Below are 144,179 nucleotides of genomic sequence, written 5' to 3' on the forward strand. Positions count from 1 at the left end.
ATTAATAGCAATAAAATATATTACTATGTTGAGGTCAAGACATGCAAGAACATAAATATTTATTTAAAATCCTCCCCCAGTAATACTACTGAAGAGGATTGAGGAGCGGGTTAACAGGGATTGGTGAATTTTCTGTGTCAGAATGTTTGAGAATATCACTCATGAACCTAGTCAAGAGAAATGATCTATCAGCATCTGTGGACAACTCCAATGTTAACCATTCAGTCTTAGTCCTAATACATATGATCACATGAGAATTCACAGCCCCTTACAACAGTGGCCATGCTATAAATTTGTCCCAGCCTTTTCAATCTGTTGCTAGTTTTGCATCTTTCTAATGCTTAAATGAATGGCTTTTCAAAAGCCAAATTAGGAACTGCACTCATGCAGAGAGAGAGAGAGAGAGAGAGAGAGAGAGAGAGAGACTTAAGTGTAACCAAACCAAGGGCCAGCACCATGACCCTAGAAATAGTTTGTAATAAAAAAAACAAAAAAAAAGGTCCAGGCACTCCAAGGCAAATGTATTTGAACCAAGGTGTCCAGCAGCAACGTTTCTACCAAAAGGTCTTTTTTTAGCTTGAACAGTTGTCAAGTGTAAAGTGTTTATTTACTAAAGGAGAAATTGCGGAGAATCGACAAGGTAATTGTACATCTTAAGGCAATATCGCAAATGCAAAAAAAAAAAGTATATATATTTTCCAGTTGATTGAGATTATTGAATATATGGAATATAATAAATAATCCAGACAAGTTACGGTATTCTTAATTAATAATAAAATTAAGCTTTATATTCCGATAAATACAGTACATGCTACCTAACAAAAATAAAAAATAAATAAGATCTGAGAGCTTTATTATGATCTGTGAGCTTTCTAATTCTGTAAAAAGGAGTCTATGCAAAGTGTGTGTGCTGCTAAATACATCTGAGCTCTTTAAACAAAATAATCATTCTGTATATACAAGCTACGGGGAAGGTGTTAACAGTACTTTCTTTTGAATGTTAAATCTGTATAATTATTTAAATTCTCTTTTAAATCATTTATGTATGTTTTAAGTAAAATATATATATATATCTTGAAAAAGATGATCTGTTTAACTGACCATTAATTGTAATTCCAGAATATAATATGTTATCTCGAAATATAATAAAGAATGATTATTTTTAGGTCTTGTCGCGTTATTTAATTACAATTAATCTTGTCATGTTTATCATCTTTTCAAAGGATTAAGTTTACATTTTAAGCATTTTATGTCTGATAAAGTGTGAATACAGAATTGTGAAATTAAGACTTTTTTTGATGAACTGACAAAGAATGTCACATTGGTTCTCATCCAGGCCAAGACTGGCCATAAGGGGGCAGTTGAGAACCCTAGAAGTTTACCAAAGAGGCAGGTTGCAGACAGTCACTGATCTGCAACCTGGCAAACTGTATGGTGCTAGATGGGGTATGAAGGAAGGCTCCCCTATGCCCCAGAAACAAAATTAGGATAAATGCTTCACACACTTCCAGATCCCTTAGGAATCTAGACACAATTTCTCTCTTTTTTATGTGTGCAGGATTGTGTACATTATTGTGTGTATTGTGTGTGTAGGTTTCGTCTTCAATATGGAGATTCTTCTTCAATATAAATAGTGTCTATCTCTCCATAGTGCGGGGTATATAGCAATTTACTGTTAGGTTTTCTCTGTCCCTCTGGGATCCCGATATGTGGTCCTCTATTAGTTGTGTCCAGGGCCAAGGCTAGGATGTCTGGCTACACGGGAGAAGATACCGTTTTTTCACACATGCCACAAAATACTGTGAGTCGTATTGCCTTGAAGCTTTGAGTGAGCCTCATTTAACTTGACATTAACATTCACAGTAATGTACAGTGTGTATGATTGTAATTATTCCCAGTAATGTGCATAGCTATAACACACAACACGGGGTAATGACAGAGCTCCACTGTAATAAATGGGGATGTTAAGTGGGGGTATATGACAGTGTTCATGGGTGGGTTAATTGAATTGCAGATCAGTGAGGGTATATGACAATGTCAGTAAGTGGGAGTTATTTGATGGTTAAGTGGGGGACTAGAGGAGTGGCTGAGGTTGGGAATAGTTTAAAGCTGCCTATTAAATCAGCCACTCGATCTACTGATTTAGTGTTAACAAATGGAGATTTGGTATCAGATATTACTGTAGGTGAAAGTTTAGGATCCAGTGATCATCAGTCAGTGTGGTTTAATATAAGAACAGTGACTGAGTCACACCACACAAAAACAAAAGTTTTAGACTTTAGAAAAACAGACTTTTCTAAAATTAGAATATGTGTAAAGGAGTCATTATCAGACTGGAGCAACTTAAATGGAGTCCAAAAGAAATGGGATTATTTAAAAGCTGCACTACTGAAGGCAACAGAAAATTGCATTAGGCTTGTCAGTAAAAGCAAAAAATTCAAGAAACCACTGTGGTACTCCGCAGATGTGGCCAAAATAGTAAAAAACAGAAAGTTAGCATTTAGTAATTATAAAAAAACCCAGAGTGAGGAAGACAGAATGACCTATAAGATTAGGCAGAAAGAGGCTAAGCAAGTTATAAGAGCTTCCAAATCACACACAGAAGAGAAAATAGCACAGTCAGTAAAAAAGGGGGACAAAACTTTTTTTAGATACATAAATGAGAAAAGAAAAGTAAAACAAGGATTAGTTAGATTAAAAACAAAAGAAGGAAGGTATGTAGATGAGGATAAAGGTCTAGCTGACTGCCTCAATTAATATTTTTGTTCGGTATTTACAGCTGAAAATGAAGGAAAGGGACCTCTGTTAAAAAAAGGATAAATGAGTCATTTATTACACGTGAGTTTACAGAGGAAGAGGTTCTATTTCAACTGTCAAAAGTAAAGACAAATAAGTCAATGGGACCTGATGGAATACACCCAAAGCTATTAAAAGAGCTTAGTGGTGTACTAGCAAAACCATTGACAGATGTATTTAACCAATCATTGTTAACAGGAGTAGTCCCAGAAGATTGGAAGTTAGCGAATGTTGTGCCCATTCACAAGAAAGGTAATAGGGAGGAGTCGGGCAACTATAGGCCAGTAAGCCTTACTTCAGTAGTGGGGAAAGTGATGGAAACCATGTTAAAGGATAGGATTGTTGAACATCTAAAAACACATGGATTTCAAGATCAGAGACAACATGGGTTTACTTCAGGGAGATCATGCCAAACTAATCTTATTGATTTTTTTGATTGGGTAACTAAAATTATAGATCAGGGTGGTGCAGTAGACATTGCTTACCTAGATTTCAGTAAGGCTTTTGACACTGTTGCACATAGAAGGCTTATCAATAAACTGCAATCTTTGAGTTTGGATTCCAATATTGTTGAATGGGTAAGGCAGTGGCTGAGTGACAGGCAACAGAGGGTTGTAGTCAATGGAGTATATTCGAAGCTTGGGCTTGTCACCAGTGGGGTACCTCAGGGATCTGTACTTGGACCCATTCTCTTTAATATTTTTATTAGTGATATTGCAGAAGGTCTTGATGGTAAGGTGTGTCTTTTTGCGGATGATACGAAGATATGTAACAGGGTTGATGTTCCAGGAGGGATAAGCCAAATGGCAAATGATTTAGGTAAACTAGAAAAATGGTCAGAGTTGTGGCAACTGACATTTAATGTGGATAAGTGCAAGATAATGCATCTTGGACGTAAAAACCCAAGGGCAGAGTACAGAATATTTGATAGAGTCCTAACCTCAACATCTGAGGAAAGGGATTTAGGGGTGATTATTTCTGAGGACTTAAAGGTAGGCAGACAATGTTATAGAGCAGCAGGAAATGCTAGCAGAATGCTTGGTTGTATAGGGAGAGGTATTAGCAGTAGAAAGAGGGAAGAGCTCATGCCATTGTACAGAACACTGGTAAGACCTCACTTGGAGTATTGTACGCAGTACTTGAGACCATATCTTCAGAAGGATATTGATACCTTAGAGAGAGTTCAAAGAAGGGCTACTAAACTGGTTCATGGATTGCAGGATAAAACTTACCAGGAAAGGTTAAAGGATCTTAACATGTATAGCTTGGTGGAAAGACGAGACAGGGGGGATATGATAGAAACATTTAAATACATAAAGGGAATCAACACAGTAAAGGAGGAGACTATATTTAAAAGAAGAAAAACTACCACAACCAGAGGGCATAGTCTAAAATTAGAGGGACAAAGGTTTAAAAATAATATCAGGAAGTATTACTTTACTGAGAGGGTAGTGGATGCATGGAATAGCCTTCCAGCTGAAGTGGTAGAGGATAACACAGTAAAGTAGTTTAAGCATGCGTGGGATAGGCATAATGCTATCCTAACTATAAGATAATGCCAGGGACTAATGAAAGTATTTAGAAAACTGGGCAGACTAGATGGGCCGAATGGTTCTTATTTGCAGTCACATTCTATGTTTCTATGTTTCTATGTTTCTGAACAGCCACCCACTCGCCTGCAGTGCCGGACCTCATAGGAGAACTTATTATGGTCTGCTCCTCCTGCTGGTGCACTGCATCACTGGACCACCTGGGAGTCACTTTTATTTAATTTATTGCAAACGTGGTAATAGATTAACCCCTGAGTGACCAGACCATTTTTCAATTTTCTTACTGTTAAGGACCAGGGCTGTTTTTACATTTCTGCTGTGTTTGTGTTTAGCTGTAATTTTCCTCTTACTCATTTACTGTACCCACACATATTATATACAATTTTTCTCGCCATTAAATGGTCTTTCTAAAGATACCATTATTCTTATCATATCATATAATTGATTTGAAATTTCTTCATTATATTTTATAATTTTTGTATACTAAACACACTTTTTCTAAATTTGACCCCCAAAATCTGTTACGCATCTACAACCGCCAATAAACACCAATGCTAAATAGTTTCTAAATGTTGTCCTGAGTTTAGAAATACCCAATGCTAACATGTCAAACATAAGATTTGCCAATTTCTGTTTTTGTAAATTGCTATTTGCCAGATTGGCTATGATGTCTTTGAGACAACATAGCAGCCCAGAAAATAAAATTAACCCCACCATGACATACCATTTGAAGAAGTAGACAGCCCAGGGTATTCAAAATGGGGTACCGGTAATTTATTTTTTTCGTCCCCCCTCCCTGCTATGTATCAAGCTCTCACTCCCTGGTGGTCCAGTGGCATTGGCAGTTCAGTGGGGGGGGAGGGGAGTCAATGTCTGTATTATGGCAACTTACATTGCCATAATACAGACAAGGGGCTGTCAGAGAGTTTACTTACCTCTCCTGCAGCTCCTGTCAGCTCCCTCCTCCTCCGCACCGGTCTGGTCAGCTCCCCTGTCAGCTCACACTGTAAGTCTCGCGAGATCCGCACTATGACCCCGCGGCTCTCGCAAGACTTACACTCGGAGCTGACAGAGGGAGCTGACAGGACCGGCGCGGAGGAGGAGGGAGCTGACAGGAGCTGCAGGAGAGGTAAGTAAACTCTCTGACAGCCCCTTGTCTGTATTATGGCAATGTAAGTTGCCATAATACAGACATTGACTCGAGTTGGGGTTTTTCAGCACAAAAATGTGCTGAAAAACTCGACTTATACTAGAGTATATACGGTATGCATACAGTTCTTTCCGTTTGTTTGTTTTTAGCCGAACACAGCCTGTTTTATGGCTTAAATCCCTTATCTGGCACCATGTTAAGCTGTTATACCGTTCGTTCATACGAACAAACAGATCACACATTTTTTCACAAAATTTTCTGTCTGGTGTTAAGCATGTTATTCTTAAACAGTATACAGTGAAATCTGCATAAATTAAGCATACCAAGGCTATTTTTAGAATTAAATGGGACACAATTATATAATACAAAACCCACTTAGATGTACTAGCTGGGAAGAACACATCCTAGGGGATTCATACTAAATCTCAGGTATTGTTAACCTTATTCACTACGATTATGATTCTCCAAAAGGCCTCACTCAGCTTTTTTCATTACATTACCTAATCATGGTAACCTGGGTCTTGTCTCTAAATATGGACCAACATTCAGTTACCTCATTTTACATGGGTTCTTACGTTACAGTATCATTGATACACACCTCTTGATACGTTTGACATCTTTTCACATACATCATGCATACCAGTGGCACGCTTCAGGCTGTCAGGATATTTATATTGGCAGACATTTTGTGCTAAAATAGAAATTAAAAGTGTATATTGCCTGAGTCACTCAGAACAGAGCAGACTCCATTTTGCTATGTTCAGGCTAATAAAGAGACACATAAAATGTCTGTAACTAGCCTGAACTAAGGAATAAATTATATAAACAAGGCAATGAGTCTAACAGAGAAGGGGGATGGAATACTCTTCTTAATGTTAGCTTCACACAAGAAAGCCAGACACCAGTGACCAGATAAGACTCAGTAATTTATTTGACTTTCTAAATTTCACAAGGTCCCATTGTATAAAGTTAGGGGTCAAATTTAGTTTCTAACTGTCATTTTAGAAATTACAACAGAAATTGTCGACACACTGTCTGGAGAAAACCCAAAGAAACGCTTTGAACTGACAAGTAAATTTAAGTTATGATAGCCATATAGATAAGCCAAATGACGTCAAAATAGCCATCAGGAAAAGTTAACCCTTTCCTGGATAGGAAAGTTTAGTGAGACGAGACTGCCCTCTATGAACCAAATACCTAAATTGCTATATGCAGGGTGACCACACCTTCAGTTTCCTATTGGCCTTATCACCTAATGACGTACAGAAAGCCTGGCCCTTTAAAAGTCAGGATTGCAGGCTAAGTGAGTAAGCAAGTGAGTCAGAGAAGAGTCAGTCGGAGTTGAAAGAGAAAGTTGGGCTTCCAGATTCGGACATGCAGAGAGGCCTATGACAGACATTCACTATGAGGCTAACACTCAAACAACACTTGCATACTTCCATGAAATCAATCATACACGCATACAACCAATCCTGAGACTACCTACTCATCTGATGAGAACATCTACTTAACTGGTAATTATGCTGGTTTTATTTAATTAATCTAAATTAATAAAAAATCTAATAGCATGATATATGACTGGATAAATCACGGTCAGATTTCAATATTTAGAAATCTTAGTTAACTAAAGAATATATAGTTATAAACATTCCATTCTGCAGGTGGAATTAAGGATAATTATATATTAATGTGATTTATCACATGTTAGCATACCGTTATTTTTATTCAGGTGTATTGATTTGCTCTAAAATAAGATATCTTTTTAGGCAAATTAAAAATTGGCTTATAGAATCTAGTAGATCACTCTTATTGGATGGTTCCAGGAAATGATTAATGAGCTGGTTTAGATGTTATTTTAACTAAAATTACATGAGAATAGGTATTATATGCCTAGAAGGATCTAGCCAGCATTGAAAGGGTTATTAGTTAACTGCTAGCCAAAGTTTTATGGCCTTTTGCTGCACTGTGTGAAAGTTTCACTTTCTTTGTCTCTGAAGCACCCTCATTAATCTTACTAAGTGACAGCTGATGCTGTAGATTTTTACTGTGTTAACCATTGGAACGTGTATTGCCATTGTATTGAATACTATGTTATACTAAATATTCATTGATTATTATCACGCATGTTACATAGTATTATTATTTTATTCGTCACAATACATTATATCTATTTACATAACAAATTGCGATTTTATTTATATGGAATACATTTCACTAACATAATAACGATCTTTGAGATCTAGAGAGTTGAAATAGTGGGCAATTCTCAACTGTTTACTATTATCATCCCATAAATATCCCCACAAGGCCCACTAGCATCTATCTTATCCCTAGGATACCTCAGCCGAACCTGTTTTCTTCCGAAGCAAATCATATTGAAGACCTTCTGTGTCACGCACAAAGCGATAAGAATAATGCTCAAGGTTAGTATCTACATGTGTTCGGGCACATCATAAAGGAGACAAGCCCCATCAGGTTAGAGAACTGGCATTTAGAGATAGGTGCTGACCTTAGCAACCCTAAGTTCACAAGTCCCACGAGGCCCACTCCCCACCTCAACACGGACGTTCAGCCCCACGGCTAAAATCATAGTTAGCCACCTCGCTCGCCCTTCTTTAGGGCAACAGCTAGGGCTTCCCAAGTCACAGTCACACGTATTGAATCTCCTACGGTCATCGAGAGGCCAACATCCCGCCACCACGTTCAAGTGGCCACGACTTCCCTCGGCAAAAATCATAGGTAGAGCCTCTTACCGCCACTTGGCATTAGCAGAGCCTCACCTGTCACTTGGTTTTAGTTAAGTTCTTTGCCTCGGCACTAGTTAGCAGGCCAGTTCTCCGAAGGTCCCGTTCCACCTATAACTACCCTACTTAATTTAAATCATTACTCCTTTTTCAGAATGTCACAAGAATCTATCCCCATCGATGATCTACCATTGGACAAAGTACCCAGCACGCCAGTCAGGCATGGGTCTCCAGAGGAATCCCTCACCCCTTCTACCCCCAGGTCCCTGAGATCCTGGACTATTCCCAAAATTGAGGCAGAACTTAGGCTCAGGGGTATCCCCTCTTCAGCCACCGCTAGGAAGGCAGAGCTGTACAGGCTCTTGATGGCACAGGCCAACGAACCTAGGCCCAGCACTAGCTCACAAGGGCCGTCTACAAACACCTCAGATTCTACACAGGAGACCCTGACTGCTATTCTGACCAACCTCCAAACCGACTGCTTACAGTGGAATCAGCCATAGCCACCTCAGGTAACCTACCAGGCCCTTCAATTCCTCCCCTTGTAATCTCTACTGTTCAGTCTGACACCCCCCTCACTCCCCCTCCCCCACCAGCCACAACCGCAACCCCAACCCCATATGTCTCACCTGCTCACTCGGTTCCAGCATCCATAAAAAAGGAAATACTGGATGGGAAGGACGTAAATCTAGTTCCCTTACTCATAGCCTCACAAGACGTCCTTGAGAACAGAGCATACAACTACGGGGACATATCAGTGTTCTTAAAAACTAGAGACCCACGCCTTAACAAAACACTTTCTATCCCTCAGTTTGTTATAGCCTTTGGGATATATCGAGATGTCACCTGCACGGTGTATCCACGTAGGAGGGAAGAGCTTGATCTGTATATGCATAAGGTAGTTGACTTAAGCATCAAGTACGGGGAGTCCTCCTTCTACGACTACCACAAGTCCGTGACAGCCAAGGCAGCAACTCATTTGGCCCAATTTAACATAAGAATTGACTGGTGCCAGGTGGACACGTCCTGTGCCTCCTGTAGCTCAACATCCCACTCAACTGACTTGTGCCCTTGTGAAGCAGACCCTTCCACTTCTCACCACTCCTTCACCCCACACACTAGACAAGAAGGCGGGCAGAGGGAGAAGCTGGGCAGACCCATTTCGTTCCTGGGCAAGGCGCAGGTGTGCAATAACTTTAACGCTGGGGCATGCAGCTTCAGCGCATGCAGGTTGTTGCACATCTGCTCCATTTGCTTCAGAGCACATACTAAGACCATGTACCCGGCCCGACTGTCACCAAAAAAATGACAGTTAACATAGACATTGTGGTTTACTACCTGCATTCCCACCCAGCCAGGCATTTGGTAGATTATTTAGTGGTGACTTTCTCACGGGGGTTTCACACGGGCCTCATTGCCATCGCCACAGGCACACTCAAATGCCCTAACCTATTGTAAGCGTCTAACGACCCTCTTACGGTGGACCACCAAGGCTGGTTTCATGAGTGGTCCTTTCACATCATCACCCTTTTCATCCTGGCGTACCAACCCCATTGGGGTAGCCGTACACAAGTACTCAAATAAAAAAAGATTGATTATCGGCCTCTCTGCACTTTATTCTTCTTTCAGCATCAACTCTCTCATACCCGCTGAGGAGTTTTCACTGCACTACGCAAAAATTGATGACGCTATGCAAGCTATCATCACAGCAGGCAGTAAGGCATGGTTCAGCAAGACCGATATTACCAACGCCTTCAAGCTCCTACCCATTCACCCCTTACTATGGCACTTGCACGGTGTTAAATGGCGGGACAGGTATTTTTCTTCTATCCGGCTCACTTTCGGGTCTAGGAGCAGCCCCAAGCTGTTTGACATTTTCGCAGAGACCTTCTGTTGGCTGCTCCTAAACATAGTTAGGTGTCCGTCCGTTATCCACTATGTGGACAGTTTTTTGTTGGTAGACCCAGACTTACAAACACCGAGTAGCATTCACAACACCACAGCCCTTTTCAATACACTAGGGGTACACCTGTCACCAAGTAAAACGCTTGGACCCTCTACCAAGCTAGTTTTCTTGGGCATAGTCTTAGACACTATATCTTTTCAAGCCAATCTACCACCTGAGAAATTGACCCTCATTAGGGATGAAATCGTCCTGTTTCTGCGGAGTGAGACATGCACCAGGAAGGGACTCCAGTCTTTATTGGGGTCCTTTAACTTATCATTCCGCAGGGCAGATCATTCATCTCTAGACTACTGTGTTTACTCCATGGGGTGCCCGACTCCTGCCCAATTATTTTGGATGGTCCTGCCAGGGCAGATTTGCACATGTGGAGTAACTTCTTGGCCAAATGGCTCTCACCCACTATCTACACAGACGCAGCAGCACACACAGGGTTTGCAGCTATTTTTGGCAACCACTGGTTTAGGGATAACTGTTCGAGATTTACCCCATCGTGGAGGCCGCCCATACATGGGGTCATCTCTTGCCTGGCAATGTAGTTAAATGCTACTCAGACAATTCAGCAGCTTGCAAAATTATTAACAAGGACACCTGATGAAAGCATGAGGGGATCAAGCTGAAACGTTGACCTTGACCTTGTGATTTTTTATTTGAGGTAATAAAAGTTAAATTTTAGATTAGTCCTTGGAGTGCTATCTTTTACATTTTTTTGTATTTTTGGCTGACAAACACCAGGCACTTGACATATTGATTGGTGGAGTGCAAGATTCTTTTGCTTTTCATATATATATATATATATATATATATATATATATATATATATATAAAAAGATTCGAAAGGTGCTGCACTCACTGTTTGCTCCAATTGAATGCCCGGTGCTTGATCGGCAGAAATATAGAAGAGAGAATTGACAGCACTCCAAGGACTTCTTCATAAAAAATAACCTTTATTGTTCCAAATAAAAATATCGACGTTTCAGTCTAGCGATTCTAGACTTTCATCAGGACATAATACACATTCACACAACCCCTTCTTAAGTACCCACACTTAGCAATCAGTACACTCACCCCTCCTGTGTCTGGACCTCCCCTCCGAGAGTCCCGGATCATTTTCGCGCCGAAAATGTCGGTCGCATTCTGATGACATCATCGTGCGCCATTGCGCATGCGTCATGACGCTCGCGTCACTGCGCATACGTCATTATTATAGCCAGTAGTTTACACTGGGTTACCATGGGGACCAGACGCCGAAACGGCCGAAGGCATAAGCTACAACCAAGCTTCAAACTGTTACATTCTTTTTAACAATGTATATCTATACTACTCACTACATTAATATTTAAAAACAATTTTACACTGTTGGCCAGAGGTTAAACAGTCCAAGGCTAATATATTACTACCGGATTTGCTTAAAGGGACAGTGACATCCTATATTATCCCACTATGACTGCTACACAGCAACTATTGAGCAGAGCAGTCCCAGTTAGCTGCTCAAAACGGGCCATATCCTTTGGAGAGTCCAAATGACCATCCTATCTACGGCCCATGTCCTGTTCTCATTTATAGCCACTATATATTACATATTTACATATTTACAGTTCTACAGATTTCCAAGTTTCACATCCTGTATCTCCAAATGCTGCTGCCAAATCACGGCTAGTGATGCCTATTATACTAATCTCCAGAGATCACCATTCTGTGTACTGAACACGAATCCTCATGGGTATATCAGACGGAAACTATAGTCAAGCCCCAATCTAGACACTCACGTATTTAAGATCCAATCCCCAGGGTTATACTTAATTAATGAAATTACCATAGAAATAAACTATAGCAAAAACCATAGAAAAAACGCCTATCTGTCTAGACGGTGCAACCAGGAATCACTCGCTCTGACACCTTATCAGGACTTGTATTACAAACATTTTTTTCTTTAAATGGACCTGTCTCTTCCAAGAATTTTATCCCCTTGAGAAAAAACTCATATTCGAGAGTATATACATCTGTGGGTACCATGCATGTAATTCTCAGTTACCCAACCAGGACCATCTACATTTTCCATGTATGGTCAATGGGTCCTTCATCGTTAACTTGTGGGACCCTCCACATTGGCCTCTCCAGCAAATGTTTTACTCGTCCATCATTAGGGTATTTAATCCGTCGGCCTGTCCCCAAGGGTGGGCCCACGGGTATAATAACCCCCCATCTGGAGTCAATGCAAAACTATCTGGATCGCAAACGGCAACACAGAAACCTATGGAAACCACTAAGGCTAGAGAAAGACTGCTAACGAGTATTTCTCATTAAGACCTTTGGGTGTAATTGTTTCCAAAGTCCTAATCCAATAGATTTCTCTCTGCAGGAGCATTTTCTTCCTGTCGCCACCTCGTCTTGGTGGTGGTATTTGGTCAATCGCCATCAGTTTAAGAGTTGTGAGGGCATGTCCAGCTTCCAAGAAATGTTTAGCCACGGGTAGTTCGGAGCCATTGTCCCGATATGCTACCCTAATACTTGACCGATGGTTTCTAATACGTTCCCTCAAAGGCAGGTCCGTTTTGCCAACGTAGGCCAATCCGCAAGGGCATGTCAATTTGTAAATGACAAAGTCACTGGTACATGTGAGGCGGTGTCTGATGGTATACTGTCTCCCCGTTAGAGGGTGTGAAAACGAGCGACCGGGGACCATGTGTCCACAAGTAACACATCCCAAGCAGCGATAACATCCCAAATTACTGGTCACTGTTTTGGTCTCGTAGCAGTGGCGGGGATCCGTTCTGACCAGGAGATCTCTAAGGCTCTTGTTTCTCTTGTAGCTCATCATCGGTGGGGCTGAGAAGATGTTCGGAAGTGTGGTGTCGTTCCTAACTGCCCACCAGTTGGCATTCACTGATCTCCTAAGTGCTGGAGATACATTGTTAAAAAGAATGTAACAGTTTGAAGCTTGGTTGTAGCTTATGCCTTCGGCCGTTTCGGCGTCTGGTCCCCATGGTAACCCAGTGTAAACTACTGGCTGTAATAATGACGCATGCGCAGTGACGCGAGCGTCATGACACATGCGCAATGGCGCACGATGATGTCATCAGAATGCGACCGACATTTTCGGCGCGAAAATGATCCGGGACGCTCGGAGGGGAGGTCCAGACACAGGAGGGGTGAGTGTACTGATTGCTAAGTGTGGGTACTTAAGAAGGGGTTGTGTGAATGTGTATTATGTCCTGATGAAAGTCTAGAATCGCTAGACTGAAACGTCGATATTTTTATTTGGAACAATAAAGGTTATTTTTTATGAAGAAGTCCTTGGAGTGCTGTCAATTCTCTCTTCTATATATATATATATATATATATATATATATATATACACACACACACACACATTTTTGTTTCCTATATAAGTATAATATATTAGAAAATAATTAAAGCATTTTATAATATATTATACATATATAATGCATATATATGATTTTATTATAAGTGTACTTTGAGATATATATACACATATATCTCAAAATACACTTATAAAATGCCTATATAGGATTTCAATATTATTATTTTTTTTACTTCTTAGCAGCCTGGGGGACTGCCTGACAGCATGGCCCTGCGGATCGCCAGTCCAGGGCTCCTATTTGCTGCGGACGTCCTTAACAACCGTTTTTTGTCCAACATACCTAGTACGTCCGTGTTTCTTAAGGGGATATATGTATTTATAACAGCATTCTAAATGTATTTTGATTTAAATATAGAGAGCAAAAAAAGGGGCGCAAGAGTATTCTGAGAACGGACAGCTGCTGAAATGGCCTGCCCTTCGGTGGGTCCCCGCTCAGAACTCAAGCTGGTTTTAGCTCATCTTGTGCCATTACAGAGAGAACATCTCTGAAACGGATCAGACTGGTCCCACCCATACGGGCAGTCCAGATCCAAAATGCCAGCAGGATCTCTCTGCGCGAGAGATAGAGCAACCATGCTTCAGATATGTTCTCTCTGTAATGGCACAAGATGGGCTAAAACCAGCTTGAGTTCTGAGTGGGGACCCACCGAAGGGCAGGCTATTTCAGTTGCTGTCCGTTCTCAGAAGGGGTTAAATAAAAATTGCATTGCACTTGTTGTGGGGGTGCAGAAGTACCCTGTTATACTGCGCCCCCCAGCTGTGCGCACTGAGGTGGCCACCCATGACGCCCCTGGTTGTGGCCCTGCTAATAGTCTCCTCCTCTTTAAATGAGCAAGCGAGCTATGTCGGCAGCCTGGTGCCCCTGCTGCCAAGGCGCTCTGTGCAGCCCCACAACTTTCACATTACAAAGGCCCACCCTGAATAAAGCCAGGTGTGTACTTTTACCTGGAGGATTATTGAAATGTGACAAAATGCCAAGCACCTGAAAATGTCATTGGTATTTTATACATCTAGTTAATGCTGTTTAGTTTGGGTTTTTAAACCTTCCAGCACATATTGAAGCAAACGTTTAAACTAATTTAGTGACTCTTTACATAGTCCATCATTTTACAGAAATGTATCAAATATACCGTCCCATAACTCTCACTCCTCAGAACCTAAACCACCTATCTACAAATACTGAATGAGACACATTTCCAAAACAATCCCTACCACTGAATGAAAAAGCTCAGCCAAACTCTCAATAAGCGTCAGGAACCCAATGGCCTAACCATACAGTATTATAAACTCTTTGACTAACCAACTCTCTCATCAGTTTTCCCTCATACTTTAGAAAAAGTAGTCTAACCCAATTCCTGTTTAGAGTGGCTCACATAGAGTACATGGGCATACAACTCACAATAAAATGCAAACTTTTGTTAATAGACACCAACCTGACATTTTTCACAACAGCACTTGTACTCTGCTTCTAGACCAGGGGGTGCCCAAAAGGTAGATCACCAGATTTTGTAGAACTACAACTCCCATCATGCTTTGCATGCCTTTAGAATGCTTTTAGAATTAAAACTTCAATTACATGATGCTTTGTAAAACATCTGGGGATCTACTTATTGGGCACCCCTTACTGCCTTGATGAGTATTTAAGAATCTAATTGTTGCCACTTACTACTTTTTTGTTACCTTATTCTTTTATGACTCGTTGACATATCCTCCTGTTTTTTGTTTGTCTTCTTTATATTCGCTCTTATAATTAAATTATCCTTACAGTTTAACATATCTACTGTAGCAGCGGAGCCTGGCGGCCATGTTGGACAATTTCACAACACATTGGCTCCTCAAAAATGTTCTTACTTTTATTAGTTTTTACTTTTATTCTTAAATATGAATGATTTCCCCTGAGTGATCTACTGTTGGAGACTACTGCTTCCCTGACGAGGGGGGAACGGCCAATCCCTTGTCCAGTTCTCGACCTGTCTAGCTGTGAAGCTTACCTAAGAGACCTTCTTTCCACCCCCCACGTCCCCAGTGGGGGTTATTCTGGTCCCTACTGAGGAGGGTGGACCTACTAGTGCAATTACAGTAACCTGATTGTTACACATAAGATCTATGCACTACACATGCTTTTCTACACCTTTCTAAACTGTGCACCTAATTTGTTTTTCATATCTTGCATGCCACATTATATCAAACCAAGTGATCTCTACCTCTGTACAAATAGCTTTTTCGACTTGAATACTACATATATAATGTACTATGGTTTTCCTTGCGCTCTGCTATCCCCTCTTAATAAAAGAATTGACAAAAAACAAACATATACTGTATATGCTCAATAAAAGCAGATATATAACCTTCTTTGTTGTTCTCGTCACTTGATTGGTATACCTTTTATGTGTCTTTAAATCATAATCACTATATGTACGATCCAATGAGGATTGGTTCTATATTTACAAATTCATAAAAAAAAAAATTGATTTAAAAAAATGAAATATATGTCAAATAAAAATTTTTTTTTTCTTACCATGAATTTCCTTCTTGGTAATCCAAGCAGCACTCTCACAAATATTTGTTGCCACACTCAGTTTCAGAACAGTTTCTACCAAAGAAAAAGAGAAATAAATTACATTCTGTCTAGAAAACAGATTCTCGTTCTCGTCTCCAGCCTAGTATGCAATATTGTTATCAGTCATGGAATTGTAATAGTACTATAGTTCCATCACCTTTAATGTGTGATCCCAGCTGCAAACCCATTAACAAATCTCCAACAGGATACAAAAAGTAAACGACATATAGAAAACAGACTATAAAAAAAAAAAACCAAGATAATAGAAAGAAAAATATCTCCAAACCCTAGAAAGCAAAACCAACCATCCTAAAACATACCTACAAGGATACCTCATCAGGTTATACAGATTGAACACAGGTAAGGAGTCAAGGGACCAAAGATATGATAAAGTACCAGGACAAAACCTTCTACCACAGGTATATGAACAAAGAAAAGGTGTCGGAGAAAAGTAAGACAGTCTAAAAACAAAGCAATCAATCAATAAACATTGACAATGATAAAGCAAGAACATAGGTCAATAAAGACACACAGGTGACTGAATAGGAAAGGCAAAGGACAGAACAGGCAATGCGTAGGGCTGGCCAGAGAGAAAACAAGGAAACAATATGGCCCAGGGATAAGTTAAAATAACAAAAAAATCTCCTAAACAGAGCACGGAAACAGAATAAGGAGAGACAGCAAGCAACAATATAAGATTGGGAGTAGAACAGGGCTGGAATCCACATATACATCAGAAATGAAAGAGAAAGGTAATACGAACACGGGAAAACAAGCAAGGCGTGACAAAAAAACAAATTATTCATAATATTACTTATAGCAACACATAATTGTAAGCCCAGCCCCCAAGTGTAACCATGGGCCTCCTGGCAGGTAAGTTAGAAGGTCACTCTAAGGTTCTGTACTATTGCCTAGTTTGAGAAATTAACTGGGTCCAGGCACAGCTGCCTCCTCTGCTGCTGAACGTTACTGACACGGAGCTAAGACATGGTCATTGAATGCATCGTCATGCTTATTATCAATAAAAAGAACCATTATACCTTGTGGTTTTTTCACTAGATTGTGAATTGAACAATACATTTGAAAATAGATATTTTTTTGTCTTATTCACCTTGACATATACAATTCATTTTCATTCCCAACCTGGCATGGTTATTGTAAATAGGGTTTGAAACACATCACAGTGTACCAATTAGTGAATAAGACCCTGTTACACTTATGCCACTTCTGTCAAAATAACAAACAGAAACGTCAAGGTCATAACAAAACACACACATTGCACTGATCACATGATTGTAAAATTATAGAACAAATGAATATACACGAAAACAAAGGAAAATACAAATAAAAAGCCAACACAATGAATACTTAAAAATATACCATAGACAACAAAACAACTTTAGCTGAATGGAGCAGTTTTGGTGTATAGATCATGCCTCTGCAGTCGCACTGCTAAGTTCTTTACGAATTCGGAGTTAAAGAGACACTATAGTCACACAGACCACTTCATCTTAATGCAATGTAAAACTTAGCAGTTTTAGATAAACACAATATTAACATTGCAGGGTTAAGGCTGTCTTCCAGTCACTAGAGGTGCTTCCTGGAGTTTCACAGCGTTAGTCTCTGCATGGAATACCTCAATCCTGCATTTCCCATCTTGACATAGACGAACGCAAGACTTACCACCTCAACCTTACAAAGTCTGGAAATTCTACATACATCTTCTCTAAAGAACGATGCTGCCATGTCCCAAGACTAAATATGTAGATAAAACGTAGGTTTCTTTAGGGCTTTACTAAGTGTTCCCCTATGTGAAACAACTCCTTCCCCCGGCTTAACACACATTTTGGTGCACCTTCGTCATTGGGATGTGGCAACAGTGTTCTTAGAGAAGGTTTATGTAGTGTGTAGATGTTTATAACAAACATGCTCGTCAGTTTTGATATATAGGATGTGGCTTTGGAGTGCAAGTTTTGACAGAGACCGGATAATAGGTTTAGAGAAAGATTCAATTAATGTAATCCAGAATTGTAATGCAAAAAGCTTGAAATTAATAATCTACCTTGATACATTCAAAACATATTTTTTTTAGTCCCAGTCGGCATCCCTGTTGTGTAGAGGTCATAATTACGGGGGTTAAATATAAACCCCCAAAAATACACTGTGTCTGCAGGAAAAACTCAGGTACACCACTGCACCACTGGTAACATAAAGATACCAGATATTAGTATATGTCTAGGTCAGGGGGTTCCAAACCCGCGGTACGCGTGCCCCCAGGGGTTCGCAAAACAAATTCAGTAATGACGGCCAGACTGGTTGGGAACCGCATCATGAGCGGGTCCGCTTTAAAAGCGCATCCATGCCCCATCTAACCTGCTGGCAGAAGCCACCGTCCTGCTCCTACAAGGTAAGAAACTGGAGGGTGGCTAAAGTTTGATCTGTATGTGTGTTTTGGATGTCTGTATGTGTATGTATGTAGTGTTCGTATCTGTATGCGACAGTGTGTGTATCTATGTATCTACATGTGTGTCAGTGTGTATATCAGTGTGTATGTGCAACTGTATGTGTGTCAGTATGTGTATCAATGTGCCTGTGCAACTGTATGTGTGTCTGTGTGACTGTATCTGTATGTGTCTGTATATGTATGTGTGTCAGTGATTGTATCTTTGCATCTAGTTATCTGCATGTGTGGCAATATTTGTATATGTGTGTGTCAGTGTGTTTATCGGTGTATCCGCATGTGTCTGTATATCTGCATGTGTGGCAGTGTATGTGTCTGTATGTCTGAATCTGTATGTCTGTATCTTTGAGTGTGTCAATGTGTCATTTGTATCTGTGTATCTGCATGTGTGGCAGTGTTTGTATCTGTATGTCTAATGCTGTATGTGTGTCAGTGTGCGTATATGTGTATCTGCATGTGTGTCAGTGTGTAAATCGATGTGTCTGTGCAACTCTATGTGTGGCAGTGTATCTGCATATGTGGCAGTGTTTGTATCTATTAACCTGAATGTATGTTAGCGTGTGTACCTGTGTGCATATGTGTATCTGCATGTGTGTCAATGTCTGTGTCAGTGTGTGTATATTTATGTGTGTCACTAGAGCTGCATGTGTGTCAGTATGTCTGTATCTGTGTGTCTGTATGTGTGGCAATGTTTGTATCTGTTTATTTGTACTGCTGTATGGGTGTCAGTGCGTGTATCTGAATGTGTGTCCGTATGTGTATCAGTGTGTCTGTGCAACTGTATGTTTGTCAGTGTGTGTATCTGCATGTGTGTGTGTGTTTGTATGTGTGACAATGTTTGTATTTGTGTGTCTGTTCAGCCGTATGTGTGTCAGTGTTTGCATATGTGTGTCTTTCTACATGTGTCAATGTTTGTATCTCTATGTCTGTATCTGTGTCAGTGTTGGTATCTGCATGTGTGGCAGTATTTGTACCTGTTTATCTGCATGATTGTCAGTGTGTATCTGTATGTGTGTCAATGTTTGTATCTGTCTGTGACTATATGTATGTGTGTCAGTGATTGTATCTTTGTTTCTATGTATCTGTCAGTGTGTGTGGTAATGTTTGTCTGTGTGTCTGTACAGCTGTATGTGTATCAGTGTGTCTGTGCAACTGTATATTTGTTAGGGTTTGTATCTGTGTGTCTGTATCTGTATGTGTATGTGTTTGTATCTGCATGTGTGTCAGTAGGTGTATCAGCGTGTCTGTGCAACTGTATATGTGTGTGCATCTGCATGTCTATAAGTGCTTGCATCTTTGTGTCTATATCTGCATCTGTGTCAGTAATTGTAACTGTGTCTGTATGTGTCAGTGTTTGTATCTGTGCATCTATGTATCTGCATGTGTGTCACTGATTGTAACTGTATCTGTATTTGCAGAAGAAAAGCAGGGAAAGCCTTGAGCAGAGGAGATGCCAAGGGGTACTCAAGTGAAAAAAAAGGTTGGGAACCACTGGTATAGGTGCTTGAATTCACAGTACTGTGTCATCAAAAATTGGGGCATCCTCTAGGCCAGCCATACCATTCAGAGGACGCACAGAAACTCTTTTAAATCTTCAAGCTCTAAAAGACAAGAGCTGTCAGACAGTCCCCCAGGCTGCTAAAAAGTAAAATACATATATATGTATAATATATTGTAAAATAATTAAAGCATTTTAGAATATATTATACATATATAATGCATATATATGATTTTATTATAAAAGTGTACTTTGAGATATAGACACATATCTCAAAAGACACTTATAATGAAATCATATATATGCATTATATGTGTATAATATATTATAAAATGCTTTAATTATAATATATATATACACACACACGCACGCACAAACTATATAAACACGTATTATTTATGTGTGTGTGTGTGTATGTATGTATATATAAATAAAACCAAGAGGGCTGCACTCACCTCCACACGTATACACTATAGGGTGCTGCTGGGGCCAAAATATAGAACATACAAAATACACATTCCAGCGCATTCGCTTATTCACTAAACAATGATTTTTAAATCTTACAGATTGTAATAGTTTTATTTAAAAACACCTCACCTAGGCAAAAAAGCATTAGGCTGCTAGAGTAGGACCTGCCAAGAATAAGGGTACATTCAGGGCCAGTGCAAGGATTTTTGGGTACTTAGGCGAAGATGCATTTTTCCGCCCCCCACGCCCCTCTAAAATTAACATCTTCACCTATGTGCCTCCTAACCAGACCCTCCCTCTTCCCTGTCCCTTAGTGTTCCTCTCCCCTCCCCCTCCTTTCCCTGTCCCTTGGTTTTTCTCTCCCCTCCCCTCTCTGTTCCTTTTGTGCACCCCCCACCCTCTTAGCGGTCACACTCCCCTTCCTGGTGTGCCTCCTACCTGTCTTGTAGCGTTGCGGAGCAGACCCTCTACAGGAGCTTCAGTTTTCTGTACCTGGCTGGACTGACAGGAAGTGCTCTCTCAGTGAGCACCTCCTCTCAGTCTGGCCAGGTACAGGAAACAGAAGCTCCTGTACTGCGCTCCGCTCCGCCACGCTACACTCAGTGGTGTATACACACTAACAGCCACACACACTCAATGACAAACACACAGACATCACTGACAGACACAGACTCACTGATCTGACATACACTCATTCATTGACAGACACACACTCAATCACAAACATAATCTCACTGATTTGACAGACACTCACAAACACACACTCATACACTGACAGACACACACATTCATACAATCATTCACAGACACACACATACACAGACACACACATACACAGACAAACACATACAGACACACTCACAGACAAACACAAACACATACACACACTGACAAACACACATACACACACACACTGACAAACACATACACACACACACTCACAGACACACACACTCACAGACAAACACATACACAGACACACATACACACACACACAGACAAACACTCACAGACACACACTCACAGACACATACACACAGACACATACACACACTTACACTCACAGACACACATACACAGACACACACTCACAGACAAACACACACTCACACATACACTTTCAGACACACACTCACATACACACACACTCACAGACACATATACACAAACACATACACAGACACACACACTCACAGACAAACACACACACACACTCACAGACACACACTCACAAACACATACACAGACACACACTCAGACAAACACACACTCACACATACACTTTCAGACACACACACTCACAGACACACACACACTCAAACATACACTTTCAGACACACACAAATTAATAATAATATCCACCCAGCCTCCCTACCTGGAGAGAGCTGTTGTGGATGTGTCCCTGGGGTCCATTGGGGCTTCAGTGCGGCGGGTGGCAGTGTTCTAATGAGAGGCGGCGAGGGAGCTCTAACCTGTCTGCTCCCTCGCGGGCCGCTCTGCTGATGCCGGGAGCCGGAACATGACATCATATTCCGGCTCCCGCAGAATCAGCACAGGGCGCGCGAGGGAGCAGAGCAGACAGGTTAGAGCTCCCTCGCCGCCTCTTATTAGAACGCTGCCGCCCGCCGGGGATCCAGAAGGTGACCTGGCAGGAGGGAGCACTTCCCTCCTGCCGGTCACTGAAATCTGGCACCCCCAGAGCCGGTGCGCCCTAAGGCGGCCGCCTGTGCCGCCTTATGGACACGCCGGCCCTGGGTACATTGACGTTGTGGCAGGCTTATGCAATATACGATCATATAATGTAACTAAACCCCCATTATTTTTTGCCTTGGTGAGGCAACTTTGGCCAGCGTTTTTGTGACTAAGTGGCTGCTACAAAACACTGGAAATCCCTGGGCTACATTTGAAAATGATGGGGATATTTCACATTCCTGGGCTACCATATGGTCTCAAAAGGCAACAGACCCAGCAAACCAATCTGGCAAACTGAATTGGGCAAGCCCTATATTAACCCTGTAACTTTCAAAAACACCATAAAACCTGTACATGGTGGATGTTGTTATACTCGGGAGACTTCACTGAACACAAATATGAGTGTTTAGAAAAGAAAAATGTAGCACAACAATTAAATCACCAGTAAAAGTGCAGTTTTTGTGTAAAATCTGTTCCCACCTCCTATAACCTCTGATCCAGTACCAGCATGATATTTAGCATACTGCAATACAAAAATAAAGTGGCTCGATCCTAACTTTCCTATAGGGTACCACAATTGTGGAATAACCTCAGGGAAACAGTCAAATTTTCATTCAATCTAAATTCTTTTAACAACATACCTAAAGGAAGAATGCACCTGTCATGGTTGACTATATTGATTACCGTATATACTCGAGTATAAGTCGAGTTTTTCAGGACATTTTACTCGTCTTATACTCAAGTCAATGTCATAATACAGACCAGGACCGCCGGGGTCATTACAAGCCTGGCGGTCCTGTTGGGGGCTGGCAGGAAGCGGTTACTTACCTTTCCTGCAGCTCCTGTCAGCTCCCTTCTCTCTCCTCCGGTCTGTGCAGCTCCCTTTTCCTCCAGTGTAAGTCTCGCGAGAGCCGCGGGGTCAGAGCGTTGCCACGGACCGGAGGTGAGAGAAGGGAGCTGACAGGAGCTGCAGGAAAGGTAAGTAGCAGCTTCCTGCCAGCCCCCCTCCTACAGCCCATCCACTGGACCACCAGGGAATGAGAGCCCCCCTCCCTGGCCAGCTAACAAGTAGGGAGGGGGGGTCGAATAAAAATGTAAATAATAAAATAATAATATTAAAAAAATTAATAAAAAAAATAAATAATAATAGAACAAAAGAAAATATTAAAAAAATAATTTTAAAAAAATTATAATAAAAATTCCCACCCCCCACCAAGGCTCTGCATCACATACACAAACACAATCTGCATTCATACACACACACACACACACACACTGCATTCATTATATACACACACTGTAAATAAATATTCAATTAATATAATTTTGGGGGATATAATTTTATTTAGAAATTTACCAGTAGCTGCTGCATTTCCCACCCTAGTTTTATACTCGAGTCAATAAGTTTTCCCAGTTTTCTGGGGTAAAACTAGGGGTCTTGACTTATACTCGAGTATATACGGTACCTATTATGTGTTAAATTGGAAGGCGTAGCCTGAAGTTGTCGGAGGGGTTACCCGGCTATTTAAACTCAGACATCCTACACCACAGGGCTGATGCTGCCTGGTTCATTTCTACTTCCGGTTCAAAGGTCATCAACACAGACTGCCTAAAACTCCAAACAAGATGGTCTGGGCCTACTGTGGCTCCCACGCCGATCGGACCAAGTTTTCCCCTGCTCCAACAACTCCCATCATGCTGTTCCAGCCACATGCGGTCAGAGACTCCCACGCCGATTGGCCCAAGTTCTCCCTGCTCCAACAACTCCCATCATGCTCTTCCAGCCACATGCTGTCAGAGACTCCCACGCTGATTGGTCCAAGTTCTCCCTGCTCCAACAACTCCCATCACGCTGTTCCAGCGACACGCAGTCAGAGACTACTCATCTCCTCTCCAGAACTGGACGTTCATTCCCGCCGGCGCTATGAGACCCCTTACCGGCTTCCCGGGCCTTTTCCTGGACCAAACCTCTGTGTCCACCAAGTCTGGGTACTTTCCACCGGCATAGCTGACCTCTCACCTCAACGCAAGCTTCCGGGTCAAGTCGTTTGTTTCCTGTACCAGTCAAATCCACGAACCGTGAGTCTGCCTGTACGGGCCAAATCCATGAACACACAATTGTTCACACGTTTACGTTCTTACATACCGTCCATTCTGGACTTTTTCCCGTTAAGGACTTGTCAGTTCACCTACTCCTGCCTGCTTTGTTCCATTACTATTCGCTAGTTTCTTTTCGTCAAATTTCTACCGAACTAGTCTCGAGTCTATCTCAGTTACATGCTTCCATCTAGCGGCCACCACAATCATAGTACCAATTCGTTAGTTTTACACTGTTCCCTGATACATGAAATATCCAGGTTCTTTTTTTAAAGTATTTAACCTGCTACTAGTTATCCTTACATGCCCCCTGTAGTTCGGTTATATTTGCTATGTTTCTTGTTATTATTTACGATTGTGCACGGATATTGTCAGTTTCCCATTACTAATTCAGCTCGTGTAAGCATTTAATATTCACTACGTATATTGCATTACCATCATATATCGCATATGTCTTATTTTATCACGCATGGACTTGGTACTGTTCTGAGGCAGTCATCACGTTCACATTTGTTACCATGTGTTATGGCCAATCTGTATACTTGCTCCCATGATAGGTATATTACTTATTTGGCAGATGACCACCTATTCGCTAAACCTTTTTGTAACACGCCACACTCCTATGTTCAGTATATGTATCGTCATGTTCCCTGGGACAAACCCTAGTGTACCAGGCTTTACCATACCATCATATGTTCCCCCTGACTCTACGTCAAAATAATCCCGTATTATGCAAAAGGTTATTTACTCATCGCTGCTATATTCTACTCAAGCATGTTCATCTTCCTAACCAACCCTTGCTATTCAGGCATAGTATCACCAAACCTACAGCAACTCCACTCTAACTGTTCTATGTTACATCAGCCAACGCTGGCACGCAATTCCTCCGCCAGGCCGTACACAGGCCCACGCCCAGGGATCCTTAATTCCCCACACATACACCCCACTTCCCATGCTGGCATGACCATAATTAAATATTCTAAGTCCTACAGGGATAGCTCAAAACTGCCCTCATAGCTTGATATTCCATATCCCCCTATATGTATGTTAGCTACAGAAGTCACATGACCAATTAGTGGTCACTCATGACTCTGCCTATCCCCCATTATTGTCGCAGTATTGGTTAAACACTCCCCATGGTCTCTGGTAGTGGCCTAGGATCCTCACCCTATTCACTTATAGGCATATTTGATTTATATCCTATGAATCTTGTACCCACCATCGTAGGGTCAGGATTCTAACAACTATGTCCTCAGGTTACCAATTCATAGACCAGCCTCAAGAACAACCACCCTGATTATACAGGCGTATTTCGTTCACAGTAAGTCAAGGCCAATTCCAGTTCCAACTTGCCTCCAACCATCATTTCCCTTTAGGTTCTCCAATATATCATTCCTCTGGCAAGGAAACCACATTCTACCCCAAGCAAGGTATGTTTACCCACCTCGCTACTACCCATCACCCGTCCCATTCACGGATCCTGTATGTCAACTGGCGGCCTGGTTCCCAGCTATGCCAGTAACTAGCCTCATCATTATCAATTCCGTGAGGCCAACACCCATCTTCATCGCATATGGAGGTATACGCCCCTCGGCCCAACACATAGCTAACGTCTCACATCAACCTCTCCAGGTTACGAGTTAGGGCCTCACCCAGCATGGCCTCTTATATTGACTCTTTTTACAGTCCCCGAGAGGCCAACGTTCTTGCCACACCTTTCAGTGGCCCCTGCCCACAAGGCCAAATCACATGAAACAAACAGTCAAACAGTTGATATCCACTCTACTTGCCTCCATACATAACCTCAACGATGGACTACAGAGACTGGAATCTCCACAGGCACTGATGCACATTCCAGCCACAGGACTCCCAAATCCCTCTCATGGTTATGTTATCCTTTCAAATCCCGCCCCTAGCACATCGGTTTACATTATTACTCCCTCGTACTTTGTGTCCGCGACCATACGCAAAGACATCTGGAAAGGTTAATTTTAGTCTCCTTACTGATTGCCTCCCACAATGTCTTAGAGTACAAGTCTTACTACTACGATGATCTGTACGTCGTTCTATACACCAGAATCCCAGACTCAATCAGAAACTCACTATCCCAGAATTCATCCTAGCCTTCAGACTTTCGTGACTGAAGTGGCTCCACTTCTCCTCGCCATAGAGATGGTTTGCATCGACAACCTGGAGTTTTACCTCCTAAGCACACCCTTTCCATCACTCAGTCGACTTCTACATCAAGGGTTCCACACAGGTCTGGTCACACTCCTTTCAGGTATTCACGTGTGTCAGAACCTTCAGTCTGCATTAATAGACCCCGCAACACAATCACGTTGCTTAAGAAGGTATTTAACAACCATATTAATTACCCACCCCTAGCCTCAACTCATTGATTTTCTCCAAGGAATTATCCCAGCACTATGCCAAAGGGGTTGACTGGAGCTTGGGTGGGCAAGACAGACATTTCCTATGCCTCCAAGCTTCTACCTATTCAGCCATCCCGAGGGCATGTTCGTGGCATTTTATGGAGGGATTGTCATGACTTTCCCACACGTGTAACTTTTAGAGCAAAGAGTAACCCCAAGCTGTTTGTCTTATTTGCTAACACACTTGACTAACACTTGACTAACACTCAATATTAGCGAATGTCCTACAGTCACCCGTTATCTTAGATAACGTCCTCGCGATAGAACACCCTCACTCTGCTCTGGTTAGTATTCACAAGACAATGGCACTTTTCCTCACTATGGGTTCCACTTTCACAAACTGACCTTCTTAGGCATTCATCTTGACACTAATACGCTAAAGAACATGTCCACCTACAAAGAAGGTACAGGGCATCCGAGTCCTGGGAACCTTTCCTTCTGAAGAACACGCAGGGGGGAGGGGGAGAGGATGGATCTACAGTCCTACTGGGCACGTTGAAGTTCGCCATGAGAATTATTCTGCACATTTATTTCCCGACCGCTGAGTCTTCTTCCCACCGACAGTTGCATTCTGGCACTAGCTGTAAGCAAACCTACACTGGAATAGGCGGCCAGGTTATTCCCGCCATTTCTCATAATTTCCCAGTTACATGGATCAATGTGTCCGCACACACTGATTTCCCAGCCAATTTGGTGACTTTTGGTTCTGAGATGCCTGGCCAGTTGAGACTCTTGGGGGAAAAACAAAAAACCTTTCCATTCCTCGTCAACATTTCTTTGGAATCTACCCCATAGTGGCCGCCTACAAGGCATGAGTGGATAGGGGAACCTGTCAAGTGCTTCTCTGACAATAAAGCAGCTGGCTATACCCACATTCCATGGCTTAATCCTGCACTAACTCGCCTCATGGCATTTGGCAGATTTCTGGATTGAGCTGCCCTCTCTGATTATACATCACGAGCATACAATAGAGATTTCACCTTTACAACAAGTTTACCACCGATTACCATAATACCGATATTTGTTCACTAGTCGCCATTGTGACACTCCTCTCCTTTTTGCCCACACAATTTAAAAAATCTCTCTTAACACTACAAAACGTACCTGACTGGAATACAACACCATATATTAAGTGCCTATCCTAGTACCAAACAGTTCACATCCTCTTACCATATACTAATACTCCCAGTAATGTGTCTTTACCACAGTAATAATACTCCCAGTAATGTGCATTTATCACAGTAATAATACTCCCAGTAATGTGCATTTATCACAGTAATAATACTCCCAGTAATGTGCATTTATCACAGTAATAATACTCCCAGTAATGTGCATTTATCACAGTAATAATACTCCCAGTAATGTGCATCCCAGTAATGTGTATCCCAGTAATACTACTCCCAGTAATGTGTATCACAGTAATACTACTCCCAGTAATGTGTATCACAGTAATACTACTCCCAGTAATGTGTATCACAGTAATAATACTCCCAGTAATGTGTATCACAGTAATGATACTCCCAGTAATGTGTATCACAGTAATGATACTCCCAGTAATGTGTATCACAGTAATAATACTCCCAGTAATGTGTATCACAGTAATAATACTCCCAGTAATGTGTATCACAGTAATAATACTCCCAGTAATGTGTATCACAGTAATAATACTCCCAGTAATGTGTATCACAGTAATAATACTCCCAGTAATGTGTATCACAGTAATAATACTCCCAGTAATGTGTATCACAGTAATAATACTCCCAGTAATGTGTACCACAGTAATAATACTCCCAGTAATGTGTATCACAGCAATAATACTCCCAGTAATGTGTATCACAGTAATAATACTCCCAGTAATGTGTATCACAGTAATAATACTCCCAGTCATGTGTATCACAGTAATAATACTCCCAGTCATGTGTATCACAGTAATAATACTCCCAGTCATGTGTATCACAGTAATACTACTCCCAGTCATGTGTATCACAGTAATAATACTCCCAGTCATGTGTATCACAGTAATACTACTCCCAGTAATGTGTATCACAGTAATGATACTCCCAGTAATGTGTATCACAGTAATGATACTCCCAGTAATGTGTATCACAGTAATGATACTCCCAGTAATGTGTATCACAGTAATAATACTCCCAGTAATGTGTATCACAGTAATAATACTCCCAGTAATGTGTATCACAGTAATAATACTCCCAGTAATGTGTATCACAGTAATAATACTCCCAGTAATGTGTATCACAGTAATAATACTCCCAGTCATGTGTATCACAGTAATAATACTCCCAGTCATGTGTATCACAGTAATAATACTCCCAGTCATGTGTATCACAGTAATAATACTCCCAGTAATAATACTCCCAGTAATGTTTCTTTAAAGTACAATAAATGTGTTTAGAAATCAGTCTGTGTGAATACGATACATTGTTCTTGTTATAAGTTACATTATAGTTGCATAAATTATATTATTAGCAAGTCACCTGAAATTTCTCAGAGCAGCCCCGCCCACAATTAGTGTCCCCCTTTGTCCATTGGAAATGGGGTGGGAGAATGTATATTCTCTAAATAAGGGCAACATGTAACTAAATAACAGTAAGTGAATAAATGGATGGACAGTGGCTGAAGGAGAACACTATACACTATGAATCACAGGGACCACATGTGAATTTAAATGCACTAAACTGGTAGACACTGCAGGGAGAGACTTAAATGGACATTAATCCTTTAATCCAAATGGAAAACATCTCCCCCAACACCAAGAGCTGACATTTCTGGTTCTGATTCACTCCAGTCTCATAAAAATAAACTCAATAAAAGAAAGCCAGACCTGAGAGCCTGACTTGGTAATATAGGCCGAACATAATATAAATGGAGGCTTTAACTATCCAGAATGAAACCATAGCGCCTTCATGTTATATTCTGAGTTTAATCACACGGTACTCGCAAAAAAAGAAACCAGCGTCTTATTAAAATGTGTCACTTTGCTTATTGCAACTAGAACTTCTCTGTTAAATTAAAGGCCTTTTGTCAAAGCAATAACTAACAGAATCATGGAATTGCAAGAAGTACCCACAGGTACTTTACATAAACAGTATCATAGACAATAAAATGTGCTGGTGGCCTGGCCTTCGCTGTTATATAAGCCACACATTTAAAGCAGACAGGACTAAACCCTCCAATTATAACCATTCTGTGTGCGCACAGTTGTTGGCGCTATATAAATAATAACATAATAATAATAATAAGATTGACATATAGCCTTACCAATACAGCAGCCTCTTGGTCAATGTGATGTCTAAGTATTGATAATCCCTTCTGGTTACGTGGTTTTTTTTTTTTTCCTATGTGTAGGCAGACTGCAAGTCAAAACATGCATTATTTGCTCTTAGTGAACCTGGGAGCTCCAGAGTCTGCCTCACCTGTGTCCAATGTCTCCATAGATCAATGCTGAGTACCTGCTGAGGGAAACTTAAAGGGAAACTCCAGTGCCAGAAAAACGATCCGTTTTTCTGTCACTGGAGGGTCCCTCTCCCTCCCACCCACCAATCCCCGGTTACTGAAGGGGTGAAAACCCCTTCAGTCACTTACCAGGGGCAGCGACAGGTCCCACGTCGCTGCTTCCTCCTCCCCCGCCGCTCCTCCTTCTGGTTACGTCGGCCGGTGGGCGAGACTGATCTCGCCCGCCGGCCGAGGAGACCTAATGCGCATGCGCGGCAATGCCGCGCATGCGCATTAGCGCACCCCATAGGAAAGCATTGAAAATTAATTTCAATGCTTCCCTATGGGGAATAGAGCGACGCTGGAGGTCCTCACACAGCGTGAGGACGTCCAGCGACGCTCTAGCACAGAAAACCTGTGCTATGAAGCAGGAAGTGTCCTCTAGTGGCTGTCTAATAGACAGCCACTAGGGGAGGACTTAACCCTGCAAGGTAAATATTGCAGTTTTAAAAAAACTGCAATAATTACACTTGCAGGGTTAAGGGTAGTGGGAGTTGGCACCCAGACCACTCCAATGAGCTGAAGTGGTCTGGGTGCCTGGAGTGTCCCTTTAATCCCAAGTAAAACTTTTCAGACATCCGATATGAGATCTGGCTGCGTCTTTGTAACCACTGGGTTGAGGTAAAGCCAAATGTCAGCAACGCCAGCCAAGATTATTTACTAAAGTTGATTTGTCAGAATTAAAAATGTTAGACCAAAATAGCCGATCTGAAAGCATACCTTTAATTGGGGAACGTGTCTATTTCAGCTACTCTGGTATAAAACGTGAAATTACCTTTACATTCCTAATATTACTCTTCAGTGAATTGCACTGTATATGTACTTACCTGTCTGTTCTGAAACGGACTTTACTGCATGTCTTGATATCAGACTAGATAAATCAATAAACAGATTTCTCATGGCTGACAGTGTATAGTGTATATTAATGTAGGGCATTATATAACCTGTTAGAAACCAGCTAGAAGTGGCTTTACTCTAAAGAGGTTTAGCATGTGGGATAGACACAGGTGCCAATATAATTAGGCATCCAGGAAGTCTCTTACCAAGGGAGATTTAATAATAAAAATAAAAAAAAACTCAGTCCTTTATGACTACTAATAAACAGACACCACACTTCAGGGATTTCACTTGTTGTGGGGGGGAAAAAAAAAATTAGACCGAGTCTAGGGCCTCATTAAATGGGTTATTCGATAAGGTGAGAATTTACAGCGAATTTCAAATTTAAGGCTAAAGTATCCAAACTGAAAGCTTAAAGGGACACTATAGTCACCAAGACCAATTTAGCTCAATGAAGTGGTCTGGGTGCCAGGTCCCTCTAGGGTTAAACCTGCCTACTGTAAACATAGCAGTTTCAGGACAGCCACTAGAGGGGCATCCGCGACGCAGAGCGTCCATAGGAAAGCATTGAAAAATGCTTTACTATGGACACTTTGAATGCACGCACAGCACTTGCCGCACATGCGCTTCCAATGACGTCGGCAGAGGGTAGATAGTGTCAGGAAAACCGCTTTGTTTATCTGACACTATAGTGATCCTTTAACCGACAGAGAATTTGTCAAGTTCGGCTATTTTTAACTTGAATTTAAAATTAATTATAGTTAATTATGGCGTAAACATAAACGTGCACAGCACCCTTATTTAAACCTTTAAAGGGACACTATAGTCACCAAAACAACTTTAGCTTAAAGGGACACTCCAGGCACCCAGACCACTTCTGCTCATTGGAGTGGTCTGGGTGCCAACTTCCACTACTCTTAACCCTGCAAGTGTAATTATTGCAGTTTTTTATAAACTGCAATAATTACCTTGCAGGGTTAACTCCACCTCTAGTGGCTGTCTATTAGACAGCCACCAGAGGGAACTTCCTGCTATAGCACAGGAAACCTGTGCTAGAGCGTCGCTGGACGTCCTCACGCTGTGTGAGGACCTCCAGCGTAACTCATTTTCTCATAGAAAAGCATTGAAAATCTTTTTCAATGCTTTCCTATGGGGAGCGCTAATGCGCATGCGCAGCATTGCCCATTAGGTCTCCTCGGCCGGTGGGTGGGATCAGTCTCGCCAACGGAGACAGGAGGAGCTGCCCGGAGGAGGAGACAGCAACGAGGGACATCGCCGCTGCCTCAGGTAAGTGACTGAAGGGGTTTTCACCCCTTCAGTAACCGGGAATTGGGGGGGTGGGAGGGAGAGGGTACCTCCAGTGCCAGGAAAACTGATTGTTTTCCTGGCACTGGAGTTTTCCTTTAATGAAGCAGTTTTGGTGTATAGATTATGCCCCTGCAGTCTGTCTCACTGCGCAATTCTCTGCCATTTAGGAGTTAAATCACAGTGTAAGCATTGGGTAAGGGGTAATAGGGCTGCATAAACAAACTCTAACTGTATTCCAATCTTAATCTCACCCTTAACTTCAATCCTACACCATCTTTAACCCTAAAACAACAAACTCACACCCAGCACTAACCCGTACGTTACCCTAGCCCTAAACTAAGCCTATAGCTAACCCTAATTCTGATATTAGAAATGGGTTTCACTGTATTTAACACAGTAGTAGGTGGTGGAAGATTGCCACCATCTACTGGCCGTTTTCAGAATTACACTTAATGCAGTTTTAAAGTAAGCTAGTTGCCTGCCGATTATTTAGAGATCATAACAAAGCCCAGCACCAGTCCATTTCAGCTGGGGACAGGCTGGGAGACCCTGGAGGATCTTCGTTGAGCAGCCTGCTCCTCTAATGGCACTCGGGCACAATGTTTCGAATGGATTTAAAGGACTCAATGCAACGCTGACTTCCAGCATTGCACAGAGCTCAACAGTCTGTCTGGGCCACTAAAATGGTATCCATTGATATCTGGTGTTAGTGTTTTTAGCAGGGATTTAACCCTGCTTGCGCCGTTATCTTTTAATAGGAATTTAAATGCCTACATAAAGGGTTCTTCCCAGAGTTACAAACAGCTCATAAAAGCTGACAGAGGGGAGCCCCGGGTATCCATTGATACCTGGGGCTCCCTGGTGTAACCCTGCAAACACCAAATATGCAGGGCGTTCTATGCCATCCTACATAAAGTGGGTTTTAGATCATGTAGGGCAGCACAGAACACCCCATACTGCATTAAGGTGTGCACCCAGAGAAATACTATCTAAACTTTGCTTTAAAAAATGCAAATTTAGTAAAAGAGGTACAAAATACACATTATTGCTCTAATGATAACTAGGTGTATACAGTTGTTTTCTTCAATAAACCCAACTCCCAAGCAGACCTAGACAGGGAGCAGAAAGGACAGTTTTGCCCTGCATTAGGCACACACCCTGGGCACAGACCTAAGTCTGTAAATTTAGTAAAGTGAGTTTCGAATCTAAGGTCGAAATAGCAAAACTGGAAAATAGCCAGGTACACTTGCCTTAAATTTGAAATTCACTTTGAATTCGCACTCTGGTAAATAACGCTTTGTATATACACACAGAGGTCAAGTGGACTCATTATAGGACCGGCCTCCATATCAGCAGAGTATTGGCACTGTAATAGGTAGATACTGTAACAATTACAATATCCCTTGTTAGATACAAGAATTAGAGAAGTAAGTCTATGGGTACTGGCCATGTGTAATAAACACAGATAATAACCCTGAGATAGTGTGCAGACTTTGGCTGCCGAATCTGGTGCGAAATTAGTCGCATAGGACACCTCGTACTTATCCGTTTGCAGATAATCATCACTGCTCACAGGCTATTTGGCCTTTACATTCATTCATAGAACCTCCATCACAGGGCTTTAGGACTTACCTTAATGCTCACCAACATGCTCCTGAATGTGTCATTTTTTGTGGAGGGTTCTCTAGTAAGCAAGAAGGCACTTGGAATAACGATAGTCCACTACATTCACAGTGACCTGAAGCATAATTACTCCAAGTATTAATCTAGGACAGGAAGCCTCCAGTATAGGGGTTGCAAGTCTGAGTTCCAGTAAATATTTACCTGGGCATTTGATTCATCAAGCTAAAACCAAGACAAATAGGTAACTTAGGAACTCCAGGGAGGGTACTATGCAATGGCCAATTTAATTTCCTTAGAAAAAGAGCATACAGAACCCAGGGCAAAAATAGTCTATGCCAATGTGAGATTACCTAAAGGGACATTAAAATGTCCAAATACAAAAATTCCAGACTGTGGCTGTCCAATCACAGACTTCCTAATGCAGATCAGTGAGAAGTCTTTCCAAGGCAGGAGCTCTGGCCAAAAAGAGGACACATTCGTCACACATAAAGCACTTTAGTGGTCTGAATTGTTCCTTTAATACTTTAATTATGGCTGAGGAATAGAAAAGTTTAACGTTGACTGGCTGGGCCTTTTTGAAAAAATAGCATCACATAAAATCGTGACCATCCTGCTGCTGTTTAAGGAACAGAAAAAAAATACAAAAGCAGGTCACATAGCAAGGAAGCCTTCTGCACAATGTTCTACTTTTTAACATGTAGCACCTGCTGTCAGTGGCAGAGCGAGTGTCTGCTCTTAAACTAAGTAAAGTAGATCAGCCGACATCAGCACTGGATTTACAGGAATTAGAGTTACACACTGGGATTTCTAAATCTATGCCGGGATAATATGTTAATTATTCTGAACATTTTACATCACTACTCATCTTATCTAATGCCTTATGTGGGTGTTTTTTCACGAATGCTTGTGGGGGGGGGGGGGGGGGAGGGGGGTGAAATACACAAATACACAATATTGCATGAAAAGAAGAATGATTTATTACAATATTTTATGGAAAATTTTAAATCGTAAACCATAAGCCATATTACCACTATAGAACAAAATGTACAAATGCAATTAACTTAAAATACATAAAAAAATAAAAACAAACCAAAAAAGTGGAATAATCATGTTTTTTTTTCCCCATAAAGGTATATATTTCGACTAAGGAAAGAGGAAGAAAAAAAAAGGGGGTTTCAAGTTTTACAAATGAATCCCATAAAACAGTCATACTGTCAAGTTGCAAGGTTGCATTTTTTTTATACGAACGGTTTAAACATAAAATAAGAAACAAGACAGCAATATGGTTTCTCCGGAATTAGATAATTCTGCAAAATATTGGGGGAGTGTTGTTTTCTGAAGAATGGTGAAGAGTAATAAAAAAAATTGAGCCATCACCATGGAAACCAGTAAATCCAGCAACGACATTCCATTGATGACTCCTCCCAATTTACATCTTTGAACCACTTTTCAAAACAACACAATTTGATAAAATCTCCCCATTGTGTTGTAAGCGCTCTGGATCTGAAGCAGTAAACATCGGAACAGTTCAGCACAGGGCACATTCAATGTGAATAAAACCATTTTAAATCTGTCTCTGGTCATTTATTTCTAAAACTTTTTACAATACAATTTATAACAGCAAATTTTATATTTTGTAAATGGAATAATATATAGTTGTATCAAGTAAGCAATTGCAGATTGTTTCATGCACTATAAACAAATTATTATTTTTTACACAGCACTGTTCAAAAAAAATAAAAAAATGGATCCATATAATTAAAATTGCAGTGCAACAGCAAAGCTTAAAATGATTTGGTAATATTTGAATGGAAAGGAAGAAGCCACTAGTTAAACAATGCTCCAGGAGTCTAAGCCTTTATTTTCACCCTGTAACAAAGTTTAGATTTCAAACTTTAAATATTAGTCTTAAAGCTAATTTTTAGTGTGGGCAATCCAAATTTGAAAATATTCTGCAATTATAGATTGAGTCAGAGAAAAATAAAAAATAAAAAAAGCAAAAAAAACAACAAAAACTACAACATATAAGTCTTCAATCTCCTCTATACTATTTTCAGAAATACAAAAATAATAATTTAAGGTCTAGCCTTATCCAAATATTATACAGAGCCCTTGTATCATGACGTACTTAAGCCCATAGTGCGATAATAGAATTTGCTTTGCATGTAATCACGTAGGCATGAGAAAATATGAAGATGACGAAGAAATAGCTAAATGAACAAAAACAAAATGATACTTGAAACAGTAACCAAAACAAAAACAATCAGAAGACAAAATAATATTTACAACAGCACTTTATAAAGTTTATGTACCTTTAGATTTTGCAGCTGGGTCTATAAAAGTAAACATTCAACATATTGTCTAGGTTTTTTTATGGTAGGAATTCATTCAGGCTTAAAGACATTCTTCTAATTTCCTCTTTGGCGTAGATCCATTGGGTAAACAAAATACTAAATAATTACATGTGCACGTTGGTCTGAAATTATATTTTTACATACAGAACGTCTTGTGTTTTACATCACTGAGCACATTCACCATCTTTAGGGTTGTACATTTTATTAATTTTCTGGTTGCAAAAAAAATAAAATAAAAAAATAAAATAAATTAAATCTGGGTTTTGTGCTTTGTGGTCATTTACAGGAACTACATTACAGCCATTAATATAAGCATAATTAAATCAAGGCAAATAAAAAAAAAAAAATGAAAAACAGAACAAAAATGTACGCTTATGCACCGATCTAATCTTGCTATTTTCACAATTATACGCAAAATCTTAGGTTCTTTGGCAAGTTCCGTGGCAAATATGGATTACGTAAAGGGAAAATTATAACCATGGATTTGTGTAGATAAAAGAGGGGGGGGGGGGGGCGAGGATCAGGAGAATACCAGCTACATATCAACACAGTTAATAAGGTGAAAGGTAACAGTCTATTGAACTGTAAAAACTCAAGTCAGTGGACTAGTGGAAAATGCCCAGCCATTTTCTATATTCAATAAGAAATGAATGGACGTACATGCAAAATGTGTGAAAGTTAAAAATGCCTGGACATTTCATGCCATCAATATACATTAGAAAGTTACTATTTAAAAAAAGAAATTTCACATAGTACAGTAGTGTTTCTATACAATTACCTTATGATATCTATATGATATACGATTCTTAACATTCTATTTTTAAATGAATCTATTCACGCTGGGTGTGATCCACTAAGATCTGATGTAGAATGTAGCTGAATTTATTGGCCGTTAATAAACTTAACATTTAGGGAGATAAAGTTTAAGAAACAGTTATTATTGCGTATATAGAACACTGAATACCTTAATAGTAAATTAATGCTTAAAATAGGCGTTGAGCATGTTACCTTCAATTAATCTAAACTTTTTTTTTTTATATACAAATAATGAAATTAACCAGTTTAATTTGCACAGTGCAATTTTTTAATAAGTAATGGGTCACTACTTTAAACCAAAATTTAAGAGGTTGACCTCGATCAGAAAATATCTAGACTTACGTAAAAATAAATACATGAGAACATTTGTTTTACAGATAAATTACAATAAGAAAATATACAGAAAGTAATTCACATGAGGATGAAACCAAATGAAATATATATTACAAATAATTGCAGGAAAAAAAAATGTAATATTGAATTTTGTCAAGGGTAAATTAACGCACAATATTAATGTTACTAGCGAAAAGAGAACTTGTTTATCTTTTGGAAATTAGGACTCTAAAGGAACTTTTCAGGGAGGACTTTACATAAATTTGAATATTTTTTCAAATACATAATGCATCTACAAAAAAAAAAATAGCAATACTATGTTAAAGTTTTTTTCTGCAGGCTTACAGCTGTTCCTGAGCTATGGACCATTCACTGTTCAAACCAAGAAACGGCTGACCAATCCCAGGTATCCCAGTCATTTGATTGGTTTGTAAAGGAGCATGAGGATGTATGATGTCACACTCACACATGCTCAGCAAATCTTATTCAACTGAAAGAGCCTAGCTTATATATGCAATCACTCACTGTTTCCCATTCACAAAAAATAATAATAATAATCAGATCTACTTGTGCAAGGGAACGGACAGAGACAATAGTTTGTTTTTTATTTACTCCTTTTTCAAGTAAATAGGAAGTCGTTACACATTCATAAGCTAGGTTTAGTAATAAAAAAAAATTACACTTTTAAACATTTTATTTTGGTAGTGAGACACCATTGAACTAGAAGAGAATGTTTTTGCAATTTTTTTTTAAATTGGTAAAAGTTATGTAAATGTATCTGCATGAGTAATCTTTAAGATGCACGGTTGTGCTTTAAGTACATGAAGCAATTTAACCAGTTTTGGGTATGTAATTTATTGTAATCACTAAATGATTTTTCTTCTTCAAGTTTCATAAATGCACTTTACCGCAACAAATATACCCTTTATGTCATGGGTCCTCAAACGCCGACCCCCCAGATGTTGCTGAACTACAACTCCCATGAGTTTCTGGCTATCTCTGTAATTCAAATAATCATGGGAGTTGTAGTTCAGCAACATCTGGGGGGCCGGAGTTTGAGGACCCATGCTTTAAGTCAATGCCAAAGTACACAACCATGCATCAAATGAAACACTACAATTTCACTAGTGCAGATTTGCACATGAGCAAAACATTCCAGTACAAATCATGGCATTGGTATGCGTTTAGTAAAATTTAAATTTCAGAATCATTCCTTACCAAAAGGTAAAAAAAGACTGGTTATTTTTTCATTTTTTTCCATGGGAAAGATTTTTTTCACATTTTTTAAAATTCCATAATGCTTCTCCTTCTAACAATATGTATGAATGTAAAAAAAAAAAAAAGCTTAATTAAATACGATATTCCAGTTTATGCATCTCGGTTTGAGAACGGTTCTGACTTGCTACAGGGAATTGTCAAGCCTAGTTCCTCCTTCTTAAGATAAGTGGTGATTCATGGTTTGACGGTAAAACTTCCTCAAGGATGTCTGATATTGTGATGCAGCGCACAATCTTTATTTACAGCAACAACAAAACCCAAGAGAGGTCTCAACCCAACCAGCAACTGCTTAACCCCTTAAGGACCAAGCTTCTGGAATAAAAGGGAATCATGACATGTCACACATGTCATGTGTCCTTAAGGGGTTAAAAAAAAAAAAACCACACGTTTTCACAATACGTCCTGAAAAGTAGATTTTCAGGAGAAAAATAGATTTTCTTTGTGAGAATATTTGAGTCTTAACTGTGCAAAAACAAACAAAAAAAAAAAAGAAAAGAAAAATAGAATAGAATTCTTCCAGCAATGGTGGGACGTCTGATTTTGTGCCATACACCTGACATGTCCCTATATTATATTTAAACTTTCTTTCTATTGTGAGTTACCAGGACACGGATTCTGTGACAATGTATTCATATTGCAGGATTTTAAGGTAGCATAGGCATTAACGTTATACAAGGCAAACGCAAAGCGAAGGTGAATATACAGAAAATCGAGCACAAGAGCAACTAACCAAACTGACTGCACATTAGTGAGAATAGTTAGCTCTCTCAACTCACAACTACTTTATGAAGCTTGTTTGTTATACAAATTGTGTGAGCAAAAGATGTTCAGTTGTAATGGATGTGTTCTGTTCACTTCTATTATTACTTTAAATGCTCTCGGGACAGTTGATTACATACACTGTTAGTATACGATTCAAATGCGCCAGTCATGGAGTTTGCATTTATTTGGGACTTGCACATTGGTCATTTACCAAAGCAAAATATAAGAGCACCGTCGTGGTCTCAACTAAATGTATGTTGGAATCAAATAAAAAATTAAATAAAAAACAACAAACTTTGATGAGATCTTTTTCGGTCGTTGCCGAAATCATCATCATTATTGTTTATTAATCATTCACGGTCAAAATCATGACACATTCTTCTCTGCTCACAGTACTTATTATATATACACGAGTACAAGGAGGTAAAGATCCGACTGCAAAGGACAAAACGCAAGCTACCTGTATGAAACTTTATGTTTAGCAAAAACCTTTGAGGCAAACGCGTAGAGTGAGAGCCCCAAATTTATATCATCACTAATAATAAAAAAAAAAAAGTATTAAACATAAAATATACATAAAAAAAAAAAAATGCTCAGTAAAAATGAAAAACGTTTGCAGTACCATACACACTTCTTGGCTTCAAGAATGAGGGGGGCTATTTCACATGCTTTCAAAGCATCATTAAATTTACAGTAATTACAAAAGTATCTGGGAACACTGAGTTGATAGCACAAAGCAGCCACCATTACTTTCACTCTGAGATAAGAGGCATTAGAGTCAAAGTGAAAGTTCAAACAATATCTACATATACTTTAGCTTAACCATATAAACGTTCTCAACAAATTTAAAGTATCTAGAGAGCACTGTTTAGAAAACAATAGCTGTAATTTAATTATGTGTTGGCGCTCTCTAAAACCAGTCCTGCCACCTCCTCTAAGGTACACTGTAATAACAATAACAACTTAATCTAACTGAAGTTGTCATACTGCCTACAGTAGTTCTCCCCTCCTTAGTGGCCCCAAATACCTATTTTAGTAATTAGAAGTTACACCTCCAAGAACTTTGGATAGTAGAGCTGGGATTGCTACTTCCTGGCTCTCATACCCAGGCAAACATTGATATTGTGCATGTACAAAGTGCATGCAATGATTCTCTTGACAAAATGAACAGCAAATCACTGCGGGTGCTGCACATTACCCTAGGTCCCTAATGGCTCTCTGAGAGGAGCACTGCATTGGACAATAATCCTAGAGGCACCCTTCCAGAATGACATCACACAAGGAGGAGCATTCAACAGCATCGAGGGAGACTTGGGGAGGCCTGGAAATAGATAGGGACAGTGATACTAAAGTGTTACAAATACAGATTTGTATTCCTTCCGCTATAGTGTCCTTTAAAGATTGTTGCAAGTGATCAAGCACATTAAAAATATAGCTTAAATGCAACGTTTCCTATACTCGGTTAAACAAATCCATTATAAAACAAGAACTCTATCCTTATCGCACTGAATACCCAAACCGTATATACTCCTTTAATTGACTTAGAAATGCATTTAGTGGATATTTTGTGTGGTTTGATTAATTCCAGACTGTAATCACCTGACTACAGAATAACCATAACTTGTTGCCACGGTAGCAAAAAATGTTCACTTTTGTAAATATAGATTTTAGTGTGTTTAAAATGATGAAAAGGGAAATAACTCACACATGTTCTAATTTATTTGTATTTAAAATAAAAGCTTACACGTATGATTACCGCAGTGTGCATCAATTTGAAAAGCATGTTCCTGCGTTTCCTTTGCTCCACGGGAGCAGCCATTTTGAACTCCTCATTGTTTGTCACAGTTCTCACTATAGACCACGCACAATGGCTGACATACGCGCTATTTTGACGTGCCCAGAAATTCTAGAATTAGAACCAGCTCTTGATTATTTGCATATTTGGTTTGCTGGGTAAATGGTGTAAAAGATAGCAGCTCCCATGGAGGAAATGTAAGCCAGGATATGCACTAAAATGATTCCCCACAATGAAGGAGTAATCATTTACGGGTTAACTTAATGCAGTTGGGAGCCCCTAATCTCAAGCAGACTGGAATATGCATGTCATCATGCCACACCTTAAAGCAGAGTCCTCCCCTTAACCTCTGCATTACCCTAACAAACATCACCCTTAAAGTACGCTATCACTAACCGGTAATCTCTACACTGCCCTAACTATATCAAATCATATTAAAAAATACTCTGTGTATTATGGGAAAATATGTCACCTCGACGACATTATATTCCCAATACAGTTCCCCTTTATTTTTATGTGTAAAAATAAATAAAATTATATATATATATATATATATAACATGTATGTAAGCTTGTATTTCAAATATATAGTTTTAAAAAAATGCTACCGCAACAGATGTTTTGTCCAGCACCTTTAAGGTGTCCCCTGTAATTAGGTAGAAAGCAGAGCTTTAAGTTATCGGACCTAGAACCCATGATGTCTTGCACATTTTGACTTTAAAATGCTATTTTTATGCATTTAATGTATGTACATTAAGCGTTAACAGCCGCTACAGGTACCTACGGTGCAAGAATACATACAGGCAAGGTGGCACAGTGCTTGCAAATAATTCTTGCACCTTTAACTTCACCCTTTTTTTCTTCTACTTCCAAGGCCAAAAGGAGGGACATCTTAACGGAAAAATACAGCTGTAACTGTCCCGTAACGTCCTGCAAGGTTCATGGAACATGGACAATTCTCTCATCGATTCCATGAGAGAGAGCTGTACAGCAGCCAGGATCATGTGTGACAAAACTTGGGCAGGAGTAGCAACTGTGTGTGTTCCAATTCACTCCACAGCTTCTTAAAGAGATCGGACCACTGAGTTTACATATTCCATAGATCCCGGTTGTGTAGGATTATAGGATACCTGATAATGAACCACGAAAGGACCATTATTGTTTGGATAGAGAACATATTCCGGAAGTCAGTGCCGTTATATGTATAGGTATTGTCACTTATAGGCACAATTTAAATCAAAGGAAGGGCAATTCTCTTTGCAGTGAAATCTCAAGCAGGATTACCAGAGATATTTCAGCCACTTCCTTGTCCCTGTATATATCACAGGAGAAGATGCAAATACAAGGTATTGGCATCAAGGAATGGACATCCATCCATGGTGTGTATCTATCTCCCCAATGCATTATTTGCATTTTAAAAAGGGTTGGGGCATCAAGTCCAACCTACAGTGTTCCTCTAAGTCATGTAAAAATAAGAAGAGGCTGAAGTAATAAAATATACAATAGTGATATTTGCTTCGATTGTGCGCTACACTTTCTGTTTCATAACAAATGACTACAGTCATGTCCCGAGTCTTTATATGATAATGCATGGATCACTGAAAAGAGGAAATATTGGTGATGGCTCCTTCGAAATGTTGAATTAAATTTAGTTTTTAGTACTTTAGGGCCACTGACATTTTAATAAAGCTCCTTTGTCATAACCTGGGATTTAACCAACCCAATACCCAAGTGGATCATACGACTCATTTATAATATACAATTCTGTGCAGTCCCCAGATCATGTCAACATAAATACTGGACTTTAAAGGACTGAGTGGGGTGGCATTCTACGATCACCAGATCACAGCCAATGTCACTGGAAGTTGCTCAAGTCAGGGGCTCGAACATTAGTGATGGACTATTTATGTAGAGACGGTATCACAGTACAATTAAACAAAGTACAAAGGCTGGCAACTTCAGGCCTACAAATAGCCACAGTGACGGTTTAATACCAACAACCTTATCATAAAGGGACATTATTTTGGACACAAAACCAGAGGGCATTAAATGTATTTTACATAAAAAGCTATTTTGACATGTAACTGACAATTACCAATAAATAACTGTACACCGATGTGCAATAAAATAAAATAAAATTAAGAACATATTTAACCCCTTAAGGACCAAACTTCTGGAATAAAATGTAATCATGACATGTCACACACGTCATGTGTCCTTAAGGGGTTAAGCAAATGGTTGTTTTCTGTCTCCACTAAGAAAACAGTTTTAGTGTTGTAGTGTGACATAACAAAAGAGAATGTACTGAATTGTGAACTGCAATGAAATAACCGCAGATCTAGCAAGACTCAAGTCAAAATAATAGAGTTCGAGTGGAAATAAAATCTGTAAGTCCGCCAGGTCGCAGATTCACTATATTGGCTCAAAAGTTGCAGATTTGATTTCCAATTCATCACGGTTCATTGGTTTCAAAATAAACCCTACATGTTTGTTTGTTTTTGGCAAGAAATAACCTACACTTTTTTATTTAATTTAAAACTTCCGTGTCTAGTACTGTCTTAAAATAAAGGAAACCTATTTGTGTGGATGATCAGTGCAAATCAACTACAAGAGATGCATTAGTGGCAGATGTAACAGTTGGACATTTTACAGCACTTCTAATAGAATGAATATGGCACAAATGAGTGAAAGTCTTACAACTGTTCTATTTAAAAAAAAATAAAAAATGATATTAACAAAAATTTCAAGTAAATTTGCCTCTATGCTGAATATGTGCTGGTCCATAGTGCTAGCCTTGGTCGATGAAGAGAACCTCATATTTATTCTTACAGCATAGATTGTGCGATGGTTTAAGGAATATACTAAGCTGCTTGACGCAGGAAACCACAAGCACCTAAATACTTTACCAAAGCAACACTAATGACAACTCCTACAAAAAAAACGAAGCAAAAATAAAATCATCAAACAGCATATGGGTCATCCTCGTCTCTCCCAAAGCTGGATTCCAGGGACCTAGAGGAGCCAGAGCTTGACTTCTTGATGTAGTTTCTGACAAGAACTGGAGGACGTGGTTCCGTCCTAGTGGTAGAACTGTTAGTCCTAGATTGACTTGTTGAAGAGCGAACAGGAGATGAAGTCTTGGTGGTTGTGTAGACTTCCAAATGTCCCGCAGGGTCTATTATCGCATTTATAACTGAGAGGAAAGAAGCACATGGAGGAGGGGGTAGATTTAATTATGTTTTTCATTTTGAAACAAAAAATGCACATTGCAAAAACAGAAAATTTGCAAAACTAACCTTCCAATTTTTTCTGAACCCTGCGTAACTCGTTTAGAATGCAGCTGATTTCCTGATAAGAGAAAAGAAACATTTGTTAATTTGACTCTACTAAAAAGTCTGTTCGTTATAAATATTCATTTATCAAATACTGGTAGTGACTTGTTGACCAAAGTTCTCAAGATAGCGGTCAACCTACCACAAATCACTGAATTATATCCAAGTACACAGGAGACAGCAGCAAATGAAAACTTAAATAGAACACAAATCCCTATAAACAAAAACCTACCTCATCTGAGCACTTACTAACATCAGGTTCCCTATCTCTCAGGGGTTAAACTAGAACAAAACAATGTTGGTTTCACCAACCTAGTGTTTTTGTCAGATATCTGCACTCCACACTCAGTTAGCATGTGGCTTCCATTCCTTCTAGAAAGAAACAAAATTCTCTCTCCGTTCTGCACTCCAGTGCTCTCAGCTAGCCTGCCGCTTTCCTTTCTGCACTCCTAGTGCGCCAAGCCAGCCTTGACTGCTTTCCTTTCTGCACTCCCAGTGCTCCAAGCCAGCCTTAACGGTTTTCCTTTCTGCACTCCAGTGCTCTCAGCTAGCCTGCCGCTTTCTTTTCTGCACTCCTAGTGCGCCAAGCCAGCCTTGACTGCTTTACTTTCTGCACTCCTAGTGCTCCAAGCCAGCCTTAACTGTTTTCCTTTCTGCACTCCAGTGCTCTCAGCTAGCCTGCCGCTTTCCTTTCTGCACTCCCAGTGCACCAAGCCAGCCTTAACTACTTTCCTTTCTGCACTCCCAGTGCTCAGTCTCCTTGACTCTCTCACAGGAGTCTGTGTCTCTCCTACCTGCTTCCAGGGAGGAAGCCAGCAATCCCCCTTTACCTGCTTAGCAGGGAGGGGTTTATTCCCACTGCTACAGCTGATTATATGCATACATATAACTATGTATACGTACACATACTTTATAAATAAAAACCACTTTTGCCACTTCTGGAAGCAGCCGTGGGTTAGAAATATATACAAGTCAGTTTCAGCTTGCTTCTCTATGCCAGAAAAAAGGAGGGAAATGTAAGCGTAGTGGTGGTGGTGGCTTATCTGGTTTATGTGTGCTAAACCACCACTTCAAACCCACCGAAACATCATTTCAGATTTTTACGTTATACAAAAGTTCATGCAATATAAATATTTATGTACCTTGTTTGATGTTTTCAGTATTGGAATTTCGTTTTCAGAGTTTATTTTTGCCTCAATGTCTTCCCAACTTTTCTCTTTATTTTGAAATAAAATTCTGAAATAAAGAACGAATATGAATTACCGTGCATCAAAAAAGTACACAATCTGAGAAGGCAAATAAAATAAATAAATAAAATAAGAGAATGGTGGTTTTAAATGCTTAACCTACTTCATCTTTTCAGTTAGGACTTCGGTATTTGTACAAATGGTATGCGATAGCTGTGATACGGGATTCAGCATCAGATTGTCAAAAATAACCTGAAAAGTAAAAATATTTGTCAGTACTCTCTGTCTTTGTCATAAGTCATAAGAATGTTTCTGGAGCATGATAGGAAAGGATACCTGTATTTTTCTATGGGAAAAAAAAGAAAATATATCTTTCATTATTAGGACACAACAGGGTTTGTACTCACTAAACTGGGAATTGTGAGGAATCAACATGTTAATTACAAATTTTCAGTAAAAATTTTAACAATGGAAAAATATGTTGGAACTTGTCTTTGCAAGCTTACAATTTATGGATCTCAGTTAGACTCTCCATAATTCCCCATTTAGTGGATCCACTTCTCAATGGTCCAAATATCCAGTGGTCACGTTAGGAGAATTCCATTTTTCAAGCTATACAAATAACTCTTGGAATCTAAGTTCGTACTCCTCATAAGGTTGGGAATGGGAAAAGAAGAAAATATGAGGGGCTAGAATGGAGAACAAATGGAACCTCAAGAGAGTAAAGAAGATGTAGATCATAGAGTGCAGAAATAAGGCCGCATGAGAAACAGTGACAAATATTGGACAAGTGCAAACATTTGAAGCAAATCCAAATAAAATTCATGTTCATCGATACAGGAAGAAACCAATTCCCAATCGATTTCATCTGTAGACTCCACAGGTAAAACGATTTGGAATTGAATCGTTTGATGATTACCAGGAACTGTATTTGGACTTAAAATAAATGTTTCCACTTGTGTAACAATTATAAGGACAGAGAGGGATCTTGCTGGGTTAAAGCGCCGTGTCAAGGTCAGAGGGGAAAAACAAGCACAAATGGAGGAACGCAAGCAGCAGTTTGGGTGTAGAACATTTTAGAAAGAAAACAGAATGGAGGGGGAAAAAATATCAAAGTTGAGATAAAAACCAAAATGAAGAGCAGCATCAAAACAGATTTAGTTTATCTCGATCTAGTTTGCACGGGATTCTTTTTGCATTTTGCATGGAGCTCATCATTGCAAAATGTTTATTCTAGATTTCTAAACTATTCCACTTTCTCCATCACCTTTGCTAGAAGACTATCCCATGCATGTACAACATTCTGAATAAACATACTTCCTGACTGTATTCGTAAACTAAGTTTATGCCCTACTGTTCAAGCCCTTTCTACAAAAGCCATCAAACTCTTGTGCTTTGTTAAAAAGAATAAAGGAAATGGAAGAGAATGATAGAGTAGGAACGAGAAAAGACAATGGTAGGAGTTGAATACAATGGAGGAAATTAAATTAGAGGAAGGGTAACAGGATAAAGCAGAAACAAGGGCAGGCAGGAAGCAGACTGGAGGAGAAACAACATACGGAAGGAAAGAAGAGGAAGCACATTCAGGTAGACTGGAGGACAGACAGATTTAGAACGTGCAGAATAAAGGCAAAGATGGCCACTCAACAGGAGATGGATACACAAAGTAAAATAAAATAAAATAAAAAAACAAGAGGGAAAGTATAGGACAAATAGAGAGCAGGGGGTGGCGGGATACAGAAACTATATATATATATATATATAAAAAAAAAAGATAGAATGAGAAAGAATAAAGACTAAATGGCAAAATGCAACAGAAAAAAAAGAAGGGGGGCAATGGAGGAAAGAGTGGGTGGGTTTCAGTATAAATTTAAAATGGATTTAAACCTGCTACAAGAACTTTAAACCAAGTGCATTCTGCTTATTCGGTCCGCCACCATGGTGGTAAAACCTTCCGCATTCCTTATTATTTACATAAACATCAAATTATTTTCTAAGGTTATTGTAAATGGATGAGAGGTTGGGTAAAATCTTTATACCATGACAGTTCAGACACGTAATATGTCAAACGGGTTAATCGTTCACATGGAAAAAAAGCTTGCATGAAAATAAGCAAACATGTGCATCTACAATCCATAAACAGACTCCACTTTACGACATGACAAAAAACAAACACAAAGAGCAGCCCTTCATATAACTCCAATACTATACACATTTATAGCAGACACTGCAATACAGTACTGACAAGAAGTCATGTATACAAGTTCATTACACAGAGTTTAGATAATTGTTATTTAACTATGTAAGTAAAAGCTGTGACAAAGAGTGGGTAATGCCATTAACATTTAAAGTACTATTTTTTGTATTTATTTTTTTAAGAAATTGGATTCACTGCAAGGAGAGCCAAGTCCTATTTACCGGTTTTCCCAGTTATATGAGTATGTAGACAAAAGTATATAAAATAAATCCATATTTCTTAAAAAAACTCTGAACGGCATGCATAGTTTATTGTAAAACACAGACTTGCAAGATTTTAATATCTTCAAATATCTACTGGAATGGGGAAAAGGTGGAGAGAAAAAACCCCAATATAAAGCTTTGTGAAATATAGGGCCATAAAGGTACAAATAATCACGATTCAACTATTTTGTTGAAGCAAAGAGAATTTTCACATGGGAATACTATACTAAGGTTGTTTCAACCAAGGATACTCTGTGCAAGATCATGTTTGGTTAACACCACCTATTGTCTCAGCCATGCAGATGTCTTGTTGACCACATTTGCTGCCCCAATGTTTGGCTCATTCACATATAGAAGTTTCCGATCCCTCTGCATTCAGTTGTATGTGTTGGCAACTGTACAATTGGTTACTTGACCAAAGTTTTAAAAAGTAGTTTGACTTCTATTTTGGCCATGGACTACGACAATGACCATGCCTGGACTTAACTGGCTCTTGGCCATTGCACGACTGTTTATGATGACATCTGCAAATTCTACACCAGTGCAGAACTTCAGTCTGTTTGATAAACCATAGTGATCAATTAAACCACTCTGCAATAGAGAAAAGCCAAATGAAATAACCCTGTGAAATCTATATTTTAAAACACTCAAAAATAAAATCGGTCCTAAAAGTATTTTCCAAGGCCAAGAATCCCACACAGGCAACACCACCTCAAACAATGTTAACATCTATCTAATATTAAACTAGAAGCGTTCTCTGATTTGACACAGTGTTCAGTTTGCCATTGTTCCATGCAGGTCCAACTCTCCATATTCCTGGTAATTATCAGGTCACCTTAATGGTATTTCCTAACATATGTATTTTTATGTAGGGGTGTACAATTCCTCAAAGTCAAGGCATTTCACATTTCTAGCATATTGTACATTACAATAATTTAACTGGCGCGCTGAACAGTTATACTCTATGCATTTTCTTCCTTCATAAAATATATAATCAAGAAACAATGTTCATAACTAACACAATCGCCTATGTTTCCCACATCCCCTCAAACAAACTCACAAATGTAGAGGGGAACTTCGCACAGAGAAGATCAGATCCTCGTTATTGGTGCTTTCAAAAGCAGAAAGACACCAATGGCAGAATGTCTTAGATCCCAAATACTTTAATGTTACTCGCATATAATAATATAAAAATAAAACTTTACAAATTGAAAACTACTCCGATCAGGTGTGATTATTGGAAGAGCTTCTCTCCGCAGCCTTACACCACTTGCAGTTGTTCTCGCCGATGATGTCACTGGTAACGTGCTCACACCACGCGCATCGCCCCCACCTTGGAGCTTTCTTAAGTGTAACAATTGTATGAGAATTCAGACTATATTCCAGCTCTACGCAGCAGGACAGTGGCTCCATTTCCATTTGATGTTCAAACACATTAAAATCTTGATCTTTTAAAGCCTAAAGGTTCTGCGATATGTATAGTACTAAACCAAATTATTCTGTTGTCTATTAACTTACTGAAAAGAAGGCAGTTTTCAATGATATCCTTGTGTGCATGTCTGCCATCCAAACATAGCCAATGACCATAGACTTTGTTACATGGCTATAAAACTTGTTAATCTTGCTCACTGTAAAATTTGAAGCTAGCATGTTTTGAGTCTTCCGTTACAGTATATTATTTATCCCACCAAAAAAAAACCTCTAATGAGCCATAGAGAGGAACAAAACCAAAATAAGGATACCAACCTCCTCTCTATTTCTAGCTCTTCTCTTTAAAGGATCATCTTCACGGCTATCATTCATGTTTTGGTCAAAATCCTTAAATCCCATTGAACCGGGAGGGACTTTCTGGTAGTTCAGACTTGCTTCTGGGATGTGGTGCACCAACTTAATGAACAGGAAACCAACTTTTAGAAATTAAATGGCAGACATTTTCCAGGTGATTTACAGTGCTTGATTCACGTAAAAAAAAAGAACAAATAAAAATTCTGAAAAGAGGAAGTATCATCGCACATAAAACGATTGTCTAATTTTCCAGCCAACTAAAAAGAGGTGAGTTCCATGACTAGGTTACTTAACTCCGTGTACCAACTGCTTTGATTCAGTTAAGGATTGGACCCAACAACATTAAAGAAGAACTAGTTAGTGGTCTCCAAATGTGAATATGTATGGCTTTTTTTATTTCACAGTAATTGAATAGGTAAGAATTTGTTTTTCAGGCAGCGAGGCAAAATTAACTAGGAATCTAGCTGGGTTTCTATCCATACTTCTTTTGGTTTAAAAGAACACTGTAATCTTAAGAAAACAAACCTGTCTGCCAACGTTAGAGTGTCCTTCTCTTTATTCAGATTCATGGCCACCCCTAAATGTAAATAACAACTGGAATAAAGTATATTAGTTACCTTTTTTTCCAGCGCCAAAATAGAGTCCCTTCAGCCACTTGATCGGCCTCTCACAACGTCATGCCAACACTTCTAAAGGTCCAATGCTCCTCACAGCTGGTCGGTGATGCACTTTTTGTCCCAATGCTCCTTTATAGAGAAGCATTCAAATGAAAAGTGCATGCTGGCCAGCTGTGCGCTCCTCAAATCAAAAGGTTAGATGTGAGAACAGTGTTTAAAGGAACACTATAGTCACCTAAATTACTTTCGCTAAATAAAGCGGTTTTAGTGTATAGATCATTCCCCTGCAATTTCACTGCTCAATTCACTGCCATTTAGGAGTTAAATCACTTTGTTTCTGTTTATGCAACCCTAGCCACACCTCCCCTGGCTATGATTGACAGAGCCTGCATGAAAAAAAAAAACTGGTTTCACTTTCAAACAGATGTAATTTATCTTAAATAATTGTATCTCAATCTCTAAATTGAACTTTAATCACATACAGGAGGCTCTTGCAGGGTCCGGCAAGCTATTAACATAGCAGGGGATAAGAAAATCTTAATTAAACAGAACTTGCAATAAAGAAAGCCTAAATAGGGCTCTCTTTACAGGAAGTGTTTATGGAAGGCTGTGCAAGTCACATGCAGGGAGGTGTGACTAGGGTTCATAAACAAAGGGATTTAACTCCTAAATGGCAGAGGATTGAGCAGTGAGGCTGCAGGGGCATGTTCTATACACCAAATCTGCTTCATTCAGCTAAAGTTGTTCAGGTGACTATAGTGTCCCTTTAACTCTGTTCTTACAATAGAAACACGTCTAGTGGCCGTCACAAAGACAAAAACTAGAAGCGTATTTAAGTCTGCAGAGTATGCCAAAGGACCAGTGCACCCACACAACTTCATTGAGATGAAGTGGGCCCTGCCTTTGGTGGTTCTTTAAGACACTTGCATTTATTTCTGTTGGATCAGCAAAGAAAAATACATTAAAGAAATACTAACGATCTAGAATAACAAATAAAATGAATAAATACCACAAGCAAGATTTGGTTTTGGATGTACGTTACATACAGAATCAGAGCAGAGAAACACGGAGGTAAGCAACTCTACAATAAAGACATTTTCATATATAGACATAGCCCCATTTTACTCAGCTGAAGAGTGATACTTCTATAAAAATCTGATATTTCCTCTTTTGGAATTTTTAAGTAGAAAGTGAATACAAGTGACTGAGAATGATTTCCGATGCTTCATAAATTCCAAAGAGACTCAGAATTTTGAGCAATGAGTTTAGAAGAAAAAGATGTTGAAAAGAAAGTTGTATATAGCGACAAGCTGTAGCACACCAAAAAGCAGACGTAACAAAAACAAAAAAACATATTGTAGAAAACAGTCCACACAATTTTTAAATAATATAATAAATGAAAATGAAAATGCACCTGTGATTGGTATTTTCCTTGTCTTTTTAAAATCTGTGCCAAAAAAAAGAAAACAAAACAAACACATGCAAAAATGAATGAACAAATGACACGACAGGAGATGAAATTGACTAAATTTGTTTTATTCCAACACAAAGACATTTTACACACTGAACAGCAATTTATGAGGTTTACTTTTGTCACTATATGGGCCCTTGGAATTTTATCATTATAGCCATTTTAATGCATGAGAGTTTAAAGGGAATGTTATGGTGGTATCAAACGCAATTAAACAAAACAACTACTTCTGCTGGTTCAACACCAAATACTAGCCAGAACAAACAGAGCTGTAGATGTTATCAATGTTACCATATTGAATTAAATATTGAAATTCACTATCTCCTAGCTTTGCAGAGCTTACACTGGCTAGCAAAGGAACAATTTCTAACTCTTAAAGGGACACTTGGGACACCTAAAGCCAATTTGAGCTTGCTGAAATGCTTTGTGTGTGAAGAATGTTGTCCTCTTCCCCCCTCCCCCCCTCCCTTTTCCAAATATGCAGATTTCAATAGAAATTGGCACTTTTATAAATTAACCCTGTCACACCCCCATGGCTGTCAATCAGACTAGCGGTCCTGTTACGTCCTGGTTTGTTTAGCACAGCAGAGCTAAACTCAAGATGCAGCAATTGCCCAGAGCCTTACAAAGATTTCTCATTGAGCTGCATTGGGAAGTCTCTGATTGGACAGCCACAGAAACTCTGGACGGGGTTAGAAGACTTGCAAAGGCAGCAGACAATAGAACTGCAGCTTTTGCAAGCGGTTTATTTTAACCCCTCCCCAAAAAAAAATTAAAAAAAAAATACATAGCTAAATGCATGCAGGTTTTTATTTAGGGTATCTCGACTAAACAGCGATTTTTATTGGGCAGTGGAGTGTCCCATTAATGAACATACTTCCCACTAGTACAGCTCCTCAGCAGCTTACATTAGGGATTACCAATACAACCAGCGAGGTAGGAAAAACAATGAAACATCGTATTCTCAAAAGGAATTTGCATTTCTTTGTTTAATTCTGGCAATTCTCTTGACGTCCCCCTTGAACATCAACAGAAAATACAGCCCTGCTCTCCCACCCTTGAATGGTTAAAATTAAATGTCTCTGTTAAGCCCAAACTCTGCGTGTCCCTTAGTCACGGTCACGTACGCTCTCATATATTGTATGATGGCTAATGGAGCAATAGAAACCAACCTGAAGGCGGCAGCGGACTGGAGTGTACTTTTTTTCTGCAATAATAAAGTGTCATTGTGCCGTTCTAGATTTACAGTGACACACAATTTATTAACAAACGTGGTTACAGTGCTAGGACACTGCAATTTCTTCAAAAAACACAAAACAGGGAGTGCAAATTAGCACACACTCCATTACAAACAGTCTGTGGTTAATTTGTTAGAAGTTATAAATGGCAACATATGAATTACGCTGCCGACCAATGCTGTCTAACAATTCACAAGTGATAGCATGTGGCATGTTTAAGGCTGCTATGGACAGTGCACTTTTTAAATTTGGCAATGGCTCTTTAGATGACTTGCGAGACTTACTTTCAATAGTTCAAAAATTTGTCTTCTTTCACTTTACAAACTCGGAATGATCACAAAAAATAAAAAGTGTAACCCCCAAAATACAGCTGTGAATTGTTACAAATATGTAGGTTTTCATATTTCCTGTCTATCTCCTTGCAATCTGATAGTATTACCCAATTGTGCCAACACTATAACGCCATCTTTCAAGGCTATAATTGTGTATAGCTTTCACACAAAGTTCAATCAAGTCAATGGGGACTCAAGTACTGTATGCATTGACAGACAATGTCCTGTATACATCATCATCTAATGTTCAACCTAAAGTTATCTGATAAAGAAGATTAAAGCATCTTAAAGCAAAACAGCGGGTAATAAAAATATTAAAATAAAAAAAAAACTATTTTCTAAATTTATTTTTATTTATTTTAAACTTTGTGATACGCAAAACTGACTTAGAGAAAACACTTTTTTTTTTTTACTCCAGTAATCAACAAATTCATGACTGATCATTCTACATAGTAAATTACCCCAGAGCTTCTTGTAACCAACGGGTTCACTCCATGAAGCCGATTAGATTGCTCACAAGTGACTGCATGCATTGGTTAGTGCGCACACACACAGACACACACATTGAATGTGTACCCCAGAGCATACACCATTCTGAGCCCATCCCAACTGAACGCAAGCAGCCAGGGGGACCCACTTTATAGGAAGGGACTAAGCTTGGGCTCCTCTAACTGTGTTGAGCTGAGAACCAACTTTCAAATATTTAGACAACTTGAGAATACATCTGCAGTTTAGCTATTGGCTATTTTAACACAATGTTTTTGTGAAGTGCATCTTAAAGTGGATCATTCACCCGGGGAATTATTTAATATTTTTTTCTGCAAAGACTCCTACCATATGAAATGAGGCCTCCTTGAGCTGGACAACAGGGTGAGATACACAACTACAAGCCTTCCTCCATTGGTGCCACAATCTTTTATGAACTCATATCAGGTGAACTGTATCACCCCCCTCCCCCCCATTCTAATGTCCACATGTGTGAGAGTCACACAAAGATCCATGGAAAATTCCAATAGATTGCAGGAACTTCTCCAGAAAGTCCAACATGTGGACAGATGGCACAGGCATCAGTTGCACAAAGCACAAGACTGCATCCTTCTCATCAACTCTTGTGATGAAAAGGGCAAAATTTGCCTTGGTTTTTTCTAAAGCTTCTATGTTTATGGAGAATAAGACCAACCTGCTTAACTTAATAGAACCTGGAGTTTGATGCACAGACCCAAATATAAGATTACTTTAGCAACCATTTATGTTGTACTTGAAGTTAAATAGGAAAATAGCATTCTATAAAAGCATTGTAGAATCTGTTGGAGTTTATTTGGACTACAAATGAATTATATGAAAGCTTAGGATTACTTAATTGTGCCAAATTGTCATAGTTTCAGCAAAACCAATTGTTTTCACTCCGTAAGCAAATGCGCAATTGAATTAGATTATCAATATAGAAAAAAAAAAGATAATATAATGGATGACTTCACAGATGTCAAATTGCCAATAAAGACAAATAACTAAACATGATTTGCCTATTTCTGACATGTAAACCTGATTGATGCAGCCCACTGGGGCTTTCAACACACGTATCTAGCATGTAGCCATGCAATGAGGCGAAAGGGTAGACAAATCTGAGTTCATGCATGCGCCCATGCAAGCAGGATTAATGCTCGTGAATGAATGAAAAAGCATTTAGAGTATTAGTTGGAAAACAGAGAGGAAAGGAATTAGAGAAGTCCAGATTAGGAACTCTTCACAAACTATGGAGGACTTACCTCTTCCCGGGCATATATGGTTGAAGCTGGAGTGTTTGGTATGGAACTGATAGAAGTACTGTGTCCCGTCCCGGACGAGCTTGGAGAATCGCCATCCCCTGCTACATCGTGAATCTCTCTAGCTAAACTGGCGACATCCTTCACCAGTGTTTGACTTAATCTATGGCAGACATCAAGCAAGAGGATTAAAAGATTACATTAGATTTAAAGCACACCTGCACATTTTGTGAAAGGTCCATGTTTTACATTTTCTGAACTGTGCTGTGGCAGAGAGCGGTCTCAAGTTATGTACTGTGGCAGAGAGCAGTGCTGTGGCAGAGAGCGGTCTCAAGTTATGTGCTGTGGCAGAGAGCGGTGCTGTGGCAGAGAGCGGTCTCAAGTTATTTCTGAATTATTTCTTATATTCAGAGCTCTATTCCTTCTGAGCTTCAGTAAATGTTAACAAAGCAGGAGCATAATATAGTGCTGTCAGAACTTGCCATTAGTGGACACGCCTGACACTAGTGCAAATATTTCAGAAATACCAGTATTTTTTTTTTTTTATGAAAAAACACTACACCAAAAATAAAACTTCTAAAATCTGATAAATATTCTTATCTTCCCATGTCCTACTTTTTATTTTGCAAGTATTGCAAAGCAGAAGGCATATTGAAGCACATAAGACTATTATCAGAGTTCTGACTGTTCAATGTGAAACTGTGCCGTGGACTGTGGCTCTGCCGATAGCCACAAATAGCCCATGCCATATGTAATGTAATAGAAGCTGAACCTATGGCTGCTATCAGTTTATAAAGCAGTTCCATAGCTCCAATGTGATGAGTAAAACTGCCCCAGGACCTTAAACTATTTATCCCTCACCCCCTGCTGGGAATTATAGAACAGGAGTGGCTTATTGTTTAGCGAGGGGGAACTAAGCAGAGCACCAAATTTTTATTTACATATAAAATTTTGAAACGAGTGACAAAGTCTAAGCTAGAAGACAGAGGATTGTAAATTGGATTGAAAATTGAGTAACACTTAAAACAGTGCTGGATGTAAACTGGGTTTTTGTGAAGACATAAAGAAACAAAGGATACAGGATTAAGGACAAGTCCTTAAAAACCAAACACAGTGTTTGTTAAACCAGGAAGGAATGTATAGACTGGTTTGTCAATGGAATTCCAAGGATACAATATGGCAGGGGTAAATGAGATTGGTAATCGTAATATATGCACTGAAATTTCAGGATGTTAACTTACATATATTGGGGGAGTTTCATCAACGTGTCGCTGACACTTTTCCATTTAATTTCAGTGATTTTTTTGGTGCAATTTATAAAATCTCTCAGATTTATTTTTTTTAGCAATATCTTTATTATTTGACTATATGCACCATTTTTTATTTCTTTCATTATTTTCCCACCACTACAAATTAGCTTCATTTATAGCCAAAGTATGAAGCTTCTACAAGCCAGTAGCATTGCAAACAAAAATAGAAAGTACTCCAGCATAAGGTTCTCGTATGTGTCCTTTTATTCAAGTGACCAAAGTGTACAGCAATGTTTCAACAGGTAACTCCAGTAATCATTAAGCTATAAGCGTTGCGGAATAAGTTGGCACTATATAAATGCCAATAATAATAATAATAATAATAATAATAATACTACATTTGCCAGTCTCATGATATGGAAATTTCTATGACAACGGTCAAAATGACTATGAAGAAAACCATTACCTTTTAGATCACTTTTATAAATATGGTCAAAATAATAACATTAGTTATGCCACTTTTCAGAACACTTTGGTAAATATCCCCCGTAGTGTTTATATTAAACTATTACCAATCCTTTAAGACTGTCAAAGCAGGTAGCCCTCAGGTAGCAGCTAAACTAGAGGCGCAGGTGAGCATAGATTGCGACAGCTTTTGTACACAAGTATTTGACCCACCACTGCCAAACAGGGACATGAAATAAGAATTGGGACCTTACTGTGCGATGAGAAGAAGCACATTTTTTTTTTTTTTTTTTTTTTTTTTTTAATAATCATGGATATAGCAGTAGATAATAAAAACTCTGCCAGAAAGAATTGGCATTTCACAGATTTATTAAAAAACATTAGGGTTGAATTTTTTTTTTTTTACCAATACCAAACTCAATGGAACTTATTTTATTGTCATTAGAAGAACAAACAGTTGAGCTGATTCTTCCTGGAATAGACTCTCAGACACAGAGATGATGCATTAACAGACAGTTCTTGTGAGTATAATTTTATAGATTTTATACCGCATTTTTTTTAGAAAATTGAGAGCACTATTGTTATCTTTTATATACCTCGGAGCTTTGATTATTCAGACCGAACTGACACCTCTCCACTGTATCCCATAGCGGGGACTGTACCGCTTAACGTCCTTAACTCCAGAGCTGGTTTAAGCTGTTTTAAATGTGAGTTTACTACCTTCCTTTTTATACATTTTACCCTTGGGTTTTGGCATATTACACATATTACATCAGCTGCTTGTCGTATCTCCCCTTGTCTCTCCACATACCATTTTAACCATCCGGACGGATCAACTCCTGAGTATTGCACCCCTATTTTATCCTGTTTTATTAGCGAGACTTTTATATGAATATTTTATCATCCGGACGGATCAACTCCTGAGGATTACACCGTTATTTTAGTGAGACTAACCATTTTATCTGTTGTATAATCATCTAGACCAATTGGTCTGTTTACTATTGTATATTTATAACTTTGGCGCAAAGCTCACCTCCTTTTTCTATTAACAGACAGAGTTGCCAGATTATCAGGCGATTTACTAGCTCATATCTTACCTGGCTATTTCGGCTATTTCTGCAGACTGGGCAATGAAGTGGTTGTAAACCTCGTGGTCACCCTCTACTTCATCTTGACGGCCATTGTGTCTTTGTCGAGGAGGAGCACCGTGGGCCCTTGCAGTCTGGGTGGCTGTTGAAGCATGGGAGCGTTTGTGTTTAGGGGTACTGTGATTTGAGCCATACTCCTCTTCTGATGTTGATATATAATCTGAACCCTGAGTTCTCCGTCTTGAAGCTTATAAAATGAATTGGTTTTAGAGAAAGAAAGAGTTAAGGATCAGTGAGATACTAACCACAAGCCAGACTCATTTACAGGGATTCTGTGCAGTATTTTTATTTGAATTTGTGCAGTTTTTACATTTGTAATAGGTTACAAAAAAAATGTAAGTTGCAATAAATATAATAAAACACAGAATGCCTTAAAATGGAATTAATTTAGAGAGGATGATCAGTAACAGAGAAAAACCTGATCAAAATTACAGAAATAGACATAAAATAGTACGAAATTAACCAATTATTCCCAAATCATATTTTGTATTTGGGAAATTCTAATAATTTATTGCAGACACAATGCATTTCTTTTGTGATCTGAGAATATATGTTTAGAATGTATTTATTTATTTTTAAAAACATCAAACTAAAAAAATAAAGAAATAATAAAAAAAAGTCATATAGATATTTTAAAATATATCATTTTCAGAGGTAGTTTAAGTGTGGAGTTTACAGATTGTTTTAAATATAGCAAAAGAAATACATGAATTTCTGCAAATAATCTTAATCTTGATAAATTAGGAAATATTAACCCCTTAAGGACCAAGCATCTGGAATAAAAGGGAATCATGACATGTCATACATGTCATGTGTCCTTAAGGGGTTAAAGTGAAAAGGAGAATTGTGTTAAAAGAAATTAAGTAGAACAGAATCAGATTTGAAAAAAGGATTCCAAATTTTGAGAGGTCTGTTTGATTGCTACCAGAAAGACAATGAAAACCAATTCATTAATTGACTTACATGACACACCATCCAGGCTACACTCACAATGTTTCCCCATTTCAGCTACAAATAACAGCATTTTCTTTTGAATTATTTTCATAAGATACTAGATGTTTTCTTTACACTGTATATTGAATATGCAATGTTTGTGTAACTTTTTAAAAGACATCACAGTACAATTACACAATCAGACCAATGATATCTACACATTTCTGTCCTGCTTGTTTTTGTTTTTTTGTTTCTTTTTTTTTACACGTATGTATATATGTTGTATTGATGTGAGTTTTTGTTGTGTTGCATAAGCCTACGGATGGAAAGAGCAGACATTATCTCTGTATCCTCTAGCAACAGACATTTCTCACGGCTCTGCTCTGAGCCCTGGGCGATGCAGAGCTAGGAGAAGTGTAGAACGGTCACTCGATATGCAACAGTAATCAAATAGTGAGTGAAGCAAGGTGGGGAAAATGGAATGAGGAAAGCATGGGTGGCACACACATGGTAAAATGTAGTGGAGAGGAGAGACGTGGAGCGTATTGATAGAGGCTTAAAGGAACCCTTTAGGGTCAGGAATAAGTGTTTGTGTTCCTGACCATATAGTGTTAAAACCACCATTTAGGTAACCCACTTAAAATGTAATAAAACCTACCTTATATCCAGTGCGTCGCAGGTCCGCCGGGGCTGGATCCGCTTCCAATCCACCTCCTTGCTGACATCATCATTTATCATAGGGAAAGCATTGGATTGGCTGAAATCAGCAAGGAGGTGGGACTATGGCAGGACCAAATGCAAGCTTGGCCAATCAGCACCTCCTCATAAAGATGCACTGAATCAATGCTTCTCAATGAGGAAAGTTCAGTGTCTGCATGCAGAGGGTGGAGACACTGAAAGTCAGTCACAGTGTGCAGCACTGCCCCAGGAAGCACCTCCAGCAGCCATCCGAGGAGTGGCCACTAGAGGTGTTCCTAGGGGTCAATGTAAACACTGCCTGTTCTCTGAAAAGACAATGTTTGCATGAAAATGCCTGAAGGCAATGATTATACTCACCAGAACAAATACATTAAGCTGTAGTTGTTCTAGTGACTATAGTGTCCCTTTAATGTAATGGAAAACATAATTAAAGAAGGAATAGATTAAGGATGGGGTATGTATGAGGTGATATAGATGGAATAAGTTTGGGAGTGGGATGAGGGACAGACAGATACAGTAATAAAAATGATCAGGGTGAAGAGACAGACTAATAAAAGAAGGAAAAGATAGATAAATGATGAGAGCTAAACAATGGCGAACAGATAGAGGTAAACACATCATATTGTGAAAAGGCAGAGAGAGTCATAGAATGGCATGGTTATTCACCAATGTGAGAATTCAAAGTACATTTCCAAATTTAAGTCCAAAGTATCCGAATATGAAGCAAAGCTGAATTTGAGAATGCTTCCAGTTTGGCTAGTTTGACCTTAAATGTGAGATTCACTTTGGTTCTCAAAGTGGTTTTACTAACCTATTGTAAGCAGATACCTCTACTTCTACTTCATTGTGTGTGAGCTCAGAGACAGAAAATGAATAGAGGTTTTCTGATTGTAAGAGAAGGATGTGGGCTCCCTAGTCTAATGGTCCAACAATATCTTTTAGTCACAAAGACTAAATATAATTTTAACAATTCAGTCTTCATATAAAGCAACGTATAAACATACTGAATTATGATGACCTATCATGTAGAGATTAAGTGGTTAAAGGTAAGGTATATCTTCAATAAATGTATAATAAAAATGGCTAATAAAAGGACTAACCTCATATATACACGTCTGACCTATACTTGCTAAGCTTAGCCATTACTAGAGAAATACATTGTACATATAAATAGTATGATCTCTATACCAAGTCACATTTTCAAGACAAAAACACTCACAAAAACTCTCCTATAACTCAATAACATGCACGTTTAGCCATCTGTGAGATAAATTCATGAAAGCTATAAAAGGAAGATTAATAGGTAGAACAACTCTTTAGAATTTGCCTTTATAATAAATTAATACATCTATTAGAGCGAGATTAAAGCACAATGAAAACTTACTTGAGCTGGAAGAGTATTTCATACTGCCTGCACGAGCTCTTGTCAAGGGTTGCTTAGGTAAAGGTGCTACAGGTTTCTTCACTGGTGGCTTCACCTCTGACACAGAAGCTTTACGAGTTGTATAACTGTGGTCAACGCTACGTCCTGAAAACCCTGTTCTTGGAGCAGAAACTTCTGAGTCACTTGGGACATTGAATGAGCCTGTCCGTTTCCTTGGCATGGCAAGAATATCAAGGCGGGAGAGCTTTTTAACTTCTGTTGAGCTTTTGGCAGAGGATGAATTTGCAGAAGACGTTTCTGGACTTACAGTTGACCTTTCTGCATCCGCACTCTCATTATCAGAAGCTTCACCAAGGCGAGCACGGCGCAGTTTTGAGGCTCTTGTAGGCCTCGGAGTTGACAAACTGTTTGAGCGTGTCAAAGCTTGCTGAATCTTTTGGGCATTTGACAGGTTTTTAGTTGTATCCTCCTTAACAGACTGAGCAAGTGGTCTTCTTCTTGCAACTGGTTTTGAAGAGGAATGCTCATAGTCTGATAGAACAGTGTCTCCAGCTGGTATGTATGGAAGACTGGTACATCGTTCTTCATCTGTAAAGTCTAAAGAGCCACGGGCTCCAGTACTACGCTTCATTTCAAACCGCTTATTCATCTCTCTCCTGCCCCCAATTTCCCCAGTACCTGTCCTGCGTTTTTCAGACAGTCGATCTCGAGCTGTAGAGCGACTGTATTGATCCTGTATGGAAGATGTTGAAGAGGACTTTTCCTTCTGAAGGTTTAATACCCTACCTTTCTGTGGATGACTAGGCACATTTTTGTCACTAACTAGACTGACTGTGCTTGCAGTGTCCACATCGGATTCTCCTGAAGTGTCCTCTGCCAGGTTGGGAACATTTTGTAACTCCTCGATATGTGTCTGAGAAAAAAGCTTTGCTTCTAGGGCAGCCAAAGCTGTTTCTGTTTCTTTAAGAATTAGTCGTGTCTCCTGACTGTAATCATGAGCTGGTTTTGAAACATTTAAATCTTTAAGCAAAGGATGGGTAGATGATATTTGTGGAAGTTTATTCGGTAAAATGTTGCTGCTGGCCCTCTCTTTGGTAAAACTTTCCTGTCTAACAATTGAAACTGGATCTCGTGATGATCCATTTTCTTTCTTATTTTGCAAATTCACAACCCGCCGTGTACTTTGTGGCTCTTGGCTGGAGTGAATGTTATTCTTTGATTTCATGTGAATATCGTGGTTTTTATATTCTTTGTGTATTTCATTAGGACTTACTCCAGAATTAGCCAGTGGAAGGTTTCCTAATGCACTGTCATTCCCAACATAAAAGCTGGTGGCTTTTTGTTGCTCACTTAGGATTTTAGGTGCTCTTTGAACAAGTGGTTCTGGACAAACTGTTTCCTCTCTCTTCCAAACATTGCTACAGAGGTTGGTCAGCTGGCTGCATTTTCTCTCTGCTATGACACCATCATCAGATTTGCTTGCATCACTAAGACTGTCTGGATCCAACTCCTCTTGAGTGAGAAGAAGACTGTTTTGTGCATTATGAGTTTCTTTAATTTGTCCTTCCATAACACGTCTTTGTGTGACTTCTGTAGAGGACTCTAAACAAACTAAAATAGTTGGTTTGCTAATTTCGGACTTGTCGTTGGGTGGGAGCTGAGGTAGAAGACGTCTCGTTCTTGAAGGTAATGTGGGATCTGTTTCACTTGGATATTCTGTGTGGTCGACCCCTTCTGAAAAATGATCAACCAATTAATTAATGACAGTGATCACCAAGTTGTTGAGTACAACATTAAACGTAAACCACTTAACTTCTGAAAAAGGTGGAAACCCTCAGTTCTTATATTTTAAACTACGTCAGTCAGGGGATAGGAGACACTATACTGCAGATTTCAGTGCTCGTAAAGGTATTCCTAAATCAACAGCTTACAGAAACAAGTCATAATGCCTTGGCCAAGGTCTGTCTTGGGACACAATTGATACGTTAAGTGCTTAGCAGCTGAAACAATTTGCAAAAGTTCACCCATACCCATTTCTACTTCCCATTATTCTTCTTAACTCTCCAAAACCCACATCTTCCTCTTTGCAAACAGGAAAGGCAAAGCAATTACTTTAACAGGCTCAGAACGACTCCCCAGTTCTGTAACCTACAACATTCATAATGAAAAATTGTCATTGTCAGGATTACTAGTTGATCCAACACGCAGTACTGTATCACACCTAGGGCTAAAGGTAACGTCTTACTGGGCCTTAGAATGTCCGGACTTAACGTACCAGAGAACAGTCAGAATACTTGCTGAGGTCAGGGACACAGAATGAGTCAACGATGAGGGAAAGCCAAAAGTCAGGGAATACAGGGAGGTCAAAACGAAGTCAAAGTCAATAACCAGATATAAATGCTTAAAGGACCACTCTAGTGCCAGGAAAGCATACTCGTTTTCCTGGCACTAGAGTGCCCTGAGGGTGCCCCCACCCTCAGGGACCCCCTCCCGCCCGGCTCTGGAAAGGGGAAAAGGGTTAAAACTTACCTTTTTCCAGCGCTGGGCGGGGAGCTCTCCTCCTCCTCTCCGCCTCCGTTCCTCCCCGTCGGCTGAATGCGCACGCGCGGCAAGAGCTGCGCGCGCATTCAGCCGGTCACATAGGAAAGCATTCATAATGCTTTCCTATGGACGCTTGCGTGCTCTCACTGTGATTTTCACAGTGAGAATCACGCAAGCGCCTCTAGCGGCTGTCAGTGAGACAGCCACTAGAGGAAATAGGGGAAGGCTTAACTAATTGATAAACATAGCAGTTTCTCTGAAACTGCTATGTTTATAAAACAATTAGTTAACCCTAGCTGGACCTGGCACCCAGACCACTTCATTAAGCTGAAGTGGTCTGGGTGCCTAGAGTGGTCCTTTAAGAGCACACTATCTGACAACCACTATGGGAAACCATGACAGGGCAATGAGGAAAAGGAAAAAAGGAGTTTAAATAAGCCTCCTTTGGATCCGATTGACCGTACCCGGCCTTTGACCCCAGAACGTGCGTGCGCGTCCTCTACGTGACGTCACATGCACGCCGATGTCATCAATACCGTGGGCGGACATGGGGTTACAAAATGGTGTGGATCCGCAGGGGCTGGCGTCCACCAACATGCTGCAGGAGTCACATACATTGCCGCTGAACGGCACTTCCGCATTTGTCAGGAAGGCAATTACTGCAGATACAGCAAATAATTGCCTTCCTGACAAAATATGTTACAGTCATATGTTAAAGGAACACTCCAGTAAACTAAAGCATCTCACTTGCTTTAGGGTTAATTTGCTCATCACTGTGGTAATATTTGATAAAAGTGTGAATTTCACAAGAGATCAACACTTTTATAAAATATCTTTGTCACAAGCTTTCAGTCAGCCAAGAGGGTCTTCAGTCTTTTTGGGGTATTTAATTTTATCAAGTCATATTACATAAAAACATATTTCCCCTGTGGGGTACTCTTCCAGGTACACTAGTCTGTGGGAATATCAGCACGTTAATATATTATTAGTCTAAATACTGAGTACATATTCACATACCTCACAAGTGTACCTATTTAGGAGGTACGGTACCCATTTTAGATCCAAATTCCCCTGTCCCTCTTTTCTGTCCTAATGTCCCTCTTTAATAGGATTGTGAGATGAAAAAGCAATTCACATTTTTTTTTAATGATTTTCAGGTCAAAATTCCAGAACTGTCCAAGCAGGGTCAGGATAGTAGTACTAGGGAGGCACACAGCTGCATCATTTCAATGTGACCTTCCTACCATTTATTAGGACATCGTACAATAACGTCAATATGCTCAGCTTCACCTCTACTGTGATATGTAGTCCCTTGGAATTTTATATAAAGTATAGACAGATGTCCATGTTTTTTACGTCCGCTTTACAGAGACCAAAACACAATGGTGCGTGATTAACATCCAATGCAGAAATAAATCTAAAATTTGTTTACCTTCTTCCCCAGTTAGCCCATGCTTATGACTGTCCAGTGGAGACGTAGTTGGTGATGCATCTTGGTAACTGTCGGCCAGACTTGCCCATCGAGAAACCCATTTTTGATTTGACTTTGACCCAGTTGACCTTGCCATCTGCAGGAAATTAAAGCAACATGGAAAAGAGCAGACATATAGATAATTTGTTCTTTATACTTTAGTAATATAGAGGTCATGATCAACCTTTACTAGTGAGGGATTTGCACATTAACACTGGGCACCATGATAAAAAAAAGATGGCTGCATTATGCATTATAGAAGGTTGATAATTAGCTTTAAGTGGAGCAGCTATAGTTCCACGCACTAGAGATCCACCCCATGGTGTAAACATCCCAGCTATTCTAAAATCTACAAGCTAAGCATCATGGCCACTGCAGCATTTTGTAGTGGCTATGGTGGAAGGCGTTTTTGAGAGCTGTCCACCTGTTTCCTATCAACACTATTGAGCACCTCTGCAGATGTGGTTGTTACTCTACATTGTATTCTAACATAAAAACAAAATTATACCTGAGTTTCAGACTGGGGTCCGTTATTCAATTTAGCGGTGTGAGAAGAGAACAAGTCAGCCTTCAAACTTTGCTCGTGTGAAATATCTTCTTTTTCCACCTTAATCACGGGCCTGTACACAGAAGAATTAATCTTGGAATATTCCTCTGGTTCGAACACTCCAAATACCTAAATAGAAATAACCGCACAGTTAGATTTTTAGTTATGGTACAGTATAGGAATATAATATATGAAACTAGACAATCATCAACCGAGCTCCAGATTACAGGTACGGAGCACCCCCACCATTATAGTGCATTGCCCAACCTTACAAGACACAAAATACCCCTCATACCTTTCCACTAAACCACCAGTTACTGCAACATACTCCTCGTAATTTCCACGGTCCTTCAATATATTTCCATTTGTATGTAAATCCTAACTGACTGCCACCACAATACTACTATCTCCTCATTCCCCCAACTACACATCCCCAATCATGTATGTACGGTTTGTGTAGCAAGTACCTTTTAGGTTTAGCGCGTTTCCGAAGATAATTTTGAGCCCTGCCATGCACACTGTTATTTGAGTATTAAAACAAAATAACGATAATTGAAGTGGTATGGATGCACTTACCCTGTCCCCTTAGACCTGCTATGTTAACATTACAGGGTTAAGACTGCCACTAGAGGCACTTCATGCTTTTTCACAGAGTTTAACTCCATGAAACGACACTGGACATCCCCACGCTTTGCAGGAGGACGTCCAGCATCTTCTAAATCCCCATTGGAAAGCACTGAGTCAATACCTTACTATGGGGAAGGCCTAATGCACATGCGCCACTCACTGCGCATGCGTTTCCCCCATCGGCTCACATCGGAGGAGGAGTCAGACTCAGAGTCGAGGTCCTTTGGGTAATTGTCTGAACGGTTATTTAACTCTCTCTTTCATGGCTTGGGGAGAGTGGGGGATCGCGGAGGCAGATGGATACAGTTTTCTATTCCTAACTCACTATAGTACTCCTTTAATTCATATACCAATAGACAGAAAGATCTAGGTAATAAGGAACTGGGGAATCTAGTCTGTGTATCACATATTTGCAAACTGTTTATGCACAAAGCTATAATGTAAACAATAAGCACAAGTAGCATTCTTCTGTCCCTTAGCCCTATTAGCCTTTGTAATTGTGTATCATTGCGAATTCACCAAACGCCATTTGCATTTGAGTAGCTACAACGTAGAACATTGGGTCCATATGTCTTGTAAAACCTGTGCAAAGCACAAAGCAGATTGTTTTATGCCCTATGCCCTTTTCTCAATATACTGCAATAGAAATACTTTATTAGAACACTTTATTAGAAGTATAAAAGCGTATTTATCGACATTGAAAATATATATCAAGCAGTGGGGACACACTAAGCACCAAAACAACTTTACAGAATTGCAAAGATTGTGGCACTTTGTTTAACTGGAACCCCTACAACTGCAGCTATAAAACTGCCCCAAAGAGAAAAAAAAAAAACACGTTTCATATACTTCTGTTTCTGGTTTTAGATCTGTCCGTCTGCATACTTTTATTATTCCACATTTTTGTAATAATTCTTATAAGTCTGATATATTTCATGCAAAAAAGGTGCCAGTTCCTGCCAACTGTGTGCCTTTAAGGAGCAAGAATATAATTCGTGTTAAGGTCCAACACCAGCTGCGAGGGTCTGAAGTTTGCACCCCCTGCATGGATTAAGAGGTGTATATATACACAGACAGATGCTAACAATATGGTTACTACAAAGAACAGATGAAATGTTATCTATATATTTTATCACAAATGCGACCATTTCCTGGGTTGCCAGAGCTAGTTAAAGATAACAACTTTACATATATTTGTTTTTAAGCTACAAAGGAAGAAGAAAAGCAAAATGTATGTTGCGTAGAGTGGCACTGTCACTGTCTGGGGACTTTGCAGACTTCGCAAAGATCCCCGACAGTGACATAGTCACTGAGGGTCCTTTGGTTGAGAGGGGGCAGGAAAAGGCGAGTTCTACATGCGAGAGTACAGCACTGAGGTCTATGGAGGATCCCGTGGCACCGAGGAATCCTCCATTGACAGAGTCAATTCCCTGCAGCCATCACAGACCATGCTTGAGGGGATTAACCCTTCTAGACGGCGGTAGCTCTGCCCAATGTGTGTAAAGGTGTCAGGCAGAAGAAATATACAAAAGACAGTAAATCTCTTGACTGGGTAAGAATTTCAGCGAAATTCCAACACAGTCAAAATGAGTATTTCATAAAGATTCTATCCGTGACGGTACCGCTTTAAATACAAAATATGGTTTATACGACTGTATCTCTACCACACAATAATATAGGAGTGCATTTACCAGAAGCCATTACATTTCTTCTAGCATTTATTTATTCATTCACTACCAGCAAGTCTGCCATTTCCTTCTTTCATTCAATCATTCACTACCAGCACACTGATCATTTCCTTCTTGTATTCATTATGAGCAAATCTACCATTTCCTGTTTCCATTCACTAAAGACAATCTCTGTAACCATCATTTCATTCATTCACTACAAGCAACTATGCTATTCATTAATCACCCAGCTAAAAAAAAGATGCTAACTGTGTTGGATATTAAGATTTGTTTTGCAGAGATTGTTGAGCATCAGTTATTCCCAGTTCCTTACATTATTTGGGAGTAAGAGAATAGGAGGTAATTATACGTCCTGCACATCATTAGCAAGATACTTTTTGGCCAGATATATAACTTGTTAACTTCTACCTTGCTTCCCATACAACAAGCACGATTAAGTCTAAGGGGTGTGATGGTGAGGAGGTATGGGCACATAAACCAAAATATTAATGTTACGGTTTTACCTGATCTATCATTTTCCTGGCTTCCTCAACTTCTTTATCCTGTGTCTCCGTTTCAATTGTGTATGTCCCAGCATCACTCAAGCTGTCCTCTTCTTCAGTCTTCTTTGTCTTCACTGGATGGGCCTCGGATGGTGGAGATGTAGATGTAGCAAGGACTCCAGAAGTTGTGGTTAATTCTATGTGCAAAGCTTGTGGCTGCGTTAACACGGCTGTTGTCAGTGGCAAACTAGTTGGTTTTTCTACTGGCGGTTGTACAGACTCCATCTGCTCACGCAAATACTCTGCGGAAAAGTCCTGAGCCAGCTTTGATTTCTTCCCAATGCTACCATAGTTTTTTATGGGAGGTTTTGCTGTTGTAGGTGGCGAACAGTTCATGCGATCATCTGTTTTGTCCTTCCTGAAAGAGTTAGACCTTTGTTGAAAGGAAGCATTTGCAACTGCTTTATTAACTGGAGCAGGAGAGGGCACCCCATTAGTGTTCAGTTTTTCAGCTGGTTGAACCACTTTACGCTTGTCTGGTTTTGTTTTAACAGAAGGGTCAGAATCATTAGGAGAAGAATTTCCACTGTGTGTAAAAGACTGAGATCTCTTCTTTCGAGGGGCATCCTCATCGAAAAACTCAATTACAAATGCTTGCTGGCTGTGTAGCAATTCTTCCGGTTCCCGTTTTATTTGCCTTTGAAGTTTCCCTTGATCCGGTGCGATGGTCTCCATCTCAGTTTTGGCTGCTACTGGATCCTCAGTGTCGCTCTGTGTTCCATCTTCATGTCGATTACCTAAAAACAATAACAACTGTAACAATTGTCTTTGTATGGTTTACGCACGGATATCTATAGTGTTCTATTTTTATTTTCTTCTTACTGGAGTTGACATATTGAACTAATAAGGTTTGGTACCGCCTGCAATTCAATCCAGAGCCAGAACATGTAAGTGTATGTATAATTTTATACTATTTGCACATTCATATTGCAAGTTCGCATGTTATAGTTATATTTCCTCTGGTATGTTTATTTTGTAGTATTTATGCTGCTCTGCAGGCTTGCTGTTAAAAACAGTGAAAATTGTATGTACTGTACATTTAACAACGCTGAATTAATGAAATGGACATTCTGGGTAGAAGATCATCAGGCAAAGATATTTTTCCTTAATATAGTTATTGAAGGACAAAACATGCATTTTAGTCCCAGCACCCTTGTCTCCCATGTCTAAGAGAAAAAGTAAAATATACAAAGTAAAATATACATTCCATTATCCCGTCACCATTATGAACATGTAAGAAAGACAGTCACTAGTAGCTTAATTCATAGAAAAAAAATAAGAAAACAGAAGTTTGCCCAGTACCATTTGGAGAGAGCATGTTGGCTTGCAGAGAATGTAGTCCAACCACAGCTCGAGGCCATGGATGGACAGACATGCTCTAACCCAAAGTTGGTTTTACCTTTTAGTGTCCGGTTATGTATCGGAAGGTCACTCTTTGTGCTGTAAACATCTTCATCAGGAGCTGGCCTCCTCATTAGACTTGGATCATTCTGAACCAACCAGTCAGCAACTTTACACTCCGCAGACACCATTTCTGAAGGGCCACCATCCTTTCCGTGGGTTCTTCTTTGCCTCATTGAAAATTTAGTTACGTGATCCTTTATCTTTATTTTCCCAGGCCGGCAGTCGTCAAACTCAATGGTAAAAGAGGCGTGACTTTGCATGACAGGCGGTGTGATGGTGTCTGTGTCCTTGGTTGGTATTTCGTGAACCTGAGTCTCTGGGGACTTTGCAGGCTGCTGGAAGTCCTTAGTCGGGATTTCGAAATAGCTTGGTTCTCTTCTGAACGCGTAGACAGATTGATCCTGAGGATCTCTGTACCCCAGGTTGCCATTCATTTCTTCATCATGCTGCTGAAGATCTTTTGGCCGTTCTACAACAAAATATTATTTTGTTTATATGTTGCGTTAAATTTTCAAATGACACAGATGTTTATTTTCCAGAACTTAAAATTAATGTTAAAAATCAGTTTTACAAAGGAACAGTGTTAGTAATACAGTCAAACAAAAATAACTTCAATTGGCTCCATGTGCTGCCTATTGCTTGGCTAAACATTATGAAAGTCAGAGTCTAACGGCGGTGACTAAGGTAGCTTGAAAAAAACACTAGGCCGGTTACCACAAAAACACCATGTCCAGCACAGTACATAAATCACTGCAGCTTTATTAGTATGAACAATCTTGACAAAGAATTTCACCACAGGGGGGAGCCAAAGCCCAGCACGTTTGAAACGCAGAGGTCCTTAGTCATAGGAATTTTTATGAGTAAGGATCTCTGGGTCTGAAACGAGTTAGGCTTTGGCTCCCCCCGTCATGTACTTCCTCATGCCAAGTTTATACAAACTAATAAAGTTGCAATTATTTGTATACTGTGCTGAACATGGTGTTTTTGAGCATCTATAATTTGTTCATGTTAATTGAGTTACCGTATTCAGTTTTTTCCCCCTTTTTTTTTTTTTTTTTTACCAACCCTTGCTTGAATAACAAACAAAAAAACAGCGAAATAAAATACAAAAATGAAACAAAACACAAAACCCCAAAGAACTTTCAGGAGTATAAAACAGGCATATATAATAAAAACACATAATATAAAAATTAAACAGAATTAAATGAACAGGGTGAAATTATGTGCACACACGTCTGTTTACTGAATGCACAACCCAGCATAGAAACACAAAGGCCTTCACTGTAAGCTGTTAGGGGACAAAGAGAATATCACTCCCTGGCAAACACACACCCAAAACACCTTCCTGTTTTTCATTAAAGGGCACTCCAGTTTAAAATATTTGAGATGTGGATGAATTGGATGTGGGCTAAAGTGCCAGAGCTAGTGAAGCTAGTTTATAAACGTTCTGATTTATTTTGGCAATTTTATCATTAGAATTAGAAACACTTTCATCCTCCTTCCATTAGCTAGCCCCCTTAAACTAATGGAAGTGGCAGGCTTGCTCTAATTGAGCGTGTCTGCATTTTCCCACATTGTTCCTTCATAGACCTCAGACCAATGTCCTTCCGACCACGAGTGCAGCACTCATGCACAGAGGGCACAGACTCGGAGGCTTCTCAATGAGAAAAAAAACCGACATAAATAAATGCACGCATGTATCCATTGTGGGTAGATCTACTAAATAGTGAATTTAGATTAAATTTTTTACTATAGAGTGTTCCTTTTAGATTACTGCTCCCCCAACCATTTCACTTCCTTCATTCACTCCTAGCAGCCGTACCACTTCCTTCATTCGCTCGTAGCAGCTGTATGTGTGTGTATGTATCTGTGAGTGTGTGTTTGTGTCTGGGAATGTGTAAATGTCTCTAACAACATTTTGTAAGAAGCCCCAAGATTTCTGATGGGAACCCTGTGCCCTATTTAGTGAGTGCTATAAAAGGGCTACTTTTAGTATTACAACACCCTGGCTAGATTTCTGTCACTGGCACAATAATCCTAAAACAGGAACACCACTGAAACTAACAAAACTCAAAAACAAACAAACGTGAATAAAGGGCATCACCTGATGGAATATAAGCAACGTGTTCACCTGAAAAGTGATCTTCCTGGCGTCTGCCTTCATGCATTTCATGCAAATTGTTGGCGTCATCTTCTCCCCACCAGGAAGGCTGCCCATACAAAGGTGTCCTGTAAACGGAGGTCTCTGGGGGCAGTGGAGATGCTGACGAGGTCACTGCAGTGTTTTAAACAAACAATATATACTTTTATTCAATTAAAAGAAGAGGTAAGTTTCTGGAACTTTCCTATAATTGTGCATTTAAAGTAAAAATATTTTAGTTTGAAAACCAAACTAGATTCATCAAACACACACACACACACACCAACCTTGAAATTAAGCAATCTGAGCAATGGAAATATTAAATGCATAAAAAAGGAACATATTTCTAGTGGACTGGTTAGATTATTGACTTTAAAAAGTAAAACAAAATATACTTACAAACAAAAATGATTAGCATTTCTGTTTTTTATTTGAGGGGACAACAAGCCTGTGCAAGGCTCGAAAATGCAACTTACGTCGTACCATTAAATGTATTATGTTCGTACAGAGAATCAGAGAAATGTATCTCTTTAACATTGCACATGCAAGTCAAGTTCGTTTTTAAAGATTTACTCCAACTGAAATGTTTATTAAAACACAGTTTTTTTTAGTGGCACGGACCCACCACTAATAATAAATCCAAACTTTCCTGCTATCACATGTCAAGGCAAAGTTTTCCCTACAGCCCAATCCTCCCACAGAGGTGCCAAAAGCCAGGCTGAGGAGAGGATTTGGCAACTCGGACGAGGGGAAGTGCCACCATTGGTCTTCTCTCATCAGCATACTATGCCGAATTCCAATTAGTTACACCCCCCACAGCAAACTGCATTATGTCTGCATGTACAGCATTGTTGAAATGATGCACGTACAGACTCCGAGCTTCATGACCACTTCAATTCGCTGAAATGGTCACGGTTCTTGGAGTAACCCTTTAATCTACAATCACTGTACTTGGGGATCTATTTCAGCTAAGGAGTCTTGCTGCAAAGCATGTGGCTGCTCCTTGATCCGAATTCATTTCTAGAAGAATGTATAGATCACATCCTGACAATCAGGGCCGGATTTAGATGAAAAGAGGCCCCAGGCTATTCCACTTATGAGGCCCTTTCACTCCCATTTTTAAGTTTGTAAATTACATGAGAGACAATAAAAGACATAATTACTGTGATATATATCAATATGTTAAATGAAACCTGTTGTGATTGGTACTAACCTTTATAAAAAATGTGGCACGGATAATAAATTACAAAAAAAGTCGAGATGAGGAGAGGGGGGGGGTGATTGTGAGAGGGAGGGTGGTGATGAGGAGAGGGGGGGGTGATTGAGAGAGGGAGGGGGGTGATGAGGAGAGGGGGGGTGATTGAGAGAGGGAGGGGGTGATGAGGAGAGGGGGGGGTGATTGTGAGAGGGAGGGGGGTGATGAGGAGAGGGGGGGGTGATTGAGAGAGGGAGGGGGGTGATGAGGAGAGGGGGGTGATTGTGAGAGGGAGGGGGGTGATGAGGAGAGGGGGGGTGATTGTGAGAGGGAGGGAGCTGCAGACCATGGATCTCGCGATACCCAATCAGAGCATTGCCGTGGTAACCCGCGGCAACGCTCTGATTGGGCAGTGCACGCGAGATCCGTGGTCTGCAGCTCTGCACATTGCGGGGCTGCAGACCGCCGGTCTCTGTGATCGCGGCAGGAGGGGCAATGCAGTCTGCCCTGAGCATCCCCCTAGTAAGTGGCACCCGGAGCGGACCCCCACCCCCCCCCCCCCCCTTAGTACACCACTGGTCATATCATATGCGTAGAATTTCTCCTTATTTTCGGTTCAGTGTTTTCGTGTTCACTGTTTTTAGAATAGTGTAATTTTAATTTTGCTAACAATTTGAATGTAGGCCCCTCTTGATCTTGAGGCCCTAGGCTGAAACCTAGTTAGCCTATCGGAAAATCTGGCCCTGCTGACAATGTTACATTTTTACGCAGAATAAGCGCAAAACGCATCCATTAAAGAAGGACAATGAACAACCCCACTGCGGGTAGGATGATAATAGTTAAAAAGTATTTGGTTTAAAATGTTATTTGGTGCATACCATTGAGAGAGGCAGCTTTCTTCTCCCCTTTTTCTGGCTTCCCAGAAGAAGGCTCCATATGAGTAGGCTGTTCTTTAAGATGCTCCGTTCTTACAGACACGGAATTCTTCAGACTCATCTGGAGTTGACTTGTATACTTTTCATGCTAAAAAAAATACACAGTTTATTAAACCTTATCTGCCTTAAAATTTTAAATAAAACCCTTTGGAATGTCTGTACATTCAATAGAAATAGAACCCTACTTAAAAAAATGAAATAAAATAATATAAACTTATGAAATAATGGAAAAATCTTATGGTAGTTACCAAAATCACTCTCAACCTGGCATTATTCAGATTAGCATCAGTTTTTATTCAGTATGGACATATTAAAATAAAAAGTAAAAAAGTAAATGAAATACAAAAAGTGCAGTGTAAGGGCATTTCATTTTATTATTGAGACTTCACAAACACATTGCTGTTAAATGTAAGAGACCTTTAAATAAACTAACACAAATTACGGGAGGTAACGGTTCTCCTTAAGCAATATAAAATCGTTTACCTCAAAAACGTTCCACTTTAACCACACTAAATTTCAATAAATCTCCCCAAAAAAAGACAAAGATCGTCAGGAAGAACTGTTAAAATACTTCCTTTTACTGTGCTGAAATTTCATTACAACGGGGAAGACACAGGAAAACAGCAGGATGTGTTTCACGCATTAACAAGACTGATGCAATAACAGAATTCACACACAAACACACACACACGATACATACCTTAAGTGCCTCCTCTGGGACTTTGTGCTGAGTCTGTTCTAGAACATAATGATTAATATGTAAAGCATTTGCTAAGGAAAACATCTTATATTGTAATAAACCTAGCACAGTCTTCAAAATAGAATATATGCACTACAGATTGTATGAGTGGAACTGGAATGGAGACTGGACTACATATCATCCAATCACAGGGGTCTGTGGGAGGTAGATTAGACCTCAGAGAGATCCTCATTGGTGGAGACTCTTCCTGGTCTAGCAGTGGTGTCCTGCTGCATGTCTGTGGAGTAACAGCACCAGCATATAATTCATATATTTATTGTATATTTTTAAAGCCTTTAACCATTTAATTTTTCAAAATGGGGTGGGTGGAGACACTTTTAACTTAGAGAATTAATTTAAAATATCCTGCAATATACATTTCCCACAAACCTCCCCAGCTACAGCAATCCACTATCTATCATTTTACTGTTCAGTACACCCAATAATCCTAAGTAATTGTGTTTCTATTATTAGTTTAAATTCCTTTTACAAAATAGACCGTATTGGCAGAATGCCACTAGGAGGAGCCATCTTAATTATGAGCTACAATAAGAGTATACGATTACTTCTCCCTATTAAGGTGAATTGTTCTTTTCCACTCTATTCTCAATGGCTGGTTCTTGCAGCCTTATATGTAAGAGAAGTTGAGGTGAATAATCCTAATGTTCCCTCCAATGGCCATTGGAGTAACTAGAAATCTCCATTTCTCTAAATATACATAGGGATTAAGGAGAGAGCGCAGGTAACTTTTTTTTCTCTTTGGTTTTTACTATATATTGGGGCTGATGTGTACTGTGGTCGTTGCTGCCGCCCAGGAGTGATGGGAGTGAGCGCAGGACTTATCTTTTTGTATTAATAATCCTAAATGTGATGGTAATTATTTATTTTTTGCCTCCCATGCCAATAAACTGCTCTATGCAGAGGTGAAATAATTACTGAATTGTACACCAAATATCTGTAACATAGTAATAGTCGCACAGACTGAACACCAAACTCAGGCTATGTGTAGTTTTAATAAATGCATTTAATTTGTTGCTAAAGAGATTTGTGCTCTGTGATACCACGGGTCTCCAGCAGAGGGACTAGCGTACAAAAAGAAACTGCCTTTGAGGGCATTAGTGGGTGTTTTGGTAACCAATGCAACTGGCTTTACAGAAAACTACTAAAGAAACAAACAAAAAAAACAAAAAAAACATTAACCCATTCAAGGTGCTGTGTTGAGGAACAGAAGTAGATTCAGTTACAAATTACCACAAAAAAGAAATGAAAGGAGCCTCAATGTCTCTCCCCATTGTACAACCAACTCTTTAATTTCCTGACAATTATATACCCCCTTCTTCCCTCAGTTTTACAATTCTAAGATCCACTAAAAGGACAACTATCATCAAATTTCATTTTTAAAAAGGTATATAATATTTGATTAAACTTAAAGGAACACTATAGTGACAGGAATACAGACATGTTTGCCTGTCAATATACCTGTAATATAACTATTTAGGCACCGGCCCCCTGCACCCTATGTAAAAGGTGATGTAACAAAATCCCTCGCTGCTTGCAGTAGTTATGGGAATTTTTCTCACAGTGGTTATGGTGTGATCACGGTACTAGCATTGTATTCCAACCAAGAACACGCTCCTAGACTCTGGTTACCCTGCGACTATGGCCCCTGGAGTGCATTACCTGCTAAATACTCTATTTCTGCATCTTGGATGTTAAAAACTATGTCTGGCCCTTTAACTCTGCTGGGAAAGAACCCGTTATTTTAAAACCGGTGTGACCAACTGCCATTTTCCACTGGCTTTCCATGTGCCAAACTGCCATGTTCCTCTGGCTTATGGAGAAGCCTGCTTGCCAGCTGTATCACTACTAGCTCTCTCCAGCTACCCTGCTACACCTTCTGGAAGGAGAGCCCCAGCTATACGCTCCTGGAGGAGGGAGCCCCGCTCTACAGGACCTTGAGTTGGAGCTCTGCCGTGGTCTCCAGTACTGGGAAGGAGGATGCCCAGACGGTAGATACCTTACTCCATAGGGGTAACCGTCACATTTGGTGGCAGTGGTGGGATGGTCCTTTTATCCCAGGAGACATGCGGATCAGATGGAAAACCGATATGAGCAACTAAAAAGGACAACTCTCAAGGACCTACTGGAAAGCCGTGGAGGAATTCCTAGCAGCCGTCCTAAAAAAGAGAGCTGATTGCGGAGCTACAGCGACTGGGTCGTAACTCCACCATGTCAGAACCCTTTATGCCCACTGGGGACAAAATTAGTCTGAGAAAGGCTGGCGATTTATGGGCCAAATCCGTCCAAGGACCGGATCGAGCCATACTCACCATACTAGCTGGCAAGCTATCCGGGAAAGCCTTAAAAGCCTTTCGGGCAATCCCAGCGGACGAGGTAACCCAATATCACCTCAAAGACACTTTACTCAAGCGGTACGCCTGGCTGATGAATATGCGGATCGCAGACGCCTAGACCCTGCATCGTCCCGATCTCAACCCCGAGTGGAGCCTCGGGCCCCATTGTACACAGGCCAACCAGAGTTCAGGGCCCCTATTCCACCCGCCCCACTCGTTATACTGGTCCCCCCAGACATGGGTCAGAGAATTCGAGGGTGAAGTGTCACTGATGCCACAATACAGGACACCTGATGGCCAATTGCCCTAGAAGTCAACCCAGATCTTCCTGGAACAACTCCCCGTCGGTGCCAGCTCCTGCGACCTCCCATACCCCAGCCGCCCACTGCGTAGACACAGAGACTCACCCCAAGGAATATATGGGGGTAATCTATGAGGTCAACCCTATCTATGCCGACTCCGAGGATAACAGACAGCAGCATCGACAGCAGGTCAGGGTCGATGGACAAATCGCCCAAGGGTTACGGGACACTGCGGCCACTATCACGCTGGTACAGAAAACTTGGTTCCCGCTCATAAGCATACCGGCCAAACCGTGGCTGGTGGATCCGTATTTAGTTTGCCTACTGCCCGCGTCCACTTAGACTGGGGAGCCGGATCCGGTTCAGTGAAAGTCTGGATAATGGATGGTTTACCAGCAGAAGTCCTTCTGGGCTAAAGAAGGCGTTTCATGTAAATATGTTAAAAGAATATGTAGAGCGGCCAGAGGAAATATATCCGCTGTATGTAGCCCTGCTACTGAGGACCCTGACACTCTGCCCCTACCTGACCTGTTAGAAAAGGGGTTACCCACAGATCTCCTTAGCCAGGTCAAATTAGAGAACAAACTCAGTCCCACTGAGGAGGGAGCAGCTACATGCCCTATTACAAGCTAAGAGTCGCACCTTCTCCCAGGAACCTGGATACACTACCCTCACAACTCACTCAAAAACTCTGTATATTGATTTTAAAAAATTTTTTTTTTTTAGAAAATGTCACTTTTTGTCTGGTTGAGCAGCCATGTTGGGCCAGACTCGAGTGGTATCTGACGAACTACTGCTCAACCTAACTTGCTTCCGCTGTGTGAAATTACAGCCACAGCAAGTTAGTTTGAGCAGCAGTTAGTCAGACACACAGCCTAACATTTTTACTCCTGAATATATGTCAAAGATCGCTGCCCGGAAGAGTGCAGTTCTAGGAACAGCTATGATATATAAAAATGAGTGAACACAATAAAAAGTATTGGTTTTAGCAGCAAATACTAAATTTAGTCTCTGAGTGAGATTAGCATCCAAACTATGACTCGCAGGGGTGGCCGAGCCCCCTGGTGGGCCGGCCCTGCGACCCTGGTATGTACGCCACTGTATAAACCCCATAATTCATAATTCTCATCCAGCGTTTATGAGAATTACAGTATAACAAATAGAAGTGATTTAAACCTGCTCCAAAGATCCCTGCCCATGGGAATTAAATCACACAAAGAACATTGTCAGGTAAAAGAATAAATATTACACCTGGCACGGACCATTTCAACTGACAAATAGAAATGAGAAACCCTAATCTTCTTTACTGTGAATTCGATCTGTCATTACACAATAAACCCGCACAAGGAAACACAGGCATTTATTCCAAGGGTGTTGTAATCAAACTGAAAACACAGCGACAAAATAATAAAGCTTAAAAAGGATATCGTAGCCAAATCGTATGACATCATTTAGCTTCAGCTTAATATATATCTGGTCCGGAATCCTCTCGTCATTTACAAAGGTCTGTGTTAGAAGACAAAAAAAAAAAAAAAAATATTAATTAAAGTTGATAATCTGCATAACGACACAAACCAGATTTGAAACATGTACCGTGTGTCAAAAACCTCTGGAAACACATTCACTATAGCATACAACACCCATAATGCTTAGCTCTGGGAGTTCTAGGCCCCAAACGGGGTTCATCCCAGAATTCCATTTAACCTCACTCCACAGCTGACAAGTTTTCGATTCAAGGAAAGTAAATTAAATACTTAAAATGAAGAAAATTAAAATATGGGGGGAAAAAAACTAAAGGGGAGGAGCTAATGAAAACAGAAAATTGTTAAGTAATCACATGTCTTTTTAAATAGCACATTTCACATAGTGTTTATTTATAGCATTTATTTAAAGACAATATATTCCAACTTTAAACCTCCAACAGGCAGCTGTTCAAGCAGGCGTAAAAGCCATCAGTAGCCTTGCTCACTAAATTAAAAGCCAGATTCACGAAACTATTCATTTAATAAGCTTTCAAGCTGTGCAGGGTAAACGTGTAAATTTTTTTATTAATCGTACGTATAAACCGGTAAAGTTATACTAAATAGTATTTACAGTCAGTGCTTATATTTTCGTCATTTAGAATGATTCTACGTATTAAAGGGACACTATAGTCACCTGAACAACTTTAGCTTAATGAAGCAGTTTTGGTGTATAGAACATGCCCCTGCAGCCTCACTGCCCAATCCTCTGCCATTTAGGAGTTAAATCCCTTTGTTTATGAACCCTAGTCACACCTCCCTGCATGTGACTTGCACAGCCTTCCATAAACACTTCCTGTAAAGAGAGCCCTATTTAGGCTTTCTTTATTACAAGTTCTGTTTAATTAAGATTTTCTTTATCCCCTGCTATGTTTATAGCTTGCTAGACCCTGCAAGAGCCTCCTGCATGTGATTAAAGTTCAATTTAGATATTGAGATACAATTATTTAAGGTAAATTACATCTGTTTGAAAGTGAAACCAGTTTTTTTTTTCATGCAGGCTCTGTCAATCATAGCCAGGGGAGGTGTGGCTAGGGCTGCATAAACAGAAACAAAGTGATTTAACTCCTAAATGACAGTGAATTGAGCAGTGAAATTGCAGGGGAATAAACTATACACTAAAACTGCGTATTTAGCTAAAGTAATTTAGGTGACTATAGTGTTCCTTTAAAATGAAAAAATATAATATAGTGTAGTATTTAATAATTCCAAAGTGGAAAAGTATAAATCCGGTGTCCTTCCAGTGATTGCCTTCCAGAGGGTACAGGTGGCTTTGTCCTTCTGATGATAGCCTGCGTGATACATAGTAACTATCTGTTCAACTGGCAATTAACAGTATACCTGATAAGCCAGTTTGTTTTGGAAAAGGTGTACAAACTATGGCTTTCCTAAAATTTTAATTTTTGTGATTGTAACATTATTTCCGAATTTCGTTCAGGAGCCTGGCGTAAGATGCTAAGAGCATGAGACGCAGTACGTACATGCATGGGGTAGTCTATAAACAAATAACATGATTGCAATCATTAAATCAACTGAATACATTTATATAAAGCATGCAGTGTGTACATGTGGCTTTCCAACAAGAAAAACTGAGAAACACTTACTCCATTTAAACTCCCAAGGTCCTTCACGAGATGCTCGTCTTTGTTACTGTCGTAGTTGATTACAGCATGCTGTTTATCCACACTGCGGGACTGAGAGAAGGTACAGATCTATAATTCATCAGGTAATGTCAACAATCCGAGGAGACATTGTAACTCACCACCAAGTACCATATTGAACCTGCATGCACTCAAGCTGAGATTCGAGCATTTAAAAATGCACGTTTCTAAATGTGTAATATGGTAATATATTGTATCAGTCAGACTATGGGAAGTCCTTGAGTCAATATTAAAGAGAACTTGTGTTTTATAATGTTATAGTTCAGGGGCATATATCTTTGGTCTCATTGAATACCTCTTATAATAAGCTGAATCTCTATATAGCATGGCTGATTTGGTTATTAAAACAAAATTTTAAAAATATGCAGAACATTTTTCATTTGGATGATCCAACTCCCCTTATCTAGACAAAGGAAACTGTACCTGTAATTCTAACTTGCCCCAACCACGTCACCAACACTAACCCGACCCCCTTAACTCGAACCTTAGTGTCTTTTTAAATTTTGGTATAGCCATTAAATTCAGCTAAGCGGTTTTAAAATAAGTCTTAATATAATGAATAAAGAACATCAGACAAAGTTCATCAGGTAAACCGAAGAGATGCAAATGATTTGTATGAGTTAGAGAATAATTTGAGTGAATGTATGTTTGGCCTTGTGAATGATCATTAACAAAAACTGATCAGATCTAGTTCAAACAGAAAAAAACAACTATGGTTATAAGCTCAAAGGTTGTGTAAAAGGTTTACGCAAGTTTAAGTTGAATTTCCATGTTTTGTTCAATGGTGTAAATCACAATTAAGTGACAGATTCCCTCTTAGAACAGTCTGTAGATACTTGTAACAAGTGTTTGATGGGAGAACAATGAGTTGCAATGTCAAACAAACAAGTTTATTGTAAAAAATAAATAAAATAATAATTGAGAAACGTGTAAGCACAGGTTAAATTAGTAATTTAGCTGACAAGAGGTCCCTTGAATTGATAAATGGAGACGTATCTATAGTGCTTTGTTTTTTCACTTCCCCAAAGCAAAACCGCAAGAATAATATTTCATGGATTTATAGCAGCACAAAGGGATGGGTGTATTGTTTGAACGTAGCAAAGTCCTCCCAACATGTAAATGCAAAACGTATGATATGATGGGCTTAAAGAAACAATAAGCAGTCCATTCAAATAAATCACCTCATCACACAATATGACAATGCTGCGTGAACATTTATGTAACTTAAAGCCGCTCTGTCACCCCCCAACCCACCTATAAAACTTTGTTAAATTACTCACATCGACTGTGATGGAATTTCTCTGAAATTCCAACACAGTCAGAAGATCTACTTTGTCATATGTATTTTAACTTCACTTGACAAAACGCGGAGCTATTGCTGTCAAGTTTCATAAGAAAAATGGCATTGTCTAGGAAGGATCCCGCAGTCTCAGACATCAGTTTTGTATTGCGCTGATGTGGACTCCTGGCAGATAAAGAGGGCACCGGAGCTGAATAGGGTCTCATTAATGGAGATGCTGGTAGTGAGTTACAACTTCAGGTAAAAAACAAACAAAAAAAAAAAACTACCTTCACCCCAGAGCCACCATACATGAAGTGGCAATGTCAACATCAAGGGGTCTTTGCAAAATATGATAGAGAGATAGAGATATATAGAGATAGATCCTTTGCACGGTCACCTTATTTTACATGAGATAGATTAGCGAGATAGAACAGACAAAGTTTTTTTTTTTCCTTCTTTTAAATGGAGTGTTCCCATTTCTGGTTAAGTCACTGGGCTAAAAATCAAGTCATCTCACCTTTATTCCATCACCGGACAAGTCTCCACGTTTTAGCTCTGGCCCACCTCCTGACCCAAATACTTGTCATTGAAACCAATGATTCTCCTTGAGAAGCACTCATTTCTGCTTTGAACTACAGTTTAAAGTGAGTGGGGCAAGAAAGCCTCCTGGATGGTCTATTTGACAAACAAGTGATGTTACTAAATGCTTTATAAAAGACAATTTCTCTTGAGATCTCCTCTATGATAAAATACGCCAGAGGTTCTTTAAGGGACAGGAGCATCCCTTAATGTAATAATCCCTTAATGCATTGTTATTAGATAGTGTGTGTATGTGTTTATAGGACTCAGGGCTCAAATGTCATTGTAAGTAGGAAACATTCAGCAAAAAAAAAAAAAAAAAAAAAGGCACAATGAAACAAGAAACCGGTAAAGAATAACTAAGGAAGGAACTAAGGTTTACTAGGTGTTAGATGTGCTCGTCATATATTGCATAACATACTCCTTTTATTAGATCATCATGGATATTTTTTGTCTTTCAAATCACCGCAGAACAGAAAACCACACAGATCTGTATTTTTATAGGCTTAAATTGTGTAGACATTTTATATATTATTCAATAAACATTCTGTGACTGTAATTTAGTCGGTTAATTATTGTTATATTTCTGTGTTTGTACTGACTTGGCCATCAGAGTAGGGATAGTGGGGAGGGGAGGAATCAATCATCTGACTCAACCATTGACCTGTGTACACTAAATAAACCGTGTCACGTGACCTCCTTCAGCTAGTGCGCAATATAACAACAACTTTTACAGTTTCTGCTGGACACAGAATTAATCTGAAAGTAACCGTATCTTCAATTAAATTTCTATTACAATACAGTACAGACCGTACTTTCACTTGTAGAGGAGCATAGCAAACATTGAGCCTGCACCGATCAAAAAGGACAATTCAAGTTCTAATGTGGTTTACTTCCATAGTTGCAACAGTGGCAACATCTATGTGGTTGAGGAAAATGAAATCGGTACATGGACCCATAGAGACTGCGTTCCTCCAGGGAGTACTACAGTAAACAAAAGAAAGTCACCACAGTCATCTGTGGTTATAATCTGAATGCTCCACGTCCAATGAACAGAAAGATTAACTACGGCACTTCAGTGTTATGTTAGCAGCAATTCTATGGTTCTTAGGTAAACCTTGCTGATCCAAGACAGTGCAGCATAGAAATACAATGGGGTCATGTTGCAGAGAGTAACATGGAGAGGTGGAATGGTCATACAGGAAAAGGCGTGTGCACCCTAAAGCACAAACACACGCCGCATGAGCCGACAGGTGAGATCCGGAGAGGAGATTCACGTCCTGGGGAATATCTCCCAAGATTTCCACCCCCCCCAAAAATAAAATAATATACACACACTATATATATATATATATATATATATATATATATATATATATATATATATATATATATATACACATACACATACACACACATATAGATCGGATTTATGTTACTTGTTATTAAATAATATCGATTTTTTTCTACAAAGACCTGAGAATGCATCTCTTTCCTTCTTGCTATATATATATATATATATATATATATATATATATATACACACACACACATATATATATATATATATATATACACAAGCGTACACACACACTGACACACATACTAAGACACACAGACACTCACATTCACAGACAGACACATAAAAAAAAAGTGTGAGTACCTGGAGTACCTGGAGAGCTGGTGTTGACCTGGGGTCCAGTGGGGCGGGCGCCTGTCTCCATATCAGACGCGGCAAGAGAGCTGTGTCCTCTCTGCTCATGCTGGGAGCCGGAATATGACATCATATTAGGGCTCCCGGCACCAGCAAACAGCGCGCGGCAAGAGGGAGCAGAGAGGAGACAGCTCTCTCGCCGCGTCTGATATGGAGACAGGCGCCCGCCGGGGGGGGGTGGGGGGAGGTCCGTAACCTCTTGGCACCCCCCATGACAGGGGGAACACGTTTGTCATTTGAGTGACTGCAGGAACAGTGTTCCTGCTAAAAAAAAGTGCAGAACTCAATCCATAGACGGGCTGCAGGGATTAGGGTGTGCCCAGGCACAATAGGCACACCCCGTGCGCACGCCTATGCATACAGGACAGTAAGTGCGTAACAGGAAAGTATATGTGTGCATATATTATTTACCATGGTTTACGGTGTGTCAGTTTCATCATGTTTATTGTAACAAAGAGAGTGCTCTACACATCTACGGTAATTAGTCTTGGGTGGCATCACTGGGGATTTCCTCAATGGGTGAGAGAATAATGAGGGTCTGAAAAATATGTGAATTGGCATTGCCTCCATGCCATCCCCATGGCTGGATTACACAGTGCAGAGCATGGTTAGTACTGGATTCAATGTTGCAATCACACAGTGTAGAGAGCTCTGTATGATCTACAAATGTTGGGGTTGGGTTAGGGATAGTTTAGGGGACTTAGAGAGGAATTTGTATTGGGGAAGGGCTCTCAGAGTACTAGTCCCCTAAATACTTTAATGTGGCCCATGGCCTTCCATCCTAGTTTGAGTAGGACAGTCTCGGAACAGAGAAGTATGGCGGAGTTCCAGGCGTACCTCTTTATGAAAGATTGCAGATGGCTCGACCTACATGAGCATATGATTAGGCTCTCATGTAATGTGTTAGAGCAGACTGACTGTTGGGGGAACCAGAAAGTATTTTTATTTTTTTTTAGTAGTTTGTGTTTTTTGTTTTTTATTCTTTATTTTGAGACAAGCATTCAAAGAGACACATTCGTTACAATGTCATGTAGGCTTGTCGGAAATTTTACATTAAATATGCGTAAAACAATTCAATGCCAAAAAATTTATATTTTGCAAAGGTATGTCAAAGTGTAAAGTGGTGGCAGTTATTTTGAGTAGCAGTGCCAGGACGACGGTCCCCCATGGGTGCTCAGAAAACAGCAGGGCCGGATTAACATAGGGGCTGATGGAGCTGCAGCTACACACTACTCTTAGGTTTGCCACCTGACTGGTATTTTACTGACACAGCCAGTGTTTGAGGCTGCCTGGCCATGCCGGTATTGCAGTAATACCGGCAATACAAATTCAGGTATTTTTCTCAAAATAAATGGAGATTACTCTGCAATACCAGCACCGGCCAGTAGGGGTCACGGTGTGTGGAGAGAGGCAGGGATAGGAAGTTACAGCATATCCCTCCCTGCCTCTCTACTACTCACTGATCAGTGGGGGAGCAGAGTCCAGACAGCAGCTCCCAGCCTGCAGAGACAGACTACAGCTCAGGTAAGTGAGGGATGGGGGAAAGGCAGCAGGGACACATGGGGACGCTGAGACACATGGGGACGCTGAGACACATGGGGACGCTGAGACACATGGGGACGCTGAGACACATGGGGACGCTGAGACACATGGGGACGCTGAGACACATGGGGACGCTGAGACACATGGGGACGCTGAGACACATGGGGACGCTGAGACACATGGGGACGCTGAGACACATGGGGACGCTGAGACACATGGGGACGCTGAGACACATGGGGACGCTGAGACACATGGGGACATTGGGAGACATTGGGACACGGAGACACTATGTCCCCATTTCTCCCAGTGTCCCCATGTCCCCCATGTCCCCCATCCAGTGTCGCTAGTGTCTCAGTGTCCCCAAGTCTCCCAGTGTCTGTGTCCATGTCTCTCAGTGTGCCTAGTGTCCCCATGTCTATGTCCACAACTGTCCCCATGTCTCCCAGTGTCCCCAAGTGTCTGTCTCCCAGCCAGTGTCCCCTAGTCTCCCAGTGTCTGTGTTCCCATGTCTCTGTGTCCCTAGTGTCTTAGTGTCCCCAAATGTTTCAGTGTCCCCATGTCTCCCAGTGTCTGTGTTCCTAGTGTCCCCATGTCTCCCAGTGTCCCTATATGTCCCAGTGTCCACATGTCTATGTCCACAACTGCTCCCATGTCTCCCAGTGTCCCCTAGTCTCCCAGTGTATGTGTTCCCATGTCTCTGTGTCCCTAGTGTCTTAGTGTCCCCAAATGTTTCAGTGGCCCCATGTCTCCCTGTCTCAGTGTCCCCGGGTCTCTCAGTGTCCCCGGGTCTCTCAGTGTCCCCGGGTCTCTCAGTGTCCCCAGTATCCTAGTGACATGGGGACACACAGACATTGGGACACTGGGAGAAATGGGGACACCGAGACACTGGGAGACTAGGGGACTGGGCGACATGGGGACACTGTGACACTGGGTGACTTGCGAGACTGAGACACTTGGAGCAATCCATCTATACAGCAGAATCAAACTGTGAGTAGTTTGTTGGTGATTTTACAGAATTTTCTCTGATGTCACTCCTTGTGATTATACAAATGATTAAGGCTGGTATTTTTTTTTCCCAAGAAAGGTGGCAACCCTAACTACTCTTCACATACTCTTGCTTAAAGGAGCACTATAGGGTCAGGAACACGATCATGTATTTCTGACCCTATTATGTTAAAACCACCACCCTGGCCCCTTCTTGCCTCCCTAAGTATAGTAAATATAACTTGTATAGTCTGCAGCTGCTGGCTCTGCCTCTGAACTGACTGTCTGCTGACATCATCAGAAGTGGTGGTCTGAGCAAATTACAATACTTCCCCATAGGATTGGCTGAGACTGTCAACTAGGCAGATCAGAGGCAGAGCCAGCACAAGTCCAACATAGCCCTGGCCAATCAGCATCTCCACATAAAGATAAATTGAATCAATGCATATCTATGAGGAAAGTTCAGTGTCTGCATGCAGAGGGTGGAGACACTGAATGGCAGTGCTGCACACTAGGCAGTACTGCCCCAGGAAGCACCTCTAGCAGCCATCTAAGGAGTGGCCAGTGGAGTTATTTTCTCTGAAAAGACAGTGTTTACTGCAAAAGGCCTGAATGGAATGATTCTACTTACCAGAACAAATACAATAAGCTGTAGTTGTTCTGGTGACTATAGTGTCCCTTTAAGTATGGAAGCTTAAGAGGGATGTATGGGAACAAAACTTGTGTGGACTGGCTGACAATAAAATTAGTTTAGGTAATGCAGACGTTGGTCTCTCTAACACTGTGGCATGTCCCCTTTCTTTTATACACTTACTACATATACCTTTTCTCTTTCTCAGACTATATACCAGAAACTTCTGCCTGCTAGTAAGAAGGTAAGGAGACAAGTGGACGAGCGAGTGCTAGGGGACAGTCCTTAGAAAGCATGGAGTGAGCGCATCATTAGACGCATTTATGTCAAGCTCAGGGTGCTGCCTGCATAGTATGCCCTTAGTTGGACAGCCTACAGGATTGGCGGGCAGCCTGACATGCATTCATGCCAGGCTGTCCTTCAAATTCTTTGGACAGGCATGCCCCCTTTTTGGGCATGTTCTCCCCTTTTGGCAGGTCTGGTCACGTGATTCGCACCAGTGTCCCACCCTTTTACCCTCCCTGCCCATTGACTTCCTGCTTCACTGGACACGGCTGTTAGGGGGTATGGATTTACTTGAAAGATGAAAGCATAAATTAGAGAGAGATTAGCATAGAGTATGTGTTTTCTCAGAGCTGCATCCTATGAGTTTCCCTCCAGCACCATCTCCATCAGATACACGACGCTTGGGAGGTATGACTGTTTTAGTGTTTTTGGTCGATAAGATTCCGTAATTAGGCCCCTCATAATTGTCAGCACCAGGCCCAGTGTGCTCTTAATCCGGCCCTGGAAAACAGTGTACATGCACAAAAGGCAAAGCACAGACATGCAATAAACCCTGAAGTAAACGTAAAACGGCTCCAGAGAAAGGTACAATACACCATGCAAGAGTTTACAAAAAAAAACCAGCTTGCTCCTTAATAAAATCAAAGCTAACAAACAACAAAAAAATAGAATAAATGTTTGAGAGAAATTTCTTAAGGGATTTGACGAAGGAGTTAAACAACCAACAACCCTTGGCTGGGGTTTGTTCTATTGTTTTTCCTAAAGATAAAAGGTAGAATAAACATTGACACAATCAATAGTTTGCCTGTGCTACAGATACTATGGGGTGGAGGGCGGGTGGCTCAATTACCTGAATACAGAGCTGCATTACTGGACACGCAGTCATGACTTAAGGGGGGCTGTCGCTCGGGGGTCTGGGGGACTTTGATAGATGATGACATTATCACAACTTGTTCAAGTTACAATTAAAAACACTTAGAGATGGTTACTAACTGAAGTGAGAATTGTTGGAAACGCAAATTTGATTAAAAGTGAATTTAAAATTCAAACCAGCTGTGCAATTTAGTTTTTTTTACCCTCTAGTCTGCGCGGGGACTGGTTTTAAGCACAGGTTTCTAGATTCACGGCAATGCCATCTTGGAATTTTTCTAGTACCAACTTTCCTTATGCAAAACTGCATAAAAATAAATAAAATAAATTAGCAGGGGGTAGGGGGCGGGGGCTGGAGGGGAGACTAAGTAAAAAAAATAGATCCAAATAGCTTAACTAGAAAACTTATCCAAACAGCTGTGTTCATCTAGTTCTGGCTTAGATTTGAAATTCACTTTCAATTCCTCACAATTCTTAACTTTAGTTCCTCTCCACGTAAAAGCAGCATTCCCTGGTTCAAAAACAGGAAGATGTTACTGTATGGCTTTTCTCAAAACGCCAAGTCAAAATTGAAATAATAATAAAAAATAAAACAAAGTGTTTGCGTGTCTATTGTGTATCTAGCTATATGTAAAGAGACCAGTTCGGGGGCTCATACGGTCTCCAGTGCAATATCACAGAACCCACCACCACAGACCAGGGCACAAGGTAAAACGGTTTGTTCCAATGTCTGTTCAGTTTTCAATTCAAACATGCCTAAGAATTAAATAAATAACTACAATAATAATAATAATAATAATAATAATAATAATGAGAAATCCCAGAAAGCAGGGATTGTATTTCATAAGATTTGAAGCATCTCACGTTACAGCTGTCCTTAAACATTTTCCGCCATGGTTTGTAGGTCACGCAGAAACGTTTCTCTCGTGTTTAGTCATAGCTGGTAATAATTATAAAATACAGAGTAAGTGACACAGACTGAGTCACGTTATCTCCACCTTTAAATAAACAAGTAGAACACATCAAAGAATATAAAATAAGTCTGTGTCTTCGTTCAGCACTAGACTTGTCAAACGGGTTCCTGGGAAAATAACGAATTACAAATGCTGAAGGACTTAAGCAATAAACAGTGCTTAGCATAATTGGTTAACAGACCCACAATTATCAAAAGGTCCTCCTATTGTCCACAGCAAGTTGGACAGGACAGAACTGACTCCAGTCTCTACTTTTGTGAATTAAGTACAGGTGTACAAGAGCTGCAGGGGACAGCCCCAAATTTGCACTCCCAGTACTGCCTTGGCATGTCTTAATCCAACTATTTAAAAAGTCCTACTTTATACATGGCAATGCTTTTGATCCACATGTTTAAGTAATTATATAAATGTCTCTACTCGCCCTATAATAACACAAGCGACCTAATGAAAGCGCATTTTGATTGCACTCTTACCAAGAAATGATTAGACTTGGGCATGGCGAAAAATTTTGGTTCTTCCTAATTGATTCGGTTCAGATTTACAAAAGATTCTCAAACTGTAAATCAGTTCAAGGTTGGTGTTAAGTGGCAGAAGGCACCGCAAACCTAATCAACCTTTGTGAATGGTGTAGGTAAGAGTTCTTTTTATTAATTTAAAAGAATAAAATTATATATACACACACATTTTATTTTATATATTTTTGCAGAAGTACATTAGGCAAAAGGACAGTTTCTTAAGTACCATAACCACCACAGTTCTTTATCGATTTCATATTTTTGGATAAAATTTTTAAATATTTTTTGTTTCAAAATGTTAAAATGATATCAATATATTAAAAATACTAAAATCCTTTTCAAACTAATAAATCAATTGAAAAGCTTCTCCAAAATTATAAAAATCAAGGGACATATTGATCACGGTGCAAATAATCCGCATTTAGCATCTTCTGGTTTGTGTTAAACGGTTTGGGTGGTTCAACAAAAACGAAGGCTCTCAGCACCTACAGTTCAGTTTCTCTGCTGTGAGTGGGCTAATATTAAAGTGAACTTCACAACACGACAACAATGGTAGGATATGAGTGTAAGTTAGACCATCACTATCAGCCAGCCACTGCTGCATGATATAGGCAAATTCATTTCACTTCCACACTAGCTGAGTGACAGCAGATGGCCTGGGTGTAGTTGTTGAGAAAACACGGATTTGTCAAACTGTTTTATACCTGTTTGACACAATCAAAAGGGGACCCACAATATATTTGCAACATAGACGCTACAATGAGCTGTAGTGGTAATGGTGATTAGAGAGTCTTAAAATGTAAAGTTCTTAAAAAAAAATAGTTCCTCTGATCTAGAACCAGGGAAGCTCCAGATTTGTCCTGGATGATGCTAGTACAAGTTTGATAGCGCAGTGGTAGGATTCTCGGACACATCACGGTTATCTACCACCTTTGGCACATGTCCATCCCCTAATCCTAACTAACAACGTGTGTATCTGCGTGTATATATACACGGCACACAGTGAGAAATGTACGAAAGAGTTTTAAAAAGTCATTACCAGGTGCCATTATTAGACATTAAACCCCATGTCAAGAACCTACCTCAATAAATAATTTGCAATCTTGTTTCTCTAGATCTGTATATTGGTTGCAATTTTGCTAAGCGAGTGATTAAAGCATTGTACGCTGTATGTTGCTGTCACAAGCACTCTGATATGGTGGCTAAGCAACAGGTTCTATTAAAGGAATCAAATGCTGACACTTTTCCCCACACCCAGAATATCCACGAGTTGAACACCTCAGTCAGAAATTATTGTTAAATTAGGCAGCACGAACGCCAACTTTAACTCGGGCTCACATTACACACAATACCGTGCGTGAATGATACTGTCAGTTCCAGGATGGTACATCAATTTATTCAAGTGTGTATGAAATCACTATGAAATAAAAAAAACAAACAGACTATCTACTGACTCAAATACGATGAGTATCCTTCAATCAGAAAACATTATAGGAGGTTTCATGCAGCTTTTAAAGCGGCACAGCTACTTGCATAGTCTTTCTGTAGTTTGCAAAGATCCCCTGAGATCAGTGGTGTTTTTTGGTTTTGTGCTGCCCTTGGCATGACAAAACCTGGGCAACCCCCCCTCTCCCCCCCCCACCTCCCCCATTCAAAGTTCTCTTCCTGTCAGACACACTCCCTCACTGGTGCATGCACTGACAGATGCAAAGTCATTGTCACAGACACTGCTTAACCAACACACATTTCACATTTACACATTCACAGACATACACACTCACTTATTCACAATTATACTCTCTCACAGTTACTGACACACATTCACACTCACAGACAGACACACTCCCTGACAGATGCACACACATACTCACTGACAAACACATACACAGTCACTGAGACATATATACACTCAGTGTCAAACACACACATTCACTGACAGACACACTCTCAGTGACAGATACACACGCTCACTGACAAACACATACACGCTCAGTGATAGACACAAACTCTCACTAACAGCCACAAACACTAACACTAGCAGACACACTAACACTCACAATATTATTTTTTTTCATTTTTACAATTCAATTGATCCAGCCTTTGGCAGTGTTGGAGTGGATGCTTCCCGATGGTCCAGTGGGGCTTGCAAGGCATGCAGGTATAGATGGGCAGGCAGTCACAGGCAGTCATGCAGGCAGGCTCACACTGGAGGCCCTGAGGTAGCTCTGATCTTGCTGCTCAACTCACCCAGAACACTTTATTGAGATGACGTGGTCTGAGTGCTTATGGTGTTACTTATATACATGTGCACCAGTGAAATTTTCATTTCGTACAAATGATTTCAAACTAAATAAAAATGTAATTAGTCAATCTCGAATTTAGTTCGTAAACCATTCATTTTCGACTGAAATTCGTTAATACATTTTTTTTTAAATTGTACACTGCGCATGCACAAAAAAAAAAGCGCTACCAGCTCCCTCCTTGTAATAATATTAATTCCTACTCCCCCTCCTCTGCATTAAAACTATGAGGGTCACTATGATCCCCGTATTAAAAAAGGGAGGTTAAATCCTCCCGCATGCCCCTACACGTGGCATGCCACAAGTAGGGGCATGTCGCCTAAACAGTGAGCAGCCAGTGGCCCCATGGTGGGGAACCCAAATAAATAAAATAGGGGGTGGGGGCTATCAATATAAACAGGGGGACCTAATGTCCCCCCTGGTCCACACCCATGAGCAGCAGGAGGGGAAGTGGGAATTTTTTTTCGCGCATCCGCATTGTTATTTTTTATGTGCTGTGGGGGTTAATTCCCCTGCAGCACAGTCTATTAAACGAACGAAACAAAGCGAAAAGGTAATGCATTTGGCGTTTCGTTTATATTTCGTATGTAGGGCTTTCGGTTCCTTTTTATTAAACGAATACGGAAAAAAACTGAATTTTCGGACAAAATCATATTCGTACGAAAATGAATGCACGTCTAGTAACTTTAATGTGTGGTGGCAGAGTGGAGAAGCCAAGCTGAAGCTCTACTTGGATCATCCACCATCTTGTTGTGGGTTCTGTTTCAGCTCCTCTCAGTTCATCCATCAGGAGACCATGGCAAACCACCCATGTACCTATGTAAGAGGGACAGGTACATTGGGGGCCAAAATCCCTCTATCCTTTTTTCTGTGTATAACAGAGCTCAACAGCATTAATACTACCAGTAATGTATCGTGAAACTACAAAAGATACAACTACAAAACTAAAAACTGTAAATAAGATACATTGTACTTGTTCTAAATTACATTTTAGTTACATAAATTATTAGTAAGTCACCTAAAGTTTCTCAGAACAGCCCCACCCCTGGTCATGCCCCCAGTCAACCCCCATAGTTAAGGTGTCCCTCTTTGTCCACTTGAAATGTTAAGTGGTATGTCATGTCAATATTGTATGTGCCCGAGAATAAAATACAGAGGACTATGGAAGTTCTTGCCAGATCACATGATAGACATCTGCTAATTATTTATAACTGTAGCACTCTGTTTCATGATCAGAAGAAGCCATGTTTCTTCCTGCCTGTACAAGCACTTGTATGGAGCATGCGCACTGATTGGTCACACTCTCAACTGATCCTTATCTCCATGAGTGGATATTTCAGAGCTTTTAGTGCTCAAATATATTGCAAAATACCCTTATACATTTTAATAATGATAGCATTATTATTATTACAATTAGGTACAAATTTAAAAAACACAACATACAAATATACTGCTGCATCAGTTTTATGGACTGCAGCTGGCTTGCAAAGCATGCGATTGTAAATCCATGCCAAACTCTAGAGGTAACGCCTCTGGTAGTATATCATTTGTGGACAAGCAGAGAGCTTTACCTGAAGCATGAGTTCGCACTCCTCACGGCCAACAAAGATCATCTCCCGAGGCAGCCGATGGCGAGTGCCAGTGCTGCTCACCAGGAACCACGAAGTGACGCTCATCTTGGTCTCTTGGCACAGCACCTACACCATAACCATCCTAAAAAAAGGAAGAAAAAAATGAAATGCTGCTTTAAAAATTATTTTACTTTAACATAGCTGTTCCTGTGCATCCATTTGTCTGGTTACAATTACATGTCTGGTAGTCCACCCATTGTATAGCGCTATGGAATTTGCTGGCGCCATATAAATAACAAAATAATAATAATAATAATAATAATATCACAAGTGCTATTCCTCAACATATCATCCAGATCAGAAGGCAAAAGTAGAATATTGTAACCGCTTCGTGAGAATGCTTTCTTAGAGACAGAGGTCTATGGGATACTGCAAACACAGAAACCTACATTGTCTGCTCACTAGTTAATAATTTAATCGAAATTAAGTTATTATGGAACAATGAGATCCCTGGCACTGGCTTACCTTTAGACGTTAAAGAAAGATTTATTATTAATTTAAATTAAAGAAGCATTATGGGCGCCATAACAAGAGCATTGAAAGTCTCCTTCACAACACCAGATGACTCTGCCGCCACCAACATCTACTTGCTAAGATGCATGAAAACAGAAGACAAGGACTGCCACAGGCAGGGGCACCACAGATTGGCTTAGTGCGTCAGCTGATGCGCTCGACCAATCAGTGGCTCCCTATTCACAAAACAGCTTGAAAGTTTACATATTTTTCTCAGATACTTTTTATGAATAGGAAGCCACTGTTCGAAAGTTCTATCTGAGCACTGTAATCCAATCAGTGGTGACACTGCCCGTGGCAGTCCTGTGCTACTGTTTTTAAGCTTTTCAGCAAGCGGACGATAGTGGGGCAGAGTGATTCAGCACTGGAGTGGAGACCTTTGATTAGGTTGTTATGGTGCCTGTATGTTTCTTTAATACTGAAGAAAACGGTCTAGTAAGGGAAAGGAACAGTGTACAAGGTGCACACTGCTTACTAAAAATCCCACAACAGCAAAAGCTACTTTAACATTGAGTGGTTCTTCAAAAGAGCATTGTTTGTTTGTTTTTTTCCAAAACATGTAGTAAAAGGGATACTATAGTCACCCAGACAATTTCAGCTCAAAGAAGTGGTCTGGGTGCCAGGTCCCCCAGATTTTAACCCTTTAGATGTAAACATAGCAGTTTAAGAGAAAATGCTATGTTTACATTGCAGGGTTAATCCAGCCTCTAGTGGCCATCTTCCTGACAGCCACTGGAGGAACTTCTGCGACACTGGATGCGAAAAGCTCCCACTCGGGAGCAGACGTCGGACGGGGAGGAGAGGTCACCAGCGCCGAGGGAGCCCGGCACTGGATTAAGGTGGTTTTAATCCCTTCAGCGTCAACTGAGGGGGGACCCTGAGGGTGGAGGGGACCTAAGGGTTGTATAGTATCAGGAAAACAAGTTTGTTTTCCTGACACTATAGTGATCCTTTAACTAACCCCATTGGAACCAGCCATATATGCATATTTGAAACAATACATATCCATCAGGATTCACAGAGTTACATTAGGGGTGCCCTAGAGGTAGATCTCCCAGCTACTGCAAAACCCAAACGTTGCTTTACCAACTATAAGGCTGGCAAAGCATCATGGGCGATGCCGTTCTGAGATCTTCTTCGTAGTCATTTTAGAGCATAAATATTCAACAAGGTAAAATATCCCATAAAATTATACAAACATTTTTTTCACTCCAATGAATAACTAGAAGAGGATAACTGCTTAAACGTACATTTTAGATTTAGATCATTTTGTCCCTTTTTGCGAGGCCTTTGAGAGCAGGAGTGTAATACAAAGCTACACAGTAACAGAAGTCATAGCACATTGTCTATTAACTATAATAGGTTAGTCTAGAACAGGCATAGGCAACCTTCGGCACTCCAGATGTTTTGGACTACACCTCCCATGATGCTTTGTCAGCATTATGGGGGATCTAGTCCACAACATCTGGAGTGCCAAAGGTTGCCTATCCCTGGTCTAGTATATATATATATATATATATATATATATAAATAATGGTCTATTAGGCGGTCTAGAATACCCTTTGCACCTATCACATCCACACATACAGTTAGGAATGTTGGGTAATATATGTTCAGACTATTTTATTTTTATTTATTTTTTTAAATGTGGCAGTGACGGTATTGGGACAATTTTCTACCCTTAGTGACCCACCGTTCAAAGAGCTCAGAAAGTGTGCAGTTCGGTGCGGTGGAAACTGTTGCAGAATATGTTACTACTTCATTAAATAATATTAAACCCATATTAGAACCTATGGCAATAATATGAACAATGTGTTTGAATACTTCACTTGTGTTTATAAAGAATTACTAGACTTGTGCATAAATCCTTTTCAGCTGGGATGAACCAATCAGATTCCTGTCGCTCTACGCCTGAACGAATCGATCTGTTCAGGATTTACGGGACGGATCAATTGGTTCAGGTGTAGATTAACAGGAATTTGATTAATTCGTTGCATGCGAAAAGAATTTGTGCACAGCTCTAATAATTACACTAATGAATCTAATGAAGGTGTTGTGTAAAATGTATTTTACTATATAACAGATCAAGACATTGATCACTATGATGGATATTCACTAAAGTGAGAATTGCCAGAAAGTGAATTTCACATTTAAAGGAATACTATAGGCCGAGGAACACATACCATACAAGCCACCAGCCACTCTTTGCCCCGCTTAAAAAGGTAGAAAAATATACCTTTATTCCTGTGCTGCATGGGTCTGCTGGCACTGGCTCTGCCTACGATCCGCCTCCTTGACGATGATCATTGGATTGGCCTGAGATTGTCAATTCTGATGATCTCAGCCAAGGAGGCGATGCAGGAGGTGGAGCCAAACACCACGCTGGCCAATCAGCAATTCCCGATAGCGATGTATTGAATCAATGCGTCTCTATTGGGAAAGTTCAGTTTCTCCATGCAGAGCGTGTACACGCTGCACGTTGTGCAGTATTGACCCAGGAAGCATCTCTGAGTGACTGCCACTGGAGGTGTCCCTAGGGAGCAATGTAAACACTGCCTTTTCTCTGAAAAAGCTGTGTTTACATGAAAATGCCTGCAGGGACTGACTATACTCACCAGAACTACTACATTAAGCTGTAGTTGTTTTAGTAACTATAGTGTCCTTTTAAGAGTAAAATAACCTAACCGAGAACAGAATTGGCATTATCTAATTCAGCTACTAAGGCCTAAACTTTGTAATTCCCTTTGAATTCCAATAATTCTCACTTGAGTAAATAATTCCATAAGGAGTTTGCAGTTGTAGAATGACCGCTGAGTTAAGGTCATGTATATAATTTTGGTCTCCCTCCATGAAGGAAAAAAATAAATACATACATACATACATACATACATACATACATTTAAAGATGCTATGTTAGATTGTCATGATTGGACAAGCTGATATGTAAATTGATTAGCCTAGAGAGAGTACAAGTATAGTTTATACCAGAAAACAGGTTCAGACTATCAACTCACACTTTCAGAAAACCTAAAGCAAGAAACATGTATGGCTACGATTTTATCGCTTGACACTGTACACGTGAGTGTAATAAATTAAAGTTATCATATCCTCATTAAATTCACAGCATACCTACAGAAATGTAAAATGATGACAGATCCGCCCAATCAGCACGTCCCCTATTTGTGTCTCACCTGTTGGGTGATCACGCCACATAAAGAATGGAATTTTAAAGGTGCAGTGTGATCAAGGTCAATATTTATACGACAACTGTCATCTATATTTTAATATTATAGTGATCCTTTAAGAAAATTCTGAAAGGAAATAGACCGTGTTAAATGAAGTATTTATAAAAAAAAAAATCTTCAGCCATAGACAGACATACACCTTGGACCAGACAGTTTAAAACCCTCTATAATAGGCTCTCCAATCACTCAGCTATCAGCATTGACCTCTTTGTTGTCAGAATGGAGTTACGTGCCAAGAATAGTTCACATATAGGAGAGGGAGCACATTTTGGTGGGTGCAAACACTTTTAAGGCAAAAAAGAAATACAAATTTATAGATATACCATTTCTTCTAGCAGAATGGAATGAATACAAGATTTTTTATGATTTATTATTACGTTGTGTGCACCATGACAGGTATACTTTAAATGTTACATTGTGTGCACCATGACCGGTATACTTTAAATGTTACGTTGTGTGCACCATGACCGGTATACTTTAAATGTTACGTTGTGTGCACCATGACAGGTATACTTTAAATGTTACGTTGTGTGCACCATGACAGGTATACTTTAAATGTTACATTGTGTGCACCATGACCGGTATACTTTAAATGTTACGTTGTGTGCACCATGACAGGTATACTTTAAATGTTACGTTGTGTGCACCATGACAGGTATACTTTAAATGTTACATTGTGTGCACCATGACCGGTATACTTTAAATGTTACGTTGTGTGCACCATGACAGGTATACTTTAAATGTTACGTTGTGTGCACCATGACAGGTATACTTTAAATGTTACGTTGTGTGCACCACGACAGGTATACTTTAAATGTTACGTTGTGTGCACCACGACAGGTATACTTTAAATGTTACGTTGTGTGCACCACGACAGGTATACTTTAAATGTTACGTTGTGTGCACCACGACAGGTATACTTTAAATGTTACGTTGTGTGCACCACGACAGGTATACTTTAAATAGAAGCGACACTATCTCCCTCTAGCTTCACAAAGTAGGTGGATGGATGAGAGACACCATTGTGCATGTTGCATATAATGATAGGTTATATTTTACAAGTATATTAAATGATATCCCAGGAATGACTATTATCAGCTTTCAACAACTCCGTTACCATTTATTTATTTTTCAAAGAACGATGTAAGAAACAAAACATTTGTTTGAAGCCAGGATGAGAATCATGATCATGAAACATAGACAAAACATAAACGACGTGTTAGAATATCTAACAAACAACATAATGTCAACTTTCAGGATTCGTTTTCATTGTTTAGTTTTTGCACAAGTATGGGGAGGGTATAATAAGGTATAAGATTTAAAGCAGTGTCGCCTAAGTATAAAAATATAATAAAAATGGTCATATAATCTACTGCTGGGTGTTCTTAATGTTGGTGGTAGTCTGATGACTACTCCAATATACAATCAGAAAGTAAACATACTGACAAACATATTTTTGGGGCTAAAACGAGGCATCTGTATTTCAAAGGGCTCTAATTTATCTATTCTTGCAAATATAATCTTTACATACACCCAGAACTCTGCCTTACAATGCCTTCTCTCTGAGCTGCAATTCAGCATCATTTTACAGATAGACTGAGCTGCGGCTGGTGACATAATTTACAGTTCAGTGACTCAGACCCAGTGGGGAAACCGGTTTCCCTGCCAGGTGAAGAGCAGAGTGGAGGCAAATGGGAAGGTAAGCATTACATTTTGCAATGCAAAGTAAGAAGAAAAATCCATTTATTGACCATTTCATCATGAATAAACTGTGCGCGTGAGTGCCTGACACATCTTACCGCCACCGCTAGCCCGTGCACTTTGTATTTACCGAGCAATATACAAAATACAGAACTACAAGTGAGCTTCAATGCAAATTTACTCACACTTCTCATGCACCTCTACTACAGGTTACTTTTTCCTACAGAAAAATCTTTTTGAAAAACTAATTTAGAAAGCTGTGGAATTTTAACTGGGATTCACATAATCAGAAGATATACACCAAAGACACATCTTGTCAATGCACAGGAGCAACATCATCTGTGGAGGTCCACCACTCTAGCAGGATCTTCCATTAAAACCAGTTTGTGTATAGTCTGCTTTTACATTTTGGGTTCAAACATTACTCCAGTCTCACATATTCTTTAAAAAAATTAATTGTGAAACGCAATGACTAATATATACTGCAGTGCATGGTATATACCATCCAGCCAGCTGTGTAATATTCAGGTGTCAATTCTTAACGTGTCGGTCCCAATCACACACAGTGACAACAGATAAGAAAACCAGAAAACCATACAAGGTCCTCTGCATCTTCTATGGAATACGTACAAGAATACACAGCAGCGCACTTTGCATAGAGGCACAAAATATTATTCTTCTTATTATTTTTATTATTATTATTATTATTATTATATCACATTAGTATACAGGTACGATTGGCATACAACTGCAGTTTTAGTATAACATCCATTACGTGCCAAGTGTGTAGAGAAATATTATTTTATTGGTCTAAGTAGGATTTAAAAGGGCTAACGATATGATTGGCTAAGACCCAAGATGAAGGGATCCTAAAAGTCATTAAACAAAGGATTTTAACATCTGACATTGAATCCTATGAGAAATTGTATCTATGAAACAGTACAGATTTTATTTCAGACACTGAATTTTGTTCCAAGTGTAACATGCCTTCCTCAACCATTTTGGAATCTGCAGCTAACAAGCAAAGAATAAACAGCTCCCAACCTTCCTAACAACCACAAGGCAGAAAATGGCAATGAGGATTCCTGCATCACATGCTACAACAGGAACTCTGCTGAAAGGTGTGCAGACCTTGATAACTAACAGCCTTCAATGGGAACCTCTTACTGGCTAAACCTAAAAAGAAAACCATAAAACAGAAAACAATCAAATACTAGTCATTATTCTTTATGGGCTGTGATTACCCGAGAAAATTTTATTTTATTAGAAGCAGAACTGTAACTTTTGGATCCGTAATAAAAACAGAATCTTTATGGAAATCTTACACAAGATTAATTACTAGATTGTGAGCTATCCGGAACTCAAAGCGAATACACAATTATAGGCCAAAGTAGCCATTTTGAAGATTGAGCTGAACTTTCACAATTCCCTTTGAATTGCTGCCATTTAATGCCTTATAGCAACCTTGAAAGATTTTTTTTTTTTAAATCTCTAAATTCCAGGCAATCAAAAAAGTATCACTAAAAGATACAGGAAACAGTTTGCACCAAAGCAATGAAATAGTGCAAAAGTTAAAAGACAGCAAGCAATCAGAGATAAAATATATAGTCCTAATGGCCCAAGTTCTTATTTAGTTGGATACGTCCTGATAACTAGTGATGTCCCGAACGGTTCGCTGGTGTATAGTTCCTGCGCAGGACCTACTGTCCTCCCCCCGGCCCCCACCCCTGCGCGGTGGGTGGGGGCCATAAAAATAATGAGGGGGGGAAACTACGTTCCCCCCCCCTGATCGGTGGGTGGGGGCCCTAAAAAAAAAAAATAAGAGGGGGGGACCTACTGCCCCCCCCCCCAGCCCCCACCTTTGAGTGGTGGGTGGGGGCCCTAAATAAAAATTCCCCCCCCAATCAAAGGTGACTAGGGGTCCCCAAAGGTGACTAGGGGTCACCCACCCCAAAAAAGCTACCCCCTACCTACCCCCCTCACCCTAAAAAAATAGTCAAGGGGGAATAAAATAACTAACCTATAAAGAAAAATTCAACTTACCATTTGACGTCTTCTTTTTTCTAAAATCTTTTTTTCAGCCCCAAAAAAGGGCAAATAAAAAGCCATAAGAACCGCCGCAATAAAAAAAAAAAAAAAAAAAGCGCAAAAAAAAAAAATCCATCTTCACCGCTCTGCAGGGCGGGGGAAGGCTTATAAAGCCTTGCCACGCCCTGCAATTAGGCTAAGAACACTCTGATTGGCTGGTTTAAGCCAATCAGAGTGCTCTTTGTCATTTTACACAGCGTGGGAAAATTCCAAAGAACTTTCCCACGCTGTGTAAAATGACACAGAACACTCTGATTGGTTAGATTCCAAGCCCACCAATCAGAGTGCTCTTTGTCATTTTACACAGCGTGGGAAAATTCCAAAGAACTTTCCCACGCTGTGTAAAATGACACAGAACACACAAAAGGTGGGGGCTGGGGGGCGACAGTAGGCCCCCCCTTATTGGTTTTATTAGGGCCCCCACCCACCGCTCAGGGGTGGGGGCCAGGGGGGGGGAGGACAGTAGGTCCCCCCCTCATTTTTATGGCCCCCACCCACCGCGCAGGGGTGGGGGCAGGGGGGGGAGGACAGTAGGTCCCCCCCCCCATCATTATTTTTATGGCCCCCACCCACCGTGCCGGGGTGGGGGCGGGGGGAGGACAGTAGGTCCTCCTCCCATTGTGATTTATGGCCCCCACCCACCGTGCAGGTGTGGAGGCTGGGGGGAGGACAGTAGGTCCCCCCCTCATTATTTTTATGGCCCCCACCCACCACGCAGGGGTGGGGGCGGGGGGAATCAGTAGGTCCACCATACACCAGCTTCCCAGCCACCATTGACTGCTGGTTACATGCAGTTGTATGGTCAAAGCAGGTTAAAAACATCTGCTAATGGTGAGTGCAAAGCACGCCATTCAAATCACTTCCCCATTCACTATTTGCCCTGTGCCAATCATAATAAATAAAAAAAATACTTAATTTGGCGTCCCTTGCACAAAATGACAGTAGAGGATAACGTTAGTTAAACATTTTTGGCGAGCTGACAGCAGACTCCCTATCTGAAGGCCACAGCAGGCAGGTCAGTGAATTAATCAATCCAATTCAACGATCAAGGTGGAAGTAGTTCTGTAGATTCACCACAAATTTGTGTTTAAATGATTACAGCGGAAAAGCTACAAAGTGCCAAGCAGTGACACGCTTCGCACATGGCCATTTATGCTCAAACATCTTGTTTTGGACACAAACACGTCTCGGTAAAAATGTATAAACACATCATTTACAGGCAAGCGTGAGCAGACAGGCAAACAGAAACATGCTTTCTTGGCAGATCGATGGATCGTGTGCTTCCCCGGAGAGTGGGTGGAAGATGCAAGACCGGGCTTGGGGACAGGATTCCTCTCACCAGCTGCCGTACAGACAAATCAGAGCGACTCATCCCCCCGGTCTGAACCAAAAGCACAGGCCCTTGCAGTGACCAAGCCCAGCCAGCATCTCATCTTTTATTCAATGCGACAAGACACAATGTATAGAGAGCAAGGATGATGCCACAAGACTCCAGTGTCATTTCCAATGTATCGATTAAAAAAAAGAGAAATGTGTGGAATAATAGCTGCTTTATTATATCCCTTCCAAAAAAAAAAAAAAAAAAAGATCCACTCCCCTTCCCCGCTTTAAAATCTACCCTTGTCACAATGTGTAGATCATTAATCCTTCTACTGCTGAGAAGAAGAAGAAGAAGAGAGAGAAAAAAAAAAAAAAAAAAACACAGAGGGGGAGGAGGGGGACTGGAAATGCTGATTCCCAGGCCTGCAGCCTATAACATAATTAAAGGGTTAACATTTGCACAATCCACCCCTCCCAGCCACTCACACTCTCTCTCTCTCCTGCATCAAGCTTGAGCCAAATGAATGTATATCACACACACACACACACACACACAGAGACACACACACACACAGAGACACACACAGCAAGGAGAGCATTGTGGTGTATTTCAACCTTATCCAGCAGCTAAGGAGTTAAGGGATTGCACACAACTAGATGCGTGGCAGTCGTCTAATGGTTTTAGTCCCTGTTCCATCAGAGCCATGGTACTGACACAGCTCCCAGGCCAAGGAATGGGAGATCAGCTGTTTCCTGTCCTTAGGGTAATAACACACTCTGCTCCCACCTACCTGTCCTGGGGTCCCTCCGTCTGCACAGCCTCAGCCTACAATCCCACAGGGACTACAGGCCATGGGAAGCCTGGCCTGCCTTGTTCTGGGATGGCTTGGGTCTGAAGGTGATCTAAGCAGGTAGTAATATAAAGGAGCCACACACCCTCCTCTCCTCTGCTGTTTGCTATGACATCCTCCGCCTGCACTTGCAATACAGGTTGATGACATCACCAGCCAAACCACCCTCCCCCTCTAGCAGAAAATCCAGGATAGGTGACATTCTTGTCAGGAATGGAGAGTCAAGGCGCCATCTGCTGGCCTTTTCTCACAGTGCAGCTTGTCAATTTGCAAATTTACAGTGCTATCATTTGGATTTGTTAACTATAGTAAAACATGCAGTTTGTATTAAAAAAAAAATCTACCCTGCTTTGTTCAAAAACTAAAACATTTTAAATTTTTAAGTACGTAAGGGAAAAAGTCAATCACCAAGGAAATGGAAGGAAAAGGAAAATTCTGGGAATGTATTTACTAAACAGAGAGTTCTGGGAAATGGTAACGTAAAAAGTACTTAAATAAGCAGAAATGGTGATTTTCCAAAAGGGCTATTTTAGGTTACTTGTCAATTTACATATTAAGCCCCTTCGTGTTTAAAGTGTACTTGTCATGACTTTATGCAATTCATATCATTGTGATAGACAGTATATTGCATCATGTAAGGAGAGGTTTTAACTAAATACTTGCAGACAGTAATGCTATCATGCAGTGTTTGGCTGTGCTAATGTAAAATGAATCCTCATACTCCCATCTAGGTCTCATCACCAACCTACCCAACTGGCCATGCTTGGGAACACTTTCTCAAACAAGGTGCACGTCTCTCATGGTGCCAACAGTAAGTGGCAAGTGAATAGTGTGACATCAGTCACTCAGGTTCGATGTTATTCTAGCACAGCACCAAAGAGGCTCATCAACGCATGCGCTATAACTGCTGTGATGAGGCAACAGGAGAACCCTTCAACATGCAGATCTGTCCTCTGTCACTCATTTCTGACAACAGAGGGCTGATTGACATGTGAGCACGGGAATTAGACTTGCGCACATTAACGATAGATAGATAGATAGAGTCCCTACTAGACTTGTTAAAAATAAAATGCTTTTAATCCACCCCAGAATCGATTCGTTCATGGTTTGCCTGCAAAATCTTACTCATTTAATTACGTGTGGAGTTTTATTGACTGAATATGACTCTGCAGGTAAATTCTGGACAAATTTATTCATTCGGGTGTGAATTTAAATTATTTTGATTTAGACAAACCAGGCGAAATATATTTTTGCACAAGTCTAATAGGGACTAAATAGATTTATATTTTTGTTAATAAATGCATACATTTACTTGCAGTTCTGCTAGCAAAATCTATAGATTAATTGAATTGCTTTTTAATTTATTATAAAAGTGTGTTTACAATGAGCCATTTTTTCATTTGTAATTTATAGCAAAATAAAATTATAGAAAACTTCAATAGACTTTTCCTCATATCTTAAAGGTCTTTAATGCACTGGGTAAATCAACTTATGGGCACTTGTGTGGATCCAAGATTAATTCGATGTGTTTGTTTCAACAACTAGCAAACAACTAAAAAACAAACTGGATGAGGACCTAATTTTTGGTTCCTGATCAAGGGTTTAAGAATCGCCGCTTTAAAAAGGACTCTGTGGGCCATGGCTGAACAAGCGTGTGTGTAAAGTTTAAACAGCACAATGCTGCCAATATAACACTCCTCTATCTTTTCACCTATAAATGTTTACTACCATAAACTATAGAATCATTTTGTGCTGTATGGTTCCGGGTTATCTTTACAACAGCAATAGCTGACCTTTGGCACTCCAAATGGTTGCGGGCCATCTGGATGGGTTGAATATCCAAGTAAACATGTCAGATCAGCTGTAGTGTCAAAAGTCAACATGGCTTTTAAATTGCACTTGTCACAAATAACATGACATGACAACAAATTAACGAGCATTTTTCCTCTAGTTTGCTATCAAATTTATAAATAGATTTTTTCCCATTATTCTGACCTATCAGGGGCAGGCTGTAGTAAAGAGATTACCAATATGGCAGCACCTCATGGCAGGAAGTGAGGGATGGGAACATAATTTGGTGATGGGACGGCTGTGCATGTAGCTATTCCATCCAGCCTAGGCGACAATGCCGTGCGTAAAGGAAGCATATGTTGGGTAAGTAAATCTACATTTGTTGGGAATTCCACCAATTCCTAATATAGACCATAAGTCGACCTACCTGAAGGTCAACTTGGCACTCACACCATCTGTGAATGATAGGTTTCAAAATATGTACATGGTAGGGAGAACCACCGAATATTTGTGCAGTGTTGCTATGAAAGCCCATGGTTTTACTCCCTTTCGAAACAAACACATTTCAAAATAAAAGTAAAAAATAACAGATTAAAAATAAAATATAAAAATGTAAATTTATCAGTGACAAGTCGAATGCATATATGACAATTCAGAGGTATTTGTTATGTGAAACGTTTGACCGATAAGAGCAAAATTCAGCTTTCTTGGCTACCAGTTTGAAAGAACACAAAATAACGAAGGAAAAAATAAATAAAATGAAAACATCTAATAGCCATTAAAGGATGGAAGATAATCTGTCACTTCTTACATATCCAAAGCAGAATATCATAAGGTAAAAAACAACAAAACAAAACACAGCCCTAAAAGATGATACCAACAGTAAATGTGGACCAGTGAACAAGACCAGTGCTTTTCCCATGAAATGGGTATAAATACCTTTGACGTGGTCCTATATAACTCTTTAACCAGGAAAGAGCCTCAGATTCCCTCATCCCCTCAATAAACGTGCATAAAGTAGGGAGTGAAATGTACATTTTGAGGATCCTATTGAGACCTAATAACCAGGAGAAGAACCACTAGGGCCACAGGTGTTTAAAAAGTAAAGTAAGAGAACAGGTGGGCTGGGGGAGGCACGGGGGGGGGGGGTATAAGTCTAAGAAGTGGATGGGTCTCTGTAGGAGTATGTGGGTAGGTGTGTCCATAGATACAAACATACTGATGAATTTTGCTTTTATGTGTGTGGAAGTGGCTAGCAAAGTGTATGCAGGAATATGTGGCTTGTGTGACGAGTGTATGAGGGAGGCTGATCTGGTAGGTTTGGAAGTGTAGTTAACCAGGTGAATGTCACCGAGACTAGGATAAGGTGTTTGTGGGAATGTGGAGGTGTGTGCATGCACGCATCGATAATACAAACTTTGCTTGGCTTTTAGTTATTTTTGCCCTGGCTTCTGCAGAATCTGCCTATTAAACAGCAATAAGGCATATGTTGGCGCTTAACACATTCATTAAGAAATAGCAGCTGGAGGAGAGGATTCTTCTGGAAAACCTTGTTCCACGGGAAACATCAGTTCCAGCTGAAACCAAATGGGGTTCAAAGAGAGGTTAATATGATCAGGAATTTGCCATTTTAGTTTGGAAAGGATTCTATTTATATGCAAATTAAGGTCAAGTTGGGCTATCTTTTACGTACAGTACTTTATTTGTGCTTTCACATCTTCTTTGGGGTGTAAAGAAAGATTCGCAGATGGAGAGAATAGAAAAAAAATATATACTTTTCCGTTAGTTCTATTACTAAATGAGCATCCCAGGTATCTGAAGGCATGTGATAAGAAGTTCCAGACTACATGTCCCATGATACTTTGCCAGCATTATAGCTGTAAGAGCATTGTGGTAGATGTAGTCCAAAACATATGGAGGGCTGAAGGTTGTCCATCCCTGAACAAGGTTCTGCGAAAATTTAAAATGTACTCACATATTTATTTTTCCTACATGGAATTCACGTTTCCAGACTCCTCTAATTCACTATACCATCTCCTTCTTCAATGCAATACTCAATATTCGTTAAACCAAGGGAAAATAAATCACGATAATTTGGGCAAAAAGTTGTGATGAGTTGTGGTGCAAAGCTACATTATTACTAATAAAATTAAACTAGAGATGATCTATATTACATAAGACCTGCACTTTGCACCACACTTGGTTAAGTGCCTGTGGCTCTTAGAAAACACACTAATAATGACGTTAGGTAAATCACACACCGGTCAAAGTTTAGTTCATAGATAAAAGTAACATTACTTCTTCACAGTTCGATGTACTCATTATCAGTCATGAACAGTTATGAGTTTGAGAGATTAAATGGTTCTACTTACAAACACGGAGAATACGTATAAACAGGGCTATATATCATATTCTAGAAGCCATGAATAACTGCCACTGCGAATATAGTCTTCTAACGTGACTGCTGGTAATGAACAGGGCAGACGCACACTCAAGCACCCGTCCTTCATAAGACAAGGATGCCCAGTAAGAGTTGCAGGAAGCCTTGGTAGCCATAATATTTAAAATCAGCATAAAATAACTTATTAGCATTGGCTATCATGATGTATAAACGTTAAACGATTTTGTACAATTAAAAGCGAATACCATTAATATTAGAGGACAAATACGTTATTAACTGTAGTCTGATCAACTAATCTTTTTAAAGTTGCCCTGAATGCCCACATCAGTGAGGAGGAGCGAGGCACTTATTGATCTGTCACCTCTATAAGGACATTTTCCAGTCTGGGAGTCAAACAGGTTTCAGAACATTGCCTAAATCCATGATTTGCAAAGATCCCGACTGTGACATCGCCACGGGGGGCAGGCCAAGGTGAGTTCTACTTACCTGAACCTGTCCATTGCGGATACTGCCCGTCACTTCTGTACTCTTGCACATGCACCAGATTACAGCATTGAGGTCTATGGAGAATCTCTCAAGACCACATTAATTACAGAAGACCAATGTTTCCATCAGTAGGATACTATTCCAGAACCCCAGGTGAGTGGCATTAAAGGCAGCATAAAGCTCCATCGAGAAGATCCTATATTTGTCATCACCCAGCTGAAAGAAGAACCAACTGCATGACAATATTTTGTTGTAAATTTTGGCAATTCATTCATATGAACACTATAGTGTTATAGTGTCCCTGTCCCTAGATCTAAATAGTCCCCCCGACCCATTTTAAAATAATTAAATAAAAAATAGGTTTTCAAGCTCTGAGGCTTCCTCAGCACTTCTGATCTCTCCACCTCCCGCGACAAAATGGAGGCAGCACTGTTGGGTTAAGAGGACAGAAGTACTGCACCCAGACCACTTCATTGAGATGAAGTGATGTGGGTGACAATAGCGTCCCTTTAACTGAGGCTCTCCCAGTACAAGCAATGATCATTGTGTTGGGATTTTTTGTGCTTGTCTTTAAGATTTACCTTTAGTTACTGCAGGCGTTAGTTAGCGGAGGTTGTGAGTTAGGCTTGGGCTGCATTGATGAAAAAAGAAAGCAAACAAGATGTTGATGGAGTTAGTGTTTATTGCGGAGACATTACCTCTTCTAATCCGTGACGGACACTGTGACAGACTTCAAGTCACCACCATTAATTACTGAAATTTAGCCAGTATTCAGCGATACGGAACATGTTGGTGCCAGTAGCCAATAAATAAGTAAAAATACGACGACACAGATAGTATCACTGGGCGCTAATTTAACAGTCTCCTGGCAAAATGTAAACAAGTATTTTGGCAAAAAACGTGACTAAGCTAAACATGACGGCATTGATGTACACTGCACGAGTAGCTAAATAACCAAAGGATTATTGAATTTGTTAAAAAAAATGCAATGTATGAAAAATACTATAAATTTGGCAAAATTGGTAGTTACACGACCACACGAAATATTGTGAAATAGATAGGAGTGTCTACAGTAGCAAATGGTAAAACACAAGAAGACAATTCAAAGGACAACATAGACACCGAGGTCATTTCAGCTCATTGAAGTGGTCTGGGTGCGGTCCCCAAATGTGATTATTGCAGTTATTAACTGATGTACCAGACAGCTACTAGAGGCACTTCCGGGTCCATAGCGGACTTTTGGTTCGCTAAACTTTGTTTTCCAAGCACTATAGTTTCAATTTAATAAGTGGAATAAAATATTTTATAAGTGGTAATGCTGAAACTACCCCTTTGCATTATCAAATAGGACGGGCGATGGGTGGTGTGATGAGCACTGTTGTTAACTATCATTTTATTAAAATGTATGGGACAACATGGGCCATTGAATGTAATTGTTACATGACACGATAACATGCTCACCGACTCCTGCAGGCATGTGTAATGTAAAAGAAATGCCCAGCAGGTAAGTGCAGAACTGCGATAGTAGACATAATAATAACAAAGTATTTAACTTATCTACCACGGAAGGATGAAGGGCTGAGTCAACCCTGTCATGATTTGAACCTGCGACCCAAGGGTTAGAACAAATTCTGCTGATGCATTAGCCCACTGAGCTATTTCACAGCATTATTAATAGTACACAATGGACACCCAAACCACTTCATCTTAATAAAGTGGTCTTTGTGTCGTATCTCCCCCATTTAAACCCGGCAGCTGAAAACATTGCTGTTGCCCCTAGAGGCACTTCTGATGAACAAGTAAAATTCTGCTAATTCTATTAGACGGTCTCAGAGAAACCATTTGATTGATGGAACATGGCAATTTTCCACTCGCGTGCACTAACCTCCCAATGCTTTCCTATAGGAAAGCACTGGAATGGCTGAGATCATCGATCTTGAGCAGAGATCGGTGCGGGAGAAAAAGGTAAGTAATACCATTTTTATTAAAATGCACGTGCAGGACTGGAGAGGCCGAGGCAAATGCTAGACAGTAACCTTCACACAGAAAAACTGGCAGATCTTCAATTACAGCTAATTGAAGCTTAAATGTTTACTCCAAGCAACATAAACACTTCAGTGATTTTAGGTGGTCATGGTGCCATGCAGTGTTTTACTATGAAGCCCTTGGCCCATATGGAGTTTAACCCCCTCCAGCAGCATCACTGGGCAGGGCCGGATTAACATAGGGGCTGATGGAGCTGCAGCTCCAGGCCCAGGCCCATGGAATAGGCCTATTAAAAAAAAATAAAAAAAAATAATTTTTTTTTTTTTTTTTTTTTTTTTTTTTTTTACACACACTACTCTTAGGTTTGCCATCTGACTGGTATTTTACTGGTTTGCCATCTGACTGGTATTTTACTGGTTTTCCACCTGACTGGTATTTGAGGCTGCCAGTATTGCAGTAATACCGGCAATACAAATGCAGGTATTTTTCTCAGAATAAATGGAGATTACTCTGCAATATCAGCACCGGCCAGTAGGGGTCGTGTGTGGAGAGAGGCAGGGATAGGAAGTTACTACTTACTGATCCATGGGGGAGCAGCAATACAGCACAGAGTCCAGACAGAAGCTCTACAGCTCAGTTAAGAGAGGGATGGGGGGAAAGGCAGCAGGGACACATGGGGACACTGAGACACTAGGGGACACTGAGACACTAGGGGACACTGAGACACTAGGGGACACTGAGACACTAGGGGACACAGACACTAGGGGACATATGGGGACACTGAGACACTAGGGGAAACAGACACTAGGGGACAAATGGAGACACAGACACATGGGGACACAGACACTGGGAGACCTGGAAACAATGAGACACTTGGGTACACTGGAAAACATGGGGACACTGAGATACTAGAGGACACTGGGACACATGGGGATGCTGAGACACATGGGGATGCTGAGACACATGGGGATGCTGAGACACATGGGGATGCTGAGACACATGGGGATGCTGAGACACATGGGGATGCTGTGAAACATAGGGACATTGGGAGACACTGAGACATTGGGACACGGAGACACTATGTCCCCATTTCTCCCAGTGTCCCCATGTCCCCCATCCAGTGTCGCTAGTGTCTCAGTGTCCCCAAGTGTGCCTAGTGTCCCCATGTGTCCCAGTGTCCCCATGTCTATGTCCACAACTGTCCCCATGTCTCCCAGTGTCCCCAAGTGTCTGTCTCCCAACCAATGTCCCCAGTGTCCCCTAGTCTCCCAGTTTCCCCTACTCTCCCAGTGTCTGTGTTCCCATGTCTCTGTGTCCCTAGTGTCTTAGTGTCCACAAATGTTTCAGTGTCCCCATTTCTCCCAGTTTCCCTAAATGTCTCAGTGTCCCCATGTCTCCCAGTGTCCCCATGTCTCCCAGTGTCCCCATGTCTCCCAGTGTCCCCATGTCTCCCAGTGTCCCCATGTCTCTCAGTGTCCCCGGGTCTCTCAGTGTCCCCGGGTCTCTCAGTGTCCCCGGGTCTCTCAGTGTCCCCGGGTCTCTCAGTGTCCCCGGGTCTCTCAGTGTCCCCAGTATCCTAGTGACATGGGGACACACTGAGACATTGGGACACTGGGAGAAATGGGGACATTGGAACACTGAGAGACTAGGAGACTGGGCGACATGGGGACACTGACACTGTGATACATAGGGACACTGAGACACTGGGTGACTTGCGAGACTGAGACACTGGGAGAAATCCATCTATACAGCAGAATCAAACTGAGTAGTCTGTTGGTGATTTTACAGAATTTTCTCCGATGTCACTCCTTGTGATTATACAAATGATTAAGACTGGTATTTTTTTTCCAAGAAAGGTGGCAACCCTAACTACTCTTCACATATTCTTGTTTAAAGGAGCACTATAGGGTCAGGAACACAATCATGTATTTCTGACCCTATTATGTTAAAACCACCACCCTGGCCCCTTCTTGCCTCCTTAAGTAGAGTAAAATATAACTTGTATTCAAGTCTGCAGCTGCTGGTTCTGCCTCTGAACTGACTGTCTGCTGACATCATCAGAAGTGGTGGTCTGAGCAAATTACAATACTTCCCCATAGGATTGGCTAAGACTATCAACTATGCAGATCATAGAGCCAGCACAAGTCCAGTGCACACTAGGCAGTACTGCCCCAGGAAGCACCTCTAGAAGCCATCTAAGGAGTGGCCAGTGGAGTTATTTTCTCTGAAAAGACAGTGTTTACTGCAAAAGGCCTGAATGGAATGATTCTACTTACCAGAACAAATACAATAAGCTGTAGTTGTTATGGTGACTATAGTGTCCCTTTAAGTTTGGAAGCTTAAGAGGGATGTATGGGAACAAAACTTGTGTGGACTGGCTGACAATAAAATTAGTTTAGGTAATGCAGATGCATGCTCTAACACTGTGGCATGTCCCCTTTCTTCTACACTCACTACATACACCTTTTCTCTGTCTCAGACTATATACCAGGAACTTCTGCCTGCTAGTAAGAAGGTAAGGAGACAAGTGGGCATGTGAGTGCTAGGAGAAAGTCCTTAGAAAGCATGGAGTGAGCGCATTTTAGGACGCATTTATGTCAAGCTCAGGGTGCTGCCTGCATAGTATGCCCTTAGTTGGACAGCCTGCAGGATTGGCTGGCAGCCTGACATGCATTCATGCCAGGCTGTCCTTCAAATTCTTTGGACAGACATGCCCCCTTTTTGGGAGGTATGACTGTTTTAGTGTTTTTGGTCAATAAGATTCCGTAATTAGGCCCATCATAATTGTCAGCACCAGGCCCAGTGTGCTCTTAATCCGGCCCTGTCACTGGGGCGTCATTGGCCAGCCCAGGGCAGCATTCCGGGCTAGATAATATGAATTTTAAGCATATTTATATTCTGTGCACAGCATTGCATTCAATGGCTGAGAACGGTCTGATATTCTCAGTCAACAAATGGAGATGGCCTCAACATCCAACTTCTGGAGCCTTGGAGAAACCAAATGCATCTCATTAGAGCAGGATGGACCTACGGCGCCCGGTAGGGACCCAGGTAAGAGATCAAACCATTGCAAAACAAATTTTACCCATTACTGGGAAATGTGGCCAGTGTATGCTCATATCATAACCACTACAGCAGGTTGCAAAGGTCATAATGCTTGGAGTAACTTTTTAACTTACAGCATCTTAAACCCTTAAGGACACATGACATGTGTGACGTGTCATGATTCCCTTTTATTTCAGAAGTTTGGTCCTTAAGGGGTTAACCTCTTAAGGACACATGACATGTGTGACATGTCATGATTCCCTTTTATTCCAGAAGTTTGGTCCTTAAGGGGTTAAAGGAATACTATAATCACTTTAGCTAAATAAAGCAGTTTTGGTGTATAGATCGTTCCCCTGCAATTTCACTGCCATTTAGGAGTTAAATCACTTTGTTTCTGTTTATGCAGCCCTAGCCACACCTCCCCTGGCTATGATTGACAGAGCCTGCATGAAAAAAAAAACTGGTTTCACTTTCAAACAGATGTAATTTACCTTAAATAACTGTATCTCAATCTCTAAATTGAACTTTAATCACATACAGGAGGCTCTTGCAGGGTCTAGCAAGCTATTAACATAGCAGGGGATAAGAAAATCTTAATTAAACAGAACTTGCAACAAAGGAAGCCTAAATAGGGCTCTCTTTACAGGAAGTGTTTATGGAGGGCTGTGCAAGTCACATGCAGGGAGGTGTGACTAGGGTTCATAAACAAAGGGATTTAACTTCTAAATGGCAGAGGATTGAGCAGTGAGGCTGCAGGGGCATGTTCTATACACCAAAACTGCTTCATTAAGCTTAAGTTGTTCCGGTGACTATAGTGTCCCTTTAAATAAAAAAAAATAAAACATATGTGTTTGTGGTACTTACAGTTTAAAACTGTTTGATATTGAGGTAGTTTAAAAGGAACATTCTACCCCCAAAACATCATCATTTCCATGAAGTTGTTTTGGGGGCTAGAGTCTCTGAGGTAAGTCTTAACGTGCAAAACCATTGTCAAATGGTTTAAATACATATGTTGGCCCCAGGAAGCCATCTGCACTGTCTTCTGCTTCCATAAGACAGTAGCAAGGTAAGCAGGGGATGTGGGTGACAGTGTGAGAGCATCAGTTGATGCCCTTAACCCATCGCTAGCCGCCCATTGTGACTAACAGGTCATACTAAACCTGTATTGGGCAGCTAGGGATGCACTAAGAGCAACATGTGACATTCTCAGACTATCACTGGGCTCTCTGCTCCCTAGTGGAGGGCGATTGGGGACCAATTTAGTGTTGGTACCCGGAGACTCCAGCCCTTAAAACAAGTTCATTAAGATGAGGAGACAGACACACACATGGGGATGCAATGGGGACACACAGAAATGCCTCCTCACTGATGTGTCCCTCCATCCCACTGCTCAACTGTAAAATGTAGGGAGACATCCAAATGGGGAGTGCAAGAAATTCAAAAGAAATAAAATCAAATATAAACAACACATTTATAATTACAACTCAGATATACACACCCCTGCAGTCACATACTAACATTCACAGCATAGGAAGATCACATCTCACTAAATCCAGGCAGCACTGCTACACATCCTATAAAATAAACTACAGATCCCATAATGCCAAGTCCTCAGTATGCAAATAATCAGGAGGAATATTAAAAACAGAGTGATATTCAGAATATGCAGCAAATCAAATCCCCCTGTAGCCAAACTGAATACACACATATTATCTGTAATGACTTGTACATGTCATGCAAACATAAAATAATTTAATTAAATAAATCAATACTTATCACTAAACCAATTCTCCTGTCTCTGTCTAAAGCTGCACCATCTGAGGCCCTTGGAATAACATACTGTACCCAGGCACACATTATGGCCATGTTTACTATAAATCTAGATTATTATTTTTTTAGAATCGAAATGAGTCATTGGGCTAAATCCACACTGGGACACACCCATGTTTTCAAAATGTAACCTTTTCAGCTCTTTAGATAATTTGTATCCATGCTCAGAATACAATGTAACCGTTTGCAGGGCTCCTGCAGCATCCTGGGTATCAGCAGGCTCAGAGGATGGCACAGACAGGGGGTACACTGCCACAATCTATACACAATGTATATATGGACCTATAGATACCTTGCATACACACTGCCGGCCAATATAGGGGGAAAAACATGGAAGACAGTAAAATCCTCACCACATTAGCTCATCTTGCTGTTTCCTGTTCTGCTTGGCTCCATCTCAACTGACACTGAGCCTGCTCTCCATCCTCTTCCTGATTGGCTGCAGTAGCTGTCAGTCAAGAAGCTTGGTCCCAGCCCTCCTCCAATCTGTGTCTGAGTCTGACCTTGAAAGCAGGGAATTTCAATGGAATTTGTATCCCCAGTTATTGTACTGAGCTGCCTTTTATTCTGACAGTGCAATGCAGCCTGCAGCCACCAGCCACATGTTATGATTCACAGCTCACACAGAAAATGTACATGTACTTTGTAACTTATTGTTACACACAGTGGGAGAGGGAGGTAACTAATCCTTGGCAGTCACTTGAAATAATCATTTTGGAAACAGAGAAACAATGTATATATATTTATATTTATCTATATTTGTTTATATAAACACACACAGCCCTTTTTACACTCATTACAGAGAGATAGATAACTCATCCTGTGCAAGATATCAAATAAAAATATTAGTATAAACTTCAACTATCAATCACTATTATTATTCAGCCAGGGCTGTGAAGAGTTGGCAAAGGAACTCCAAACGTGAGGTTATTTATTATTATTATTATTATTATTATTATTATTATTGCCATTGCCATTTATATAGCGCCAACAGATTCCGTAATGCTTTACAATATTATGAGAGGGAGGATTTAACTATAAATAGGACAATTACAAAAAAACGTACAGGAACGATATATAGCGCCATTAGACTCCGTAGCGCTGTATTTAGGTACATTGTAAAGTTAATTGGGTCGCAGTGTTTTGTTTATTTTTATTTTTTTGTTTGGGGTGGGGGGAAGATGTGTGAACTTGTCAGTTTTCCACATTCTCTGGTTTAGTGACCCCTTGTGGTGACAATTTTTTTCTGTGACAATGTCTCAGTTGAGTGGATACTCGGATTACATTGCTGGAAAGCTGTAATGTTAAGAATAACTCTACAGGAACCCAGCAGTTGAAGCTACAGAGTTTACATCCAGGTTCCTACAGATTGTAAACTGCTTCAGAGGGGGTTATCCACTAACCCGTGACCTGAGCTTTTCAATTCCCCACAATTCACTCTTTAATAATTAACTCCCCCCGAGATGATTTACAGAGTGCCCACCGAGCGCTGTCCGAGTTCACCCAAATTTAGCTTCCTATCTCGACAGCTAAAATGAGTGAATTGTTGTAAACAGCGAATTATAGTGAGCTGTAAACAAAATTGCAAATCATCGTTTAAAATATCCAGACTGACTATGGATGGAGATTTGTGTTCCATTTCAGCATTTTTCCCCCAACATTTTGCAATTTAGTTTCCAATGCACAACAATTTGTCATTTAGTAGATAAACCCCAGATGACATATATGCACTAACATAGTTGGAGAAGTGCAGTTGTAACCTGACCATTGCGGAGCTGAGAGAGCTCGCAGTCTGCACCCAGCACATCGCTTTCCAACATTCTTATCTTAAATGTGTGCTGTTATCAAGGACAAAGAACTGATCCAACAAGCTAAATATAGGTCAGAGTAAAGAAACAAAAGAAACTAATATAGCTCACTCCAGAAGCTTAGGATGGCCAGACTTAAAGAAACACTCCGGGCATTATAACAGCTTCATCATAATGAAGTTGTTGTAGTGCTAGAAGGTCCATGGCGCTTCGTTACCTGTAGAGGTCAAACCGTCATGAACGGTTTAACCCCAAAGTTGGCTCTACAGCACAGTTCCTCTCTGTCCCCATTGACATCTAGTTTCTCAAATTCAGCTAGAGGAAGCAAGGACTTCCATCAGGCAGGAGGCTTACTGGTTTGCTTAGATCGGTAGCCCCCATTCCACGTAAGACAGTTTGCCCCCCCCCCCCTTTACCACACCCACCGGAGTCATGATTCTTGGGATACCGATGCTGGGGGTCATGATGTCACTATTAATTTTACTTAGATCCATAGACCGAGGCGTAAAGGGAGGTTTTTCAGCCTGGCGTGCATGCACGTCAAACTAACTGGTATAGGAGTTGGACATGCGCAGAAGCACAGAAGCACTTTCTAATAGGCTTAGCTTAGAGCATCGAGTTAACTTTGGGAGATATGAAATTATAATATGATCTATCCTACAGATATAAAGAGGATCTCAAAAGGTTTGGGCTGCGATCCAGTAAATAAAAATAAAAAAGTGATGTAGGCTTCCTGATGTACTAAAACTGGAAAGTACCATAATTTTGGTAACTGGCACCCTCACGGAAAACAACACTCGTTGTATAGAAAACGCTTTCAGTATAATGATCCGAAACCAAACATGTCCAAACATGTGCGCCATTTGGTAGGTTTGTAATTCATTTAATGTTTCAAAGATTAGACTATTGCATTTATTAGCTAAACGGTTACTGTTTCCAAAATATCTTTACTTTTATAATATACAAGATCCGGTGAACTCACTCATTCACTAAACAGCATTTTCAAAGCGCACAGAATGTAATAGTTTTATTTAAAAACACTTCACCTAGGCAAAGATATTAGGGGTTTAGTTCCAGTATAAGATCATACATTGCCAAAATGTCAATGTAACCCATACACGGCAGGTCCTCTCTCTAGCACCTAATGTCTGCTCCTCTTACGTGGGACAATACACTTACATCTCTCAAATTAATCATTTGGATGAAGAGATTAGTTATTTACCAGCCCAAATACTCTACTGGTTTAAATGTATGTGGACAATCCATGTAGATAGTTCTAAATATTACTCAGGTCAATGCTCTGCTCACAGCTGTATAAAGCTTTCTGGCAAAAAGCAGTGTTTACATTTGTCCCTAATGCCACCTCTAGTGGTTGCTGTCACCCAGACAGACACTAGAGGCCCTTCCTGCTGCAGTTCTGAAACGTTTGAAGATGCTGAACACTCCTCATAGAAACGCTCTGAGATAATTGAACGATATGAGAAGATGCTGATTGGAACAGCATGGCAATTGTCGCCCAGGTGCCCTAGCCCCCCAAAGCTCCCTTATGGAGAAACATTGGATTGGTTGAAATCCTCATCATTGATTATCTAAATCTGGGGTGGAGAGGCCACCACACTGAAGACTAACATGTAGTGGGACTAAAGTTAAAAGTACTTTTTTTTTACGTTTTTCATGGGAAATGGATATTCTAAATTTATACAAAAATAATGTTAGGAAATATATGTTTGTATTTCTATAGCTAGACATTTCTATAGCTAGACTATTCCTTAAACATATAACCACCATATGACGTAACTTTACAAAATATTGGTTCATTGAACCTCTGACCTGCTGGAGCCACCCCAGTTAACTGTTAGTGGAGAAACATCTCAGACGCAGCTGGAGGTGGTAGGTCAACCAGTGCAGTGAATTGCCTTCACTTGGAACTTGGTGGTTGCATCACTCACTAATTCCATAATCCCTGGAATGTCCTTCAGAATAAGATCTGATCTTCAGGAATTTTATTAAATTGGTTTCCATGGCCAAACATACTATAATCACCATGTGCAATGCCAAGCTTTTCTTGGCGCGTGATAAATATTGCCAAAAACTGGGTTTTGGAGCAGTGGAATCAGCTTCTTCCCTTGTAGCACTTAGTACCATCTTCACAAGCACTGTATTTGCAGGGCAGACACTGTAAGAATGTGCAGTGCCAGCTATCAAGAATGGTCAAAGTGGAAGAATTATTTAGGGAGAGATTTCATGGTTTGGTCTAAGACCCTGAGTTCCACTAAGGAAACACCTTGATACTAAAGTATACGGCAACATTCTAGATGATTTTGTAATTCCATTTATGTGGCAACAGTTCTGGGAATACCCTCTGTAAGGCTCCACAAGGCAGAAAGTTATATATCCAGAGAGGCATACCTCGGTTACCTGGCATCTGGGGCAGAAATGTATGTTGTCCCCCCACCCTGCCACCTGTAGAGATGTTTTGTGTGTGTCAATCTGCACTGCACCTGACATTCTTTTGTTAGGGAAATTAAACACGCACACTCGTTAATAAACACACACAAACACACACTCTTAGATTCATTCACCCAGATTCGCTCAGATTCATATGCACGCTGACTTTTGTATACACACATATTTTATTTTAATTTTAATTATAATCCATGGGGTCAATTGGTTTGCTGTTAGGATCAATCTGTGCACTGATTGCACAGCTTCCTACAGCTCTGTGTAGCGGTACTTACCCTCTCCAGGGGCCGGCCGGGGTCCTCTCTTCTCGCCGCGCGCGGTCCTGCTCCTGCACGAGCCGCGCGCGGCTCAGCCAACGATAAGATCAGTCAGGCGGGCAGTGACTGCGAGAAGCGGTCACGTGTCCCGCCCGACACTAAGAGCGCGCCGCGCGTCTCGGGCGCGCTCTTAAAGGGACAGTGGGAGACTAAATTAGAATCAGTCTCCCATTGGCCCCTGTCATGCCACGTTCCCCATACACTCACGTTTTGGGGGCGTGGATATGACAAGGGCCAATCAAAGTGAACATTAGGGTATTTATACTCACCTGTTTCCTTTGCTCCTTGCCCTATCGTGGTTTCTGTCCAGTTCCCTTTAGTGCTTGTATCGTTCAGTTGGTTTTTTGGTGCTTGACCTTGGCTTTGTTCCTGACTCCGCTCTCTCCTTATCCTTGCTTGCTTATCCGCTGTTTTGTCCTCTGTGTACCAGTCCTCGGCTTGTTCTACGTTACGCTGTCTCTCAGTTCCCTTGACCTCGGCTTGTTCTAGACTCTGTCTTTCTTACTCGTCCTAGTCCGGCCATTCTAAGGTCCGGTAAGACGAACCCTGGTTTCTTGTCTCTTGGCTATATGAACTATTCCTGCGTGTTGGGGTATATTACCGTGACATTACGATAGGGCCATGGACCCCGCAGGTTTAGGACAACAGATGGCCACTCATGAGGCTAGATTCGCAGAACAGGATCACCGTATGGATCAAATGGCTCAAGCCATCCAGACACTGTTATCCAGATCAGCTCCGGTACCTGTACCTGCGCCTCCTGTAAACCCTATACCAGACACAGCTAATATGCCTAATGCTTCAGCACATCTAACCCCGCCACCTAGGTATGGAGGGGACGCTAAGACATGTAGGGGATTCCTTAATCAAGTGGAATTCCACTTTGAAATGTACCCACGTTCATTTCCCACTGATAGATCTAAGGTGGGTTTTCTTATGCACCAGCTTACGGATAAGGCACTAGAATGGGCAAATCCTATTTGGGAGGCTAATGGGCCTATGGTACACGACTTCAATAGCTTCCTCACAGCGTTTCGTAGAACATTTGACACGACTAAAAGGTCAAAAAATGCCGCCAGGGCATTAATGAGAATAAAGCAAGGATCTAAATCTGTAGCCGATTATGCTATTCAGTTCCGTACCCTTGCCTCACAGGTAGATTGGACTAATAATGGGCTTACTACTGCGTTTATGGAAGGTCTGTCTGAAACTATGTTGGATGAGGTAGCAGCTAAGGACCTCCCTGTACCCCTGGAGGACCTGATTGACTATCTTATCGATATAGATAACAGGATCCGTGACAGGTTATATACCAGGTCCAGAAATAGACGTTTTGTTCCCGTTAACTCACCTAGAGCTGAGACTCCCGAGGGATCTAAAGGTTCTGAGGAGGAACCTATGCAGTTAGGGGTTGCCAAACTTACTGATGCTGAAAAGCTTTATAGGAGAAAGGAGGGACTTTGTCTTTATTGTGGTAGGAGGGGTCATATGAGACAAGAATGTCCCGTGCGTCCGGGAAACTATCGCACCTAAGACCGTATAGAGGACTGGCCTTGGGTGTGACATCACAGTCCTCACATTTGCCTCTTAATAAATTACTTCTCCCTGTTTCCCTGCACCTTGGTAGTAACTGCATAGCAGGGAATATACTAGCCCTGGTTGATTCCGGAGCGGCCGAAAACTTTATTGATTCCAGTTTTGTCAAGGAGAATAACATACCCACCAGAGAGAAGGAGACACCCTTGGCCGTTGAGGCCATAGATGGTAGACCATTATGCTCTCCAGTTATCACACATGAAACTGTTCCACTACATATGTCTACAGGGGTGTTACACTCTGAGACCATTCGGTTTCAGATCATTACTTCTCCTTCCTCTCACCTCGTGTTAGGGTATCCTTGGCTACGTACTCACAATCCCACCATTGATTGGGAGTCAGGACAAATAGTTTCTTGGAGTGATTCTTGCCAAGAGTCTTGTATTGTTAAAATCACCCCTTTGAATTCTACTAATATACCTCCCGTGCCTACGGTCATACCCCCTCAGTACCTGCCTCTTAAATCTGTTTTTGATAAAAGGGAGGCTGAAAAATTGCCACCTCACAGGCCTTACGACTGTGCTATTAATTTACTACCTGGTACGATGCCTCCCAAAGGGAGAATATATCCTTTATCTCCTCAGGAGAATCTGGTTATGGAGGAATATATTAAGGAATCTTTAGAGAAGGGATTTATAAGAAGATCCTCTTCCCCGGCAGGGGCGGGTTTCTTCTTTGTATCTAAGAAAGATGGCGAATTAAGGCCTTGTATTGACTATAGGGGCCTAAATAAAATCACCGTCAAAAATGCGTACCCCATACCTTTGATCACAGAACTATTTGATAGGCTTAAACAGGCCACAGTTTTTACTAAATTGGACCTTAGGGGTGCTTACAATCTCATACGTATTAAAAAGGATCACGAATGGAAGACCGCATTCAATACCAGGAGTGGCCACTACGAATATACTGTGATGCCCTTTGGCCTTTGTAACGCCCCAGCAGTTTTTCAAGAATTTATTAATGATGTCCTACGTCAATATATACATACATTCGTTATAGTATATTTGGACGACATATTAATTTATTCTACTGATTTACAGACTCATCACATGCATGTTAAATTAGTGTTGAGAACTCTTCTGGTTAACGGTCTCTATTGCAAACTCGAAAAATGTTCATTTGATCAATCTGAAGTCCAATTCTTGGGTTATATAATCTCTGCCAAGGGTTTTCGTATGGATCCCAAGAAACTGTCTGCCATTATGGAATGGCCTCTACCTCAGGGTTTGAAAGCCATTCAGCGTTTTCTGGGGTTCTCAAATTATTATAGGCGTTTTATTAAAGGGTTTTCTGCCATTGTAGCACCTATAACCAGAATGACCAAGAAGAATGGTAATACTCATGTCTGGAAACCAGAAGCACTCGAGGCCTTTGAATTCCTGAAGGCTTCATTTGCCTCTGCTCCTATTTTACAGCATCCTGTCCCTTCACTGCCCTTTATTCTTGAAGTTGATGCTTCTGAGATAGGGGTAGGTGCTATCTTGTCTCAAAGAGATTCACCTGAAAAGCCGTTACACCCTTGTGGCTTCTTTTCCAGACAGATGTCCAAAGCAGAGAAAAATTATGATGTAGGCAATCGTGAACTCCTTGCTATCATTTTGGCGCTCAAGGAATGGAGACATCTGCTAGAGGGTACTAGGGATCCCATCCTCATTTTAACAGATCACAAAAACCTCTCCTATCTCAGTGAAGCAAAAAGATTGTCTTCTAGGCAGGCCAGGTGGTCTCTGTTTTTGTCTCGTTTTAATTACATAATCACATACAGACCAGGTGATCGTAATACTAAAGCTGACGCTCTGTCCAGACAATTCGAGACTACTGACAAACTCGAGGTCGATGTTACCCCTGTCATTCCGCCTGACAGAATAATAGCTACTACTGTTCTTTCTATTTCGTCTTCCCTCTTACAAGCTATTCAGGCTAAACAAAACTTGGCTCCTGGGGAGAGGCCTGCTGATAAGCTATTCGTTGATATACCGGAGAGACGAGACATCTTGTCATTATATCATGACACTAGAACTGCTGGACACCCTGGTATTTCTAAGACATTCTCAGCAGTTTCTAGATATTTCTGGTGGGCTTCCTTGCGCAAGGACGTCACCGATTACGTTAATGCCTGTAGTACTTGTGCCAGTATGAAGTCCTCCCACAGAGTTCCTTGTGGGTTGTTGCATCCGTTGCCCATACCCGAGAGGCCGTGGTCCAATATATCCATGGATTTTATTGTTGAATTACCTCCCTCTAATGGTAAAACTGTCATCCTGATGATTGTGGATCGTTTTTCTAAGATGGCTCATTTTGTGTCTCTTGTCAAATTGCCATCATCCAAGGAACTTGCCTCTATCTTTGCCAGGGAGGTGTTTCGGTTGCATGGTATTCCCACTTCGATCGTGTCCGATAGGGGTAGCCAGTTTATCTCCAGATTCTGGAGAACGTTTTGTACAGAGATGGGTATCTCCCTCTCGTTTTCTTCCGCCTACCACCCCCAGTCTAATGGAGCTGCTGAACGTGCCAACCAATCTCTAGAGCAGTATCTTCGTTGTTTCGTGTCCCACCATCAGAACAATTGGGCTGACCTTCTTCCTTGGGCTGAGTTTGCTCGTAATAATGCTGCTCATGAATCCTCCGGTAACAGCCCTTTATACGTTGTTTATGGCCGGCATCCCGTGGTTCTTCCAGCTGCATTCTCCTTACAGGGCATGCCAGCTCTGGACGAACATTTGGCTAGTCTACGTAATACTTGGGAGCAGGTTCAGTGTTCTTTGGTGGCTTCAGCTGCTCGCCAGAAGGTTCAGGCAGACAAGCATCGCAGGGCGGCTCCATCCTATGCTGTGGGAGACCGGGTTTGGCTTTCTACTCGCAATATTCGTCTTCGTGTGCCTTCTATGAAGTTGGCCCCTCGTTTTATTGGTCCTTTTCGTATCTTGCATGTGGTTAATCCTGTCTCGTATGCATTGGATCTTCCTAGGAATCTACGCATTCCTAACGTGTTTCATACCTCCTTGTTAAAACCCCTCCTGTGCAACCGTTATACTCGGCATGTCCCTCCTCCTCCTCCGGTTTCTGTGGAGGGCCATGAGGAATTTGAAGTGGCGGCTATAATTGACTCTCGTTTTCTTCGGGGTCGCCTCCAATATCTGGTACATTGGAAGGGCTATGGGTCTGAGGAACGCAGTTGGATTTCCGCTGACGCTGTTCACGCTCCTCGTCTTGTGCGTTCTTTCCACGCTCGTTTTCCTGCCAGGCCTGCTCCTCCCCGCCCGGTGGGCGTGTCTTCAGGGGGGGGTACTGTAGCGGTACTTACCCTCTCCAGGGGCCGGCCGGGGTCCTCTCTTCTCGCCGCGCGCGGTCCTGCTCCTGCACGAGCCGCGCGCGGCTCAGCCAACGATAAGATCAGTCAGGCGGGCAGTGACTGCGAGAAGCGGTCACGTGTCCCGCCCGACACTAAGAGCGCGCCGCGCGTCTCGGGCGCGCTCTTAAAGGGACAGTGGGAGACTAAATTAGAATCAGTCTCCCATTGGCCCCTGTCATGCCACGTTCCCCATACACTCACGTTTTGGGGGCGTGGATATGACAAGGGCCAATCAAAGTGAACATTAGGGTATTTATACTCACCTGTTTCCTTTGCTCCTTGCCCTATCGTGGTTTCTGTCCAGTTCCCTTTAGTGCTTGTATCGTTCAGTTGGTTTTTTGGTGCTTGACCTTGGCTTTGTTCCTGACTCCGCTCTCTCCTTATCCTTGCTTGCTTATCCGCTGTTTTGTCCTCTGTGTACCAGTCCTCGGCTTGTTCTACGTAACGCTGTCTCTCAGTTCCCTTGACCTCGGCTTGTTCTAGACTCTGTCTTTCTTACTCGTCCTAGTCCGGCCATTCTAAGGTCCGGTAAGACGAACCCTGGTTTCTTGTCTCTTGGCTATATGAACTATTCCTGCGTGTTGGGGTATATTACCGTGACACTCTGTACTGATACCATGGCTTGGTGATGTTTCCAGAAGTTCTCTCTGCCACCCACTCCATGGTCAATTAAAACAACAGAACATGCGCCATGTGGCACCACTAGCAGTAGGCAGGTGCCTGGTCTAGTAAGAGAGTGGTGCCCTGTGCATTTCCATACCGCCTGTCACAGGGGTAGACCCCACTCACCTCCCCTAGTAGCACACCATAGTATATGCATGCTACATTTAGTTTTAGTTCTAGTACATAGTATATAATTTAGGTGGTACGTTATATATTTAGTTTTATTTTTCACCGCAGTGAGTAAAGGCTTCCTATGTGCCCAAACTATGTGCCCAAACAAAAATGATGTCCAAATTCCTATTCCTTATGTTACTTGCCCTTGCAAATGATGTGGAGTCTAACCCAGGTCCCCCAGCTAATTCTAGTCCTAATCTCCCCACTAAAAAAGGCCTCTCTTTTGTGCACTGCAACATCCGTAGTTTACTCCCTAAACTGAATGCACTGCAAGCCTGGTGTTCCCATTACAAACCAAAAATCATTGTGCTCTCAGAATCTTGGTTAACAACTAAAATACCAGACACCGCCATTGCAATACAGGGGTATTCATGTTTTAGAAATGACAGAGCAAAGAGAGGAGGAGGCATTGTTATTTATGTTGACAATTCCATAAAGTTTACACCTTTACAAAACCTTAGTCCTCCTGCCACCTTTGATTTCCTCTCTGGCACAATTGAGATCCCATGCAGTAATTCAATCATTGTTGCAGGAATCTACCGCCCACCTAGCTCCCCTGTGCATACTCTTTCTGACATAGGCCATCTCCTTAGTGAAACCATAGCTCAAAACCCTAAAAGTGAACTGTTGGTCTTTGGAGATTTTAATATTGATTGGCTGAATCCTAAAAATAATAGTTCTTGCACGCTTTTTAAGACTTTGCAGCTAACGCAATTAATCTCCTCCCCAACTCGCATAAACATTAAAAGCCTTAACCATACCCTGCTAGATTGGATTCTCTCCACTTCTCCTGATAGAATCCAGGAGGCCGGTGTTCTCCCAAACACTTTCAGTGATCACTGTTTAGTGTACTGTGTGCGCAAAATAAAGGCTATTAAATCCTCTCCCAAGGTTAAAATAACTAGGTCCTTCAAAAAATTTAATATTGAATCCTTTCTAAAGGACGTCAAGAACCTCCCATGGCACAGATTAAACATTATCCCAGATCTAGACTGTGCTGTTGAATTCTTTCAGTCTGAACTCCTACAAATTTGGAATCTGCATGCCCCGCTGCGTAAGGTGAGGGTAAAAGTAGCACATATGAACTGGATCACAGCTGACCTCATCCAAATGTACCAGTTTTGTGATTCTTTGTGGTCAAAGTTTAAGCGTACTGGCTCTATGAATGATCACTGTGCGTATAGACAATGGCGAAATATATGCACAAAACAAACAGAATTTGCCAAGGCCCAATATTTCTATGACAATCTGAACAATAACATCTCAAACCCTAGAAACTTTTGGAAAGTCATAAATAAACTACAAACTCCCCCAATCCACTCCCAACCCTCCGCTGTCAAAGTGGATAACCAAACCCTGCAGCTTCCCTTAGATGTAGCAAATGCCTTTAACAATTATTTTGTCGGATGCCCCACTACCCTGATTGCCAAGCTAATAAATGACACACCTCCTGAAACTACAAATGTGGATCAGGTCTCACTAAATTTGCAAAGTCCTAATATAGACAAGTTCACTTTTAGACCTGTACCTGTTAGTGTCATTGAAAACCATCTTAATAATCTAAAAATGAAAAACCAGTCCGGACCTGACCAAATCCCAGCAATGCTGTTAAAGCTCAGTGCGCCGGCAATTGCTAAACCCGTCGCAACTCTAATTAATGAATCCTTGGTGTCTGGATACTTACCCAAACTTTGGAAGACTGCAAGAGTAGTGCCTATCCATAAAAGTGGTGACACTACCTTGGTTTCTAACTATCGCCCTATATCATTGCTCCCGGTATTGTCAAAAATCTTAGAAAAATGTGTCCATACGCAACTATGTGAGTTTTACCAACAATCAAACTATCTGACCTCTGATCTGGCTTTCACCAGAATCACTCCACTACAACTGCCCTCTTAAAAGTTTGCAATGACATACAAACTGGCATGGAACAAGGAGACCTAACTGGAGCTATTTTCCTTGATTTTGCTAAGGACTTTGACACAGTAGACCACGACATTCTACTGCACAAACTCAAAAACTCAGGTATTGGTGATCATTCGCTAAACTGGTTTCGATCGTATGTATCGGAACGCTCACAATATGTGTCCATTTCTGACAGCGACTCCCTCCCTCTCCCAGTCACGTGTGGTGTTCCCCAAGGTTCCATTCTCAGCCCCCTACTATTTTCATTATTTATAAATGATCTGCCTAATGTCTGCAAATCCTCAAATGTACACATGTACGCAGACAACACAGTAATCTATGCGAGCAAATCCGATCTACCACAGCTTGAGGCTGTGCTCCAAGACCAGTTTACAGAGGTAGAAAAGTGGATCGCAAAAAACAAACTGTTCCTGAACACTGACAAAACTGTCACAATGATCTTTGGGACAGTACCTAAATTACACAAATGACACAATTCTCACCTATCCATCAAAACAATTTCAAATGGCACACTGACCGCAGTCCACTCTTTCAAATACTTGGGTATGATGTTAGACCCCAATCTATCTTTAGGCCTGCACATAGAAAACCTTGCATCTAAACTTTATCCAAAACTAGGTGCCCTGTACAGAAACAAATCCTGCCTAAGCCCTTCAGTAAAGGAAAAGATTGTACAGCAAATGCTGATGCCAATCATTGATTATGGGGATGTAGTATATGCATCTGCATCGCAATCCCACATTAATAAACTCAACACATTGTATAACTCGTTCTGCCGATTTGTGCTACAATGTAATTACAGGACCCACCATTGTGACATGCTAAAAGAACTAAACTGGCTGTCGCTGGAATCCAGACGCACCCTTCATCTTTCCAGCCTTGTGTTTAAGAGCTTTTCTGGGAAACTCCCACCCTACCTGAACGCAATGCTTTCCCCGGCTGTTCCCACTTCCTACAACCTCCGATCCAGTACCAACACTTTACTTAGTCTACCTCAATATAAAAAGAAAGCAGCCCGATCCTCCTTCTCCTACAGAGCACCGCATTTGTGGAACGACCTCCCGCACAAATTAAAATCTTCCCTAAGCTTAAAGTCCTTTAAGAGATCCTTCTCTACATACCTCAAAACAGAATGTACCTGTCATGGTTGATTATATATTTCCTACCTGTTCTATGTTAAATGTTGTATATATTGTATATTTTGTATTTTATTGTACACTAACTGTAACAATGCAATGATTTGTGGACCCAGGACATACTTGAAAACGAGAGAAATCTCAATGTATCTTTCCTGGTAAAATATTTTATAAATAAATAAATTTCAGCTTGTATCATGTACATGTAGAAATAGAAGCTTTTATTTTTAACTTTTCATGTAAATTTCACGTCCTGTTTTTTATGATTATTGCACCTCTTGCAACAGTCTCTCAATTCATCTCTGTGAAAAGAGAGAAGATGGCTAATAAATATTATCTACGTCAGATACAAACTGTCAATGAAGGTGGCCAAGGAGACGGAGAATCCTTTGACTATTTAGAGTTTAGAAAAGGCGTTTACATCCTCCCAAACAGGCAACGGATCTGGTCCAGACTGCTTCCTCTTCCAAAGCTCCGAAGTATTCTTTCCTTCTTTTCTCAAAATGTGATTGCAACCATAAATCCCATTCTCAATGGTCACCAGATTCCTTCAAAGACCAGTGCAACAAATATTACTGCCATCGATAAAAAGATTTGAATCCCCCAGTTAGGACCCCATTCTTAGTTGAATGCAGGCATAAATCTATTACCAATAATTTAGCCTGCCACCTATTGACCTACATTCATGCTTCATTTGACTTTTATTTAGCAGGTTTTCCCCCCTGATCAAAAGGTCAAGGATATCACGACGTAGAGCACAAACAAAATCTAACTGGTTCTTCTATGTCCAGAAGAACAGCAACAAGACACTTGACAGAGTAGATTTGTCTTTTGCCATGGCTATCTTTGCACATATAGTATTTACCATCAGTGTCAGTCTTTAGTACAATCCCTATACTACAAGCCAATGGGAGGGTGTGCTTCATGGGGTCCAGTGGGGAGGGGGGGCAACTACAAAACATTATCTAATATGAGATCAGCACTTTATCACATCACAATCCACTCCCTGCCTTAAAGGACCACTCTAGTGCCAGGAAAACATACTTGTTTTCCTGGCACTAGAGTGCCCTGAGGGTGCCCCCACCCTCAGGGACCCACTCCCGCCGGGCTCTGGGGGGAGGAAGGGGTTAAACTTACCTCTTTCTCCAGCGCCGGGCGGGGAGCTTTCCTCCTCCTCTCCTTCTTCCTCGCGACGTCATCGGCTGAATGCGCATGCGCGGCAGGAGCCCCGCTCGCATTCAGCCGGTCGCATAGGAAAGCATTTACAATGCTTTCCTATGGACGCTTGCGTGCTCTCACTGTGATTTTCACAGTGAGAAGCAGGCAAGCGCCTCTAGTGGCTGTCAATGAGACAGCCACTAGAGATTTTGGAGGCTGGATTAACCCTCAGTATAAACATAGCAGTTTCTCTGAAACTGCTATGTTTATAAAAAAAAAAGGGTTAATCCTAGAGGGACCTGGCACCCAGACCACTTCATTAAGCTGAAGTGGTCTGGGTGCCTAGAGTGGTCCTTTAATTGTAAATGTTATGTTTTATACCAACAATGCAATAATATGAATACAATAATAATAATAATAATAAAAAGAATATAAGTGTTAGGATTACTAGTTGACTAGAATGGTTGGACTTAACGTATCCAGAATAGTCAGAATACTTGCCGAGGTCAGGGATACAGAATGAGACACAACGATGAGGGAAAGTCAAAATTCAAGGATACCAGAAATCAGGGAAGTCAAAATCCAGAATAATAGGATCAGGAGCACACTCTCGGATAACCAGCAAAGGGAAACCACAACGGGGCACTGACCAAAAGGTAATTTGTGTTTAAATAACCCTCCTAAAGCTGTAATTGGCTGTATGTGGCCTCTGACCCCAAAATGTGCGTGCACCTCTATAACATGACGTCGCACGCATGTAAGCACCATCTTTAATATGGGCAAAGGCTATTTCCCTATTAAAATTGGAACCACAACGGCCGGCGTCTCTAGTAACGCCGCACACGCTGGGGACCGGGATGGAAGGAGGTCGGGTAGTGGTCTGCCACGAGCAAGGTAAGTATTTGTTATTTCTGTTGGCGTGACCGCTTTGTTTCTGTACGGCCACGCCGACAGAATCCCGCGGCACCGTGACAATGAGTAAACATAATAGATTTGTATGTGCCCACTCTTTGTTATAATATCTGTACGTGCCCTGGCAAGAAGATACCCACTCATTCTCTCAATAAATAGTGCTATGCCCTGGCATTCATAAGCAAATTGAAAATATATTTATTAAATTCTCAGCATTTATGCAGGCATTGGGGTATCTTCCATAATTGATTCCTAAAAAAGTAATAATTTGAATTCACGAAATTTAGCTTGGCTGTGTGTTTTCAGTCGTGTCAAGTCACACAATTTTAGCACGACTAGGAAACTGTCTGTGTCACACGATGTTGGGAGGTCGGGGCAATGTATACTTGGGAGCAATTTTAGAGAATTTTAGCCAATAAAGAGTGGCATATGGGCTACTGCTCTGCTATCCTGGGAGTTGGGATAACTCAGGCTAATATCATGGCCCCACCCACTGCGCAACCACCGAGCAACCAACCCTCTTCCCTCTCTGTTCGTGGAAGTTCTTCTACTTTAGAAATCCATAAATAATTATAGATTAATAATAATAATTCCTGGATCAACCTAGTTTTGATATGGGATTTGAAGTGAGTCAGAAGCCGTAACTAACCAATGTTAAAGCTCCTAACTAACTTTTCAGCCATTGGGAAGATTTTTGATGATGTATTTTGAAAGCTTTTATTTTTTTACAGATAAAGACTACATGGACATTTTAAACCAGGCTTATTATACATTATCCCCCATAGTCATTTATCGTTGGACCTAGGCAGCATGATATCTTAGGCCGGCCCAGAGAGTGAGTGAGTGAATAATATAATATATATGTTAGAAACATATTAGTAATATATGTAAATCGGGTTCATGCAAAGAGGGTGAAAAGGTATTAAAGAAAAACACACTTATTGCATCAAATTTACAAAGCCAAACTTTTAAAAGCTTTCCTCATTTCTTTCTCGGGATGAGGAATATATCGGTTGTAGACTGAGGATTTCCATCTGCCCAATCTTTTAATAATATGCACTGGAGTGTCAGTGTTGAAGGAGACCGAAGCTGCCCCTATTCTAAATGAAAGACCCGAGACATGGATACAACCCAATCTTAGGAGTAGTGTTCTGATGTAGAAGATGAATTTAGCCGTAGAGCCGTAGAGGGATTCAGTGAGAGTTGTGGTGAAATGTGTTGTGGTGAAATGTGTGTGGCATGACTGAGTGTTGGTAAGTAATAGTCAAGTATTTTAACTGGGCACTTGTTCTAGGTGGGATAAAGTGGTATAGCGGATGGATGAGTAGTTTGGTTCGTTTTAGAGGTTTGTAGAGAAAGTGTATAGTGATTATTTGATTGTAAATTCCTGTCCTAATGTGTTTTACACCCCACCTCCTATAGAATGTAAGCTCGTTTGAGCAGGGTCCTCTTCAACCTATTGTTCCTGTAAGTTTATTTGTAATTGTCCTATTTATAGTTAAATCCCCCTCTCATAATATTGTAAAGCGCTACGGAATCTGTTGGCGCTATATAAATGGCAATAATAAATAAATAAATAAATCATGATTTTTAGCGATATCCAATATTTTTAAGGTGGTCTCAAACAAACATAAAATGTTATATAAAATCTGTGAGAATAACGAATAGTCGTGTACAGTAAATCAGAGAGGGCTCAGAATATCAAACCATCGATCGGTAACCTGGATGAAGTTTTGGGGGAGTAGGCATGACGTTGGCCAATCAGATGTTAAAGGATATTTAAACTTCCCTAGCCCTATCCACTTTGTCCTATCGTGGTTTCTGCGTCAGTACCCTTTAGTGCGTTCCTTGATCTATTTTGTTTATTTTGGTATTGACCATGGCTTTGTTCTTGACTCTGAATTTATCTTTAACCCTTTCCTGTCTTGTTTGCCCATGTGACTGATTACCATCTACCTGACTCTGGCTTGTTCTCATTTTCGTAGTCTCTCTGTTACCATGACCTCGTCTCGTTTCTGATTACGCTTTATCTCTGTCTGACATTTAGTCTGGCCATTCTAAGTCCAGGTAATAAGTTATATCCTAGTCTTGTCCCTTGCTATCCTAAACTCTGCGTGTTGGGGTATTACATCATGACATTATGATAGGACCATGGGCCCTGCAGGTTTAGGACAGCAAATGGTCTGCTATGAGGCAAGATTTTTTTTTTTTTTTAAATTCTTTATTTTTATTCGTGCATGGAGTAACAGTAAAGCGTGCAGCGCCACAACAGCTGCTGCAAGCGGTTTGTCATCATTTCAACATGTGGCTTGTTATACAGCACGATTTTTATATTTTAGAACATGAAAATAACAAGATGTAGGCAGTTGCATAAAAATACAAAACGTGGTAAACATGCGATTTAAATTATGCAACACTCTGAATTATTATGTCTAAGGCAGTAAGACACGATAGGGTTACAGGCTTGCTTCGGTAGACACATATGCCCCTTCCAAACATGTGAACGTACGCTGTCTCACCTATGAGGCAGAAAAATATACAGATAGCTTGACTTTTTAAGCGAGTTACAAGCGTGGGTTAATGGTGCTAATTAAACCTGCTGGGTGTGCATTGCTTGAGGTGCAGGAACAGGTATGTTAGGAAGGATGTATGCACAATTTTGACATCAACACTGTCAATATTAACAAGCTGAACAGAGCTTATTGTGTGCGTTAGGGTGTGCTTGACATCGATTTTTAGAGTATATCATCTATCATGCCAGGCCTTACGCGTATAGAACATTGATAGCTGGGCTTAGGTTTAGGCAGGGCTAGCTAGTAACAAAGTACGGTCACATTATACATATGTAGGCCATGACGTGAAATGCTTAAAGCAAGGTAGCGCATAGCCTGGCAGAAGTTCTCAGTAGAATCAATATATAAATACAATCTATAACTTGCCTATAATATATAGCATGCCTAAACATCGCTATTCTCCCTAGGTGCCTGCCCTGAAAAACTTTACTATGTCCAGCTTGTTAGTCAAAATAGCCGTCCTACGCATTCTATGCATGGGTATTAACTAAACATTTAAGTACAGGCCGAGCAGGGAGGCCAGCGGTGCCGGAGCATTAAAACATCATATGAGGGTAACAGTATTTTAGTTGCTATTTATGCTAGCGCCTAAACAGCAGTGCAAAATGGCACGCAATTAAAAGTTAAAGCTAAACAATTATGTAATGTATGTTGAACTTTATGCTCTTATTTAAAATAAATGAAACTTCTGGCATTAATAAAAAAAAAAGTAACAATAAAAAGATAATAACAGCAGTCCCGATGATGGTGTCTGGTCAACCCTTGCCTGTTCGGGGTATGTCATCACCCCATGGTGCAGTCAGTGTCCAGAGAGCCTGCAGTCCAGACATGGCAACGTGCCAGGTGTAGGCAAGGAGTTCGCTGGGGTGTATCACTGTAAACCTGCGCCATGCTTTACTTGACTGACTGTCTGAGTATTGGTTAGTCCCGGCTGCAGATCTCCTTGCTTGGTTCGGTCGCGGGCTGCTTGGTTTCCTGCGTCGTCGGTTCGCTGTGTCCGCCATTTTGGATCTGTCTCGAAAGGCTGTGCCTCTCCGGTTCTTGCGCCTGGAGTTGGTAAGTATGCGGTGTAGCCGATGGTGTCTGCTTGCTGGTTGCCCCATGATGGTCTTTTCCAGGCCTTGCCTGCTCTCTGTAGGTTTCTCTTTTGCCGCCTTTGGAGCGGCCCGGTGAGGATGCCTGCTCGACTTGGGAGTGAGGTCCGGGTGGGGAGTTACTGCTGTCCCTCCGGCTGCCCCTATTAAGCCCTGTGTAGTGCTGTCTGGTGGCATACCTTGCGCTGCTGGCCAGAAGAGTGCCTCAAGCTTCTCCCATAAAGCGCTGAATAAGCCATTGAGCCGGAGCTCGGTTTCTTCCTTGGCACTGTACATGGCTGCGGCGTGCGGGCTAGACGCCATTTTGTAGGCCTCAGTATCGTTTTCTCGTTTCAGAGATCTTGTCGCTTGGGTACCCTTCGTTAGGGAGACTGTAAAAAGGTGGTCCGCGATAACCCCCGCTGGACCATGGGCGGGGGAACGAGGGCTCTGGGTCCACGGTCTCGCCGTCATTGGCGGCAGGAGAGCGGCCGTCTCCCCTGTGCCCGCCATGCTAGTGGGCCTTGCTGGGGTGTCGGGTGCATACCGGTGGAAACGTCGCTGGACGGGTACCGATTTGTGCACCCCGTTGTCCCCTTGCTTGTGGTGGCATTTTTGTAGCTGTAAGTCGTCTTTCGAGTGGTACATATTGCCTTTCAGTCGGTTTGAAGCAGGAGCTCCTGCAGCCTGCGACCGTTCAGCATGGCCTCCAAGCCCCGCCCCATGAGGCAAGATTTTAAGAACAGGATCACCGTATGGACCAGATTGCCCAGGCCCATCAGACACTTTTGTCCAGAAATGCTTATTTGGCCCCTGAGGCACTGGTATGCATACCATCTCAACCTGTACCTCCCATTCCAGAGGCATCCATCCTGACTAGAACATAGCTTGTTCGCGTTCACCATGGACTGCGAACATATGCGATGTTCGGTCCGCCCCCTATTCGTCATCATTGAGTAAACTTTGACCCTGTACCTCACAGTCAGCAGACACATTCCAGCCAATCAGCAGCAGACCCTCCCTCCCAGACCCTCCCACCTCCTGGACAGCATCCATTTTAGATTCATTCGGAAGCTGCATTCTTTTTTTTTTTTTTTTTTTTTGTTTTTTAGACAGAACTGTGTTATATTTGAGCATGCTAGGCTGAACGTGCGTATAACAAAGACAATTGTAGGGCTCTGGGTGTGTCTCAGTATATTCTCACTCAAGAAAGAGATTGAGAAACAGCTTATGCACCCCAGTGTCCTATGTACCGCCAGGAGACTCCAGGAATCTCAGAACGGGGCTTAACAGCAGACAAAAGAAAAAATATGTAAATGGTCTTCAGATATAAACATTCCTCAGGCCATTACAATCACCTGGAAGTATGAGTAGTAATGTGTTGTGGATCATAAACTGGCTACAGCAAATGAAAATAAAAATGAATAGAGACCAAAACAATAATAAAGAAAGACAACTACGTACAATAAATACTCAAAACATTAATACTCCTATGCCAACCGAAGAAATAATGTGGCCGGGGTATATAGTAATAGTCTGTAACCAATCCTAAATGACAGCTTTAATGAAACAAATAATACTAAAAGGAAGAGGTACAATGACTAGTACAAAACCCCTGATACTAAATGACGTGCGTATATCATGGCTAGTTGCACTGAGGGTATGAGTATATAGCAGTACATTGTTGTGAAAGATGGCTGTCATGTTTAGGGTGTAGCTTGCACGTTATCAACTGTGTATTTATATCAGCAGCTCCACCACTAGTTATAAATCAAGTGTGAGTCACCCCATGAGATGAGACTAGTGAATAACATAATACATGAATGGTTAAGGTAAAGGCATGTAAGGAACTACGACAATAAACTCTTTAGGAAGTGAAATAATGACATGTTTAAACGCTTGCTACTTTACGATTAGTTAATGTGCAGAGAGCAGTTCATGTGATCAAAGGCATGGTGTGGAGGATCGGCTATAGTGGGACATGCTTGGCAGGCTGCTGTTTACTGCTTGTGCCCATCCGATCCCTTCTGGGCGCCAGGTGCAGACCCTGGGAGTCCCTGATACCTGGAACAACAAAGGCAAGTCTCTGGCTGAGTGCCGGGTTCGCGGCTTGAGGTGGTGGAAGCTTGTTTTGTCGGGTGGTCGGATCTGTCCCGGTGGTGCTTCACGTCCGGTGCGGGATTGTGGTGGCTTAAGGTGGAGGCGAGTGCTTGACGTGGGGCAGGCTCTTCATTTCTGTTTACGCCTCCGGTCCCGTCTTCAACGCCTTTTGCGTTGGTGGATTTTAATGGGGACTGCTTCGTTTAGCTATGGTGGAGCTTGTTGGGGCAGTGGTGGAGCTTGTTGGGGCTTCCTGCTTGTTATTTGCTTCCAAAATTGATTAAAGCTTAGACTCAATATCCTGCCATGCTTTGCTGGTACCAGGAGGACACGCGGCTGCCGCCATATTGGGAGAGTCGCAGATGAGTATGTCAGCCTGGGCGGCTGTGCTGTGTGCGTCTATTAGCTCCAGACAGCCTCTCAGGGGTGGACCGGGATAACCGGAGCTCCTGCTGGGAAGTAGCTGCTCCTGGGCATCCCAGGATCGGGAGATCGGCTGCCTCTCCCGCCCGGTGAGCACCAGGCCACACTTGCCACGCGGAGGTAAGTAAGACTCTGTCGAGTTGCTGACCGCTATTAAGCATGTCGGGTCGGTCAGGTAGGAGCAACATTGTTGGGTCATCCCCTTCTGGGGTGAAATTCGCTTGTTGATAGCTGCTTAAAGTGAGATATTGAGGGAGCTCACACGAAGTGCGTCTTTCCTCCATGACAGCTAGGCCCTGCCCCCCGTAAGCTGCATTCTTAGTGAGAGAGGAGGGACAGCAGGGCTCGAGTCCTGCAGGAACGCGTGGGAACGGCTTTCCTGCACTTTTTTCACAGCAGGAACGCCGTTCCCCCTGCAGGCACTCAGGGGGCGGCAAAAAATGCCGCCCCCAAATGCCCTCTGTTCCCCCTGTCATGGGGGGGCCACCTGATTGCCTGCCTGCCCCCCCCCCCCCCCGGCGGGCGGCTCGCTCCCTGTCACACGCGGCGAGGGAGCTGTGTCCTCTCTGCTCCCTCTCGCCGCGTGGGCTGTCTGTTGATGCAGGGAGCCGGAATATGACGTCATATTCCGGCTCCCTGCATCAGAAAACGGCGCGCGGCGAGAGGGAGCAGAGAGGACACAGCTCCCTCGCCAGCTCTTGTATGTATTAATATAAGTAAACTATATTGGAGCTCTCCCATTTCCCCTTACAAACTGCAGGCTCCATATTCTAGGGATGTAAGCAACTGAAGTGCGGGCAATGCATTTTTTTTTTTGGGGGGGGGGGGTGTGGGCAATGTTTATTTGAATAATTTGTATATATGTATGTCTGTTAGTGTATGTGTATGTATGTCTGTGTGTATGTCTGTTAGTGTATGTATGTCTGTGTGTATGTCTGTTAGTGTATGTATGTCTGTGTGTATGTCTGTTAGTGTATGTGTATGTCTGTTAGTGTATGTATGTCTGTGTATGTCTGTTAGTGTATGTATGTCTGTGTGTATGTCTGTTAGTGTATGTGTATGTCTGTTAGTGTATGTGTGTATGTCTGTTAGTGTATGTGTGTATGTCTGTTAGTGTGTGCGTGTGTGTGTGTATGTCTGTATGTGTGTATGTCTGTTAGTGTGTGTGTATGTCTGTTAGTCTACGTATGTGTGTGTATGTTAGTTAATGTCTGTTGGTGTATGTGTGTGTTTGTGTCAGTGTGTGTGTGTGTATGAGTGTATTTACGTCTGTTAGCATATGTACGTGTGTGTGTATGAGTGTATGTGCTTCGGTTAGTGTATGCATGTTTGCGTGTATGTGCTTCTGTTAGTGTATGCATGTGTGTGTGCGTATGAGTGTATGTGCTTCTGTTAGTGTATGCACATGTTTGCGTGTATGTGCTTCTGTTAGTGTATGTTTGTAAGTGTCTGTCAAATCAGTGAGAATCTGTTTGTCATTTAGTGTGTGTGTGACTATTAGTGTGTGTCTGTCAGTGTGTTTGTGTGTGTCTCTCTGTCAATGAATGAGTGTGTTTCAGTGAATGTGTGTGTGTGTCAAATCAGTGACGTCTGTGTGTTTGTCACGTAGTGTGTGTGTTACTGTCAGTGTGTATCTGCAAGTGTGGGTGTCTGCCAGAGAGTGTGCTTAGAGGGACACTATAGGCACCCAGACAATTTCAGCTCATTGAAGTGGTCTGGGTGCAGTGTCCCAGTCCCCTTAAACCTGCAAGTGTAATTATTGCGGTTTCTCAGAAACTGCAATAATTACCGTGAGGGGTAACTCCACCTCTAGTGGCTGTCTATCAGACACTAGAGGGACTTCCGGGTGGTTAGGTGACCAAAAGTCGCCTAACTGATGCTGGACGTCCTCACCCCTGTGCATGAGGACATCCAGCATCTGCTAAATACCCATAGGATTTTAACCCCATCAGTGTCGAATGAGGGAGGGGGGGCACTACAGGGAATTATAGTGCCAGGAAAACAGCTTTGTTTTCCTGGCACTATAGTATTTCTTTAAAAGGAGCAGGAAAAGGTGGAGTCTAAAGAGGAAGGGGTGGGTTCTAAATCAGGAAGCGGTGCGCCCTTGACAGGAGGGTGGTAAATTTAGATTAGGGGGTGCTCAGGTATAGTCATGCCTAGGGCAGCACAAAATTAAAATACACCACTGTGTGAGTGTCTGAGTATGTGTGTGCGTCTGTGAGTGTCTGAGTGCATGTGTGCGTCTGTGAGTGTCTGAGTGCATGTGTGTGTCTGTGAGTGTATGTGTGTGCACGCGTTTATATATGCATACGAGTTTTTTTTGGTGGGGGAGAGTTCCCACACTTTTTTCCCCAGGACTTGACCCCTGAGGGACAGTGTAGCTGCTGATGATTTAATAGGGAAATCGATAGATAGGCTAGTGTATTCAGTGTCCACTACAGTCCTGAAGGACTCATTTGATCTCTGCTGTAAGGACAGCACCCCAAAAAGACCTTTTTAGGGCTAGAACATCAGTCTGCTTTTTTTTTTTTCCCCTGTGTAATCTAATTGCAGTTGCCTGCCTGCCAGCGTGTGTGTCAGGCTCACAGCGTATACTGTGCCCACAGTGGCGTACTAAGGGGGGGGCGGGGGGGGCGGTCCGCCCCGGGTGCCATCAGGCAGGGGGTGCCACCAGGGCTGGCCAGGCTTGCTATTCTGTGAGCTGTGTGGCTGCACCGGGTGCCGTAGCAGCAGGGCGCCGGGCAGCTGACACAGCTCACACGCAGGGGCTGGAAGCAGGAAACCTGCACGGAGATTTGGGGGCGGAGCTAAAACGGCCGTGGGGGCGGAGCCAAGCCGGATGCGGGGGCGGAGCTAAATGCAGCCTCATACTGCTGCACACAGAGAGAGGGGAAGCAGGAAGGAGTCCCTGCTTCCCCAACTACAGCACAGGAGGGACTGAATCCACTCCTACTCCAGCCCAAGCTTTCAGTAAGTGAGAGAGTGTGTGCTGTGTGTAACTGTGATTGTGACTGTCTTTGACTGTGTGTGCTGTGTGTAACTGTGATTGTGACTGTCTTTGACTGTGTGTGCTGTGTGTAACTGTGATTGTGACTGTCTTTGACTGTGTGTGCTGTGTGTAACTGTGATTGTGACTGTCTTTGACTGTGTGTGCTGTGTGTAACTGTGATTGTGACTGTCTGACTGTGTGTGAGTGTGTAACTGTGATTGTGACTGTCTTTGACTGTGTGTGCTGTGTGTAACTGTGATTGTGACTGTCTTTGACTGTGTGTGAGCGTGTAACTGTGATTGTGACTGTCTTTGACTGTGTGTGAGTGTGTAACTGTGATTGTGACTAGGGATCGACCGATTATCGGTTTTACCGATATAATCGTCCGATATTCGTTATTTTCGGCAATATCGGTATCGGCCAATATAGCTACCGATATTGCCGATAATACCTCCTAGGACCGCCAGGCTCATTACAAGCCCGGCGATTCTGGGGGGGCCGGCAGCAAGCACTGACTTACCCTCCCAGCAGCTCCTGCAGCTCCATGTCTAAATCTCGCGAGACCCGCGGCTGCAGAGCGTTGCCACGGGTTACCATGGCAACGCTCCGCGCGGCACTAAGGGACGCGAGATTTACACTGGGGAGCTGGAGGAGCTGCTGGGAGGGTAAGTTAGCGCTTGCTGCCAGCTGCCCCACAGTACTTAACAAGCCACCGGACCACCAGGGAATACTATATCCCCCCCTCCCTGGTAAGAAGCAGGTGGGGGGGACGGGACTAAAAGAAACAAAAACAATACAATTTAAATATTAAAAAAAATTATAATAAACATAAAAAATCCCCCCCTCCATTTCACACAAATTACTACACACACACACACACACACTCACTGCATGACATACATACACACTACACAAACACACACACACACACTGCATTACATACATACACACTACACAAACACACACACACTGCATTACATACATACACACTACACAAACACACACTGCATTACATACATACACACTACACAAACACACACAAACTGCATTACATACATACACACTACACAAACACACACAAACTGCATTACATACATACACACTACACAAACACAAACACTGCATTACATACACAAACTACACACACACAAACTGCATTACATACATACACACACACTGCATTACATACATACACACTACACTACATACATACACAGTACAAAAAACATACACTGCATTACATACATACACTACACAAACACACACACTGCATTATATATACACACTACACAAACACACTGCATTACATACACACACACTACACAAACACACTCTATACAAACACACACTGTATTACATACACACACTGCATTATATACACACACTGCATTCACTTTACCCACACTACACACACTGCATTCACTATACACACACTACACAAACACACACTCTGCATTCACTATACACACACTACACAAACACACACTCTGCATTCACTATACACACACTACACAAACACACACTCTGCATTCACTATACACACACTACACAAACACACACTCTGCATTCACTATACACACACTACACAAACACACACTCTGCATTTACTATACACACACTACACAAACACACACTCTGCATTCACTATACACAAACTACACAAACACACACTCTGCATTCACTATACACACTCTGCATTCACTATATATATATATATATATATATACACACACACTACACAAACACTCACTGCATTCACTATACACTCTGCATACACTATATATACACACTACACAAATACACACTCCATCCACTACACACACAGCTCCCCTGTCTAAATACACTTCATCCACTACATGTGGCATGTATATTTTGTGCATTTACCGTTAGAAAGAGTTTATTTTTTCAAAATGGTAAATGTACAGAATATCGGCAAGTTATCGGCTATCGGCATGAAAGTTCACAGCTTATCGGTATCGGTATCGGCTCTAAAAAATCAATATCGGTCGATCCCTAATTGTGACCGTCTTTGATTGTGTGTGTGTGACTGTCTGTGATTATGTTGTGTGTATATGTGACTGTCTGCCTGTGTGATTGTCTGCCTCTGATTGTGTGTGTGACTGTCTGTGACTGTGTGTGTGTGTGTGTGCCACTGTGTGTGTGACTGTCTGACTGTGATTGTGTGACTGTGTGTGACTGTCTGCCTGTGATTTTGTGTGTGCGTGCGTGCGTGCGTGTGCGTGTGTGTGTGAGTGACTGTCTGTGACTGTGTGTGTGTGCGTGTGTGTGTGAGTGACTGTCTGTGACTGTGTGTGTGTGTGTGAGTGACTGCCTGTGACTGTGTTGTGTGTATGTGTGACTGTCTGCCTGTGATTGTGGGTGTGACTGTCTGTGAATCTGTGTGTGTATGTGTGACTGTCTGCCTGTGTGATTGCCTGCGTGTTTGACTGTCTGCCTGTAACTGTGTGTGAGTGACTGTGTCTGACGGTCTTCGCCCTGCAGTGAGCCGGCAGCCAGGATATGATGTCATCGCGGCCTCTGCATCATTACAGGGCGTGCGATGGACCTGTGCAGAAAGAGCACAGAGATCCCAGCAGCAACCACTGACCACCAGGGACTGAGAATCCACTCCAGCCCTTCTAGAGCAAGGTAGGGAGGCAGGGTGGACCTCTTAATGATTAAATGTGTGTATGTATGTAATATTTGTGTGTGTGTATGTGATTGTGGGTCAGTGATTGTGTTTGTGTAAATCTGTGATTATGTGTGATTGTGTGTATCTCTGCATATGTGTTTAGTAGATAGCTCCCTTATTTCCTGTCCTTAAATATTGCAATCCCACATAAGGATAACAAATAAGGGATTTATCTGCTAAACAACTGAAAATAAGAAAAGGGCATGTTTTTATCCTTTATCTGTTTAGTAGATCATTCCCTGAATTGGTGCCCGTATGTGAGATTTCCATATTTAAAGATACTAAATGAGGGTGCAGTTTAGCAGATAGCACCTTATTTGGTGTCCTTAAATATGGCAATCCCACAAAGGATAGCAAATAGGAGTTATCTGCTAAACAAAGATTGAAATTAAGAGTTGTCAGCCAGCCCACAACAAGAAATCTGGGTGGCTAATGTGAATAATATGCAAATGTGTAGTCAGAGGCCAGCATGCAGAACACAGCATGCTGGCATCAGACAGCCAATGGCAGCATATTACCCCATCCCCTAGTGAGAAGTTTTACTGCTCCCCCTCCCCCTCCTGTTTTGACTGTGGTATCTTATGTGCCCCCCCCATATATATTGTTCCTAGAGTCGTCACGATGTCTGCATGTGTGTCAATGTGTATCTGTGTGTGACTGTGTTGTGTGTATATGTATCTGCATGTGTGTATGTCCGTATATGTGTATATGTGCAAACATCTAACAATCTCGCCAACACTACACACAAATACACTCATGCATTTCAACGTCAAAACTACATACACACCCCACCATTATATATAACCATACCACTGCATTCAAATACCACACAACACACAAATGCATGCTTGCATTCAAACGCCAACACTACATACAAACACACCGCTACATTCACTCACATATACTCCATACAAAAACATGCATACATTCAAACACACAAACACTGCTTAGTGCTAAATACATAAAAAAAAATTGGTTGTTTTTATATTTAAATTTGGGGGGGGGGGGGGGGGGCAGGGGGGTGCCAAAAACAGGACCCGCCCCGGGTGCCAAATGCTCTAGGTACGCCCCTGTGTGCCCACTTGCCCAGTGCCACCACTCATATCTGGTGTC

The 144,179-nt window shown here is 41.0% G+C and overlaps 1 protein-coding gene across 1 annotated transcript; it reads right to left on the reverse strand.

Annotated features, from left to right (window-relative positions):
- Nucleotides 1–43,649: 43,649 nt before the first annotated feature.
- On the reverse strand, nt 43,650–104,252 carry CEP170B (centrosomal protein 170B). The gene is made up of 20 exons (XM_063440133.1): nt 104,110–104,252; nt 94,392–94,533; nt 81,088–81,177; nt 79,391–79,469; nt 75,269–75,327; nt 74,512–74,656; nt 72,430–72,573; nt 70,294–70,767; nt 68,856–69,631; nt 65,999–66,166; nt 65,452–65,587; nt 61,479–63,212; nt 58,412–58,649; nt 55,603–55,762; nt 52,210–52,242; nt 50,140–50,280; nt 46,097–46,185; nt 45,889–45,982; nt 44,711–44,762; nt 43,650–44,607 (listed from the first exon to the last, which is right to left on the reverse strand). Exons 2-20 carry the CDS (start codon nt 94,494–94,496, stop codon nt 44,375–44,377), a joined length of 4,950 nt encoding a protein of 1,649 aa, XP_063296203.1. The 5' UTR covers nt 94,497–94,533; nt 104,110–104,252; the 3' UTR covers nt 43,650–44,374.
- Between the last annotated feature and the right edge of the window lie 39,927 nt (nt 104,253–144,179).

This window comes from Pelobates fuscus, chromosome 13 (genome assembly GCF_036172605.1).
Source record: "Pelobates fuscus isolate aPelFus1 chromosome 13, aPelFus1.pri, whole genome shotgun sequence".
In the NCBI taxonomy this organism is placed as follows: Eukaryota; Metazoa; Chordata; class Amphibia; order Anura; family Pelobatidae; genus Pelobates; species Pelobates fuscus.

Bases quoted from the DNA above. Each gene is read 5' to 3' on its own strand.
- CEP170B (XM_063440133.1), bottom strand. From the start codon at position 94,496: ATGAGCGTCACTTCGTGGTTCCTGGTGAGCAGCACTGGCACTCGCCAT. The intron at 81,178-94,391 runs GTAAAGCTCTCT...ACCTTCTCTCAG, and splicing joins AGTGCGAACTCATGCTTCAG to TCCCGCAGTGTGGATAAACA. The intron at 46,186-50,139 runs GTTGGTATCCTT...TTTACTTTTCAG, and splicing joins GAGCTAGAAATAGAGAGGAG to GTTATTTTTGACAATCTGAT.